General features: G+C 41.9%; 1 protein-coding gene across 1 annotated transcript; it reads right to left on the bottom strand.

Moving 5' to 3' along the window:
• Positions 1-40940: 40940 nt before the first annotated feature.
• On the bottom strand, positions 40941-133772 carry COL9A2 (collagen type IX alpha 2 chain). Its single transcript, XM_040337100.1, has 32 exons — positions 133533-133772; positions 128718-128792; positions 105142-105174; positions 101709-101771; positions 95770-95823; positions 92922-92957; positions 92811-92834; positions 92652-92705; positions 84244-84297; positions 80638-80685; positions 78195-78251; positions 75528-75581; positions 74451-74504; positions 71635-71688; positions 70535-70588; positions 69459-69512; positions 68092-68145; positions 67049-67102; positions 66906-66959; positions 64826-64870; positions 62394-62447; positions 58693-58746; positions 58451-58504; positions 56426-56497; positions 54102-54137; positions 53970-54014; positions 51404-51436; positions 51156-51302; positions 50919-50973; positions 48386-48574; positions 42889-42966; positions 40941-42375 (listed from the first exon to the last, which is right to left on the bottom strand). The coding sequence occupies exons 1-32, from the start codon at positions 133590-133592 to the stop codon at positions 42179-42181; spliced, it is 2049 nt and encodes a 682-aa protein (XP_040193034.1). The 5' UTR covers positions 133593-133772; the 3' UTR covers positions 40941-42178.
• Between the last annotated feature and the right edge of the window lie 10407 nt (positions 133773-144179).

Below are 144179 nucleotides of genomic sequence, written 5' to 3'. Positions count from 1 at the left end.
TGTTTTTAAGGGGGAACCACCGCTTTAACCCCTTCCCCGCTCCCTAGTGTTAACCCCTTCCCTGCCAGTGGCATTTTTATAGTAATCCAATGCATTTTTATAGCACTAATCGCTATAAAAATGCCAATGGTCCTAAAAATGTGTCAAAAGTGTCCGAAGTGTCCGCCATAATGTCGCAGTACCGAAAAAAAAATCGCTGATCGCCGCCATTAGTAAAAAAAAAATATTAATAAAAATGCCATAAAACTATCCCCTATTTTGTAAACGCTATAACTTTTTCGCAACCCAATCAATAAACGTTTATTGCGATTTTTTTTAACGAAAACTATGTAGAAGAATACGTATCAGCCTAAACTGAGGAAACAAATTGTTTTTCATATATTTTTGGGGGATATTTATTATAGCAAAAAGTAAAAAATATTATTTTTTTTCAAAATTGTCGCTATATTTTTGTTTATAGCGCAAAAACTAAAAACCGCAGAGGTGATCAAATACTACCAAAAGAAAGCTCTATTTGTGGGAATAGAAGGACGCCAATTTTGTTTGGGAGCCACGTCGCACGACCACGCAATTGTCAGTTAAAGCAACGCAGTGCCGAATCGCAAAAAAGTGCTCTGGTCTTTGACCAGCAATATGGTCTGGGGGTTAAGTGGTTAAAGGGTAAGTGCACTTTAAAACAATGAGCTATTATCCCAATTTCCCCTTTGACCTTAGCTAACTTATCCCATCTAAATTGCTGCATTTTTACATTTTAAAAGCCAATATAAAGGAATAGTAGTGGTAAAAAAAAGAAAACTTCTTTCTAAAGGGCTCTTGGAGAGATAAACGGATAACCCTAGTGAATGTATACTGTCCCAACTCCAAGAGGGTGTCCTTCCTGAGAGAGGTCCTTTTGAAACTCACCTCCTTTCATGAGGGCCTATTGATCTTGGGTGGGGACTTTAACATGGCGCTGGACCCACTGTTAGATACCTCTACACGCACCTCTTCTTTCCCCTTTTCGGCATTGAGACAGGTGACGCTTCAACTTGCGTCGCTCACTCTGCACGACACATGGCGCACTCTTAACCCACGTGAGAAGGATTACACATTCTTTTCATCGCCTCACAATCGCTATTCGAGGCTGGATTACCTGTTCATCCGCCAATCGGACTTGACATACCAAGCGGATGCAACCATGGAAAATATGGTTCTCTCCGACCATCACCCGATCACTTTAACCTTACGATTTCCACTGAAGGCAGAGTCCTTTAGGACCTGGAGGCTGGATGCTTCCACTCTTGCAGATCCTGCAGATTTAGAGAGGATCCGACAGGCCCTCAACGACTATTTTTCCCACAATGACACACCTGAGGTGTCGTCCATGACACAGTGGGAGGCCCATAAGTGCGTTATACGGGGTCATCTGCTTGCTATTGCAGCTAGGAAAAAAAGAGAACACCAAGCATTAGTATTGTCCCTTTCCAATAAAATTTCTCAGCTGGAAGCTCAACATAAGCTTTCCCAGGCCATTTAGATAGCTACAGAATTAGCGGACACGCGAACCTTGTTGTTGGAGGAACTATACAAGAGGGCACGAAGGAGACATATCTTGTCTCAAAAAGTGTTTTATGAACAGGGGAACAAACCAGGCAAACTGTTAGCCAGATTCACGCAAAAGTGTACTTTAGCTCATACGATACATCATGTGACTGACTCGGCGGGGATGATTTTCTCCAAAAATGATGACATTGCACGCCATTTCTGTGACTTTTACAGCAAACTCTACAATCTTAAAGGGGAGTCCCAGAACCAGTATCCAGAGACAGCTGAGACCCGCTCCCGTTTGATTCAGGATTTTCTTAACGCTTACAGCCCGGGGGCTCTGTCGGAGCCTGATTGGACTGCATTAGAAGCCCCGTTGTCCTCTGAGGAATGGACGGAAGCCCTGAAAGCTACAAAACCGGGCAAATGTCCGGGTCCGGATGGCTTCTCGGCGCAATATTATAAATGCTTTCCGGAGATTTTAGCCCCACACTTCCTTACAGCCTTTAATACTCTGGCCACTGACTGCTGCTTCTCTGAGACCTTACGGGAAGCGTACATCACGGTGATCCCCAAAGACAATAAGGATCCAACTAATGTTGCTAATTACAGGCCGATTTCCCTTTTGAATGTAGACGTCAAACTTTTTTCAAAAATTCTGGCTACCCGTCTGGCATATCATGTTCCCACTTGGATAGGCTTGGACCAAGTTGGTTTTGTCCCTAGCAGGGAAGCCAGGGACAACACCATAAAGGCCCTGAATCTTCACTATTGGCTCACCTCCTCCAACCGAGAGGGGTTCTTCCTGACGATGGACGCGGAGCAGGCATTCGACCGAGTGGCCTGGCACTACATGGAGGCGGTACTGGTGGCTCTAGGATTGGGAAACCGTATGCGAGCCTATATAGGCGCACTCTATGTGAACCCACGAGCTAGAGTCCATGTGAATGGTCACTTGTCGGACGCCTTCCCCATCCATAACGGCACTCGGCAAGGGCCTGTACTAGACCTCTTCCAACATATTTTGAACTTAAAGATCAACTTGTCAAAATCGTATGCTTTAAATATTTCGCTGCCAGATGCCATAGTAAGGCAGTGCCAGGTTAACTTCCCGTTTAACTTGGAAAAGGAGGCTATCACCTATCTGGGTATCCAGCTACCTAGCAACTTGGGGACATTGTATGACACGAATTTCCTGTCGGAACTGAAGCTCATTCATCAGGACCTTCTGAAGTGAGATGTATCCACCCTCTCTTGGTTTGGAAGGGCTTCTATCTTAAAGATGACGGTCTTACCCTGTCTGCTATACAAGATGCAAACTGTCCCGATTCGCCTGCCGCCATCCTTTTTTATGGCCTACAGGAAAATGTGTAGATCCTTCCTGTGGGGAGCAAAGTCGGCTTGTATCAGCTGGGCGAAACTAGTACTGCCTAAAGAAAAAGGTGGCATAGGGCTTCCAGACCTGCAACGATACTATTGGGCTGTTCATCTGTCCAGAGTAGTAGACTGGAATATACATACCCGCTGTAAAAGCTGGGTGAATCTTGAAAGTCTGATTGTGGGGTCTGATCTTGGCTTGACGCCCTGGATTTCTAAGCAGAATGTGCTGTCTACCCTTCCTGCTCACCCACTGGCGGGCGCGACCCTCCAGAGCTTGTAAAGCCCATGCTGTTTCAGGCATTGACTGTCCGAATACTCCCGTCAGAAATAATCCGGATTTCTACCTGGGTTTATCGAAGTCTTTCCTTCTAAAGGAATGGCCGCACATACGTATGCAGGCCAAACACTTTTTTCATAGAGGCAGGTTTCTGATGCTACAAGAGCTTGCAACGCTGTCCAACACTAAATCCTTCCCCTCTTGGCTCTACAGGCAAAAAAAAAACTTTCTGGATCTCCCAACCAAAGTGGCAGACTATGCGAGAAACTCCACAGTACTCGAATCTCTCTGTTCAAGGTCATCCCCCCAGTCTCACGTGATTAAGGCTATGTATGCTTCCATGTTCGGGGAACCATATTCTTCACTAAGTGCGGACCATGAGTTTTGGGAATCGGCCTTGGACAGGGAGATAGGGGACGCCAGTTGGGATCGTATCCATTTACTCATACACAAAGGCTCTCTGAATGTAAACATACAGGAGAATGGGTACAAGCTCAAAACAAGATGGTATAAGACCCCACAGGTGCTCCATAGGATCTTCCCAACAGTGTCTGAGCACTGTTGGTGCTGTGAACGCGCAGTGGGCACTTTTCTTCACATTTGGTGGTCATGCCCAGCGATTCAGCCATATTGGCGCAAAGTGCATGAAGTGACGACTGTCATCTCTTCACTACCCCTGGAGTTTACGCCAGCACAGTATCTCTTGCACCTCTCCAAGATTCCCCAAAGAGTATATTTCAAGTCCATAGCGATGCATTTGATAAACGCTGCTAGACTTTGCGTACCGGTACATTTGAGGTCCACGCGGTTGCCCTCTATGAAAGAGTAGGTGGCACGCGTTGACCACGTAGCAACGATGGAGGAGCTGATATCTGCCTCGCAGGACATGATTTCCAACTTTTCGGTAACCTGGGAGGTGTGGATCACATTTAAAACGTCCCAAGCATATAAAGATCTGTTACAACATATCATGTAACTCATTATCTAGATGCTTCATAGTCTGATGGTTCATTCCGGAACTCCGGAGGACTTTGTGGTGAACGGCGAGCAGTGGACGGTGGGGGTAGTAGGTTTCCACCCCCCCTCTTGTAATTTCCCTTCTTTGCTCTCTTTTTTTTTGTTTACCCCCCTTCTTTCCCCTCTTATTTTTTATGTTCTCTTCTCTTCTTTCTTATTTGAGCCCTTTATGGTCGGGGAGCTGGAGGTTGGTGCTGATCGTCTGGGTCGGTACTGTCCTTCAGATTACTGGCCATAGATGCTAGAATCGGGTAATACAGGACTGCTATGGATAGGCTCCGTCCGATGGGTCGGATAGCCCCTGAAAGTGTTAGTGGTTTATGTAAGGCCTTGTACACACGAGAGGATTTCCGCTGGAAACGGTCCGCTGTACACACCATCAGATCAAAATCCCCGCGGAATACATCCGCGGTGACGTGGCCGCGCTGTCGCCGCGACGATGACGCAGCGATGTGCGCGACCCTGGAAGGTAAATACTTCCACGCATGCGTCGAATCATTACGACGCATGCGAGGGATGGGGATCGGGCGGACTTATCCGGTGAGTCTGTACAGACGACCGGATAAGTCCGAGGGACTGGATTCCAGCGGATAGATTTATTAGCATGCTAAGAAATTTTTATCCGCTGGAAATCCGTCGGCTGGATTTTTATCCGCTGGTAAATGTCCGCTCGGGCCTACACACGACCGGATCTGTCTGCTGGAACTGATCCGCGGATCAATCCCAGCGGATAGATCCGGTCGTGTGTACGGGGCCTTAGGCCTCGTACACACGACCGGATCTATCCTGTTGGGATTGATCCGCGGATCAGTTCCAGCAGATAGATCCGGTCGTGTGTACGTCCGAGCGGACATTTCCCGGCGGATAAAAATTCAGCCGACGGATTCCCAGCGGATAAAAATTTCTTAGCATGCTAAGAAATCTATCCGCTGGAATCCAGTCCAGCGGACTGATCTGGTCGTCTGTACAGACTCACCGGATTAGTCCGTCCGCTCCCCTCCCTCGCATGCGTCGTAATGATTCGACGCATGCGTGGAAGTATTTACCTTCCAGCGTCGTGCACGTCGCCGCGTCATCGTCGCGGCGACGGCGCGACATGTCACCGCGGATGTATTCCGCGCGGATTTCGATCTGATGGTGTGTACAGCCATCAGATCCAAATCCGCCAGAGGATTTATCCGCTGGAAACGGTCCACCGGACCGCTTCCAGCGGATATCCTCTCGTGTGTACGGGGCCTTAGAGTTCCATATGGGGGTGTCTGAACCGTTGTCTAGAGTGTTTGCAACCTGTCAGTTATTATTGACTTTTTTTTTGTTTTATATGGATCCTGTATTCCAATTGGTTGTGTTTTTTGTATATTCTGTGGAAAACCCCAATAACATCTTTTTGAAAAAAAAGAAAGCTGAAAGCTTAAAAATGGCTTGGGCAGGAAGGGGGTGAAAGTGCCAAGTATTGAAGTGGTTAAGGGGGTGTGGCAGGGGGCTTGTCTTATGCCTACATACGTTTGTTAGTGGGTGTCCCAAAATGTTGAGAGGTATGCCTGTGATGACAACATCCTTTTTTCCCTAGGAGAGTCAACCAGCTCCTACTCATGAGGCTCTAGCACAAAGCCCTGCAGACATCTCCAGTAGGATCTTCCTCTGGTTCTCAATCTTGTATCCAGAAAAGGAACAGTCACTGGCCTCAGCTCCAGGTCTAAGCACATCCAGGCCCTTCAGGCAGACAGGCCTAAAGAAGCAACTCCAGTAGGGCACTAAATCAAGACCTACTGCCGCAATAGTTGTTAACTGCAGAATCAGAAGGTGTCCACCATTGCTAGCCTAGATGTGCGTGAAGCTACAAACATTTTCCCACACATTTGAGGACGTTATAACCTTTCCCTAGGCAGTAGTGGGGAATTAATGCAAATCACAGCTGTACCCTTACTTTCAGTAGGGCGCACACTGGCATAGTGGGCAATGAGGAAATAATCAATAAGATCTTGGATTTGATCACTTTTGATGCATATGATTCTTTTGATCCAACCCATTTAGCTGCTCAGTTGAAATGTTTTCTCAGGAGCATTATTTCTCATCCTCCTCTTGCTTCAAGTTGCCCCTGCAAATAATTTGCCCTAAGCAACAACCAAACCTGTAGGCTAAAAAATATGATTATAAATGCATAAGAATATTGCTGTTTTAGGATGCAACTGTCAGACCAAGTTACTGTCAGAGAAATAATCATGCTGACAGCAGGTTGAATGTAGGAAGATATATTTGTTATCTGTTTATTACATTTGATAAACAAGATTTCAGTTTTGCATCTTAGTTCCTGAATTCCAGTTCCCAAGTATTCCAATTCCATCAAGTGAAGACTCTGGGGTATATTTATTACAATATATGACAATCTATGCATATTTGCCTTCCAGGAATACCTGTAATTGCTAGCATTTCCCACCAATTTGACACCTCGCATTGAAGATAGTTGATACCTTCTTCAATGGCTTCAGCAGGAGGCAAAAGCAAATGCCGATATTAGGTGTAAATCCCAAATTTGCAGTGTAACCAATTTGGTGTGAACGCATGTAACAGTGTATCATCTACGGGAAGCAATAAGTAAAGCGAGCTGGTTTGGAAGATGGAATGTACACCACAATGTGTCGATTGAAGAAGTGGGGAATACACATTGAACAGCACAGAATGCAGATTGGAGTGATGGAAAGTGATCAAGTTACATCACTGTGTGCAGATTCAAGGTTAGAGTGAGAGACATACAAGCACAGTGCACAGATTGGAGCAGTGTGTTGTAAAGAAGGTACAAGCACAGTGCACAGATTGGAGCAGTGTGCTGTAAAGAAGGTACAAGCACAGTGCGCAGATTGGTGCAGTGTTCTGTAAAGAAGGTACAAGCACAGTGCGTACCCCTGAACTCTGCACTATGCACGTAGCGCACCCTTGAACTCTGCACTATGTACGTAGAGCACTCCTAAATTTTTCATGCCCTGTACACACGATCACTTTTTGTGATGAAAAAAAAATTCATTTTTTTATCATGAAAAAAATGAAATTTTTCCAACTTCATCATTAAAAATGATGTTGCCCACACACCATAATTTTTGAAAAATTATGAACAAAGTGACGGCACTCTAAAGGGGAAGTTCTATTCGCCTTGAGGCTGCTTTTAGCTGGTTACTTGTTAGTAAAAGACGATTCATGCTTTTTTGTCTGTTACAGCGTGATGAATGTGCTTACTCCATTATGAATGGTAGTTTTACCTCCCATCTCATAACTTGCTTCTGGGCATGTGCGGGTTTAAAACGTAATTTTTGCCCACACACGATCATTTTTTATGACACAAAAAATTACATTTTAAAAAATGACATAAAAAATTGAAGCATGTTCTAATTTTTTTTGGTCATTTTTTAGAAGACAAAAAACGATGTTTTGCCCACACACGATCATTTTAAATGACATTTTTAAAAATGTCATTTTATTTCATCACAAAAAGTGATCGTGTGTACAGGGCATCATAGTGTGTAATCCCCCAAACTCTGCATGCCATATGTAATTCACTCCTGTTATTTAATACCCTTTTAAGACCCTCTGAGAAAAAAAGCCCTGGTGCAATTTATATATATATATATATATATTGAGTGAAAACAATACTATGCAAATTGATTTATCAATAACCTTCAGCTAGGCTTAATGTGATTGCTGCCAAGACCTATCAGAGTGTATCCACCATACACAATACAATACAAATACAAAATACAAATTAACAAAACTAGTGTAGCGCAACCAATATATGATCAAAATCAATATTGTGAAAACTCCACCGTTGTGCAACTCTGGGTGATAGTTCATGAAAATATAAAAAATTCATAATATCCAGTGACTTCGGTGACCACCACCTCTAGCTGGAATGCCTGCTCACCTCCTAATATAGACTACACTACAGAGTCCCAAAGGCCTGATAGTATGTCTCTCAGAATGCCACAGGGTAAATCCTCCTCTTGGCATCCCTGGACCATATTGACATCCTCTTGGGATCTCCATCAATTATGTGTGGCCATAGAATAACAAGGGGAAACCATAGCACTCTCTGTTTTGAGTATGTATAAAAAACTGTACAGGGGGTGTAGGGGTTAAAATACTTGCATAGATATGTGAAAAACATGCAAATCATCAACTATCCACATTGATATAAAAACAACAAAAAAATGTCCCGAATAGCGACACCTCACACCTGTACGCGTTATACTCTCTGTTGAGCTTCTCAAGCTGGTCAACACCTGCCTGCTGTTCTGTACCTGCTACAGTGCCTCTGCATCTGCTAGAGTATCCTACATTGGCCTGCTGCTCAGCACCTGCTGCAAGGTTCTTCCGGCCAGGATTTCCTACAAGGCAATCATGACACTCTGTGCCCTGTTATAATCTGACACAGTGGCAACTGGTGCTTAAAATTTTTGGGGGGCGCAGACAAATGAAAAAAAAAAACATCAATTGCAGCCTCACTGTGCCCATCAATTGCCGCCACTGTGCCCATCAATTGCCACCACTGTGCCCGTCAAACGCAGCCACTGTGCCCATCAAACGCATCCACTGTGCCATAAAATTGTCGCCACTGTGCCATGCCATCAAACCCAGCCACTGTGCCATGCCATCAAACGCAGCCACTGTGCCCATCAATTGTCGCCACTGTGCCATGCCATCAAACACAGCCACTGTGCCATCAATTGTTGCCACTGTGCCCATCAATTGTTGCCACTGTGCCATGCCATCAATTGTTGCCACTGTGCCATGCCCTTGTCGCCACTGTGCCCATCAATTGTCGCCACTGTGCCATGCCAAACGCAGCCACTGTGCCATCAATTGTCGCCACTGTGCCAAACGCAGCCACTGTGCCATGCCATTGTCACCACTGTGCCCATCAATTGTCGCCACTGTGCCATTCCATTGTCGCCACTGTGCCCATCAATTGTCGCCACTGTGCCATGCCAAACGCAGCCACTGTGCCATCAATTGTCGCCACTGTGCCATGCCATTGTTGCCACTGTGCCCATCAATTGTCACCACTGTGCCATGCCAAACGCAGCCACTGTGCCCATCAATGCAATGCATGAATCTATGTATTGTTTTTCAGTGGCGGTGCAAGAGCGAGAGGGGGCGGCGCTCCTGCGCCCTCTATGGACGCACTGCCACTGATCTGACATCACCTCCAGGAGAAATGGGACAGAAGGTGTAAAGGGAAGCCCTCTCGTCAGTTCGGCCTTGGCCAGGTATGTGACAGGGGGGAAATGCTCAGCATAGAAACTTACTGAACTTATAGAAACTTACTGAACTCCCAACTTTTTGAGATGGGAATGAGGGACATCTATTAGTAAAAGTATACAGGCATAGGACACACCCCCTGTAACACCCCCTTAATAGACAATTATATTAAAAAAAAGATTAGTTAAACCCACAAGTGCTTATACCACTGCTATTCTTTTATATTGGCTTTTGAAATTTACAATTGCAGCAATTTAGAAACTGGATGAAAGGATTAGCACTAGGAAATACTTTTTGAAAAATAAAGAGTGCATGTTGAATATGTAGCACCCTCTACCATAGGTAGGTGCTAGAATATGATTTTTCTGTCAGAGCAGATACATTTAAGGCTTATGCTTCAGGATAGGCCTGTTTATTTTGATCTGGGGGCAGGGAGTGGTTAGTGTAGCAGTGGGTGTGACCACCTGTGCTCTAGCTCTGAGGCACCTCCCCTGCTTCCAGGGAGAATGTTCTGGAAGAGGGGCAGGGCCTTTGACTGGAGTGGCAGGCAGCTCACGTGAAGAGCCCTGACCAATCCTCACCTGGTGTTGGCAGGGGGAAAGCCACCCATATAAGCCGGGAGAATGGAGTACTAGGCAGTAGCAGGAGGCAATCCCCATCTGGGGGGGTGCGTCGAACGCAAAGAAGCGTGAGAGAGCTGTGAGGAAGCTTCATCCTTACACGGTCATGGATGAAGTCCTCATCTATACACGGTTATAGATGAGGAGTCCTGGATCAGAGGTTCTGGAGAGAGGTTGTCGGAATGTATGTCCAGTTAAAGTTCTCCATCATGAACTCGGGGCAGGAGAAGGTCGGTTAGTGTACCACAGTGGAGTGCTGGGTGTTGAAGCATGCCAGGAAGTCTGGGAGGGAACTTCATCCTTACACGGTCATGGATGAAGCCCTCATCTTTACACAGTCATTGATAAGGAGTCCCGGAACAGAGGAGAGACTGTGGGGATTGTGTCAAATCGATGCAGCCTGAGGGCGCAGGATTTGCAAGTTTGGCTAGCTGGGATCAGTAGTCCATCAACCAGTACAAGCTGTTAAATTACTAGGCCTCCGGGGAGAGGTACTGCAGGCCTCTGGCCTAGTAATTATACAGCAAACACAGCCAGCATCTGGGTTTATTCAGTGTGATCTCTTTTGTTATAATGGAAATGATGGGACGGGATCTAATAGTTTCACAGTGGAAGTTTTGTGCAGGAGAAGAGAAGTCCTGGGAGAAACAGTCTGCAAGAGTTGATGCAGAAGAGAAGGAGCAATAGTCTGCATGGTGTTATGCCGGGGAAGAGACTGTAATGCCCTGTACACACGATCGATTCGTCTGATGAACCGATCGTGTGTGGGTCCCATCGTTTTTTTTCCCATCGATAAAAAAAAATAGAACCTGTTTTAAAATTTTCTGATGGTTAAAAAAACGATAGAAAAAAACTATCGTCTGTGGGGAAATGCATCGGTCAAAAATCCATGCATGCTCAGAATCAAGTCGACGCATGCTCGGAAGCATTGAACTTAATTTTTCTCTGCACGTCGTTGTGTTTTACGTCACCGCATTGGACACAATCGGATTTTTAACTGATGGTGTGTAGGCAAGACTGATGAAAGTCAGCTTCATCGGATATCTGATAAAAAAAATCCATTGGTCCGTTTTCATCGGATGACCCGAACGTGTGTACGTGGCATAAATGTTAGAAGTACATCAGTTCTTCAAGGCTAAATGTATTTACCAATGTTCACTAAATATGATGGCAAAATAACATGTTCTATGGGCACCCCATATTCCCCTTACCCCAACTAAGTTATATGCCCCAATAAACAAAAACAAAGCAACGCAAATGACTGTTCATTGTCTCTGAGGTGATAGATGGAGGTCTGGCAGTGGGGTGATCTGGTGGATGTTAGTTACTAGTAGCAACCAAGCGCTACATATACAATTATACAGATCACCAAAATGAGGGACAAATGAGGAGAAAAGAAGGACAGAGGGACTTTGTTCCAAATCAGGGACAGTCCCTCGAAATCAGGGACAGTCCCTCGAAATCAGGGAAAGTTGAGAGCTTTGTTAAATGTCTGACAGGTCCACTTTAAAGCGGGGGTTCACCCCAAAAAAAAATTTAACATGACATTCAGCCGAGTTGTCAGAATGGCAATCGGCTGTTTTTTTTATTTCATTGCCGTACATACCGTATTTTCACCGCCGCTTCCGGGTATGTAATCTGCGGGACTGTGCATTCCTAATTGATTGACATCCTTCCGACCGGCGCATACAGCGCGTCACGAGTTGCTGAAAGAAGCCGGACTGCGAGTCGGCTCTAAACGGTGCCTGCGCACCGACGTTCGGCTTCTTTCGGGAACTCGTGACGCACTGTATGCGCCGGTTGGAAGGATGTCAATCAATTAGGTACGCCCAGTCCCGCAGATTACATACCCGGAAGCGGCGGTGAAAATACGGTATGTACGGCAATGAAATAAAAAAAAACTGCCGATTGTTATTCTGACAACTCGGCTGAATGTCATGTTAACATTTTTTTTTTTTTGGGTGAACCCCCCGCTTTAATAACATCAGACAGATAAATGCTTCCTAAAATATAGCAAGTTTCCACTGATGCAGAAAGAGGTATGAAGACAAACATTTCAGCTGTTTTCCCAAGAAACCTTGGCCTAGTGGCACTACTTCTGTATGGGACAAATTTACACATGTCCCAGGCAATTCAGAGTTGTGGGCATTAGTTAGGACACATTCCCCAATGGCACATTTGTTGACAGTGATCATCTGCTGTACCAACAGAAAAATTTGGCTGTCACATGGACCATTGATCTGTGATTGCAGCTGCTGTGTGTGGCCGTTCATATACAACTACAAGAAGACTTCATTCTATCTTTCTCCTGCTGTGGATAAAGCCAAGTGATCATTTAGAGTGGGTTATGCTGATGATCAGTTTGTAAGGGGAAGTTTTATTTTGTACTGCAAATCGTATAAAAGAATATTGCTTGAAATAAGACTGTTAATAAAAAAATAAGTCTATTATTGTATGGCTATAACTGGTATTTTAGTACCTAAAATATAATATGAACAAATAGAAAGTAAAACCGAACCAATCCATTCAGATACTGTAAATGATGACCTAAAAAAAAGCCAACTGTAGCAGTATAAAAGCTGAATACGCAATAAAAACGGAATTTATTGATCACATTAAAATATTACAGTGGTTTATAAAGTTAACTAATGGACCTGTTTCCAATATATTGGGTAGTGCTATAAAAAAGGAATTTTATAAAATCACGAGGCAACTATTGCAAAATATAACTTGGCATCGGTAGGATAATTTAGTTGTCCAATGTGTCAGTTGTTAATAAGCTTGCTACAGGCTCCAGGTACAGTCATTTTTAATGTATGCTGCGGGGCTTTTTTTTGAGAATAGGTGCAGAAACTTCCCGCTACTGAGTACTAGTACTGCCCCTTTTAGAGAATAAAGAGCCAAGTACCATTTTGTGGTGCTAAGTAATTTGTATGGAACGTGTTAAAGATAACAAGAAAAGCACTAAAATAGATCCCCTGCAGCCAGCAGTAATAGTCACCCCAGAAACAATAGATGCCCTCAGTAGCAATGGACCCCAGCAGCAACAGCGGATCACCCAGCAGCCACAATCAAACCCCTCCCTCAAAAGTACACTCCTTCCAGCAACAATTGACACCCTCCCCTAGCAACAATAGACCCCCCCCAACCAGCAAAAACAGACCTCCCCATAAACCATAGGCCACCACACAACAATAGATCCCCCAGCATCCAACATCAATAGACCCTGAAGTACATCCCAGCACCCCTTGCCATTACATACAGAACATTCAGTGCAGGAGGTGCTGAAACTGCTTTTCCCCACGTTCCTGCTGAAATAAAGCCCTGGAATGCTGTATGTGACTATGAAAGTTCAGTCACAGCCCTGGGCCTTATAAAATCTAACCTCCTTTTGTGGTAGGAACAGGACATCTTCTCACTCCCAGCGTTGTTAAATCCCTCCTTATCAAAGTCTCATCTAGATTACCAACTTTTTCACCCATAATCTGAAGGTGGCATAGTACACCATTTTTTAAGGGGCTTTATGAAGTCAAGGTCATTGAAGTGAATTTTTGCTATAGACTAGGCAAAGCAAGACAATAAAAAAAATCACATCTTTTCACCTGGTTTGACAGTTAAGTACCAGCAGGGATGGACTGGCCATTGGGACTACAGGGAGTTTCCCGGTGGGCCGATGGCTCAGTGGGCCGGCTTCAGTGACAGTGGACCGCCGCCCCCCCCCCTCCGCTCCTCTGTCTCTCCCTTCCCGCAGCGCTCACCTCCTCTCCCTCCCCGCAGCGCTCACCTGGGGGAACAAAGAAGCAGGGGGGCTGACATAGGAGCATGGGGGAGTGGACAGACAGCTGAACCAACAGCCATGGCCTGGAAGTTTCTCCCTTCTGCCTAATCTTGTCCCATAGGGGGGGCGGGGTTGCAGAAGTTGTCTGGCCGCCATGGGAGAGACCTGTCAAAGTGGGCCAGTCTGGATGAAGTCCAGGGCCAAATTTCTGTCCCAGTCCAGCCCTGAATACCAGGTATGGTGGCTGCAAAAACCTCAGAAAACTGTTGTAAAATGTAAAAGATTTTAAACCCTATGGTCTTTATTGCGAATACACAGTGTCCAGTCTCAATGTTTCAGGCAAGGTGTAGGGAAAGATATGGAGAATGTTTTCCTTGCCCACAATAGGGTATATTTAAAACTTCATTGTGCAAAACAATTTACATGGGTCTTGGCTTTTTAAAATACTGCTTTTATCTTATTTTTTGCATTTTTTTGTCATTTCAGTGCAGCCAATCCTCTCACACTTCTTTGCAGTCACTACCTGTCTATAGTAAATCACTCTAGCATCATTGCTCTGGACCAGATCATTCCTGTGCAATGTTTTTATGGTGTCTTGTAGAAAGTGGAAAGAAAGGTCAGTGTTTACTAATATAAGAAGACCTTTGTATGCACATGTGCTTGTTTCCTAACATATAGGGTCGGCTCACCCCAAAATACAGTGCTGGAAAGATGCGTTTTGGGCTAAGTATCCACAACTCAGGTAATCGCATTTCCCTTCTGCATTCCCATGCAATCCAATGTGAACCGGCCCACTCACTGCGATGTGTGTGTTCTTGCTCAGTAATAGCACCAGAAGGCCTATTTAAGTTGTAATGTTACTTGGACAGATTGCTGAGTGCTCTTCCACCAGTCCCTGATTTTCTTGTGACCTGACCTGCTATGTTTGCCTTCTCACGTAGAACCTGGATTGCCTTTGACCTGGCTTTGGATTCTTACCTCCCGTTTGTGACCTTGGCCTGTGTTTTGGACTCAGTTTTGGTACTTTGCTGCCTGTCTGTGAATTTACCCTTATATCTTGTGCCTTATGTTCCTGTACCTTGCTGTCTGGCCGGTATCCTGATGCTATCCCTGCTTTCTGATTCAAAACTTTATTACCCAGCTGTTGACAACTACCAGGTTGTGTCCTGGCTAACCACTAATTGGGTGCTACCATGTTCTTGCCTCTGGTCCTTGTCCAGTGGTCCACAGTTGTCTTTGTCCTGCATCCAACATCTAGCACTGCCTATAACAATGGCAATGGCATGCCACTTTATGTTCCGACATTTTCTGGCACCAATACTGGGGTGTTGGACAAGAGGTGCTAGATAAGCACAATCCCCACCAGGTACATACCAACCTAATTGTTCTTTTTGGTCTTATCAAGACCTCCTGCTTTCTAGCTCCCTCATCACCTCCTCATATGCTTGCTTCCAGGACTTTTCCAGAGCCTCTCCAATCCTATGGAACTCCTGTCAGATTCTCTTCCACTACTATTAGCTTTTAGACGATCCCTGAAACCCTTCTCTTCAGAGAAGCCTATCCTACCCACATCTAACAACTGTATTTTCATTTTCTCCATCTGCTCATCCCCACAGCTATTACCTTTTGTTCCACTTGACCTTCCCTTCTAGATTGTAAGCTCTAACAAGCAGGGCCCTCTGATCCCTCCTGTGTTGAATTGTATTGTAACTGTACTGCCTGCTCCCATGTTGTAAAGTGCTGCGCAAACTGTTGGTGCTATATACTGTAAATCCTGTATAATAATAATAATAATAATAGATGACAAAATCTGTAAATGAAAAATCAGCAAGTCCTCTCACCAACTCCTGGAGGTGGCAATAGGCTCTTGAGGTGGAAGAGGCCTCTTTGGTCCTGTTCTGGTGCACCTGCAACTCAAACGACTACAGTAAAGAAGCTGAAGGACTCTCTGATCTCTTAGCGGCGATCCCACAAGGTCAACAAGGATGTTAGTGCTGCTGGATCTCTCAACCCCAGACTCTTTAGGACTAGATCTGTCTCCTGCTCACACAAAGAGGTCTACATTCATGGACTCTTGCGGTGCCACGAGAGTGGGCTTTTCCCAGTGAATTTGGGAGTCTATTGGGGCCTGTAGAGAGTCAGTTATACCAATAATTGGCTGCAGTTTTGGACTACATCTCCCAGGATTCCAGGTGCTCTGCAATGAAGTCTTCGGGCTCACTTGAATTGGATCTCAGAATGCTGAGCAGAGGTGGTTCATGAGTACCATGTTGAAGTCACAAATGGGGAAAATAAGTAAATAAAAAGTAATGTCTCCATCTCCATACTGTTGTAGCCCAGTGTAGGTGTAGCCAACAACAGATTTGTAATGCTATAGAGTTGGCAAAAGTCCCAGAGATTGTTTCTAGCATCTGCTCTGAAGATAAAAGTTAGATATGTTACTACATAGATGCCTAATGAAATACACATTGAGTGCGTTGTGTCCACAGTAGCCTTTTCTTTGCACCACTGGATCTTGTATAAAGTAAAAGGCCCACATTAACTAATTCTACAATCTTCTTAGGATAGTGATTTATGAGGTCTTTAATGAGATTTGTTCTTTTTATCAGTATTAGTAGTTCTCTGATCAGTTTTCTGGGAAACACCAACGATCCTGATATATGCATGTTTCAATAAAAATTACAGCATTTAATTTTGATTTCCCTACAAGGATACTCTGACATGAAGACTCCACATCTGGTTTACAAACTTCATATCAGATTCTATTAACAGTGGTTTTGCAGCCCCTGTAAAGATCTGGCTTGTTTGTAAAGCTGTTAGTTTGGCATTTCAAGGTTTTAGAATCATGTGTTTCCAAAAGCCATGATTCATGTGGCCTTTATTAAACATTTCCTATTGTTCAACATGAGACATCCACTTATTTGGAAACATCTTTATTCTTCCTCCATCATTCTCTGCTAATTAAGATCATAAAGCATTTTGCAAGCAGAGGTCTAGGCAGGCAGACAGTGCTCTTAATCATGTGCTAATGGCATGCTCCTGGCGATAATTACAAGGTAACAGTGTTTGCAATCTGTAATCAGAACTGTTCGGCTAATTAAATCAGGCATACCATATATTTTACAAATCCATATAGTTTTGCAGACTTGAAATGGCCACAAGTTCCAGCTATCAAACCAAATAAAAACTCTTAAATACCCCCCAAAAATGTGACTTTCACTTGGTTTTACTGTAGTTTATTGTTTTTGCAATAATCATATTTCTAGTGTTGACAAAAGTGACATAAGTTCAATCAGGTTGGTTTTCTAGGCTGGATAGATAGGTCGTCCAACACAATGAACACTAATATTACAGATATTAAATTGAACATGCCAGTCAATATATGGCTGTGGAGTTGTTTTTTAAACCCAAGATTCTGAAGGTTTATAAAACCTACATTGACAATTATTTTATATGTTATAGAATTTGAATGCTTTGATTCCAATTTGCCTCATTACGTTTCCTTAAATGAGATTTCCACTCAATATAAAAAAAGGAAATTTGTTGCAAGACTTTCTTTCTAGTAGTAGAGGACAGTTCCTAATTCCTATACTTTTGTTTTATATCATCATGATTTCCCTGATGTGCTTTTAATATTGTTATTAGTGCAAAGGCCTGTCTATATAATGTCCACCCTAAGTCTTTTCCATTGAGATGAAAAAAGTCCACGGGTCCCATTTCATGTATTTAATATTTGCTTGACATAATGATTCATCCTTTCTCAAGAACATATATCCATATGGATTTAATATTACACTGCTGCAGGTCAGGGGTCCTTATTCAGCTCAAATCCACAAAGGATTTTATATATATATATATATATATATATATATATATATATATATATATATATATATATATATATATATATATGTATATACGGATAAATTCTGAAATAAAACCAGAGCCTAAATAGACCGGGACCAGCAAGGCAGGGAGCAAAACCAGAATGGGAATTAAATCCAAACAACAGGCAGCCGCGCTGCAAAGTCCAATATAGGACAAGCCAGGGGATTGGAGACCTTGACAAGGAAAGATAATAGTGTGTCCCGGGGGGTAGCTTGTGCTGCTTGTGGTTTTATTTCAGAATTTATCCGTATCTTTTTTTATACTATGATCTGCTGCCAATGATAGGAAGCCTCCTCTTCTTTTTGGGCTGCATTGAGCTTTCTTACAAGCTATACTCCACCTGTACATCTGTGACTCTATCTTGTCCTCGGTGCATTTGGATGGCAGCGAATTAACTGATTTATGAAATTAACAATACTTTATTGTCAAACTCTCTCTCAAACTCGTCCCGAAGAAGCCGCTAGGCGAAACGCGTAGGCGAGACGAAAGAAAATATTGCTTGTGAATGTATATTTTGTATTTTTTCAATGAATTTTACTGTATGTATTTTTTTGTAATTAAATGTATATATTTTTCTAAATTCTAATGTCCCTGTGATTGCCTTAAAAAGTCTGCCTTGTCACTACCTCGAGTAGTAATTTTTTTTTTATTTTTTTTATTGATTCAATATTTCGGATGTTGGCAAATGTGAGTGCTTTTTTTGTTTCCCCTCCCTATCTTTGAAGTGATGGCAAGATGAATGTTATCAAAAAATACTGGAGGAACATTTTCATTCATCAGCCAGGAAGCTGCGCATGTGACGTACTTGGACATTCAACATGACAATGATCCAAAACACAAGGCCAAGTCGACCCGTCATTGGCTACAGCAGAATAAAGTGAAGGTTCTGGAGTGGTCATGTCAGTCTCCTGACCTCAATATCATTGGGCCACTCTGGGGAGATCTCAAACGTGCAGTTCATGCAAGACAGCCCAAGAATTTACAGGAACTGGAGGATTTTTGCCAAGAGTAATGGGCAGCTTTACCATCTGAGAAGATAAAGAGCCTCATCCACAAATACCACAAAAGACTTCAAGCTGTCATTGATGTTAAAGGGGGCAATACACGGTATTAAGAACTTGGGTATGTAAACTCTTAATCAGGGTCATTTGGGTAGTTTATGTTGTGATTATGATTTAAAAAGAGTAAGCACAGTTGATTGATAATAAATAGCTTCAGCCAAACACTAACCATGAGTGAACGAAAAGTTTTTGTGTTATCATTCATGTTCTCTGAAAAATGGCCAAGAAATCATAAATTCTGCCAGGGTGTGTAAACTTATGAGCACAACTGCATATACATTTTATGAATAAATAAAATGCTTTACATGTGATATTGGTGTGCAGTCATCTGATATTTTCAAATTTGTTGTAATTTGTAGGAGATATATTGTATCTTTCACATAGACAATCTAATCTCAGATGAAATATGGTATATTAATTGGCTGCAACATCCCACTGGATAACTCATAGGTGTTTACAGGCCTATTAGAAGTGGAGCGTCTACAGGCTGAAAAAAACAACAAAAAAAAACATCAAATGCTGTTTTAGGAAAGGAGCTTTGGTTAGAAAAAAACAATTGACACACCTAAATTCATGCAAATGTGTCTAAATATGTCAAAACACTACGCACATTTAGGCACATTTGAGCATTAATGCATTCCAATGGGCAGATTAAATTATTATTCTGGCCAATGAAATCAATTGACACCCAAACACTTAATGCACCTTAACACTCTTAAACGTGTGTGCAATATGCGACTTTAGGCAAGTTTTTTAGAGAGACTTTTCTCCTGCCAGAATTTCTGGTGTTCAGAGGAGTAAAGAAAACACCCTGTGTGCATGAGGCCTAGTTCTTCCATACTGGTTTTAAAGCTAACTTTTATTTCTGGCAACTGCATTTTAGTGTTCACTTTCTTTTCTCTGGTTATAATGAACCACTCTCAGAGAGAGAAGAACATTTCAGATGTTTCATTGGGTTGTAGCACGCCTTCTTCATTTAGAAGATGCGAGTCCCCCTAACCTAGCAGGCTGTTCCACATTGTTAAAAATGTTTCTTCTGTAAAGTAAACAGGACCTCACTTCTAATAGGTTTACAAAAACTGAATGCAACGTAAAGCGAAGCTTCACCCAAAAGGGGAATTTCCACTTTAAGACCTCCTCCTCGGCTATGCGATCAGAAGAGAAAGTTCTCTTCCCCTCCACCTCCCTGTAGTCTTCTTTGACAAGTAACAGTTCCTAGGAGACTGCAGGACCTTTCACGAAACGCAGTGGGCACGTCACAGCCGGATGCCCACAGTTAAGATGCCAGCGACAGGAGGTGAAAAGGACTAGGGTGAGCCCATCGCTGGATTGTAGGACTGGTCTGCGGCTGTCAATTTAAAGTCAGCAGCCACAGTTTTTGCACAGGAGACTGGAGCTCCTCTTTAAGCCTTGTTTTGGACTGTGCTCTTTTACGCACTCTGTTATTGTGTTCAAATAGGTTTATAACAATATCTCCCTAACGGCTATTCAGATGCATAGTTTCAGTTGTGCCTTTCTGCATGCTGTGTAAAACAGTACTTTGTAATAACTGTAATGTAACCAGAGTTCAACAAATGTTATATAGCTGTGAAATACTGTACTGCAGGCTATTCCTTTGTGTCCACTTCTCTTTATCTTGTTGAAAAAAAAAATCCAAACCTTTTGGTTTTAGTAGAAAAGTGAATAATATATTTACAAGAAAACAAGCCATGTATACAAGCAGAGATCATCATTTTCCCTTAAGCACCAAGCACCATGAACCAAGCTCAAAGACAAGGGTGTATTTATATACAGAGACACAGAGGAGAAACTAGAAAGTCCTACCTGATAATACCTTCCAACAGCATGGCATTTAAGGTCCTACGGGCTGGATTAAATCTATTTGAGTCTCATGCCACTTTTATCATGCCATCCTTATGAATTTATATGACTATAGGCAAAGTGCAGTTATTAAAGGAAGCACATTAGAAAACTTAAAGTAAAACTAAAACTTTTTTTGTTGTTTTGTATAGAGTAGATAAGGGTAAAACACCTCCATCGTGCTATTTTCTAGATGTTTCTATCCCTCTAGGGAGGTTTCCTTTCACTTCCTGCTCTAGAGGTATAACAGAAAATCTCACGAATAAGGAACAAGTGTCCCTACTGTATAATTTAACCTTTACTTTTGTTTTGGTGACAACTAAAACTTTGTTTCCCGACACTTTCAGTCTTGCTGATAGTAGTCATCCGAACAAAGAGCCATATGAAAAGTGTTTAATAAAGATGTTGCCATCCCAATATCCTCTTACAGAGGGCATTGATATACTGTGGGCAAATGCCTTGGTCCAGGTCAGCATTCCAGCAGCAGCTGGCATTTGTGATGTTCTGGTTGCAGGCAAGGTAATCAGGCACGTTAATTTTCACATCACCAGGTGGTCTGAAGCAAAGCTCTGCTATTCCCATACCCCACCGTCAGGAGATATGCGTGAATACTTTTTCCAGGTGAAGTATTTTAGGATGCACTCTTCTGTTATATACACCCTGCTGGGTAATCCTGCTCAACTGGCATCCTAAGACTACCCACTGCAGTTTCCAGATGACTAAAGTATAACCAGGTCTCAACAGAAAATATCTGATATTAAAAACATACAACCTTCTAGGAAATGTCCCAGGTCCCAGAAGGTTGCAGGACCATTCACAAAACCCAGTAAAACATGTGCATGTGCAGTGGACAACCGGGTGTGAATCCACAAGGAATCATAGCCAGCTGCCCACAGTAAAAATGCCGGCACAGGGGACCCAAAGACTGGTAAAGAACTGGTTTGGGTGAGGATGGCATTGGACCCCTGAACACGTTATCATTTTTTTTTTTTTTACAAATGTTATTTTAGATATAAAAAGGCAGTATCCACAATGAACAAAGTAAAACGCATTATGTACAATACAAACTGTTGCAATAAATAGGCACTTTGTGTGAAACACGTTTGCTGAACAGTTTGGATTCCTTGTGTTTTTTAAACCTTTGACTCTACAATAAACCAACACATTTTTCTTCATCTCTGGATGTGCCGCTTTTTCTCTTTGTTGCATGGACTTTCCAGGTTGCGGACCTCAGCAGACACCCAGTCTTGTTGCCACAGCAGTATCAAGAGATCTTTAATTTGCAGACAGCCTTGGAGCGGTGTACATTCTACTTCCCCTTTCCTGGGGATATCGATCTGCTTGCTGAATACAGAGATCATCAAAAAACAATCATGCCAAAGGACATGAACAAAACGATCAGCTACTGTGAACAACAGTAAGATCAAATGCTGGAGTATTGCTAGATAGTTGCTAGATAGTTTCATGGCATCTGCCCATGAGTAGCTTTAACACGACACAAAAAGAACATGTGGCTTTAGCCTCCTGGTAAAGAAGAGAGGTACTGCCCCAGTTATTTTTACAAAGAACAAAGAAGCGAGAAGTAGCGAGGGGAGAAAAGGAGTAGAAACAGGGGGTCAGGAGAGGGAAGGGGAAGAAAGGGGACGAAGGGGTGGGAAGGATGGAATGGGGAAAAATAGAAGGGGGGAAGAGGGTTTTGCCAGTTCCGATCCAAGAGAGGGTGCAAAGTACCTTACTCAACTGAACCAAGATCAAAGAGGGCTTTACCCTCCTCAAAATAGATGAACTTATTCCACAAGTTTCATATTTTAGAATACACTTCACGTATATGTTGTGAGGTAAGGACCAAGTGCTCCATCTTGTTTAAATCTTCCACTTTCTTGATCCAGAGCCTGATGGATATGTTTTGCATACTTTTTCCAGATAGGGGGAATACACAATTTAGCAGCATCAAGAAAATGGTGAAGTTTTAATTTTATATATATTTTGGTGGATATTTTGGAACAATGAAGCAGGAAAAAGGCTGGGTCATTGAGGAAAACATAATTGGTCCATTTTTGAGTGAACCTACAGACCTCTTTCCAAAAACCTATCGGTTTGGGTGTTTTGTAGCTGCAGACTTTAATTATTTTTTTTAACAGGGTCAAGAACTGCTTTTAAAGAGTAAATCACGTATGACTTATTTCATTATGCTCCTGAAATCGATTTTACATGTTAAAGGGAATATATGATTATTTTCTTTTCTTTCTCACCCCCCTTTTCTACTCCTCCACCCTCTCTTCTACGCTCACCCCCTCTCTTCTTTGCCCCCCTCTTTTCTACAAGCCTTTCAATAAAAGAGACAGTAGAAAAGCAAAATGTTCTTGCTGTGATCCCTCTTTAAAAAATGCATAATGCTCTGTGACACCGGTGCAATAAGTGCACTCTGTATTAAAAATTGATTCATAAATTTTTTTTGTTTTTATAAATAGTGTAAAAAAAGATACATTACTGCTTCAGTGTCAGCCAACTCTTTCATAATTGTGAACTAGAGATTCAATTAAAAAATGTAGGAGATCCTGGAATTAAGATGCACCCTATTTTCTGGATGGCATGAGAGCCATATTGGGAGCATGGGCAATGCTTTGGCTGAGATCTTTGTATTTCCCGCTCCTGTCCAGTGCAGGCCTGAACATAATGGCTCTTTTACTGAGCTGCTGTATGGGAAGTGTCATCTTTCTCCATCAGTAGACTTGTCATGGTCTTACCTCTTTGCAGGCTTCTCATCACTGACATGTGCTGGCGGCCATCTTGCTTCATGGGGTTCTTGTAACCTGCCTCACTCTGCGGCTCCTCCTTCCCACTGGGAGGAGCTGGCTGCTCTGCATATATATATGACGGCAGCTGCAGCATTTCCTTGCTTGGGCCTTTCGTCTGACACCCTTCTGTGATCGTGCTGTCTGCTCCTGGTTACAGACCCGGCTACGGACGTTCCCTCTGGTTCCTGATTCCGGCTTGTTCTCCCCGTCTCTGGCTACAGACTCCGGCTCGGCTGACTCTCATCCCTGGCTATCGACCCTGGCACCGTTGGACGACTCTTCTGGCTGTTTCAATCGTCAGTGTGGACTTTGACCTTGCTGTTTGGTTTCCAATAAAGATCCTCTTATTCATTTATCTGTTTTGTACGTCTGATTCATGCTTCCATGACAAGACTTCAGTAGCTAGGTTTCTGCACATTCTGGATCATATGACTCCACATCACAATCATACATCATGCATAGCTCCCAACTGTCCTTGATTTCGAGGGACTTTCCCTGATTTGTAACAAAGTCCATCTGTCTCTCTTTCCCCCTAATTTTTCTAGTAATGGTGGCGATCTGCGATTTTTATTGTGACTGTGACATTGCAGCGGACAGATCGGACACTTTTGACACTATTTTGGGACCATCGACATTTATACAGCGATCAGTGCTAAAAATAGCCACTGATTACAGTATAAATGTCAATGGCAGGGAAGGGGTTAAACACTAGGGGGCAATCAAGGGGTTAAATGTGTTTCCTCAGTGTGTTCTAACTGTAGGGGGGGATGAACTCACTAGAACATGACAGAGATCACTGCTCCCGATCACTGGGAGCAGTAGATCTCTGTCATGTTGCTAGGCAGAACAGGGAAATGCCTTGTTTACATAGGCATCTCCCCGTTCTGCCTCTCCTCTTTGCAATCGCGGGCCACCAGCAAACATTGTGTTCACGGGACCGGTGGGCAGACTCCCGCGGAAGCACGCATGCCTGCTAGACGGAAATTCCCCACGCCATTCTACTGATGTAAATCGGCGTGCAGCAGTCAGCAAGTGGTTAAACCCCATTGAAAATCTGTGGAATGACTTGAAGACTGCAGTCCAAAAACGGTCACCATCAAATTTAACTGGACTTGAGCACATCTGCAAAGAAGGATGGGCAAATATTGCAAAGTCTAGAATTGCAAAATTAGAAGAGACATATCACAACAGACTAAAGGCTGTAATTAAAGCAAAAGGTGGTTCAACAAAATACTGACGGAAGGGGGGTGATTCCTTTTCCAACTCGGTGGTTCTGTTTTTTTGTTTTTTTTCTGACCTGTTGGTGTTATAGCTTTCACTATGTTATACGTTGCACTGAGTAATAACAGTTGTATTAAACAAAAACTGTGTCTGTCTTCATTTCAGTCTGCAAGGCAACATAATGTGATTATTTTCTATACCCACTGTATGCTTATTTGTGAATGTTGCTCTGACACCATTTACGGCAGTGGTTTACCGAATGAACATTGTAAAGAAGAGACATGTCATGAAGATTACAATATTCAGTCTTGCTGAGCCACGTTTAATTGCCTCTAGAAGCCAATAAAGCCATGTATAATTGCCTTGTCTTTTCTGAAGAATAATAACACTTCTGAGGATTACAAAATTAGAGCTATAATAATGTGTATAATAACACTGCAGGGGAAATCTCTGGGTTGAATGTGACTATTGCAGCAAAAGCTGTGTTTGTTGTCTTGTCTTTTAATGAGCAATTCATTTTTATTTTGTTATTTTTGGAGGAAGTTCTGCTTTAATTATTTCAATATCAGAAAGTTGCACTGTGATCAGAAAATATGACTACATGCCAGACTATAAAGTGATTTCCACTTATAATGTCATTCCATCAATAAAGACTCACAGCAGCAGCCTTGATTGAGGTTGTTAAGTTTCTGACTTTGCTGCACTGAAGTCGGAAATGGGCTGACTCCTTATCACCTATACTGGGAGACATGGGTTACTGGATTTTGCACATTGTCAGTACTTTCTTTTGATTAAACACTTTGCATATGGCTCTTTGACTATTTATATAATTAGTGAAAATGCAGTGATTCATTCGCAAATCCTGATTGATCCTAGAGTGATGAATAGATACATGGTAAGTATAAGGCCCTGCACACACGGGCAAGAATCTCGTCAGGAAAAAAAACGTTGTTTTCCCTGACGAGATTCTTGGCAAGAAACTCTTGCCGCCCGAGTGTACAGACTCTCGTTTCAAAAGAACTGTGGTTCTCTTGAAAGGAAAGAACGCGATGACGTCACATTCGATCTTGCTTCACCCTACCTATGCCATGGAAGCTACCGCGCATGCGTCAAAGTCATTTTGAGCATGCGCAGGTTTCCACCGCGACAGGTAAGTATACACACTCTCCGGTTTCTCGTCTGGAAACAGGCCGACAAGAATATCGACGAGAAAAAAAAGCAGGTTCTCTTTTTTTCTCGTCGAGATTCTGGCCAGATTTCCTGACGCGAAACCTGAAAGCCTCGTACACACGAACGCTAATCTCAGCAAGAAGCCGTTTTCTTGCTGGTTTTTGCCGAGAAAACTGGTCGTGTGTACGAGGCTTTTCAACACAAAGAACTGTCTCTTGGAAAAAAGATCTAAACCAGGAAAATCTTGAGCATGTACTGTATAGGTGACAAAGCTGACTCCAGTGGCCAACAGCCTCTCTTATTGAATGTGCTGTATGAATCTAAATATTTAATCATAGTATGACATGCATAGCCTAGAGCAAACATTTACTGGTTGCCGCATGCAGCCTATTTGATATTCTATCAACCATTGACCAGTACGATGCAGTTTATAATATCTCATAGCTTTTTTAGAACCTAAATATTCTTGGCTGCAGTGCAGTAGAAAATTAGCTTGTTAAAATAACTTGCTGCATGTAACTTAATGACCATTATTTTACTCTATGTCCCTTTTGTTACTTGACCGTATGTAAGGTAGCCATCAAAATTATTGGTTTAACCAATGTCCCTAAAAAATATGACATGGACATTGTAAAAAGTATGTCCACACTGCCATCCAGTGGTAAAGCTGAGAACTGTCCACAGAATATTTTTCGGCTATTAACCCATGTATAGTAAAATTATTGGTATGTTTAAGTCTCATTGCATTTATGATGTTAAGCTCCTAAAAAGTTTAATGTTCCAATTCAACAAAAATTGTATTCACGAAACTTAAGAAATAAATATAGTAGAAACAAATTTTAGATTCAAGCTTTAATTATTATACAGTATAAAGCACAATAGATAACAGCAACAAGGTTGATTTACTAAAATCTGGTACAGCTGTGCATGGTACCCAATCAGCTTCTCAGAGCCGATTCACACTACCGCGACCGGGGGGGCGACTAGTGTCGCCCGGAGTCGCCCCAAGTCGCGCCACATGTCAAATTACATGTTAGTCAATGAGAGCCGTCTTAATGTACACTACAGAAGTAACTCCGACTTCAGGAAAGGTTCTTGTACTACTTCAAGGCGACTTCTAGGCGACTTGTACCCATTGATTTCAATGGAAGTCGCCTCCAAGTCTTAACTGAAGCAACTTTACAGGAAGAGATTATATGATACGGGTGTTGCTGGCGCAAAAGAAAAAACAAAATTAACCTGTAATGGTGGGTGTGCTGCAATCAGAAAAAAAGGTGCAAGACACTCTATGGTGTCTCTTCCAAAGATGAATGAGTATGGTATGTGGATTGCGCTCCCCTGGTGGTTAATCTAAATCCACCTACTTCTGGGCACTATTAACAATTATTAGCCCCAATACATATCACCTCTATTGACAATCCACCGAATATATGTGTCTATATAAATATGTATCCAGTGCTCATATACAAATATTCTTCTCAGGAAAATGTAAAAAACACATGCATATCTGTGCCATATACGTATTAAATAGTGCTCTTAAAAAACGTGCATTCCCCTATATCAAATTTAGGGAGTCCTTACCACATGAACAAACAACTTTTGCAAAAAACACAAATAAAAAATAAATAAAAATAAATAGAAGGATTTCTAGGTTGATCCTTTTTTCCTTTTAAAAGTCCCAATATGATGGCCAAGTACTCATAAAACAATTAATGCTTCTCCTGTGAGACGTTAGAACACAACGTGTTTTCACCACTTCTGTGATAGTCCCATCACCGTAAAAAATGGTCACTCACCAGATCTCATTTAATAAATGCCTTTGGTTCATTCCCAGGATAACCACTCCTCTTATGTGATTTCAATAACTGCCAGGTGCCTTGGGTATACTAGTGTGGTCTCTCTTTTTCAGATCTCATTTAATAAATGCCTTTGGTTCATTCCCAGGATAACCAATCCTCTTATGCGATTCCAATAACTGCCAGGTGCCTTGGGTATACTAGTGTAGTCTCTCTTTTTCGACATAAGCTCACAGAGAAAGAGTGCCCCTCATAGTGTAGTATATAAAAAATGATTTATTTTTAAAATTAAAAACAGGTATTGCACTCACATTTTGTTGTGCCCATATGCCGGCACCAAGCTTCTCCAGCCGTGTATGCAAATATGTAAAGGATATAAACCGTCCCTCTCGTGTTCCCCCTACGCCCTATGTTGCGATCAGAGCGTGGTCCCGTAGATGTCAGCAGCCTCTACGCATTTTGCAAGGTATATTGCGTCCTCAGGAAGCTCCTGTGAGTGAGTGCAATACCTGTTTTTAATTTTAAAAATAAATAATTTTTTATATACTACACTATGAGGGGCACTCTTTCTCTGTGAGCTTTTGTAGAAAAAGAGAGACCACACTAGTATACCCAAGGCACCTGGCAGTTATTGGAATCGCATAAGAGGAGTGGTTATCCTGGGAATGAACCAAAGGCATTTATTAAATGAGATATGAAAAAGAGAGACCACACTAGTATACCCAAGGCACCTGGCAGTTATTGGAATCGCATAAGAGGAGTGGTTATCCTGGGAATGAACCAAAGGCATTTATTAAATGAGATCTGGTGAGTGACCATTTTTTACGGTGATGGGACTATCACAGAAGTGGTGAAAACACGTTGTGTTCTAACGTCTCACAGGAGAAGCATTAATTGTTTTATGAGTACTTGGCCATCATATTGGGACTTTTAAAAGGAAAAAAGGATCAACCTAGAAATCCTTCTATTTATTTTTATTTATGTTTTGTGTTTTTTGCAAAAGTTGTTTGTTCTTGTGGTAAGGATTCCCTAAATTTGATATAGGGGAATGCACGTTTTTTAGCACTATTTAATACGTATATGGCACAGATATGCATGTGTTTTTTACATTTTCCTGAGAAGAATATTTGTATATGAGCACTGGATACACATTTACATAGACACATATATTCGGTGGATTGTCAATAGAGGTGATATGTATTGGGGCTAATAATTGTTAATAGTGCCCAGAAGTAGGTGGATTTAGATTAACCACCAGGGGAGCGCAATCCACATACCATACTCATTTACAGGAAGAGAAACTAGTTTTCTCAGGCAAACCCCTCCCACCCACAGAGCTGATTACTGTTTGATTGGCCAGTGGCAAAGTCGCCTGTCCTGGAGGAGACTTGAAGTCGCCTTGTAAGTCACGCTAAAGTCGCCTCGCAAAGTTGCGCCCAGAGTCGTGTTGCCCCTGTGTGAACCGGCTCTAACTCCAGCTTGTTCAAATTGCAGAGCTGCACCAGATTTTGCACTCTGCCAGTCAGCAGCTCTCCGCTGTGCCCCCCTCACTCACTGAGCAGTAAAGGGGGGGAGATGTGTATCAGTCCATACGATTTCTATGACGTCAGCAGACAATGGACTTCAGCGCACACTCTGCTGAAAATGGTTCACAGGAGCGCAAAACGAATTGCACTCCTGTGATCCATAGGAGAAGCCCATCTTCTTTACATGTTCTGACTGTAAATGTATTTGTTTACTGTAGTGTCTGTTTTAACTTTGTTATTTAAGTAATGGAGTCAATCCAAATAGTTGGATGGTTTCCAATTTCCCTTGCTCTACAACCGTGTCCGTGTTCATCCAATCTCCCCATAGGGGAGAGTGGAGATCTGACAGGGCGGTCCCTGCACAGTGTGCAGGGACCGCCCTGTCATCTGCCGGTTTAGCAAGGTTCAACAGAGCGATCTCCGCTGAGCAAGGGGGTGTTAACGGTCCGGATCCTCATGAGATCTGTATGTGGGAAAAGGCCTCTTACACCTAAGGGCACAAGGCCAATCAAACTCACAATCTCAAACAGAAGACCATTTAGTGTCCACTTCATTATCTGTTAGTCTTTAATGGAGAATAAAAGTAAGGAAAGAAACACAAGGATGGGCCAATGTAAACAATACACTAATCAGCAGCTCCACCAGGAACAAGGGTTTAATCTTTGACTGCTTTTGTTGCACTTTTTTTTAGATACTTGACATCAATTCTGCTCTACAGATACCCAGACCCATGCCAACACTTTCACCAGGATTCTGAAAGAAATCAAATTCCATACGGTTGAATTGTTATTAAGCTGGTTGAACAGGGTATAAAACCGATCAGTTGGTCAAATTTATCCATGGGGAATCGCCTTTCGAACATTAGTGAGGCTTGAGTGTGAAGCCCCTCAGGCTATCTGTAATGACAGTACCTTAGATAGGGGTGGCACTATTGTCAACTTATGACAAGATACAACATCAGTGATCTATATCTATATAGCCTACGCACTAGAGAGTAGGGCTATCCATACATTCATAGATTTTTTTTGTTCAGCCCACAGGCTGACAAAAATAAATCTAGAGGACTCCACCATCCCGTCTACACAATGTGGACTGAGTAGTCTTCACTGTTGACTATTATATTCAAGCAGCTGCCATATTTGCATCTTGATTGGATGCAGTCGCTGTTAACCGATAGTGTTCCACTGGGCTCCTTTAATTTTTCAGTTGAAATTTTTGTAGACAGGTGGTGCTGTCAGGGCCAGACACAGCTCAAATTTTGGCTAGTTCAACAAGAATGCTTCCATTGATTATTTCTTGGATCACTGGATTGATTCACAAATGCTTTGTCATTAACATGTATTTCCTATTTGAATTGGCTACAGATTATTTGCTAACTTACTTCTGTTTACAAATGTATATTAGGTTAGCATCACCTATTATGTGTTTCACTTTGGTATAAATACTTATTTCATCATATTATTACTTTTTTTTCATTATTGTTACTTCATTTCATGGCTAATATTTCTAAATTATTGCTGTTCCATGCCGGGATGGCCATAACGATCAGTTGGAAAAAGTAATCTCCTCCTTATATCCAATTTTGGAAGCAACTAGGGGACTCAAAACTAGATAGTAGGGATGAGTTGAACACCCCCCGTTCCGTTTTGCACCAGAACCTTCGAAACGGACCGAACGTTCGCGCAAACATTTAGAACCCCATTGACGTCTATGGTTCTCGAACGTTCGAATTCAAAAGTGCTCATTTTAAAGCCTAATATGCAATTTATTGTCATAAAAGGTCTTTGAGAACCCGGGTCTTGCCACAGGGAACATGTATCAATGGAAAAAAATGTTTTAAAAACGGTCGTTTTTTTCAGGACTACAGTTTTTAAAAAAAAAATTCTATTGATACGTGTTCCCTCGGGCAAGACCCGGGTTCTCAAAGATGTTTTCACAGGCATACTATAGACACCCAGCAGGTACAATATTTAAAGGAATTTTTCATTTTATTTATTTTTTTATTTAAGCATCATTAAAATCACTGCTTCTGAATCTTTAGGTGCAAACTACATAGCACACAGCCAGTACACACCAAGTAGCTTTAGGTGCAAACTACAGAGGACACAGGCAATAAACCATGTAAGAATACTGCAGCTAGCACAATCACCTGCCTGCCAGTAAATTAGGAAGAACTGATCTAGCTAAACTATACAGTGTATAAATATATGTACAACACCTGGGATGTATATCTATCCTCTACACACTGTAACATTAACTGACTAGCCTGCCTGCTCTAATTACATGCAAAAAATGACACTCTCTCTGTCCTCTCTTAACCACCGCAACACACTACACAAGGCCGACCTGCAGGCGGCCTTTTATAGTGTGGGGCGTGTACTAAACCCCCTGAGCCACTTTTTGCGATTCGGCACTGCATTGCTTTAACTGACAATTGCGAGGTCGTGCGATGTGGCTCCAAAACAAATTGGCGTCCTTTTTTTTCCCATAAATAGAGCTTTCTTTTGGTGGTATTTGATCACCTCTGCAGTTTTTATTTTTTGCGCTATAAACAAAAATAGAGCGACAATTTAAAAAAAAAAAAATGAATATTTTTTACTTTTTGCTGTAATAAATATCCCCCAAAAATATATAAAAAAAACAATTTTTTTCCTCAGTTTAGGCCGATACGTATTCTTCTACATATGTTTTGTAAAAAAAATCGCAATAAGCGTTTATTGATTGGTTTGCGCAAAAGTTATAGCGTCTACAAAATAGGGTATAGTTTTATGGCATTTTTATTAATATATTTATTTTTACTAGTAATGGCGGTGATCAGTGATTTTTATTGGTACTGCGACCTTGTGGCGGACACTTCAGACACTTTTGACACATTTTTGGGACCATTGGCATTTTTATAGCGATCAGTGCTGTAAAAATGCATTGATTACTGTAAAAATGTCACTGGCAGGGAAGGCGTTAACACTAGGGGCGAGGAAAGGGTTAATTATGTTCCTTTATTGTGTTCTAACTGAAGGGGGGGTGGGACTGACTAGGGGAAATGACAGATCGCTGTTCATACATTGTATAAACATGCGATCAGTCATTTCTCTCCCTGAAAGGACCGGGAGCTGTGTGTTTACACACACAGCCCCCGATTCTCGCTCTGTAGCAAGCGATCGCGGGTGCCCGGCAGTGATCGCGCCCGCGGGGCACACACATCGGCACCAGGGGCAAACAGGGGGCTGCAATGCAAAATCACTCTATATTACGTGATTTTGCGCAGCCGAGCTGACCTGCCGCCGTAAAACTACGGTGGGCAGTCAGCAAGTGGTTAAACTGTTGTAGTGGAGTGCCAATTTAGTCCCCATGCTCTGATATAGGTGCAGGCCCCTTAAACTACTTTTACGATGACTCCCTTGGTTCCTGGATACGCAGATTGGAAGGTAAGTTTCTCTGCTTCCCTCCCTTAGCAGCTCAGAGAAGCGATACCTGATGAGGCATAGGTAGCTTGGCAAGTGATCTGCAGCCAGGACAGTGGGCCCTCCACTGTCAGAACCAGCATATGGGCTGGATAGTAAAAGCACTCAACTTCTTTAAAAGACCCAGCTACTGTGGGAATCTCCTCTCCCATTGCTGACAGAGTTTCGGTTTTAATGTGGTGACATCTTATCATTGGACCTTGGATTCCTCCAGCTGTTCACCTGTGATACCATTGCTGCCCTGGACCTCATTGTGAGAGTCACTGTCTATGTGTATATTCACAAGCAGCTGTGTTCTGTAGTTTTTAACTGAAGTAGTGATTTTCAGCTTGACTCTCTGCTGTTATAGAGTCTTACAAAAAACTATGCTAAGCAGCCACACATTACCCTGACTGAGTCACAGAGACGTTGCTGTTAAGAGTACATGTTTGTGCAGCTTTTATTATTCTGAACCTGTGTTAAAATTTTCTTTCTAATTTTGCACTGATCATTTCCATCTATCTAATCATTCAACTAACTTCCCATTCTGTTAAACTGCCATGAGTACATTTATCTGGTCTGGTCTGGTAGACAACCCAGAATTTATTTTCTTTCTTGGAGTCCTATCACCAAAAAATTATTAACCAGTGACTATTTTTGAGCAGTGATGGCACTAATATCTTTGCTTACGTGGCTGGGGATTCCTGGCAAAGTAAGTAATGTGCCTGTGACTTTAGTAGTTGCCTTTGACTATTGACAGTGGGAAATATATGACGCTTGTCCCCCCCCCCCCCCCGAACAGAGGGCCAAGCAGGCAAAAGAACAGCCAAAGTTCACACCAAACCGTCAGCTCATTCTTACTGATAAGTCTACTACCTAATACATTTCTTGAGGGTGATCTACTACAAAGAACTTAGCTCCAAAACATTTACTAATTTACATTTATTATTAGTTCTGCTACCCCTTATGTTTTGAAAGGGGCTCCACACATCACATCTGGTGTAGATGCCCTTTGTATCTAGCTTTTGGTCTGTGATTCTTAATTTATTGAAATAGATTTTCCCAAATAAGCTTTAACCAGACAGCCATCTGTTTTCTTGTTAGGAAACAAATTTCTCGGTGTCTAAAATTTTGCATATGAGTTATTTCACTATGTGGACATGGCTGCATGGATTTATAAAAAAAAATTCCCCCTATTCTGTCAAATCTAAAAAAATAAAAGTGTTAACTATATTTGTTTTGTGAAAAAAACAATGTTATCTGCTCTGATAAGAAGAAGAATTTTAACATAATTTGACATCCATAAATCGTATGTATAACACCCAAGTCTGCAATACTGCTATATCTTACTGTATATCTGTGCTAGTATACAACCTCTATGTGTCCTGAGCAGATATGGATTATGTCATAATGACACAACGGCAATATTATATACAGTTATACATTTTCTTTTTATATTTTGTTCTTTTACTTGTTATATTTTAGGTCTTATGATCTTAGAGCTAACCACTTGCAATCCTAAAATCTGATATACTTTGTCTTCTCTTAATCTGTTATCATTTATAAAACTCTCGCTAAAACTACTTAAAACAAACAAATAATTTCAAAAGCTGGACTGCATTTCAAATAAAGGAGAGCAGCACTAAAAGTGATAAATCACTTTGTTTAGTGGGTCATTGGTGGAAGCTCTAATGGAAAGTTCTCCTAGGAGACAGACAGGAATGCGCATGTTTTCTTGTTTCCATTAGAAACTAAAGGGTCCAACTTTGTCATAGATGTAAACTAGGGGTGTGATATATGTCTGTAAGGGGTGCAAGGTTGATGTTCCCAAACAGACTTCTTCCTTTGTGGTTGGAAAATTGAGACTTAAAGGAAAAGTATGGGATAGGCTAAACAATTGATAACTATTACCATAATCATAAATCACCTTTTATCTTTGCTCCCTCCTTTTGTTTTTCTAGGTGAGGCACTTCATCTATCATGTAGGTCCCTGTAATGGTCTATTTGATGTTTGAAAGTTCAGAGGGGGTGGTTACAACTTCAGCAATCCACCCCCTCTTTTTGCCCCTCCTCTACTGAGAGAGGTGACTGCACCTACTGAACAGGCACACACCTGAATAGTAAACAAATTCAGGCAATGTGCTATTTCTGTGAATAGTGGAAAATACATAAGTGATACAGACATGGCTGGATCTAGGAAGGTGTTGGGGAGGTCTGTGCCACCCAGATATAAGTTGTTCCCCCCCATCCTCAAGGGAAGCTGTGCCCATTGGGCTCCTTCCCACATCCCGTACAGCACATGGTCTGAGCACGGGCAGCGCAGTTTCTCTCCCCTCCTACCCACCCCTCACACAGAAAACAGCTTAGATTGATTCTTTAACAGACCGCCTCTATCTGCAAACTGCTATGCTTCACAGCCGTTTTTATCTGGGAACTTCACAGGCCAGAACTGCAACATAGCAGACAGCTACACAGTGTGCAGGTAGAGGCTGTCTGTAAGAGAATCTATCTGATCTGTGTGGCATGTGAGAGGAGAAGCGGGAGAGTAGACAGCCCAGAGCTGATATCAGTCAAACAAAGAAGGAAAGGAGGTGAGTCCTGACAAGATTGTCAGCATAGGAGTCCAGAGAAGACTGTAGCCCCTCCCACATGTATTTATCTTGATTTTAACAGAAAGGGTGCACTTCTAAGAGGGCTGCAAAAAGATTTTTATGTATTAGTAGCTCACAGGGAACTGGGTGAAGCTAAAAAAAAAGGAAACCCATAATAGTTTTGTGGTGTGCTATGCTGAGTGAGAAACATTGAATGACAACAGACTCGAGTGGAGTTACCATGAGGAGTCAGGTTAAAATGGGATTTGTGCATGCATAGTCAGCTTCTGGAGCATGGTGTGGATTGGTTTATGGTTAGCTGGGTGTAAAGGAGGTAGGGGAAAAATTGAGTTGTTGGGAGAGAGAGTAACCTGTGATGGCGAGTCTGAGATGATAGATGGGTTTTGTAGTTATCTGTGACATCAGTACCTTTGACAGAACTAGAGAGGTCTTCCATTGACTGGATGTCTTTGATGTGGTGAAGCCATTGTTAGATTGTAGACTGGGATTCGTTGTAGCTGGATTCTTGCTACTTATTGCTGATGGAGCAGTTGTAAAAGAATATAAAATTATTCAAATCTAAAATTTCAAAAGAGTTTTCCAGTAGATGTATAAGAAAGCAAATTCTTAACTGGACAAGCAGTCAGACTCCAGGGCAAGGCTTTAAGGTAGTCCAAGTGTTAGATAATTCACAGGGGTCCAAAATGAGAAAATTAGGCTCATTGAAGCCCCAGAACCACTCTAAAAGTGTAATGATACCAATAATATTTTAGTGTAATATAAATCGTGATAGTATAATACAATTGCCTTTTTTTTTTTTTAACATTATCACAAAATACACGCAGGGGGCTGTGTTTTCATTGCTTGATATCAGCTTCAGCAGAGAAATACATTCACTATCTATGTAGGCTGTGTTAGGCAGGGCAGAGCAGAGCTGGGGAGGGGGCTGGAGCTGACTATGGGAGATAAAGGCACACTGTGGATTGGCATGGCATCCTGTAAATCCAACAAGGAAATATTGTTACACAAACTGACCACACCACCATTGATCTGCTTCCATGTCTGTTGTGTCCAAATTACAACATGGATGAATTAGAACTGGCAGAATGTGCAGTTGCTCCAGACTTTAGTAAATGAGGTAAAGCTTCACTTTGCAAAGAATACCCAATCACGTGCAATGGAAATGAAAAAAAAAAACAGCCTTTTTGCTTGCATATGGTTGGATGTTGGAAATCAGCAGAGCTTTTCCTCATTTACTAAGCTCTGAAGCAACTGCTCTCGCAGAGTACAAATGCACTTTGCAAAGTGCACAGTCTATTTTCCTTTAGTAAATCAACCCCACAGACTCATAGAGAAAATATTTTTGAATTAATGTTACCCCAAACATTTTGAGGTAACATTAATCCAACCCAGTTTACAGGCGACCCATAAATAATAGACTGCCAAATGTGTTTGTTAAAGTTTGCAATACTCCACAAATATATTATGACAAGATCCAGACAATTTTGGCAGGATTTAGTGACATACATCCAAGTGCCTATTAGAATGCTTAACCTAGTATTACTCATTCTGTAAAAGTAAAACTCACAGCAACCGCAGGAAAAACTACACCCCGACTTTGCTTTATTCTTCTCTTGCGTCAGAAATTCTTATTTTCTCAGTTATTTATAAAATAATCATTTACACAGATTTACATTTGGAGGAACATTATAGGCTTGGCACATGAGATTTGACATCTCAGGACTGAATGAAGGCAATTCATTGCTTACAACCATCCAAGGACAAGTTGAATATCTTCCATTGAAAAAAAATAATAAAATACAAACACACACATAAATTACAGTTTTACAAGCTCATGTGTCAGAAGTATTGTACCTTAAATTTAATTAGACTAAGTAGAAAAGGGAAAAATAATGTGAGGTAAATTTGAATAATGGACAATGTTAAGGAAAAAATTGCATTATAATTGAACAATAAATCACAATGTTTGAAACTTTTGAAGACTATAAAAGAAAGAACCTATACCTCTAACCTCCATTAACACAGACATCTGGTGATTTATCTCTCACTAAAACTTCTTACCTTTTTCTAAGACACAAACATCAGTTCACTGAACACCCCCCTGATACTTTAATTCTAACATTGGAAGCCAGAGATCTCTATGTAGTATATATACATTATCCCATCTCCACATGTGAAATTTAACAACACTACATAAGACATACACATTTCCAGAAATAGATACAAATACAGAGTTTAGAGTTTTAAATACAATAATCATTGTTTAGCTTCTTTACAAAAATGCAAGAAAACAGAATTAGCTATCACAGCAACCAAACATGTTTCTTGTGCAGGTTAGAAAATGAAAGTAACCTTAGATTGGTTACTAATGGGTTATCATTTTTTTATATGGCTTGTGTTTTTGTTATAGGACTAAGAGCCTTTGTCGACAGGCTTTGGACTTGTGTCAATGGCATTATGCTAACATCAGTTTGAGATTGAGTTTCTAAGATCATTCGGAATTCATTGACAGGTACATTCGACCTGCAGGTGGCCTCTTTTTTACTCGCATTTGACCTACTTCTAGCAGGTTTTGTATTCCTATTGACTTGTATGGGTATTCAAAACCTGTCTGAAGTGAACAAAAGCCTTTAGACACAGGGCCTAAAAATGCATTTGTAAGGCATGTTTTGCGTACAAAAGAGATGGTTTGCCTTTGTTGAAACAGTTATGCCTTTGACGATGAAGATCTTAAATGATATCATAAAATAGGCATAAAATTACAGTCAAACATCTGAAAATGCAATTCCTTTAGGTCTCTTTTGCATGGGAGCAAGGGGGTATTAAAAATAAGTGGTTGATCTGTGTTTTTCCTGCACCCTCACCACCCAGCTAAAACCTAACATGGCAGCCAAAGGGGTTCATATACATGGTTCACAGCTACTGCAAATTTAACTCAGCATGTCCAATTTGACAGGCAGGACAGCCTGCTGTCTGTCAAACTCACATTTTTTAGTCAATAGGCCAATGAGCCAATGTTTGTCTCACAGCTGTCGTCCTGTAATACCGTGCAAAATCCAATTTTGGCTGTAAAAGAAAAAAAATGTCAGTACCGTCTACTGAATGCCTGCATTCCTTTTCACAGCCCACTCTCAGGCCTTGTACACAGGACCGAGTTTCTCTGCAAAAACCAGCAAGAAACTTGCTGGGAGATATTTTTTTGCCGAGGAAACCGGTCGTGTGTACATTTTTGTCGAGGAAACTGTCGAGAAACTCAACGAGCCAAAAAGAGAGCAAGTTCTCTATTTCCTCGATGGGAATGGAGAAACTTGCCTTGTCGAGTTCCTCGACAGCCTTACAAGGAACTCGACGAGGAAAACGATGTGTTTTGAGTTCCTCGGTCGTGTGTACGAGGCTTCAGGCTGGGTTAACACCGCAGCATGGAGCGTCTCACAGCAGGGGTCCGGTGTGCCCACATTCACTGTTTCAGGTCCGATCTCAACCTGAATTTTTGGCTGAATTCGGACCTGAAACAGACCAGAAGATGCACAGGACTCCTGTGTAATTTGCACCGGAGCCACTCCAGAGATGTGTGAACCGGTTCCATAGAGAGCCGGTCACAATCTCCTGACAAATTGGACGCATCCAATTGGCAATATTGTGAACCCAGCCCAAAATGTATCTGTTCGTGGGGGGGGAATTAACACTGTTATCCATGTGAAAAGGGGCCTTAGGCAGGCCATAGACAATGAGAATTTCTTTCCTGCAATCGCGGGTTGCAGGAAAGAAAGTTGCACCATTTCCCCATCAACACAGACAGGGAAATCTCTCCTGCAAAGCAATTGTCTTCTCATGGGGGGGCGGCATTGGGGTGGGGGAAGCCTGTATGGCCGTGTATGGCCAGCCTTAGGCTGGTGCTAAAGCTTTGTAAATTGAGCCTCTTGGGTGGAGTTTTTCACAAAACCAATTTTGCAATATGAGGGCGACATTTGTCTCAGGCACCACATAACCACCACAAGATACAAACTAAATACATAAAGTTGAATTTCTGCAGAAATGCAAAAATAAATAATTGGGGCATGCATAACAACACAAAGGACAGCATGAAAACACAAAGAGACAAAGAGACAAACAAGAAACAGGCAACATACAGGCAGAAACAATACAAACTATAAGCATGGCATACAAAACAAAAAGCACAAACCATAAAACGTGTGTGGATAACTATAAACTATCTGGTATTTGCACCAAATTGATTCCATCATCTACACCCAAGATACATTTAACAGGGAAACACAAGACACATTTAACAGGGACGTGATGTAACATACAGTATAACATGTTAAACAGAACAGACAACACATACATTCTAAACACACAAGACTGTTATTTTAAGCATAAGCAGACAGTGGGGGTTATTTACTAAGGCAAATCCACTTGAAATTGCACTGAATGTGCACTTGGATGTGCAGTCGCTGTATATCAGAGGGGTAGATCTGAAATGAGGGGAAGCTCTGCTGATTTTATTATCCAATCATGTGCAAGCTAAAATGTTTTTTATTTTCCTTGCATGTCCCCCTCGGATCTACAGAGACTGCACTTCCAAGTGCACTTTGCACTTGTAGTTTGCACTTGTTGTGCAAAGTGGATTTGCCTTTAGTAAATAACCCCCAGTATGTTGATGTCTTTACTACTAACAGGATATACAAAACACAACACAGAAACATAAAGGACATGCACAATACTACTGGGTCTTTTTTAATAATACAGAGCAAAGGGATATAGTATACTGTAAGCTATAGCAAACAACCAGATGTTAACGTTCAATAGTTGAACTGTACAATACTGATAAATACAGATATCTGATTGGTTGCTAAGTTTCTGCACACTATAGCTCTATGTTATCTTATATAGACCCGTATAGCTCAAGAATAAAACAATTTAGTAACAAAAACATGTAGTACATACATTACAAACAGGACATATAGTTCAAGATGGAGATGCCAAAAGCACACATCAGACAGGAAAAGGTAATACATAACTGTAGCATTGCCATGAATGCATATCACATTACATGATAACAGGATAAGCACAAACCTCTGGCTAAAAAGTAAAAGGTCCAAACATTAAACAAAACATGAAGTTTCTACCATACACTTAGGACATGTAACAGAAAAGTAAATTGTTTATGTTATTACAGGGATATGCATAAAGCATCATTGATAAAGCATATCATTGGAACATTTTAAAACCCAATAGCTTGGGATTAACCTATCCCTTGTTTAAAACAGATTGGGCCAGTCCAGATATACTAAAGTACAAAGGGAGGTGATGTGTGTGAAGTAAAGTGTTCACGCCAACCATCCAATCACGTGGATGAGATTTATGAAATAAAATTGTGCACCTCCGAGTGGATGCTTGAAGTGAACCCATGTGTTCTTCTCTACAGTGTACTTCAACTCACTTTACTAATTAAGTCTATTCATTTTAATTTGCTGAAAATGAAACATTTGACAAGGTACTGAGCTATTAAAATGTTCCAGTATAACTAAGGATGAAAAGTGCACATGCAAACGAGAAGCACAGACAGCACCAATCAAAGCAATGTGATCACCTGTCTGTTATAGATTTACATAGCTAGAAAAGAAGCACATAGAGGAGGGACAAGACAACATGAAGTCAAGAATAGACAGAACTCACACATAACACTAGCAGGATAGAAGGCAATAGTGACACATGTAAATCAGGTACCGGTATGTATTTTTTGATTCACATTTTGGCATATATACAAAGCATCCTCTGCTAAAGACAGAGTGCATGAAAACGAAGAATAATTACATTTATATCCACCAATCAGACAAGTATTGGTTTCATTTTCAAACCTGCACTAGGAAAATGTAAATTTCTAATTACTTGTAGAAGGATAAAAACTCTTTGTCATGTTGTTCTAAATTCTAATAATACTGATGACACATTATGCTCATCAATTATTGTATTAGAAAATGTAGTACAAATAGCAGTGATGCATAATAACATGTAGCAACTAATCAGAAATTGGCGTTAAACGTTTTTTTGTACTTGAACAAATGAAAATTGAATTGTGTCTGGTTGCTGTGGGTTCTGCTCTTTATATTGATAATATAAAAACATGTTAGTTTGTTCAGGATCTGTGCAAAATGCAAACAAGTATATCTATTGTCATCTTTTTTAAAGATTGTGGGTCCCTTAAAATGAGCTTTAAACCTTGGTCGATGGCTTTTACAATAATTTAAGGCATATGTCCTGTATGTGTTAGCACTGTCAATGATTGTTACAAAGGTCATCACCAACAACAAATATTGCATAGTAATTATGGTTATCCAGATGCCAAGATATGATAGAAAGTATCTGGAATCATAATGCATCGTAGGACAGATCTTTATTACTCTATGTGAGCCCAAACCTGCATTTACAAAAGGCAAGATTGACCCAACAACAGTCAATATTTTAGGCCTGTAGCTTAGTCACCCAGGCCCAAATAACACTATCTTTCAGGTCTTCCTTGACAGTTCCAGGACTTTATGTAGATATTTTGGCAATCTATAATATAACTGAGTAGAGTATTGCTTCACATGTCAGACATGGGTTCTGACTTTTGGACAATATATTCTTCCAGGGCAATCAGGTGAATTTTCCAAAATTAAGTATATAAGAAAGGATGGTGCTGAGGTCAGTGTTTAGGAGGAAAGTGGTTGATTGCACATTGCCGACAATTTATGATGGCTTTTCTGAGTGTAAGAACATTTCTATTTTGTTCCTCCATTGGCCATGCCAAAGTTGATGGTTATATAATTCCCAATAACTTCCCTTGCATCAGAAGGACCCTTAGAATGGTGTACTTGGGGTGTGGGCCCTTATAGCAAGGAATAGGTTCCTTTTGATGTTATTTTTCATAATTCAGTCTTTTTGTCCTAGAAGTATTTTATAGGGTGAGTGGGATTTTTAACCTTTGACGACACCGGGCTCAGTCAGAGAAGCTGGAGCATATGCAGATGCTGCCAAACATGCTGCTGCCTCACAAAATCCGGGGAGACCTGCGTGACCAGGCAACCCAGGTCTGCCAGCCTCTCCTGCTGTTCCCTCTGGACCTCTTTCTCCATCTTTTCCATTAATGGCGTGACCAGGTATACCAGGGAAACCTGACGACAAGACACATATATTAGTGGACATTACACACTGTATAATGGCATTGTTTCCTTAAACGCTCCTAGTTTTACAGTTTGTCTATTTGTAAATGAGTATGTAAGTTGAATCATGGGGGGAGATTTACTAAAACTGGAGAATGGAAAATCCGGTTCAACTTTACATAAAAACCAATCCGCTTCCAGGTTTTATTGTGAAAGCTTAATTGAAAAAGCTGAAGTTAAAAGCTGATTGGCTACTATGCACAGCTGTACCAGGTTCTGAGTGCTCCAATTTTAGTAAATCCCCCTCATAGGGTCAGGCTGAGATAGTTTAATAAATGGGTAACAATGAAAATTACACTAACAGGATGCTTGATTACTCTGGAACTCAACTGCAAACAGAAATCTGGAAAAAATGCAAACACTACAAGCCACCCAAAGCTTTTTTATAGAGTTGTAGGAGTAACTGAAACTTGCAGTAACAAAAAGAATATCTTGACTATAACCCAGTGTTTATTATAAACTCACCTGGAATACCATGGGGTCCAGGCATACCCTGGTGGCCACGTCCTGTGTCGCCACGGTCTCCCTTTTCTCCTCGTCTTCCTGTTAATAAGAAAGGATCACATACTATATAAAAGCGTACACTAGAAATACTCAGTATGCTTTTGTTTAATGACATTCCTCTAAGCCAAGCTGAACCCCAGGCAGATATAATGTAAATGACACAGATGTTTGCACTTTAGTATTTTGTAATACATCATTACAATTATTATTTTTTTATTTTACTCAATTTGACTTGGAATCAGCCTTTTGCAGTCCCCTGTACATAAAAGCTTGCTGCAGAGCTGTGCAAATCTCAGAACTGGATAAGAAAATAAAGATCCTTTGGCAGATAAAAGAGCTCTCTTATAAGTATTTATTCTGCGTATTTAGCTTGTGCCTGGAGTTCAAGTATATATAGAAATACTATTTATGTGTACATCTGAAAAAAGTGACTGAAGTTTACCATGTTTTAAAGGTGGTATCTACATGGGGTGCATCGCCACATAGCCTAAAGCCCCGTGCACACGATTGGACATTTGTCCGACCAAAATCACATCGGAATTCCGACGATATTCCATCAGAGTAAAAGAGAACATTCTTGATGTAAACTCTGATGGAATTCATCGGAATTTCCAATGGAAATACTCTGATGGGGCATACACACTGTCAGAATTTCCGATGGAAAAAGTCAGTCAGACTTTTTCCATCGGAAATTCCGATCGTGTGTACAGGGCTAAAGAGGTAACTTATTTTCTCCTTTTCAATCTGCATAGTAAAGCATAGTAAAGCATCTTTTGTTCCCTTGAAAGCAGACATGACCAGAGAGGTATCTACAATCAGTAACACATGCTGGGCGCTATATAGATACCTTATTCTGATCTGCAATCACAGTTCCGGCTTTTGTATGCCGAGAGCTGCAAAAGAGGCTGATGCTTGAAGGTGAAAAGGTGTGTCACAATAAACGATGTCCTTTAGGAACATCCACCTTTCACCATACTCACCAATCAATAAGGCATAATCAGGGGCGGACGGACAACCCATGGGGCCCCTGGGCAATATAAGATTATGGGGCTCCCGGGCTTACAGATGGCCACCATGCCAGGAGGCAGTGCAGAGGCGGAGCAGCTACAATCTTGGGATTTTCACATCAAAAGCATGTCGGTTTCGGACATATCAGGGACAGATGTAAAAAAACACAGTTTTTATGATACTGTCCCTGGTTTTACTGAGCCTGGCAACCCTGATGGGGCCCCCTAGTGGCATGGGGCCCTCGGGCAGTGGTCAGTCCGCCCCTGGGCATAATTGTAAACTCTACATAGACCAAAGCTGTCCCTGACATGAATAACCCCAGGCTAAAGGTTCCCAGTTCAAACAGTGGGGTAATATGATGCACTCTGGATATGCACTATGAATATGACTGTATATTACTACCAGATGGGTATAGGGTAGGTTACTGAACTGGGCAATAAAACAAATCCATATAAATCAATAAATCCGTTTAAGAAAAACAATATGCTGTCCTTGGAAGGCTGCCAGCTCAAAAGTTAGAAGAGACTCTGGAACATAGAAAGGGACAAAAAATTGCGCCTTCTAAGTGTAGAAAGCTCACTTTTTAATTAATAATGTAGAAACACTCACAAACGAGCGATATTATCCAGCATTGTGTATAATTGTATCTTCCACACTGTCCCGGGATGATGCCTGGCGTCACTGGCTGATGGTAAAGGTCCGTGATCAGGCCGCGATCTGGCCGCACAGTTGGTTCCCAGTGCTTCCGGATAGCTGGATCGGAGATCAACGGTACACAGCGACGACGTCACTTCCGGGTACAAGGTCAGCGAGTGACACCAGGCATCATTCCAGGACAGTGCAGGAGATAACATTATTCACAATGCTGGATAAAATTGCTTGTTTGTGAGTGTTTTATGTTCATTTTTAGTAATTAAATAGTAAACTTACTACACTTAGTAGGTGCGCTTTTTGTCCCTTTCAAAGGTTCCTAGTTCGCCACTGCATCTTGCCATGGAGATACTAGCCCCCATGTGTGGTGTGCAGGGCAGGTACTGGAGTAAGAGCTATATTTAAAACTTACTGTACATGTGATATTCCAGCTCTTTACCAACTGTCGTATATGCCTAAATAGGCTGCATGTGGTTGTAGAATTTCAGAGGGATGAATTGCCCAAAAATAAAGTTTTTATAAATATACCCCATTTTGTTCCCTGAAGTTTCCCAATTCCACGTTATGCCTTTAAATGGACACTTTGGTACTAATAAATAAGTAATGCAATGTTATTGCCTTCTGAACCGTCAATGAATATGTATATAGTTTGCTGAAAATGCCTGTACCAATCACATGATGTTCAAATAAACAATTTCTGGTTTGCTCTGAACTATCAAAAAGCTCATTTGCAACTTTGATGCGGCTTTGATGCTGCTTAGTGGATGATGGCATCCAGCTAGCTTTTTCTATCTTTAAATAGAATTTCTAAGTAATGCTAGAATCTATTTTATAATGCTTATGAAATTGGTAGCTGATATCATCATTATTTTATAATAAATAGTAGTATTGGAAACATACAGAAATATCAGCATGACTTAGGCCCCATACACACCATAGAATCTATCCGCAGATAAATCCCATCAAATGGGTTTGAGCGGATAGATCCTATGGTGTGTACACGCCAGCGGATCTTTATCCGCGGATATATCTCCCCTGGGATGGATTCCAGCAGATCGGATATTCGCTGACATGCTGAACAAATCCATCTGCTGGAATCCATCCCAACGGATGGATCCGTTCGTCTGTACAGACTCACCAGATCCATCCGTCCAAAGGGATTCCCCGCACGCGTCGTAATGATTTGACGCATGCGTGGAATTCCTTATATGACAGCGTCCCGCCCGTCGCCGCGTCATAATCGCGGCGACGGCGCGACACGTCATCGCCAGAGGATTTCCGCGCGGATTTCAATGCGATGGTGAGTACACTCCATCGCATAGAAATCTGCGGAAATCTTTGAGAGGATTTATCCGTGGAAACGGTCCGCTGGACCGTATCCGCGGATAAATTCTCTCATGTGTATGGGGCCTTAGGTTATTTCTGTTTTACTTCAATATATCTGATCGATTTACTACCTATATTATATCTTATAATTAATCCCTGGTTGTTTAATGATTTGAAACATTGTGCTACTACAGATATTTGTCTTTGTTTGCCTTATATTGGATCTCTACTGTATAATCAAGCATATTTTGTTGGCCATCTCTGAAGATTATCCCTTTATTTTTTTTATAGTTATTTTATTAGCACAAATTTACACAGTACTTTTACATCAGTCCCTGTGACCATCTGAAGCCTCGTACACACGACCGAGTTTCTCAGTAAAAACCAGCAAGAAACTTGCTGGGAGATATTTTTTTGCCGAGGAAACCGGTCGTGTGTACATTTTCGTCAAGGAAACTGTCGAGAAACTCGACGAGCCAAAAAGAGAGCAAGTTCTCTATTTCCTCGACGGGAATGGAGAAGCTTGGCTTGTCGAGTTCCTCGGCAGCCTAACAAGGAACTCGACGAGGAAAACGATGTGTTTCGCCCCTCGAGTTCCTCGGTCGTGTGTACAAGGCTTGAGATTTGTATCACATACATACCCGCACACCCGATATAGGGATTCATTGACAGTCCAGAACATGCAAGCTTCATGCAGATAGGGTCCTAACCAGAATTTGAACTGGGAACCCATGTGCTGCAAGGTAGAAGTGCTAACCTGCCCCTTGTGCTGTATTAATATTGGTTACAGCAAGAAAACATAATGCATTTCATTATATTATATTGTAAGGGGGACAGGCTCAGCTGGTAGTAGCAACAGTACACTATGCATGTGACAGGGGCACAAATTGGAGAGTATGGAAAGTTGTTTGTTTATTGAATCCATTAACACACACACACACAATGACAATATCTCTTCTCCTATGCTCAAATACAATACAACACCCTTCTCACTCAGTTCTCAGGAATGCACTTTGCCAGTAAAACTTCCAGCACAAAATTAATCAGCTGATCGGACTGTAAGATTTACACTGAGTTGACCTTATGTTTCATAAGACCTTTAACGAATGAACGAATCATGTCAAATTCATTCGTTATTTTCGCTATAATTTCTTTCGTATTAGTTGAAATTTGTTACTTTTTTCTTTAGACATGCGGATGCATCCAAATGTCCGAAAGATGCAAAATTCAGCTGAATTTCAATTCATTATGAAACTAATTGCACATGTCTACTGCTGATGAGAAAAGGTATTTAGCAGTTTATATTTACTAAAATAATTGTATTTACATGTTCTGTGTACTGTGAGAGACCAGATATAGTGAATGCAGGGTCCTGGGTTTAGTAACACTTTAAATGTCGATTGTGTAAGGTTTCTGTCATATCAGGTTGTCAGCAATAAAAAAGTAGCTTGTCAGTAAATTTTCTAGGTTTTGTCAGTAAAAAAATGTTGTGGGGGATTGGCAACCCTTCTCACTGCCTCCCAACTGAAGCTTTTCAGCCTGTCTGGTGTTTAGTCTTGGAATTAGATGGGGCATGATCTCATGACTTCTATGCTAAGTCATCTCAAACGCTATTAAACCACACCCCTTTAAGCCTTGCCCAAGTTTATTTGCAATTTAAACCACACCCACTTTCATTGTGGCACGCTATGCACATCGTACTCACGTTTCCTCTAGATCTAGGGCCCACTTTATGTTCTTGCACACAGGCCCACTGATTTCATAGAACGTCCCTGCATAACTAATAGAGTTGTTGTAGGTAAAATGTTCTGACTTTTCCATCTGCATGCTTGTTCTTAATCAGGAATTCAAAAAATACAGATGCCAGACAACTAGCATTTTTAGAAGAAGCTCAAAAAGTGCTTTCACTTTTTTAACCTGATATTTTGACCTGATAATATCTACCAAGATTCACTATTAACTTATGTCTGTAGTTGCCTTCTGTCCACACAAATTGGACTAAAAGTGGAAGGTTTATAAAAATAAAATAAAAATTAGGCATAATCTCATCCATTTTGACTCAACCATAAGGCCCCGTACACACGGCCGAGGAACTCGACGTGCCAAACACATCGAGTTCCTCGGCCAGTTCAGCCCTGAAGCCGCCGAGGAGCTCAGCGGGCCGAGAGCTCCCATAGAACAACGAGGAAATAGAGAACATGTTCTCTATTTTCTCGACGAGTTCCTCGGCGGCTCCATCGGGCCGAAAGTGTACAGACGACAGAGTTTCTCGGCAGAATCAGGCTCTGACCGAGTTTCTCGCCGAATTCTGCCGAGAAACTCTGTCGTGTGTACGAGGCCTCAGTGTGGTCACAGTGACATTTATTTTACTGTTGACTGTGGGTAATGAGCTGAAATAGTTTTCTTCAAGACCTAAATGTGTAGCTGCATACAAGGCCAATTGATAGGTCTGTGTAAATCTGAGTTCACCAACCTTTGGGTCCTGTGTTTCCAATTTGACCCATCACTCCAATAATTCCAGGGATGCCACGTGGTCCATGATGTCCATGGGGTCCTTGCTCTCCAGGAGGTCCTGGTGGTCCTGGGGGTCCAGGTGGTCCCACAACGCCAGCTCCTCCTAGGGCAGCTCTCTTAGCGCTGACAGCCACCTCTGCTAGTTGCTCTTTTGTAGAAATTAGCAGCAAAATGTAGAAGATATACATGAAAAAATAAATATGACAATAAACCAAACTAAATCAGTAATATATGCTACTTATTACGCTAGCATACAAAGATGTAGACTGTTTGCTCATAATATTTTCTTATATAGTACAGTATTCATCAGTCTCCTACTTTAGTGATTTGGGCACACTTGCAGCTCTGTGTATTGCTAAATTCCGACATACACCGTGAAGTGACAAAGCTTTAGCAACTATTTTTGTAATTACTTTTGTTGCAATCATGCAATATAGTATAAATTGCTCCAAAAAGTGATCAGAAGCAGTGGCTTCAATATTCCTTAAAGCTACACAAAATATGCCAGAACAGCAGATTTCTTGTTCATATGCTAGAAGCATTTTACAGTATATACATAAGTATGCAGCTAAATACTGCAGAAACAGCTATTAATGTGCAAAAAACACTTAAGGCAAATACCTTTATTTTGTAAAGAATACCTAATACCCAATCACATACAAGAACATGTTTGCAAAAGAATTGGAATGTCAGATGGAAAGTCAGCAGAGCTTCCCTTCATTTACTAAGCTCTAGAGCAACTGCAATTTGTAAAGCGCACTTGCAAAGTGCACAGTCTGTTTGCCTTTTGTAAATGAGCTCCTTGATGTTTGCACCATTCAGAGTTTTTTTTATGTTATAGAACCACTTCATTCCAGAGTTGATGTGTGTATACATTTTAACCACTTTGAGCCTGCTATATAAATGAAAGACGTCTCCCGGCGCTCAATTGCCGGGAGGGGATACCTGGACGTCCTCCTGTTTACTTGTTCACGCGTGCCGCCGTGGGCGCGCATCGGGGAAAATCTGTGTTGGCCAATCACAGCGGCCATTTAGCACTCGATCGGGGTGTCCAATGAGAGATGATCTCATACGTAAACATATGAGATCATCTCTCATTGCCGGCTCTCCCTCCTCACACAGAGACCTCGTGTGAGGAGGGAGAGCGACCTGTGCTGCAGCATGAGTGAACACTACATAAATACAGTGCCCATAGTACCTATCAGTGCCACCTGTCCCCCAGTGAAACCTATCAGTGCCATCTGTCCCCAGTGCAACCTATCAGTGCCATCTGTCCCCAGTGCCACATGTCCCCAGTGCCACATGCCATCTGTTATCAGTGTCACGTGTCATCAGTGCCACGTATCAGTGTCATCTGTCATCAGTTCCACGTATTAGTGCCATCTGTCATCAGTGCCACGTATTAGTGCCATCTGTCATCAGTGCCACGTATTAGTGCCATCTATCTGAGATAGGCCGCCAATACATCAGATGTGATCAATTTGTTATGAGCCTTGTAGACTCTCTAACTTTCACACAGACCAAATAATATCCACTAATTTGGGTTATGTTTACCAAAGATATGTAGCAGTATAAATTGTGGCCAAAAATGAATGAAGTAAAATTAATAATTTGCAAAATTATATCACAGAAACTAAGAAAAATTTGTTTTTTTCAGAATTTTCGGTCTTTTTTCATTTATAGAGCAAAAAATAAAAAACCCAGTGGTGATAAAATATCACCAAAAGAAAGTTCTATTTGTATGAAATAAAAGGACAAAAAATTCATTTGGGTACAGTATTACATGACTGTAAAATTCAAATTGTGAGAGCACTGAAAGCTGAAAATTGGTCTGGGCAGGAGGGCAAGTGGTTAAGATGCAGATTCATAACCAGTCATTGGCTACCAATGTGATGTAGTATATATACTTCCAGTAGTAGTACTATATATAATTCCAAGTCTAGTACTCAGGTGACCAATTATATTTCCAGGTTATTTTATAGCCTTCAGTCTAATATGGTGCGGTGTTGTGACTAGTGACTCCTAAAAGTCATATCTAGCATGAAGTCTAATATCCAAAGCTACATGTACTGACAGGGGTAAAAACCATGATACTGCTTCTATTCTCTGGAAATGAATAGTTACCAACTGATTAGAGTAAAAAAAAAACTGCTAGGGAGCATACACACGGCCAGTTTTCCCGACCAAAAGAAAACATGACAGTTTTCCCATTGGGAAAACCGGTTGTGTGTACGATGCATAAGAATGTTTTTTTTACAATACCTTTGTTATTTCTTTGTATGAGTCTACACCAAAAATTTTTGTACACCACTAAGAAAGTGGCCATTGTATATGACCCAATGCTTCATTTGTCTGCCAAAGTAGACAAGCAAATAATTCCAATACAAAGCCTAAAAGAAAAGCTCCTTACTATTCTACAATAAGAAAACTGCTCAAGAAAATACAGTAATCTTCCCTGTAAACTGTATAGATGTTCATTAAAGATTTCTCACCTTGCAACATTTTTAGAACCACATCAATAATGTGTTGATCTCCAGCATCTCTGCCCTGCAAATAAAAAAACATTGTCAGGTAGGGCGCTGTGCATGATTCATAGATACTTTGAGGATTGATGCTGAATTGCCTTTTTTTTTTAACATACTGTACATTACATTGTGCTAGTAAAAATGCATTCCTTTATCACTCAAACTGATTCTGTAAACTTGCTAATGAATTCAAATGTTACATACTGGATTTCCTGGTCGTCCTGGCATTCCAGGGACTCCCCTCTCTCCGTTATGACCTCTTGGTCCAGGTAGTCCTGCTAGTCCTTGTACTCCAGGCTGGCCAGGATCTCCGGTTGGTCCTGTGTAGCCCAGTTCTCCATATACACCTTGCTATGGAAAGAGAAAAGAAAAACTGAAATGAAGCTTTGTTAATAAAAACATACAGATAAAAAGTTGTATGTTAATCTCATATACAATAATATTAATCTCACCTGGCCTTTAGGACCTGGCTCACCAGAATCCCCCTGTAGAATACAAAAACATTTTTTTTAGCATTATGTACTTTTCTGTGTAACCTGTAAGACCAACCTAAACACATTTTTTTTTTCATAAAATGGGGAACAGTATAAACCTTATTATTACTATGTGCTTTCCATTGCTATCTGTGCCCCTGTTAAAGAGATTTCCTCTCATTTTCACAATTTCACAGAGGCCAAAAGTAATAAGAAATTACTCTAATTTACACAGAGACCAAAAACCCAGAATAGAGATTATTTTGCCCATCCATAACATTTATCAGATATAGTAACCAATAGGGTAATAGGTGCCAAACTCAAATATGAATCATATCAATGCCCATATATTTAGAATGGGGTAGCTAACAAGCTAAGACAGGTATGATGGTCAAGTTGTCTGTAAAGTTTAGTGTATGAGTATTGGTTCTTCATTTTAGATCCCAGTATTTTTTTAGAACAATTAAAATAAAGACTACATGTTGTATTCATAGAATTGCTAATTGTCTAACAAATTACAGATGAGCCCTTGGGCAATCCTAAAAACGTAAACAAATTCTCACTCTTAAAATCCGAATTCTGAGATTAAAAATCCGAATTCTGAGTTTCAAGGTCAGAATTCCTAGATTCAAAGTCAATTTCTGAGATTCAAAATTTAATTTCTGAGATTCAAAATCAGAATTCTGTGATCAAAAATCAGAATTATGTGATCAAAACTTAGAATTCTGAGATTAGCAGTGAAAATTATGAGTTTCCTTGGATATTTAATCTCAAAATTCTGACTTTGATCTCAGAATTCATTTTTTTAACTCAGAATTCTAGCTTTTAAACTCAGTTTAAACAGAGATTTCTGACATTAAAAGTCAGAATTGTGTTTCAAAAATTTATTTTAGGACTGCCCCAGGCCTCTTCCATAACTAAATAACTTCACTCTACAGCAATAAAAGCTCATTAGAGTTTCCTCCCTTCCCTGCTATAGCCATATCTGAAATAAATCATGATTTGAACTTTGATGCATAATTATAAAAATGTGCCAGATACATGTATGTGATGACTTGGTGACTGTGTAATTGTAAGGAACTCATTTTATATTGTCTGATTCTTAGTATTTACTTAAAGCATTTTCCTAAAGTGAACCTGTGGTCAGGCTATGAACATTTTCTTAACAAGGCTGCATTCACACTTTTAGCATTTTAAATCGCAGGCAGAATTGCCACAAATCTGCCTGCGATTTGAAAGTGCTGATGTGTGAATGGCAAATCACAGGACTTCCATTTGACATGGCATTCATTTGAATGACACCTAAAATCTCGGCAAGAAGCATGTCGCCCAGAAGTAGCTCCTGCACATATTTTGGGGTGACATGCTTTCCGCAATGCGTGATGCAGCGATTGTAGCGCAATGCATTGCACTAGACCCGTGCCGTGATTTGAGGAGTCGTTCAATTGAATGGCATGTCAAATGTGAGTCCCGCGATTTGCCATTCACACATCAGTGCTTTCAAATCGTGGGCAGATTCATGGCAAATCTGCCTGTGGTTCAAAAGGCTGAAGTGTGAATTCAGCCTAAGTGAGCTTTGAAATAAGCCCTAATTGACCTCTGGAGCTACAGGCACTGTGAATCAATTCATCCTCAAAATCCTCACAGCAGAAGCCTTGAAATGGTTTAAGTCCTTCTTTCAGCAGCTCAGCTCACCCTGATTTACCCTCCAAGAAGGAACTCAACAGCCATCTAATCTCTGTAAGAACAGAGGGAGCCAGCTTAAAACTGGGCACTTTTACTGGGCACCCCCTTCCTGACTAGGCCAATTTTCAGCAATCAGTGCTGTCACAATTTGAATGACAATTGCACCGTCATGCAGCACTATAACTTATTGACATTTTTATCATTTTTTTGAGACAGATAAGGCTTACTTTTGGTGTTATTTAATCACCACTGGGTTTTTTATTTTTTGATAAACAAATTAAAAAGTACCAAAAACTTTTTTTTGCTTCTGTTATAAAATTTTGCAAATAAGTAATTTTTCTTCTTCACTGATGCGCACTGATAGGCTGCACTGATGGGCATTAATGGGCACTGGTTGGTGGCACAGATATGCTGCACTGATGGGCACTGATATGCTGCACTAATGAATACTAATGAGGAATGAAATTCTGATGACAGGCATTTGTTTACATGGGGCCTCTGTGATTGGATCTTTACCTCGATCTGTGATCAGCTATGTCCAAGGGACACAGTGATCACAGAGCGCACCTGATGCGTGCCCCGAAGACATGCAGGGGGCGGGATTTTGGGAGGGCATTAATAGATGCCCTTCCAGAACTGGATGACCATGCTGTAGCCATATTTTGAAGGAAGGTTTCATGACTAGGTTCATTTCCAGGACTAGAACTATGCACCGACAGTGAACAAGGACAAAACTCATTAATGAACATTCCTGGAAATGCCACTGTAAATGTGACACAAGACAGCATGGCACCAATACCCCACAAGAGAATGGCATATATTCTAAAAAGGACTATGATGACTGATCAGAACTACTAACCTTTTCTCCTTTCTCTCCAGCCAAACCTTCAACTCCCGGGTCCCCCTGAAAAAGAAACAATATATTGTGAGCAGGCGTGGTTAGGTAAAGATAAAAAGGGATAGTAATTTAATAAAGGTATAAACCCCTTACCACGTCACCCTTTCCTCCAATCTTTCCTAGGAAACCCTGTAAAGAGAAGATGGATATATGAGTAAGTCTAGTGTAGGAGACAAACGCATCCATATGCTACATAAGATAAAATAAAATAAGCTTAAATTTCAGCAAATACTATACATGAGCTATAGCAACATTCAAAATGGTTTACACTTGTGTCATTTCATTAATGCATTGATTCAGTTTACAGGTGATGATAGAGGCTACAGCAGTAAACTAGTGTTCTAGAACTTATAGCCAATGGTCAGATCCAATCAATGTTTTCATTCCTGGTTTCCCTGTAAATTGTGCATAAACTGAAAAATGGCAACACTCATATTACCCATGCCAGGAACTCAGACTAAAGAAAGCATCTTCTGTTCAAACTGCTGAGAAATTTGTGACTGAACAATCTTTTCAGATGCAATGAATACTTTTATCCGTACCATTATATTTATGGGCACACTTTAGTCTACTGAGAAATAAAACAATAGTTGTATTGGGGTCCCAGTGCTATTGTTTTGAATAGATGATAAATAAAGTATTTTCAGTGTGTTTATACAGCTCCTACTCACAATAAAAGTTTCAGTCATATGACTCATTGAAAATAATGCATTTCTTATGTAGCTGTTAAGAGAGGAGTAGAGTAATTGCATTCTGTGCAGAATGATATTAATCTATCCTCTATATTTATGACAAAAACAAAAATATGAAAGAACACACTTAAAAAAAATCTAAAAGGTATATTTAAAGCATGTTAAAGTGGATGTAAACCCGGAAAAAAAATATTATTTTGGCTAGCACAATGTATAGTATAGGATTTCAGATCATCTGTGCCCAGTCTTGCCACAAAGAGTTAATCCAGCTCTGAGCAATCCTCGTATGTTTTTTCAGTTAGAAAAAACAAACAGAGAAAACCTTGTCTGTTCTTCACCCCTGCTGTGAGTGACAGGTGATTTACATATGTCATGCAAGAGCCTGAGAAGTCATGTGGTTACTTTTCTGGGTTTTGACTGGATGTTAGTGATCATAGCAGAATTTAGTGTGAGAAATACACAGGAGAAAATGCACGTTGACAAAGGGAGTGTAGAGGTGGACGGGGAGTCTACTGACATTACGACTCCACCCACCAAGCTCCAGACAACAGACCCACCCACAAAATCTGCAGTTTTTCAGTTCTTATAACAGACAGAGGGGAGACATTTGACAGGTAAGGATACATGCAGGAGGCATGTATATCCTTATAGATCAGCACTATGGCAGGAGATTAGAAAGGATGATAGTGGGTTTATATCCACTTTAAACACTGTAATGATAATTTAAAGGGTATATAAACCCAAGTATAATAAGTATAATCATTTAAAGGGTGTCTAAACCCAAGTACAAAAATAAAATAATAATATTTTGCAGCTTTCCAGTTCTAAGATGTGGTGGCTGCAATGGGTTCCTTTTTTGCAGACCTTTTTTCCTTTATTTTTACCTAGTGATCCTGCCGGTAACATGCTTCCTGTCTCATGGTGACAACACTCACTCATCATACTTTATCTCTAGCAAATATGTGTTGCCACCTTGGGGCAGGATCACAGAACACCTTACCCTCTTCTCTTCTACATAACATAAGGATAAGGGGCCAGATTCAGAGACAAATACGTTGCGCAGCGGCGGCGTAACGTATCCCATTTACGTTACACCGCCGCAAGTTTACAGCGTAAGTGCCTGATTCACAAAGCACTTACCTGTAAACTTGCGGCGGTGTAACGTAAATCTGCTCGGCGCAAGCCCGCCTAGTTCAAATGGGGCGGGCACCATTTAAATTAGGCGTGTTCCCGCGCCGAACGTACTGCACATGCTCCGTCAGGAAAATTACCCGACGTGCATTGCGCTAAATGACGTCGCCAGGACGTCATTGGTTTCGACGTTAACGTAAATGGTGTCCAGCGCCATTCACGGACGACTTACGCAAACGACGTGATTTTTCAAATTTCGAAGCGGGAACGACGGCCATACTTAACATTGGCTAGTCCACCTAGAGGGCAGCCTTAGTTGTACGCGGCGTATCTCGACGGAAACAACGTAAAGTTAGAGCGACGGGTAAAGCGGACGTTCGTGAATCGCCGTAACTAGTCATTTGCATATTCTACGCCGACCGCAATGGAATCGCCACCTAGCGGCCGGCCTAGAATTGCATCCTAACATCCGACGGTGTAAGTCAATTACACCTGTCGGATCTACACAATACTTTTCCTTCAAATAAAATATATGCTACATAACAAATACAATAAAATATGATTCTGAATAATACCAGATTATCATAACATTACCTTGTCTCCTTTTACTCCAGTAATACCCTGTGGTCCTGGTATTCCAGGAGGTCCTTGCTCACCCTTTACTCCCTGTATGAAAGAAAACATTTTTCATGTGAAATCAAATAAGTTATACCGATTTTTCATTATCCTATGAAGCACAATATTTCCAATCCATGTAAGTATTTTATAATATGTTATCATAGCTTTAATGTAGTTTGCAGACAAGTTACGATCGGCAGATGACATTAAAGTGGTTGTAAACCTTTGAGGTTTTTTTTTTTTCTTTTTATAAAAAAAACAAATATGCATATACTTACCTGCTTTGTGCAATAGTTTTTCATAGAGCAACCCTGATCCTCTTCATCAGGAGATAATTGGGTGTGTCTGTATATATACTATGTATCTTTTTGTTTGTGAATATGTATCCCCTTACTCATTTACAGGGGCAGGCTGGATATCTGAAGGCCCCCTTATTATAAAAGGAGCTTTGAGATTCCAATAGGCTACCCAAAGACCCCCACATTCACCAGGCCAGGGATGTGGGGAAAAGGTCCTTGTCCCCATTAACATGGAAATAACGTGCTATGGGCATATGGTTCAGGATGGGGAGGCACGCTTTACTGCCCCTTCTTTTCTGCCAACCAAGTACAGATTTGTAGGAAACCCCAGGCAACCCCCTCAAAATCTTAAAGTGGAGTTCCACCCATTAATATAACATTACATCAGTAGTTTTAAAAAAATGTCATTAGTCCTTTAAGAAAAAAATATATTTTTTTAGATGCCTTCAAAGTGTTGTTGCTAGGCAGAATAGTTAATCTTCCCTCTTCCTGCACCTAGGTGCTTAAGCTTCCTAACCTACACCGCACAGACTCCTGGGAATGTAGTGGGTGTAACTTTCCAGGAGTCTGTGCTGCACAAGCAATGTAATCGTTTTCAGATCAGGTTTCAGCACCTGTACTGTCCAAGTCACATGATTCTTCGAGACTGGGGAGTCTCGAAGAATCATGTGACTTGGACAGTACAGGTGCTGAAACCTGATCTGAAAACTATTACATTGCTTGTGCAGCACTGAGCATGTGCAAGGCTGAAATCCAGGAAGTCATACAGTCTGGCTTCATGATGCCCACACTTAAGATGGCCCCAGTCAATTTCTATTTTATAAAGTGTCTAAATGCTGTAACAACCTAACAAAACGGACCTTATTTTACAGACTAACTTTACTAGAATACATTAAGCTTGTGTATTACATGGGTATTTATATTTAAAAAGTAAAATTGTGGCCGGAACTCCGCTTTAACTAGACCCAAGAGATCTGATATTAGAAATTTTGCATGGGGTACAGCCCTCATTTCACTCCTGAACAATACCAATCCATATGTGATAAAGAAGAAGAAAAAAATATATCATTCCCCCTTAAAAATCCATGCCAGACCCTTATCCAAGTAGGCATCCTGGTTGGACTTGGAATGGGAGGGCCATGAAGCGTGCAGCCCCCCTTTCTCCTAGAGCATACCAGGCCACATGTTCCCAACATTGAGAGGGTACCGTGCTAGGGGTTGCCCTGGCAAAGTACTTTGCCCCATGTCGCAGATTAGAGCCAGGGTTTGGTGAACGCACAAGCCAGTACACTCATCACAAGTAAAATATCCTGCACGGGTCTCCTAACATCTTATGTTAGTATAAGGCTGTGGTAGGCAACCTGGGGCCCTCCAGCTGTTGTGAAACTACATTTCCCATAAGGCATTGCAAGGTTGGCAATTACATTTACTCTCAGAGGCATGATGGGCGTTGTAGTTCTGCAACAGCTGGAGGGCCCCAGGTATAAGGATTTTTTTAAAGGCTATGTGCCCTCTAGTGCTATAAAACCACAACAGCATCAAGTACCTTTCAATAATACAATCTGAGTGTTACTGTCTGTTAGTACATTTTTTTTCCCCCTAAATACAGTAAATACATATTTTTTAAGTGTTACAGAAAAACTGTATCATCTTTAAATTTTGTAAAGATCTGATATTTTTATGCTGTTCTATTTCTACTCACCGCTTTTCCTTCAACACCACCTGGTCCAACCTGTCCTCTTTCACCACGATCCCCCTATAATAAAAAAAAAAAAATACATTATTACCTTTTGTAACAGTAATTATAGAGAATACTGAAAATGTTAAGCTATAAAACTTAGCGTTCCATACGCTCATAGTAAAATGCTAGGAAGCACAGATCAACATAAAAATTCTTGACTTTAATTATTAGAAATATTAGAGTCAAATATTAAACATACTTACTTTTATACCTACAATACCCCTGGGGCCAACTTCTCCTGGTGGACCCCTTTCTCCCTGAAAGACAAAAATATTACTTACTAGAAGAGAAAAATACCATATGAAAACAGCATTGGGACATGCTTGTATGTTTTACATTCTCCATTTTTAGAAATTCTATTTGTTGTAGCAGTATTAGTAATGTATAGAATTCTGAATTATGTAGACAATCAAATCCAATAAAAGCAGTGAATATAGTCACATTATTTTTTTTCCCTATTAATTAATTATTAAGTGTTTTTCTTAGTGAGTAACATGCTGTAATACAGTGTGATTCAGTTTTCAATCACAAAGCACGTTCTGCTTTTATAGAAAGTAATTGTATGCACTGTATATATATATTATAATAGTCTTATCTCAACCATCAGTGCAAATAAAGCAACTAAGCTCAACTAAGGTCAGAATTATCTTACCAAGTATAATAATACAAAAGTTACTTAAAAAGGAACTGCAGTCTGTTCACATAATTTTGTAATAAAAACATCTTTGCCATTCTGAAGCCTCCCTCCAACCACTTTGCATTATTTTATATATACTGCGATTCTGTACTTGCCAAATATGCTGCAGAAATCTCCCTCCACGGAGTCTGGCTGCAATCGTTTTAACTGTGGACAGGTGAAGCTGCCGCCTGTTCACTTCTTGGATTTACACAGACACACAGAGGCACGCCTCCAGATCTGCAGCTCTCATTGGCCCTATTATGACTCATACCCCCTCCCTCCCTGGCAAACTCTCACAAGAGTGAGAGAGAGAGAGAGAGCTGTGCATTCTGACATAAGCCTAGGATTTTTACCGGACAAGAAACAGGAAGTGAACTGTATAAGGTATTTACTGGCAGAACAAAAATGTTTTACAATCCAAAGTTAAAGCAAAAAGGGCAGCAGATTTCATAGATGGAAAGATGAAAAAATGACTGAAGTTCCGCTTTACAAAATCGATTCCATCTTCAACTTTAATAGGCTGAATACCCTCCTAGGCTAGCTTCTAATATCAGAAATTGGTAAATTGTGCGCCAATATAAGTATAAATAAAATAAAATAAGTATTAAGCTGCTCCCCAAAAAATCAGTGTACCTGAAATATATAGTGGCAAAGGAAGAGGGTAGGGGGCGTTGGTTAAAATTGTTAAGTTGTGCTAAACATCATGGGCCAAATTCCCAAAAACGTAGCCTAACTTAAATTTCAGCAGTTAAGTTACACGGCCTTAAAATTTCTACCTAAGTGCCCGATCCACAAAGCACTTACCTAGAAATTACACGCCGTGTAACTTAAGTGCCTCCGTCGCAAGGCGGTCCTCCTCTCCGGGGGGCGATTACTATTTAAATGAGGCGCGCTCCCGCGCCGGCCGTACTGCGCATGCGTGTGACGTAATTTTCCCGACGTGCAGCGCGCGAACGTAATTTACGCCGGGCTTTGTGGATTGCGACGGGACAATAAAGTTGCGCCGGGAAGACAAAAAAAAAAAGAAAAATTGACAGCGTCGCTCGGCATGCATTCCTGAGAGGGAGAACTCCATGCCAATTTTCAAAGAAAAAACCGGCATGGGTTCCCCCCCCAGGAGCATACCAGGCCCTTAGGTCTGGTATGGGTTGTAAGGAGACCCCCCCTATGCCAAAAAATCGACGTAGGGGGTCCCCCTACAATCCATACCAGACCTGTATCCAAAGCACGCTACCCGGCCGGTCAGGAAAGGGAGTGGGGACGAGCGAGCGCCCCCCCCCCTCCTGAGCCGTGCCAGGCCGCATGCCCTCAACATGGGGGGGTTGGGTGCTCTGGGGCAGGGGGGCGCACTGCGGCCCCCCCCACCCCAGAGCACCCTGTCCCCATGTTGATGAGGACAGGACCTCTTCCCGACAACCCTTGCCGTTGGTTGTCGGGGTCTGCGGGCGGGGGCTTATCGGAATCTGGGAGTCCCCTCAAATAAGGGGGCCCCCAGATACTGGCCCCCCACCCTAAGTGAATGGATATGGGGTACATCGTACCCCTACCCATTCACCTGGAGGCAAAGTGATAGTTATTAAACACACAACACAAGGGGTTTTTAAAATCATTTATTAGTCTGCTCCGGGGGCCCCCCCTGTCTTCTTTAGCTCTAATACCAGGGAGGGCTTCTTCTTCCGCTCTCCGGGGGTCTTCTCCGCTCTCCGGGGGGGGCTTCTTCTTCCGCTCTCCGGGGGGGGTCTTCTCCGCTCTCCGGGGGTCTTCTTCTATCTTCGCCGCTCTCCGCTGTTGACTCGGCGCACCCCGGTTCTTCTGCAGCTGTCCGGTGCCTTCTCCTTCAGCGCTGGCTGCCTGCTATCTTCGTGTGTTAGCTCAATTACTAGCAGGCAGCCAGCGCGGTCTTCTGTGACGTCATGTTCTTCTCTTCTGTTCTTCTCCCCTCTTCCGATGTTGACACGACGCCTCTTCTCACTGCAATGATGGAAGCGCGCCTTGCATCCCATTTATATAGGCATCACCGTCCCATCATGCTCCGGTAGGTACCCACGTGGGACGGTGATGCCTATATAAATGGGATGCAAGGCGCGCTTCCATCATTGCAGTGAGAAGAGGCGACGTGTCAACATCGGAAGAGGGGAGAAGAACAGAAGAGAAGAACATGACGCCCGCAGACCCCGACAACCAACGGCAAGGGTTGTCGGGAAGAGGTCCTGTCCTCATCAACATGGGGACAGGGTGCTCTGGGGTGGGGGGGCCCGCAGTGCGCCCCCCTGCCCCAGAGCACCCAACCCCCCCATGTTGAGGGCATGCGGCCTGGCATGGCTCAGGAGGGGGGGGCGCTCGCTCGTCCCCACTCCCTTTCCTGACCGGCCGGGTAGCGTGCTTTGGATACGGGTCTGGTATGGATTGTAGGGGGACCCCCTACGTCGATTTTTCGGCGTATGGGGGGGCTCCTTACAACCCATACCAGACCTAAGGGCCTGGTATGCTCCTGGGGGGGAACCCATGCCGGTTTTGATTTTACAAATTGCCGTGGAGTTCTCCCTCGGGAATGCATACCAAATGCCGTCGCTTGAATGGGCTTTTACATGGTGTGACTAACTTTCCACATTGTAAAACCAGCCCTAGTTTTGCGCAAGCAAATCGGAACTTACGCAGAAATCACAATGCTTAAAAGCTTTGTGGATCTGCTTAAGTCCTCATTTGCATACTCAAAGCGGCATTTCAATGAGAAATGCCCCCAGCGGCGGATGCGGTACTGCATCCTAAGATCTGACCATGTAAGTGTCTTACACATGTCAGATTTTCTGCCTAACTTTGGAAAAAGCCTTTTGAGGATCGTTTCCAAAGTTAGGCACAGAGATAAGCAGGCTGAACAGCAGTTCCGCCTGCGTATCTCTTTTGAGAATTTGGCCCCATATACATAGTGTAAATTACATAAATAAATGAGTATAAGATGACTTGAAATAGTAAATTTTCTCACATTAGTTTGTATATTTACTCAGTCTCACAAGCCCAAAATGAATGTGTCATTGAAACTGGATTCCCAACAAATTTATTTTATAATATGAAGAATCCACTGAAGGGGCGAGATACAAATGTCTCGCTCTGTAAAGGTAGCATGTCATGTTTCAAACGTGAAATATTGATTTTGGATGTGAATGGCCTTTAAGCTGTACTGGTGTAAAAATATTTTAAAAAATAAAAATTTTGTGAAACACTTACCAGTTTTCCTGGAGCTCCAGCGAACCCTGGCTCTCCACGTGAACCTGGTTCACCCTAAAAGAAGATGGTTGGATAATTATTGAAATGTTGATGGTTCATATATGCAAGTATGTTATTTATAACCTGTATTTTAAATATGTGTTTTAGGGCCTTAAGTTTCTGTGCCGCAGTGTATGTGGGTGTTCATCGGAAATTTTAGTTCTAATTTTGCCCTTCGTGTGCATCATCTTTGAAAATAGTTTTCAAGGATGAACCAAATATAAGTGCTCCTGAAAACTGATGACATAAATAACATAAAAACTTATAAAGCTGCATTCACACCTGAGCATTTTCAGCTCATAAAACGCTCGTAAAACACAATCTCAAAAGTTCCAAAACGCCCAACAAGCAAAATCCCATTCATTTCAATGGCACCTGTTCACATATGAGCGTTTAGTCGCTTGAAGCAAAACGCCTGAAGCTTCTTTTTTGGCAGATTACAAGTATTTTTGGTCTCATAGACTTCAATAGAAACGCTTCAGAAAACGCCTGAAAAAACGCTCAAATAGCATCCCTTCACCCCAAATTTCTTCTCCCCTCATCCCTAGTGCTTAATTTGGCCCAAAAAAAATGCATCAAGCTGTGAAAACGCTTGTAATACACTTCATTAACACTTTGAAAAAGCTTGTAAAAAATCTGCAATTTTTTTTTAAACGCCCGAAAAAAGGCCTAAAAAGCGATACAGTCTGGTGTGAATGCAGCCTAAAAGTCCAGTAAAGAGACACTGTCAATTTTTTTTTTCCGGTTCACAAAATGTAAATGCATTTTTACAAAAAGTTCCCCCCAGAAATCAACATTTTAAGTAAGTTCACAATTTTGTGTTGACCCACATTTATAGCCATCTTGGGGCGCATGCGACCTTTGGACACCTCTTGCAAACCTGTTTGGCTTGTTTCCTTTTTTCTACATACATACTCTGGCTTTGGGAACCCAACCAATTATCAAGTTGAGTCGGTAATACACATATTATGCACATTTTCAGCATTGTTCTTTTCCCTATTTTATTCTTGAATGAACCCGAACTCTGCCTCGTCTACTACTGGCTTTTGAACTGTACGTCACTTGCTACTGACTAACCTCATCCTCTACCCTAATGAACCCCTGTACACTGCCCTGCTGATAACCTATCCTCTTACCCCCCCTCTATGTTTCACTGTAACCCCACATTAGGCAATCTAGATTCAGACCTGGCTGTGCCCATCTGCAGCTCTTCTCTCCCCTCACTTCCTGGTCTTACAGGCTTTGCTGAGGTAGTCATTGGCTCCCTTGCATGCTGTCAATTAAAGACAGTGATGAGGAAGCCAGGAGCATCAGTGGGGGACCAAGAAAATTAGGTTTGGGGCCACTCTGTGCAATTCCATTGCACAGAACAGGTAAGTATAAACATGTTTGTTTAAAAAAAAAAAAGAATCTACAATCACTTTAAGGAACATCATGGGCAGAGCAAAACTCTTCCCTTTTATTTTGCATATAGGAATAAACCAGTATATACAAAAGAAACAATGTGACTTTATATCCCTTGATCTAGCACCTGAACAGTGTTTACAAACACTGTGGCAGATTTGACAGCAGAAGCTTCTACAACTGCTATATGTACTCAGCTATTCCAGGCTACCATTTTGACAGTCAGCAAGTGCGAGGGTGGTGCTGCAGTGGGGCTGAAGGACAGGGCATACTACATATGACGTTTTTTGGGCATGTGTAGTTTGCCCAGTGTTCACTGCTGGTTAAGAAACATTTTTGTTTGTAATATTTGTATTAATACATATGTAAATGTGGTTAGTCATATTTACTTATTACATTATCTCATTGCCAGAGTACTGGCCTCAGAATGTACTAAACCCTCTGGATTAGAGTAAAAGCCAAACAACCAGTTTTTCCAAAAGAAAAGTTTAGTAATAAAATGTATCTGCTTTTCAGTATGTTTCTTTTCAGATGGCCACATGAGTTACGTTAGAGTTCAATATATGTGAAGTCATAAAAGATCCAATTAAAAATGAAAAACTGGACGAGGGTGAATGAAAGTGTCTATATGACCTGGATTTTTTTCACTAGCTCATTAGATTGTAATATGTGTGAGAAGATAGAACAAAATGTTTCTTTTTACAGCAGTAAGTTGGACTGCTTAAACTGAATATTTGTTTGTGTGGAAAGTAACCCTGCAATTCCCTTCTTACAACCATAGCTGATTAATGTTGTGTTTCTTACACTGTTTAATTATTATGTACAAAGTCTGATCCTAACTGTGTTGGAAGCAATTTCACACTTCCCTTCAAGCAGCATAAAAGCTATAAACACCTCTGAGAATACATTGAGTTACATAAAGAATGATCACAAAATCCATTATTACTATATCAATATGGTCAAGTTAAATAATTCTATCAAATACATACCTTTTGACCAAAACCTCCTTTGGTGCCTGGTTGTCCAGGTAACCCCTGCAAAAAAAAAAAGAAAATCAGGATTTGTACATGACATTTAAAATAGATTGCTAATAAATGCATCCTGTCTCATTAATGCATCAGTGAGTACTGGGAAAAGATTCCATTAGTGGCCAAACACTATTTTCAACAGAAATAGGTGATTAAAGTAATACTCCACTAAGCTTTTGTGTACCTAAACTGAATACATATATTAGACTTAGGGATATTAATAATCATTTGATGTTAAACATAAATTTGTACTTAGGAGTTATATAATAGCATGCACAATCTTCTGTATATAGAAGATATTGTAAGCTTTTAATTGTGTCTACAGTAAATAAAACAATAAATAAATTAAACAGGCTCAACATAATACCCTAATGCCGCGTACACACGATCGGTCAAAACGATGAGAGCGGTCTGATGGACAGTTTTCATCGGACCAAACCGATCGTGTGTAGGCCCCATCTGTTATTTATCGATTAGGTTAAAAAAAAGCAATCTTGTTTTAAATTTAACCGATTGATACCTAACCGATAGAAAAAAAAACGATCGTTTGTAGGCACATCCATCGGTTAAAAATCCATGCATGCTCAGAATCAAGTCGACGTATGCTTGGAAGCCTTGAACTTTTTTCACCACGTCGTTGTGTTTTACGTCACCGCGTTCTGACACAATTGTTTTTATAACCGATGGTGTGTAGGCTTCATTGGTTAACCAATGAAAAACGGTCCATCAGACCATTTTCATCGGATGGACCGATCGTGTGTACGCGGCCTTAGAGGTTTAACAAATATTGTACATTTTGCTATGGAACATTTGCTATAAATCTGCAATTTCTAGGATGTGCAGCTGTCCAATTGTTGTTCATATCTTCACAGTTACAAACTGAGCCCGCACTACTGTTTACCATTGTGGCATTTAAGTGTGGACTTATCTGGAGTCATGTTCCTACTTTCTCATATTGTCTTGGCTCTTAAAGGCAAACTATATCACCACTGCTAAAATCCTTTAGAAACATGCTGGTCCAATGGCTTTTTTACACGCGGTTTAAGAGTTCTGTCTTCCTTTTAACTTTACTTGCTGCATGCATTTTTCTTATCACCGGGATGGGTATCCTAACCAGGGGATCAGCATTTAAGCATTGGCTTTCTTAGGGCTCATTCACATGGGCAGAACACCGCTTTTAAATGGATACAGGAGATAGTTTTGTACACATCTAATTGCAGCACTATAGTAATCAATGAGCCCATATTCACAGGGTTCATTCACATGGTCAGAAAAAAATGGTGCATTTAAAAGGGTACAACAGATAGTTTTGTATGCATCTATATGCAGCGCTATGGTAATCAATGAGTCCATAAACACAGTTGCATCTACAACTGTGCACTGCGTTCAGTTAGGCACAAAAAAAAGTAGGACACAGCTGCAGATTTTATACACATAGATCTGAATAAATGTGCATAAATGTGAGTACTTTAGGCGTGTACTTTCTGCAGGATCTTATGCAGAAAATATGCGCCTAAATGCAGTGCTTTTTATGACTATTTCCTTGAGCTCTAGCTCTGCCAGCAAGAACGTTACTTTAATGCAGATAATATGCGTCTAAATGCAGTGGTTTTTTTCTAGCCATTTGAATAAGCCCTTAAACTGAATAGTATATCCAAAATGATTATAAATGCACTTGATCCAACTCTATCCACCATGCCCATTAGCTCGCTGCCTCTTCTATACTGGATTTTACATTAACGTTACACAAAAGAAAATACTAAAGGAGAACTTTAGACTCCTGCAGTAAGAAGAAGGGTGGGGTTCCAAGTTTGGGACAAAGCTGACTTCTCCTGTGGTTAGATCTCATCAATATTGCCTCAAAAGTTAATACAAGGTTAACCGGTAGCTTATCAAATTGCTACCATCCATAACCAACAATCTGTATCAGGTTAACTTCTTCCAACTAGAGTCACTTGAAAGCAATTGACTTGACAAGACCTCTATTTTGAAAGAAGTTTTCTATTTTTTACAGTTATTTATTTAGCAGTTAAATACTTACAGCTAAGCCTTGATGACCAGGTGAACCAGGGATGCCATTTTGCCCAGTGCTACCCTAGACAAGACAGAAACATGAATTAATATACAAGCATGGAAATAAACAGGCTGCATGGCATAGAATAGTAGAACAAATGAGGTACTTACCTTTACTCCGTTAACACCAGGAGTTCCATCTTTGCCATCAATGCCAGGGAGACCCTAAATGACAAAAAATGTAAGACTATATAAAAGGAAACAACACTTTTTAAAAATTATAATTTCAATTTTTTTTTATAAAGATGTTCATCGGTAAATATTGCTACATATCACCAATTGATCTATATTTTTGCTAATCTAGAAACATGACTGTGAATGTGGGCCAAGCCTATTTAGACAAGGAAACTATGTGATGGTTAATAACTGGTGGCTCCAAAACAAGATAAACACCTTACTCTGAATAAAAACTAACAAATGAACATTCATTCAGATGAGAAAGAGTGATGATTATTTATTGTTAAGGTTCAAATAGGCCTGCAAGTACTATAATCATCTGTTGAAACTCAAATAATACAACGAGAAAGTCTTTTACACATCAAGTGATGGCATCAAAAGCAGAAATGGAAACCATCTAGCTTCAGCCTATTCACAATCCTTTAGTTAAAGCTACATTTCTTAACAAAGTGCTTAACTGAATGGGCAAACAGGAAATATATACAAATATATTCCTGTGATAATGTTCCAATCCCTCCAGGGCCAGCTGATACCAATTCTATATTGGGAACTGCCCAAAATGTATGGAAGGCTATGTATAATCCACAGTAAAAATTAGGATATAAACAAAGTAAAAAAGACTATGGTTGACCTATTATCTAATAATAAATGAAATTGTTGATACATCTAAGGTGCTATGAAAGACAGAAGAAGACATCTATCATATTTCTGAGCCTCCTGGTTCCAAGCAAGAACAGTTACGGTAATTGATGCATGGTTTCATCATTTAGCACAGAATTAAGTTCTTGAGTGAAGTAAGTTAAAAAATATATAATTGTTATTTTAACTGCATCCATAATACTCTTCCCATTTCCCATCACCCACTAACCCTTTCCTACTTTGGCTTTCATTTCAATTTCTTGCCTCTTACATTTTTTTGTAGCAAAACTGATACATTCATTTGTATATATCATTAAAACCCCAAAATTAAAACTTACATGGTTTCCCTTAGGACCCATTGCTCCCATTTGTCCAATGACACCTCGGGACCCCTGAAACAATATTTTGTTGGTTAGATAATTATAAGATTATTGAAAATTAATGTGTACATATAATGTTGGCTCAACTGGCGATACACATTTTACACAAACAAATGTAATTTTTGCCATACATTATGTATACTGTAAATGTACAGTCCTTTCTATCAAAATGCTTGGAGCATTTACACAAGAAGAGCTTAAGTGTAAAGGGACCCATTGAGACCTTTGGAGACTGAATCTGTGAATATCCTGTACATTGGTGCTTGTAATCAGCAAAGACAATAGGATTTTTTATTTTTTTACAGATATTCTTCTTGCAGGTTTCAAAAGACTTTATTAACCACAGTTCTGTTTGACAGTGGCATGGCAATATAATACAATGCCAGAGACCTCATTAATGACTGGGCACTAATGGATTCCTGGGACCCACTATAAGCACCATTAATGCTATTTTCTTACCTTTTGTTCCCTGCTAGTTGCCAGAATGCAACCAGTGGTTGGGTTACTTAACTATGAAAGAATCTACTGTTAAGAGGGCTTTAAAAGCTCTATGTATTTCTTTGTTAAGAGACATATATTACCAATATTGTTTATAATTATTTTAGGGCAAAGGGCATGTATATTACAAATACTATTAATAAATAATATAAGGCAAAAGATAAAAAATATTAATGTCTGGCCCACACAAGAATTAGCCCCAACAACCTTGGCTCTAACTAACTGAACTTATAATGTTAATAACAACACCTCTATACTTTGACAGGATAAGAGATAAATGAATTTATATGAATCAACAATTTCCTATTCCTCTACTTGATCTGAGGAATAAGAAGCTCTGTTGGTTGATGGCATGGGCTAAGCTTAGTGTAAACATGTGACTTTGCCTTCCCTCATATGAACTAACTTTTTCTGTCACTAAAATGAGCTTGGGAAAGAGATCTTTTGACATAATTGGAGTTAGGTTTCCAAAAGAACAAAGCCCTTAAACACATTTGTATTTTAAGAAAACGTAAGCAAGATACAATGCTCTTAAAAGGCTTAGGTTGTTTAGCCTGCACGGAGGTCCAAACACTGACAGTGACTAAATAGTATTGCTATCAGTGTACATATTAGGGTGTGAGTATAAGAACACAGTATATGTAGAACATAGTGTACAAACATGCTGGCATGTATGAGAATTATTTGTAAATAGAATTCTTCCAATTAATCTCACTATAGACAAACTTCACATTTATAGAACACAATGCAGAGCAAGCATACCTTTTAATGTATGTCAAATTTAGCCATTTGATTTGAATATTAAATAGGAAAAAAATATTATTCACCTTATCTCCTTTCTCTCCCGGCTCTCCTGGGGGCCCCTTTGGCCCCTCCTCACCCTGAAAAAGACATAGAGAAGTGAAAGCTCTGCAAGGCTGTGCTCATTAGTGATAATAACCACCCTAAGTGCAGTTTAATTAAATGCTCCTGCTCCCTAGGGGATTCTGTAATGAGGACTAAGAAATCTGCACTAAGTCGATGGGGAATTTCACCTCTGTCACTTCCGACTGCATAAAATTTAATGTTGCGCAGATGAACTCCCTTCTGAATAGGGTCACAAAGTAGAATAAAATGTGCACGTCTCAAAAACTAATTTGTAAAGTCCAAAACAATGCTATTTACTTTAAACTAAAAGGAAACAAAAACAAGTGTAAATAAAGTGTAAGCCTTTATGCACAACGGGAATTTTTTTATTGTTATGCACAAAAACCAACATTTTATTTACATTTGCTTTTGTTTCCGTTTGGTTTAATGTGAATAGAGCTACCTTATGCTGCGTACACAAGGCCGAACATTACAACGGGAAAAACGCCGTCGGAATTTCAGACGGAAAAATAGAGAACCTGCTCTCTATCTAAGTACGTCGGAAATTCGGCAGAAAAAGTCAGATGGGGCATACACACAGTCGGAATATTTGATGAAAAGCTCCCATCGCACTTTTTCTGCCGGAAATTCCGACCGTGTGTACGCGGCATTAGACTTTACAAATTTACTTTTGTAATGTGCACATTTCTCCATGTTGTTATCATTGTTTAAAATATAGCTGCTAAATATAAGTATTCTTTATAGTTTTAATAGATTTTAGTTGGCACAGCACAGAGTTCACTTTAAGAAAAGTAATTTGTTTACAGAGGATCATAAGTCTGATACCAAATCCACCAGTGCAGAACTACTGTGCTACTCCGACAGATAGAATGAACAGTGGAACACTGACTGGCAAACTAGATGGGGTTAGGGTTTTAAGACAGATTGAAGAAAAATCATTTATAAATCTACTATCTACTGTATACTCTTTTAAATTATGCTATTAACACACCTTTCCAATATGATAAAGAAAGTGTTTAGTTTTATATTAACTTACAGGTTTCCCGGCTGCACCAACTGATCCAATCATCCCTTTATATCCTGTTGGTCCCTGTGAAATTCAGACAACATCTTTTAGAATAACAGTTACAGAAGAGTATGAAAATGTACATATTGTTACACTGCTTACTTGGTTTACCTGGGATCTTCCTTCCTTTTACATATGTCTATAAGCACAGTAGACACTGTGCATCAAGATAGATTATTATTATTATATAGGATTTATGTAGTGCCTACAGTTTGCGCAGCGCTTTACAACATGAGGGCAGACAGTACAGTTAAAATACAACTCAATACAGGATTAGAACAAGCAAGTGAATTTCAAAAGGTAAAAGCTTATTGTGATAAGCATGCACTATCTTTACACAGGCACACTCTCTTTCTCTCTACTGATATCAAACATAAAGAATATCAAACACATAGCTGATATATGACTAAATGGGAAAATCCAAAAGGAATACAAGAGGCCTTTCTGTGATCCAAGGTCATAACATTTCATTATACTTTCTTCTGTACAATCCTCTCCTGTTGTGCATATCTTAGTGAGAATGGCTGCTAGAGTGTGCTATTGGAGGAAACATGTGGTCTCCCTTATGGGCAGGACTACTTTTTTACTGCTTAGACCACCAAACAAGAGAAGATGGTTTGATGTTTCCTAAAAATATAAAGAGCTTTCGAATCCTCTCAATAATCCCTGTACCCATTCCCCCTAGTTTTCTTGCTGAATTTAGCAATAAATGTCCAGAGGTAGCAAGAAGAGGAAAACAGATAATGGGGGAAAAAAAGCCATCACAGTTTGTAAATCTAAGCCTTGGTGCAGCCTATCCCTTACTGTACTACCTGGGATTTCCTGCCTTTTAGATATGTCTTTAAGCACAGTAGATGCCAAGAATCATGATGGATTAGAATGAGAATGTAAATTGCAAATGGTAATTATTTTTTTGTAATGCTTATGCATACATTGTCCTTATGGTGCACACATACTGTACACTACATGCAATTATAATACCTTATGTACTAATAACAAATCATACTTTTTCAAGCTGACCACAACATTTTAAATATCTATCTCAAATGTCCACATTTATAGATACTTACAGTTTCGCCTTTGGGTCCAGCGATCCCTGGGTAACCACGGACTCCCTGAGGGCCCTGTATCACAAATAATAATATAATATTTAGAACAATTTTTAAAGCACATAATAATGTTACAAGTAAAACAATGTTGTAATAACCAGTGTTTAATAATAACTATAAACTACAAAAAACAAAAGGTCTGTTTTTGAAGTTCCCAGGGATGGCATCTTGTGGACTGGAGAGAAGCCCCAGGAACCTTACGAGTGCATTCTAGGAACAAATATATTTCTCTGGTTTAAAGAACAAACACAATGAGTTGTGATATATTGTTTCTTCAGGTATTGTGACCCTAGGCTATTCAGTACTGGATGGATTTTGGGAGCTATAGCTATAGTTATTGTTAGTCTAGTGCAGACCTGAGTATTTTACAACCCCATTTGGCTGGCCTGTGTGAGATCAATCGGGAATTGAAAATCAAATGTAAATAAGGGTACGTCGTGCATGCAATACAATTACATTGCTTTTATTTTTAAGGTGACTGCTATTTTTTTTCCCGAATTTACATATGCACCTATACGATGCACCTTAACTGTATTGCCCCAGGCATGCCCCCCAAGCATGTGATACTGCTTTATGGCTCTGGGTGAGGAGTGTGAGTTCCCTGAATCTAGGCTGGTCAGTCAACAAGATGGCGATAGCTATGCTTCCACCATCGTTGGTCCTCAATTCGCCATCATGGCAGCAGTCGCTGCCTTTTCTGAGCGACTTTGGCTGTGTAGGAGGGACCGCATTGCCCCTCAAATATCTGGGATGGACCATGTTAGGTTAGCAACAAGGATATAAAAAAGGTGAGGGCATGTGGAAGGGTGTTGCCAAGGCCCACTCTCCAGCCTACAAGTAAGAGGCAGAACCTACACTCCCAATAGTCAACCTTAACTTCCTATTTGGTGACATCACACACCAAGGATGTACTGTATATAACAATGGAGAGAATATATAAATACTCTCATAGGGTTCCCATAGACAGGCTGCTCTGCTAACCCTATGTATGTTTGGTCCAACGAGGTGCTTGCTAACCATATTACATAATATCATCATATGTAATGGTATGTGGGAATCCTTTGATTTGTATTATAAATTTGTTTTAAGTGGGATTTCATGTCCAGTTATGTGTACCATATACAGTACCTGTGATAATTAAGAGCAGCATATTGGTTTGTACCTCTAAAACAGTCCCAGTTTATCATGTGGCCCATAATTGCCCACCCCTGGTGTAACAGTAGCATGTTGCGCTAACTGTAATTGTCTGTAGTTAGTTTATGTAGTTATGCAACTAAAGCAGTTAAGTGTCTTTGGGGGAACAGACTACTTAACTTTTGCTATGATTCTCAGGTGAAAGAATGAAGATTTGACCACAAGTGTTACATGCAAGTTAGGTGTTACACTTAAACCAAGCTTTACCCCATCATTTATAAAGATGTACATTTTACAACTAACACTGCATACTTTCAATGTATTTGAAAGAGCATGATACTGGTAAAAATGCTTTAAACTGTGAAAAAAACGTTAAACCCCTTTTATAAACTATACTTTTGAGGATTCCTTATTTCTCCCCATATACAGTACGTCTTTTTTTGCTTGGCATATAGCAATTTGTTTTTGTGAAATCAGTGAAAGCTATATGAAGCTCTGTTTCCATTTCAATGCAGATGGCAGGGAAGGGGATGATGCATTTTTAGCAATATATATTATATTAACATTTTTCAAGTAAATGTTACTATTTCCATAACAACTTTTTTGACTGCAACATTTTGTATAAAATGAACCATCAAACACATTGCTAATGTAGGACTATACATACAAAAAGATGTTCTGTGTCTTTCTTTTTGTAAAAGCTCTGCCTGTCATGTCATGAACTTACTTTTGTAAGAACTGCTATTCAGATGTGCTATTGCAAGCAGCATGCAGTTTCCATTATAGCCAGGACTACTAGTTAAAGTGGTTGTAAACCTCAGCAATGAAATGTGAACAAAGCTCATCCTTCTATACTGTGTAGTCTCTATCCAAAGCCGTGAGTGTGGTTGTTCTCTTCTACCTTGTTCCTCTGCTATCGGTATGTATAACTTCTGAAAGGTTTTCCGGCACCATGAGATAAAAAAGGTGTTTTGGTGGAGGGAGCTCCAGCACACAGCCTGTGATTGATATCCATAGCTCTGCATGTTCTCTATCTACAGTAAGGGGGTGGGAGTGTCTATTTCATCCAAGCAGGGCTCAGACCTGTCTTCACTGAGATCTGCACTGTGAGGCTTCAGTTCCCCGACCCCTGCTGTTAGAGCTGAGAAATCCTGTATAAATTCTGGATTTTTAACTGATGTAGAGGTCAAATAGCTGCAAATAAATAGGTACAACCTATGTAAGAGGATTTGTTTCATCTATGTGTTTAGCCTGATGCTAGTTACTTCACTGGGTATAGGTGAGGGTTTTCAACCACTTTAATGAGTCAGACTATCCAACAAGAGAAGATAGTTTGATATTTCCTGAACTATAAAGAGTTCAGTCAACATTCTCTGTTGACTGTAATTTTGGCAAGAGTGGTCGATTGTCTCTGTATACTCCTTTTTTCTACATGTAGGTAGTGAGAATCAATAAACAGAGGAAGGAAACTGTCATCACAGTTTTTAAATGTGAGTCTTAGCGCTCCCTATTTCACATTGTGTGCTATGACACTGAAATAGGGGACACCATAAGAATGAGATGCTACTATTACCTGTATCCTAGTCTATAGTGATATAGGCTATGCTGACATTTATTTGTAAGAATGGGTGGTTGTACGTTACCGGAGGTCCTGGAATTCCTTGTTCCCCTGAAATGCCCACATCTCCCTTTGTGCCCTGTAATTGGAAAAAAAAGGTATACTGAACCAAGGTATATACAATGTTGCTTTAATTTTACAGATTTTTTTTATTGTTTTTAATATTGCAATACAAATTTCTGAAGTTATGAGAAAATAAAACTAGAAATTAATATTAGAAACAATAACTTTCTTTACATGTCCAAGGGTGATCCATTCCTTTGTTAGTGCAGAGATCCCTATTGCTAGGCTTTATATAATTTTATTCTTCATTTTTTTCTTGGTTGGCTTGGAAGTGTTTTGGCATAATATAACAGACTGTGCCCCTTGACAGAAAGGAACAGAGGGAGGCTGACTTCCATGAAAGCAGTGTTTAGGAAATACTTCTTATTCCCTTAATTACAGTCAAATGCTTATAATCACCAGGCAGGCTTCAGTATGTTCAACTCCCAGACCCTTCACTTTGAGCTGCTAGTTCAGTTGAGCTGCTAGCTGCAGTAATATCCTGGTTACAGCTACTTAAATACAGTACAATAAAATGGATGTTTATGTGCATATTTGTGTGTACCCTTCAGTGCAAGTTTACATGCAAGTACTTTTGTGAATGTATGTGCATGTGCAGGTACCCACAGAATAAATGGTAGGCAGTAACTAGAGCAGATCTACATCCTAGTGCAATACGATTTGGATGCATCCAGTTAGTGCTACACTGCCTGTGTATCTGATCTTGGCAGCTTGCTCAGTTGAAAGGATCGAAGCCATGAGGTGGCGTAGATTGGGCACAATCTTATGGTGTCATCTAAGAACTTACAGTAGTGTAATTGTGTGCCTTTAACAAGAATTGTATTTATAGAGGAAGCAACATTTGAACATTCATTTAGGAATAGGTTGATTTGTGCAAATGCAAATGACAGACTTCATGTCAAGTGTTGATTTGCTTCATTTGTGTGATACATGTTAAGGTTATTTCCCCTAAACCTATTGCTGTTTAGAAGGTTATTTGTCTCTTACTATATATACTTATTTAACAAAAAAATTATAATCAGTCTTAGGAAATACATACAGTTTTTCCTTGTGGTCCTGGCTCACCAAGGGGACCTGGACGCCCTTTATGGCCCTTAAAAGAAAAGAATATTGTATTATAATCCAATTTCTTCCTAGCTCCTATGGTTTAACATGTATGATAGAAAACATTTACCTGAGGAAACAAAGGCATAAGAAGATACCATCAATCTATCCATGAGAGTATAAAACTTTAGATGAGATATTTTGACAACAAAACAGCACTATTCAAAAGGTTTCTGTAAATTTGTTTGTACCCATCCTAAGCGTTATTCAAAAATATTTGCAGAGAATACCGTTACGTGGCAAATTCACCTTCTGTGACCAGGTCTTGATAACTGCCATCTTATTTATTTATTGTTGGTAATCAGGCACACTAATGCCTTGTACACATGATCCGAATTTCCGAGAAAAAGTCAGACGATATTTTTTCATCTGATATTACGACCGTGTGTTTCCCTATCTGAGTTTTTCTATCCGAAATTCCGACGTAGTTAGAAATAGAACATGTTCTCTCTTTTTCAGATGAAAAAAAATTCTATTGGAAATTCCGTTCGTCTGTATGGAACTCCGATGGAGAAAACATGCATACTCAGAATCAAGTCGGCGCATGCTCGTCGTAGTGTTGTACGTCACCCCGTGTTGGACGGTTGGAATTTGGTGTGACAGTGTTTATGTAAGACAGCTTGAACGGAATTCCGTCAGAAAAATCCGTCGGAGTTTATCCCAATGGAAATTCCAATTGTGTGTACAGGGCATAGTTGGTGAGTTCACTTTCCACAGCTGGCAAGTAGAGATGGACTGAACATCCCTCATTCGGTTCGCACCAGAACTCCCGAACATATCAAAAGTTCAGGCCCGAACATCAAACCCCTATGGGACCCAAATGTGAAAAATCAAAAGTGCCCATTTTGAAGGCTTATATGTTATTGGCCATAAGGCTCGATTCACATCTATGCATGTTACTTTTGAGCATTTTTGCAGTGCTTTTTGCTGTGCATTCTGTGTGGTTTTTTTACTGCAATTATTCCACATTTTTGCCACGATTTGCATTTTGCATATTTTTTTTTGCTTTACATTCACTGTATATAGCCAGTAACTATGGAGCAGGTTGGGAAGCTGGCTGTCATGTCCTCAACAACCGATGAGTCATCAGCTGTCAGTTCCCTGTTGACAGTGGAATGTAAAAAAAAAAGATTTGCTGGCTAAAAAAAAAAAAATCACTAAAAAAATGGCGTGGGGTCCCCCCAAAATCAATGCCAGACCATTATCTGAGCACACAGCCTGGCAGGCCAGGAAAGGGGGGAAGAGCAAGGGCCTTTTCCCCACAACCCTGGCTGGTGGTTGTGGAGGTCTGCAGGCGGGGGGCTTATCAGAATCTGAAAGTATCCCACCACCCCATTTGAATGAGTATGGGGTACATTGTACCCCTACCCATGCACCAAAAAAAGTAGTGTAGCGTGACAAAAGACAAGAGACAGTTTTTGACAAGTCCTTTATTAAAAATGTCTTCTTCCTCTATCTTCTTCTTTCCCGCTTCTTCCTCTGGTCTTCTTGTTCTTCCTCCGGTCTTCTTGTTCTTCCTCCAGTGTTCTTCTTTCTTTGGTGTTCTTCTTCCTCTGCTGCCACTGCCACCCCAGTGAAGATAAAAAAATGATCCTCCTCCAACGCTGGGTCCCCCCAATCTGTCCTCTCCGATGTCGCACATTTCTTATATAACTATGGGGCGTTACCATCGGATAACATCATTCGGAGACTCCGTCCCTTGTGACATTGCTGCCCCGGGCATGATGGATCTGTGGCTTCACAAGGGGATGGGGTCCCTGGATGATGCCATCTGATGGCCATGCCCCATGGATATATAATAAATGTCTGACCTCGGATCGGACAGATCGGTGGGACCCAGTGTTGGAGGAGGATCATTTTTTTATTTTCAGTGGGTCGGCATCGGCGGAGGTCGAAGAACTCCGGAGAAAGAAGAAGGTTCTTTTTGATATTTTTTTGGTGAATAAGTGGGAATACAATGTACCTCATAGTCATTCACATGGGGGGGGCGGGATCTGGGGCTCCCATGTTAGAGGGAGCTTCCAGATTCCGCAGACCCCTGCAACCATTGGGAACAAGGTGCTTTGGGGTAGGGGGCAAATTGTCCCCCTGCCCCAAAGCACCCACCCCCCTCCAATGTTGAGTGCATGTGGCCTGGCATGGTTCGGAGGGCACTCTCTTGTCCCACCCCCCTCTTTCCTGGCCTGCCAGGCTGCATGCTCGGATAAGGGCCTGGTATAGATTCTGGGGGGACCCCACTCCGTTTTTTTTTACCGCTGACAGCTGACAACTCATCCATTGTTAAGACCGTGGATGGCCTGCTTACTGGCCTCACTCCTTAACAACATATTGAACACCCGAATGGCCATTCGCCCAACAATACTGGCAAGCAAAGATGACAAATTGACTGTTTGCCAATATTTTGCCATTGTGCACAAAAAGAGCTGTCTATTAGGGCCACTTTGACACGTTATAACTTTTTATTAATAAAAGGCTAAAGATTTCACATAACTGCACATGCAGAGGAGTAAATGCAACTTTTGACAATGCAATGCTGAAACATATAGATCAATAAACAAGCACACTTTTATGGAGAAAAATTATATTTTACAGAAAGACTGACCTTTACTCCCTGCAGTCCTTGGGGTCCTTTAGGGCCAGCTGGACAGTTTGTTGGACACTAAAAAATATAATTACATTGCACTGATTTATGGTGTAGAAAATAACAACTAAATTGAAACATCAAAATAGGTAATGGTGGTGTCAACTTTGCCTTGGTGAGGTTTTTATCTTTCTAAACATTTGTAGTTTTGTCAGATAAAAAAATAACATTTACATTCACTATACAGCCCTCCCAATTGTCCCACTTTATGTCCATGGCATGGTTGCCACTAGATTGTGAAATTATTGTACTGTATTTCTGTCTAAGGTATAGTTACCAGCTCAATGTTAAATACTAAATTAAATTATTTGGCTAATTAGAAACATCAGTTTGTAAACCTGTGTAACTTTTTTTTTGCACTTAAAATATAAGCTGGTATACAAAGGGGATAATTTACTAAAACTGTAGAGTGCAAAATCTGGCACAGCTGTGCATGGTAGTCAATCAGCTTCTAGCTTCAGCTTGTTCAATTAAGCTTCGACAAGAAAAACCTGGAAGCTGACTGGTTTCTATGCAGAGCTGCAACAGATTTTGCACTCTTCAATTTTAGTAAATTAACCCCATAGTCTAAAATGTACACCATCTACAGACACCTCCTGGCTGAACAATTTAAGAAGAATCAGAAGTCCATGATGGATTTTCCAGGGGACTGTCTACATAAACATTAAAGCATGGGCAACATATATTTGCTTGTTTATGCCATGGTCATCTAGTGATCTGCCTTCAGAGTACCACTTTGCATCTATGGGTATCTTAAGGCTGGACATATAATTTTTCTTATGCAATTCCCTTTAGATTCACCTTTAACTATGTAGTGCAAGAGCCTAACTGATTGCATACAAATTAAAGTATTTGGGTTTGACCTCATATTATATGGTCTTTGTAAATCTAAAGGTAAGTTGTATAGGAAAATTGTATAATGTATGTTCAGCTTAAGAGTCTTTCAGTACAGTAGTAGTTCTCCATTACCCTGTTTATTTAGAGAATCAGGTAACACCTCCTTCATACAGAGCCAGCAATGGCATTGAGGTCCAACAGTCTTCTTCAAAAGACCCAGGGCTGGATTCCAGACAAGGAAACCAAGGCCAGGCCTCGGGGCAGCAGTGGGTGCAGGGGCGGCGCCGGCGTCTGGGCAACAGGGGGCAGGGATGGACTGGCCATCGGGACTACCGGGAATTTCCCAGTGGGCCAATGGGCTCAGTGGGCTGGTTACAGCGGCCGCCTAATCTGCATTGGAGGTCCGCAGTGATCTACCCGTCAATCGCCAACAGCTGGCACCTGACGGGTAGATCGAGATTTATCCAGCATGCAGAGTAGCACAGAAAGCGTGTGTAATAAGTTCTCTCTCGTGTCACTCTGCTCCCCGGCGGCCCCTCCTCTCTTCTAGTCCATCTCCATTTGCTTGTGACATCATCTGGGATGGACGAGAAGAGAGGAGAGACCCCCGGGAAGCAGAGTCACATGAAAGAGAACTTATTACACACGCTTCCTGCGCTACTCTGCATGCTGGCTGGTAAACGATGTGCCCCATAATGTGCAATGTGCCCTCATGTGCCATGTGCCCTGATGTGCCCCATGCCCTGATGTGCTTTGTGCCCTGTGCCCTGATGTGCTATGTGCCCTGATGTGCTATGCCCTGTGCCCTGATGTGCTATGTGATCTGATATGCCCCACGCCCTGATGTGCCCCGTACCTTGTGCCCCTTGTCCTGATGTGCTATCTGCCCCATGCCCTTATATGCCCCGTGCCTTGATGTGCCCTGTGCCCTGATGTGCCCCATTCCCCGATGTGCTGTGCCTCAATATTGTGTGCCCTGATGTGCTGTGATGGGCCCTGATGTGCTGTGCCCTGTACCCTGATGTAATGTGCCCATATGTGCTAAGCTCTGTACCGTGCCCTGATCTGCTCTGTACCCTGATGTGTTGTGCCCTGGGCTGGTCTGGATGAAGGCCCCCTATGTGATGGTGTGTGTGTGGGGGGGGATGGGTGGGGCGGCTTTATTGAAGGACCCGGCCTTGGGGCGGCAAAGGGAGTAAATCCGGGCCTGAAAAAAGACCCCAATAATGCTTTGTGCAAAAATATAGCAGACACAGGTAAAAGCAAACCACGTGTAGAGAGTTTAAACCTTTTCTTTCCAGATAAGATAATCAAATTCTTTAATAATACATTTTAGAAGCAATAAACATAGTTCACAGATCTATTACCACCATAAGAATGTATTGCTTTATCTCAGCTGGTTTTCAAATATTTATTTGAGAAATATAATACATTTCACATCAATATACCTAAACTTAACAGATTGTTGACCCACATGGAGATAGCCAATGACTGATTGGACTGTAAATATTGGACGGAGACCCTGGTTCAGATACAGTTGACTGAATTGCCCCAGATGTGCACTTACCAAAAAGTCAGCACTGCCTTCTAGTCCTTGGATGTTCCCAGAGGGGCCCTGAAATACAAAAGAATGAGACCTTACACTAAATTTAATTTACTCTGTCTGCTGTCTGAATCCACAGTAGCTTAGCAGCTATTTCTGCAGCCTGCTTATATATTCCCATAATTAGATAGACCCAGCATTTACTGTTCATTGTAAGATTTAAGAACTGTACAGGGACAGCATGTTACACAGACAATACAATGTTACAGCTCAGAGGAGAGAAAAGAGAAAGTACATGATAATGCATTTCACATAATGTATGTCAATGCAAATAGCAAAATACAGTAGGGAAGACTTCAGACAGGAAACGAGATTCTCTGGAACAAACTGATCATACCCTGGAGGTAAATGAGAAAAGTGACAGCTTCAGAGAAGTAAGCTAAAATAAGTCTCTATGGAGGTCATTCATTAATGGCAAATTCAGCAGCTAATTTTCCCCACACAAGCAGTGAATTACAATGGCAGTCAGGGAAAACCAAAACACACTGATGAATAGTTAAAGAGGAGAAGTTCATATTGTGAAAATTATAAAGAATTATAGTAAAGAAAAAGCAGAGACATAATATATTTATATATAAAAATCGAAATGCAACAAAGGGTATTTTTATTATTTTGACATAAGGTGCATTCCAAATATACTGTATAAGCTTTATTAGTATATGTTCATTCGCATATGATAGTGGAAAATATATAAAGCAATCCCATGTTTTCAATTTTACAAACACAGCACCATTATAGTTCATTAGCTGGATTCAGGTACACGTGCCTAACTTTAGGCAGGCGTAGCGTATCTCATATACGATACGCCGCCGTAAGTTAGAGAGGCAAGTGCTGTATTCACAAAGCACTTGTGTCCTAAGTTACGGCGGCGTAGCGTAAATGTGCCGGCGTAAGCGCGCCTAATTCAAATTGTGAAGAGGTGGGCGTGTTTTATGTAAATAAAGCATGACCCCACTTAAATGACGTTTTGAACGAACGGCGCATTGCGCCGTCCGTGGACGTATCCCAGTGCGCATGCTCCAAATTACGCCGCAAAGACTTATTGGTTTCGACGTGAACGTAAATTACGCCCAGCCCCATTCACGGACGACTTACGCAAACGACGTAAAAATTTTAAAATTCAGCGCGGTTCCAACGTCCATACTTAACATTGGCTGCGCCATCTTTTTGTTGGAATATCTTTAGGCCTGAAAACGCCTTACGTAAATGGCGTATCTTTACTGCGACGGGAAAGCGTACGTTCGTGAATAGGCGTATCTCGCTGATTTACGCATTCTAGGCGTAAATCAGTGTACACGCCCCTAGCGGCCAGCGTAAATAGAGAGCTAAGATACGACAGCACCGGTGGTCGTATCTTAGCTAGATTTAAGTGTATCTCAATTTGAGAATACATTTAAATATACGACGGCGCAGATTCAGAGTTACGACGGCGTATCTACTGATACGCCGGAGTAACTCTACCTGAATCTGGCTACTACTGTTTAGGAGACAGTAAAATGTTTATTATTCCACATGTTACTGTGGCTTTGGTTGGAGAGTTCTTCTATCATACTTGTAGGTATCTTAATGGCATTAAAGCGGTAGTTCACCCACAATCCCATGATTTTACCATCGAAACAGGCATTGTAGCGCGAGCTACAGTATGCCTGTCCCGATTTTTTTAACCCCGTACTCACCTTGTAGTCGTCCATCGTAGATTTCGGCTCCCGCGGGGAATGGGCGTGCCTATGGAGAGGGAGGATGATTGACGGCCGGCTCTGGCACGTCACTCTCCCCGAAGACAGCCGGAGTAGGTCTCGGCTCTTCACGGCGCCTGCGCACAGGCTATGCGCACGCGTCGTGAAGACCAAGCCTATTTCGGCTATTTCCGGAGAAGCGTGACGCGCCAGAGCCGGCCGTCAATCATCCTCCGTCTCCAGAGGCACGCCCATTCCCCGGTATCTTCGATGGACGACTACAAGGTGAGTACGGGGGTAAAAAATTCGGGACAGGCATACTGTAGCTCGCGCTACAATGCCTGATTTTAAGGTAAAATAATTTTTTTTTTTTTTTTTTCCCGTCGATAGGGTGAACCCCCGCTTTAAGTACAGGATCATCAAATACATTCAGCATGATGCCATGGTACAGCATTTCTGCTGTGATGTGTCCTGACAATTATAGAACCCCTTCCAAGCTTGACAAAGATATGCCTCTGTGGTTGTCAAAGTGTATAGAATTTCAGAGGCACGCTGTGTTTATTTGAAAAAAATCAATTCAACCTAAAAGGCAAATGGTAGTCATTCTATGCCTGCCTATGCACATAAATGCACTAATCATTGGCATAAACATAAAGGTGCATGTGTTTGGCATGGGTCTTTACAATAGATACTGTGTTCCAAAAGAAATGGAACAATTCTAACTCCATGCATATTTAAGAAAAAATGTACATCATTACTGAAATGGGCATGTGTATAGATGTATGTTCAAAGGCTTCTGTATATTGTAGCTTTTCCATCTTTAATAGGGGACTGATCTCTGCAAGTCTACAGTATTCAAATATAATACACCAGTAGGAAACAATTCCACCTGATTCAGCTGCTTAAGAGATAATATTATACAAATGTCACCAAGAGCAAATAATACATTTGACACACTCTTTTATTTGTGCAGGATCCAGGGTCTTAACAATAAAAAGTAAAACCTATAGGTTATGTATTGTGCTTTTATGTGTAATGGAATTGATTTACTTTTAGGGTAAATATTCACACACTTTAGTGACTACGGCGATACAAAGTGAGAATTCACTTTACCAATAATACTCAGTCATTTGCAAGAAAAATAAAAAAACAGGATTTTTGCTCACAAAATGGGATGATTGAAGTCAGCACAACTTCACCGCGTCTAGCTTAGTTAATGAAGTGACTTCAAAAATCCAAACATATACAAGCCAAAAAATCCTGTTTTTTTTTTGTTTTTAATTTCCCTTGTACATTATAGAGTATTTTTTTTATGCATAGTGGATTTCTACTTTACTTTACCCCATTCATCAATTGAAATTTCACAATGCAAAGTAATTAGCTTTTAAAGTGAAAATACTTCATTAAATAAGGTTCAATTTATTTATTTATTTTTTTGTCTATAATGGTCACGGATAAGTTTAACAAATGTTTTTTTTTTTTTTTTTTTTTTAAACCAGATAAATATAAAATATTGCATATTGAAATTGTGCAGTTTTCCATCTAGCCATCAGGTGGAGCCATAGTCTTTCCTTTAACATCACTGGTATGATTCATTTTCAGCTGTGCTGAAAGAAAGGTTAGGCTGAGCTTTCTATCAGACAAAGGGAGCTACAAGGCATGTTGTTGTGCTGTGTAAAACATATTTAAAAAACATAGTTATGCAGTAAAATTTCAACAATGTGCCCAAATTTAATCTGGGGTCCCCAGTTAAAGTGTTAAATTAGCAATACCCATAAGAGGGAAGATCATTTTAATGCAACTACAGGACTTCACATTCACATTTCTTATGGAATCAAAATACACAATTATTTTTAATCAGAAATATAAAAACAAAAATAGTAAAGATACATACAGGTTTTCCAGGTGGTCCTGGTGGTCCAGAGGGCCCAACAGGTCCTTTCTCACCCTTAAAAAAATGGAAACAAATTTAACATTAGGCGCCAAGATCAAGGTACAAGTTAGTATTTTCAAACTACACTGTTATGATATTCACACGGCATTACAATACCTACTGATTAAAGTGATACTATGGGTTAAATGTTTTTTTTTTTTAAATAACAAACATGTCATACTTATCTCCACTGTGCAGTTGGTTTTGCACAGAGTGGCCCTGAACGCAGTTTTCTGGGGTCCCTCGGCAACTCTCTCGGCTCCTCCCCACTTCAGATAGCCCCCTATGGGAAGCTTTCTCCCAAGGGGGTTACCTTGCGGGCACGCTCCCGAGTCCTGCATTTGGCATCCATAGCCGCCGAGTGCAGGACTCGACCCCGCCCCCCGGTGCCCGCATCATTGGATTTGATTGACAGCAGCGGGAGCCAATCGCTGCTCTGCTATCAATCTATCCAATGAAGAGCCGAGAAACCCAGGGAAAGATCCAGCACATTCTTGACGCGGGACTTTCCATGGCTCCGGTAAGTAAAACAGGGTAACTGTCAGATGTTTTTTCACCTTAATGCATAGGATGCATTAAAGTGAAAAAACATGAGGGTTTACAATCCTTTTAACTCATCAGGATACAGTGGCACTAAAAATGTAAGGGATATAGTGCATTAAATTACTTAGTCTGGGTCATTTTCTGGTCAGCCAACGCACCGGATCCCCCCGGAACCATCCTTTATCCTTCTAGTTGCTAGGGGCCTGTTGGCCGCAACTGCATGTGGAGAGACTGTCCCCCACACAGCAGGCTGGCTGATCTTGATAAGAAAGCATAAGGAAATTTGGGCTGACTCCATCCCTACGAGTTACCACACTGTTACACAAGCTACCAAACTAAAGTATCCTTGCATACTTATGCTCTGTACACACGATCAGAATTTCCGATGGGATAAAATCCAATGGAATTCTGTTCAAACTGTCCTGCATACACACTGTCAGACCAAATTCCGACTGTCCAAAACGCGATGACATAAAACACTACGACAAGCCGAGAAAATGAAGTTCAATGCTCCCGAGCATGCGTTGACTTGATTCTGAGCATGCATGTTTTTTTCTCCATCGGAAAAAAAAATAAAACATGTTCTACTTCTAAACTCCGATGGAAAAAAGTCTGATGGAGCCTACACACGGTCGGAATATCCGTTGAAAAAATTCCGTCTGACATTTTTCATCGGAAATTCTGATCGTGTGTACAAGGCCTTAGACTATATTTCTACAATGTTATGAATAGGTTAATATTTCTTAAACAATTCAAACAAGATTTAGGTTTCTATACTAGTATGTTATTTACTTTTGTGGTAATATTACGTTAGAGCTTTGAGATGTAATATTCTTTTAAGTTATGTACTTTAGCTCTACCCATTTATTGTTGTACCAGTTATGTTTAATTTCTACCTTTCAAATAAAGCTCTTTAAAATTAAATAAAAATTATGCATTTAAAAAGGTGCAATTAACTAGTTGTCATTTACATGCTGGCATTTTGCCTTCTGCAACAGGTTACTTAGTTAGCCATGTTTTCTGAATTCACAACACTATACCATGACAGTTTTAACAATAATAATAACTATTAGTTTACAATAGTTTATCTTTGTGACCGTGTCCCTACATTGGATTATGAGAGGGAGGATACATGCACAGAATTGTGTGAGAGAGACTGCAGTCTACCGCATAATCCTTTCAGAAATCCTTCTCAATGTGGCTGCGCTAAATTATATACAACACAGCGTAAGATACATTTCTAAAATGGTATAATAGTGGCTACCGGTATGTTCCCAAGTGCATTTAATTTTTTTGCTTGGAGCTGTTCATGAGCATGACATAAAGATTTGGGTGTTATCCAGAGAAGGTTAATTTTTTTTATTCATTAAGGCCCCTTTCACATTGAGGAGTTTTTCAGGCGGTACAGCGCTAAAAATATCGCTGCTATCCCGCCTGAAAAACTCCTTCACTGCATACTCAATGTGAAAGCCCGAGGGCTTTCACACTGAGGCGATGCGCTGGCGGGAGACAAAAAAAAGGATTTTTGTACTCACCGTAAAATCCATTTCTCCGAGTTCATAGACGGACACAGCCTTCATTGACCTTAGGGTTATGCTTCTTCCTACCAGGAGATTTAGGCAGAATTCTACAGCACTTAAGGTGTTAAAAACTTTCCTTCATGCCGCTCCTTCCAGGGGGCGTGGCTCCCCCAGGCATAACCCACACCCTGCTTTAGCAGCCTCAGTTCGTAACAAGCAGTACAAACAAAGGAGGGGTGGGTGCTGTGTCCGTCTATGAACTCAGAGAAATGGATTTTACGGTGAGTACAAAAATCCTTTTTTCTCTTTCGTTCATAGACGGACACAGCCTTCATTGACCTTAGGGACGTCCCCAAGCAGTGTCAAAAAATTCGAGGGGTGGGAAAAATAACACAGCAAAAACAGGTTACACCCCAAACAAAAACCGGAGTTACTCAACGGAGGAACTCCAACCGTAAACTGCCGCCTGTAACACCCTGCGGCCGAAGGAGGCATCAGAAGATGCACTCACATCCACCATATAAAACTTTGAAAAAGCGTGGACCGACGACCAGGTCGCAGCCTTACACACCTGTAACACAAAGGCTTGGTGTCGGAAAGCCCAAGAGGCCCCGATCGCCCTGGTCGAATGTGCCATGACCCGAAAGGGGGGCGCCCGACCCTTCAGGGCATAGGCCTGAAGCACAACCTGTCGGATCCACCTGGAAATGGTGGCCGACGAGACTGCCAGGCCCTTACTGGGACCGGACACAGACATGAACAGCGAGTCCGACTTCCGGAACGGAGCTGTCGCCGACAAGTAAACTCGAAGGGCCCGAACCACATCCAAAGAATGTAAAGTGGCCTCCTTCGGGTTCTTCGGCTGAGGACATAAGGATGGAAGAACAATGTCCACATCCAAGTGAAAAGCCGAAACGACCTTAGGGAGAAAAAACGGCTGCGGCCGCAGCACCACCTCATCCTTACGGATGACCAAGCAGGGAGCCTTGCAAGACAAGGCCGCCAGAACAGACAGACACCCGTCTGATCGAGGTAATTGCTACCAGAAATAAAAGAAAATGGCCCCCCCCCGACCGCAAAGCACAGAATCTCCGGTGGTTTGAGAATATGCAGGTACACGTTCATGACATCCAAGGATGCCAGAAAATCCCCCTGATGAAGTGCCGCTATTACCAAGCGAATCGACACCACCTTGACAAAACAAAACTTGAGGCCCAGGATCGACCGGGCCCCATCCTCCGTGGGGACACAAACAAAATGGAGTAAAACCCAGAGACCGTTCCAACGAGGGAACTGGCACAATCACTCCCCTGACCAGAAGATCCTGGACAGCCCCTGACGGAGTCAACCGGCGAACCGGAGGAGGCCAGAAGCCGGAGGGAAAAAACCTGTTTGGCAGACAAGAGAGAAACTCAATCTTGTACCCCAAGGAAAACACTTCGCAATGCGAAGCCAGTCTCCCACCCGAGACACGGGCGGGAGCAGACCTTCAGGCGGAAGCAGGTATGTCCGCAGACTTGTTAGGCATGCGGTATCAGGTGCGCTGCTACCCCGCAGCGGGGATTCAAGCACCATGTAGACCTACCCCCACCGCACAGGGCGAGCGAAAAAACGCTCGGAGGTAGGCAAGGAGGGTCCTTGTACAGGGCGAGGTCCCTAGCCCTTCCCAGACTGTGGGAACAGCATGCGCTTACCACCCGTGGCATCCTCAATGATGCCAGTCAGGGAAGACCCAAAAGGATCGTTCACCCTTAACGGCCATCACCAAGGCCACCTTAAAGGTCCTTCTTCCAGCTCCTGTAGCAGGAGCTTCGCCCTTTAAGTCGGGGCCTGACCAGGGCCCCGGCCAGAGCCGGCCTCACCGCCGAACCCACCACCATGAATAGGGAGCGGGCCACGGCCTCCACTCTCCTATCAGCGGGATCCTGAAATGCAGGAGCCCCTTCCACAGGCAACGTGGTGGCCATGCGCAGTCTGGACACAGGGGGGATCCACTGGCGGAGGAGAGACCTACTTTGTTTTGTTTTTTGTTTTGTTTTTTTTTGTTTTTTAAAGCTCCCCTCAAGGGGGTAACAGGTTGCAAAGTTTTTTGACAAACTTTTTGCGGTGCATCCCATTCCTTGTATAACATATAGTCCAAATAAGGAACACAAGGAAACCCTTCAGCGGTGCGTGGTAGTCTGCTGGTACTGACACGGAGGTGTCTCCGCCACATCCTCAATTTTTAGAGTCTCACGCACCGCAGAAACAAGAGCTCCAACAAATTCTTGCCAGCAACTGACTGCAGCAGAGTCATCCTCACTATCCATAAGGGTTAAAACCCGCAGCCTCTGACATAACAGAACCAGAAAAAACAGCGATTCTGTGTCATCCCCAGAAGCAGGCTTCAGGGAGGGGGCGCTTTTTTACCCCCCATCCGGGCACCAGCTGCTTCAAACCTGGCAAGAAACCCAGGACAGCCAACATAACAGATGTGGCAGGGGAAGGGGCATTAAGGGTTAACTCAGGCATAGCTTGAGAGGGAGACCTGGCTCAGGTTCCATAGTGTCAGCGCTGAGTCACCCACCCTGCAAGGCAGGACAAAAAAAAAAAACACTGGTCACCTCCTTGCTGCTATTGCAGAGCATGGGGGCCCCTGGTATTCACCACCCCACCCAGCTGCAGAGGGAGCTGAAAAACCTGAGGTGTGCTCTGATGTGCTGGCTGTGATGTGTCTTCACCTCATGGAAGATTCACAGCGTTTCGCAGCACTAAAACTGTAACAGCACTAAAACTGGTAGAAGAGACCAGAGGCTGTGCTGAGTCATCTCAGGGAAGAATCACAGCGTTACCAAGGAGATTTCCAAGATGGCCACCATCTGAGGTAAAAATTACCTCATAGAACACAGCAGCACTGGCTGTGCTTTGTCTGTCACCTCAGGGAAGAATCACAGCGTTACCAAGGAGATTTCCAAGATGGCCACCATCTGAGGTAAAAATTACCTCATAGAACACAGCAGCACTGGCTGTGCTTTGTCTGTCACCTCAGGGAAGAATCACAGCGTTACCAAGGAGATTTCCAAGATGACCGCTGTCTGAGGTAAAAATCAATTCATAGAACACAGCAGCACACAGCAGCACCCCCCAGAGTAACATACACAGTCCCCCAACAACACACGGGCCCCGGTGGTAATAAAGAAAACCCAGGAGGCCCCCCTTCACAGCCACTACCCAGTCAGGGGAAGGAGGGAGAGGAAGGGGAGAGAGGAAAGCAGGGCGGACCCTCAGTCAGGGACCTCCCCAGGGAAAACACCAGCCAGACCACTTACCCGAGTAAGGGGCCACTACTTACCCGTCATGCGACTACCCGGCTGGAGGTATCCCAGACAGAACCAACGTCCGTAAACGGCATGGCTGTCGGCCAGACACACTGTGACAAAGCCATAGAGACCGGTCATATGTGTGCCCTAGAACCGAAGTTCCCCGGCCGCCCCTGGAGCAATGGGGCCTGTCGTGGACGTCCCAAAGCTGAGCTGAGGGCCAGCACATGCTCGAAGGCCGAACATGGGGGGACTACAAGGGTCGAGGACCCAGCCTGTCACCCAGTCGGCTGTTGATAGAAGAATCGCAGGATTCAAAATGCAGGAACAAAATAATAAAAAAGCGAGAAAAATTGCCAGAAAAAAACTCCAGAGTCCAGGAACTCCAGAGAGAGCCTTGACCTCCTGTCGTTAGGCAGAAAACAAACTGAGGCTGCTAAAGCAGGATGTGGGTTATGCCTGGGGGAGCCACGCCCCCTGGGAGGAGCGGCATTAAGGAAAGTTTTTAACACCTTAAGTGCTGTAGAATTCTGCCTAAATCTCCTGGTAGGAAGAAGCATAACCCTAAGGTCAATGAAGGCTGTGTCCGTCTATGAACGAAAGAGAAAAATCTCCTGTCAGCAGCATCTTTGGAGCGGTGAGAGGAGCGGCGTGTATACCGCTCCTTCCCATTGAAAACAATGGGAAACCGCTAGCGGGGGATAAAACCGCACCGTTAGCGGCTGATTCCCGCAGCAATCCCAGCGGTATAGCGCCGCTATTTTTAGCAGCGTTATACCGCCACCGCGGCTCCCGCCCCAGTCTGAAAGGGGCCTAACTCCTGTGTGGAGGGAGTGGGGGCCTGGCTTACTGGTGCTGTGTGTCTGTGGATGCACACAGTATGACTCAGAAATGCATGCACACAGGTGCCTCCTTAGTACCCAGCTTGCTAAGGAGGAGGGTGAAGTGGACAGTGCTGGCAGGAGTAATATCACTTTAAGTTTTCTACACTAGCCCAGGTCATTACAGTAAAGGGCTGTACATACAATCAGACTTTTTGACAACAATTGTACGACGGACCTGTTTTTGCAGACAATCCGACCGTGTGTACGCTCCATCGGACAAACTTTTTTGCTTTTTCATCGGACAAATGTTAAATGTGAGAACAGACAAACTTTCCGGCAGGAAATGTCCTTCATCGAAAAGTCCATCAGACTAAAGTCTAAAGTACAAACACGCATGCTCAGAACCAATGCTAAAAATCAGACAACAATAGCAGAAGTTGCCCAAAGGGTGGCGGTAAAGAGCAGAAAAACCACGTAGTACATCTATTACGTCACTAATTTCTTGTTTGCATACCAAGTTTACGGACAATGCCCTTCAGGGCAAAATCCACGGAAAAGTCTGTTGGAAGTCTGATCGTGTGTATGAAGCCTCGTACACACGACCGAGAAACACATTGTTTTCCTCGTCGAGTTCCTTGTTAGGCTGTCGAGGAACTCGACAAGCCAATTTTCTCCATTCCCGTCAAGGAAATAGAGAACATGTTCTCTTTTTGGCTCGTCGAGTTTCTCGACAGTTTCCTCGACAAAAATGTACACACGACCGGTTTCCTCGGCAAAAAAATATCTCCCAGCAAGTTTCTTGTTGGCTTTTGCCGAGAAACTCGGTCGTGTGTACGAGGCCTGAGGCTTAAGTATGCTCAAATGGGTCACGATCAGCTTTTGATAAATTCTGTGGTCCTGCTGTAATGAGGTAACTTTTGACCCAGGGGTCAAGTCCTGGGAAAAATAGTGTGGGAACTCCCACCCAACATCCACTCCCCCACCAAAAAAAAAAAAAATGTTACGCTCATTTGCATAATTACTAAACCACTTTTTTTTTTTTTTCGATCCACTGTACCTTAGTAATCCTTTATGTTACTGTCCGCTTTCTGTATATGGATTCATCGAGTAGTGTGCAGATATTCCGTCACTTCCTCTATGCTGCAATATCACCTGGGAGCTTTTGTCATTGTTCCCAGGAGACATTGCGGAGGTCTGCCGCGAGATATCGCGGGATTTAGAAAGAACTTGCTTAAAGGATTACTAAGGTTCGCCTGCCCCTGACAGTGACTCGAGCTGGGACTCGCCGCTTAGTGAAGGATTGGCTCGGCTGCTCTAGTCCTGCAAAGGGAACTGAGGGCCATATCCTCAAAAGGGATATGCCGGCGTAACTGCTGTTACGCCGTCGTATCCCTGTTTCTAACTATGGAACTGATCCACAGAATCAGTTTTCCATAGTTAGGCAGAAGATCTGGCATGTGTAAGGGACTTACACTGCCGGATCTTAGGATGCAGTACCGCATCCACCGCTGGGGGCATTTTGTGTCGAAATGCCGCCTCGGGTATGCAAATTAGCACATACGGAGATCCACGAAGCTTTTCAGCTTCGTTTTTTCTCCGTAAGTTTAAGTTTGCAAACGCAAAATTAGGGCTGCTTTTACAAAGTGTAAACTGTTTACACCATGTAAAAACAGACCTTTCTGTCCAGCGACGCGATTTTTTTTTTGTTTTGAATTTTTTATTTTTGCGCCGTATCTTTTTTTTTTTCCGACGCAACTTTATTGACCCGTCGCAATCCACAAAGCTCGGCGTAACGTAATTTCGCGCTATGCACGTCGGGAAAATGACGTCACGAGCATGCGCAGTACGGCCGGCGTGGGAGCGCGTCTAATTTAAATGGGAATCGCCCCCATGAAAATAGGAACGCCTTGCGCCGGCGGAATTTAAGTTACACAGCCAAAAATTTCTAGGTAAGTGCTTTGTGGATCAGGCACTTGGGTAGAAATTTTAAGGCAGTGTAACTTAAATGGAAAAAATTAAGTTACGCCGGATCTTTGTGGATTACCCCCAGAGTTCCTGCTGTGAAAAAAGTGCAGGAACTCCGTTCCCACGCGTTCCTGCAGGACTTGAGCCCTGTTTTGACCTATACCTAAAACAATTCTAATTATCATATGCATGTACAAATAGCAATGTCAATTCCCTACCTTTGATCCTGTGGCACCAATTTCTCCAGGAAGTCCAACTGGTCCTGCGTTTCCCTGCATGGATATTTTCAGCCTTTTAGTTTTATTTATTATGTATTTTGTAATATATAAATAATAAATACAGCACAACATAAATGGTTAAAGTAATAACCCACTTACAGGAAGTCCAGCAACACCAGGACCCTATTAGGAAAAAGAAACAAATGTTTATAATAATGCTAAAAAGCAGACACAGACACAGACACAATGATGTAAAGCAATAATACTCACTGGCTTTCCTGGAGGCCCTGACAGCCCCAGCTGACCCTATAAAACAATAAAAACAGTTATATATTAACATAAATAAATAAAAACAAACTTGTAGTTATGCTTTTTTCTAAACAGACATATTTATTACAGTAGGTGGGCTGAAGAGTTAAACTCTATAGAACCTAAATTAAAAGTCACAGGATAATCGCTTTTTAATTCGCGTTGCTGATCCTACACCACAGTTTTGGATAAAATAGGAAAGGATAAGACTCCTTTCAGATTTTTTATTTATGTCTATGTCTAAGATTCAACCTCTTTATTGGTCCTGGTAAATGTTGTCACTAAGAAAGAAAGTAAGTAGTGATAGTTCTTTCCATTTTCCCTTTTGGTCTGGTATGGATTTAAATGCTAAACCCTCCCCCCTCCCCCCATGCAAAAATCAAGAGCAAAAGCACACGGTCCCCCCGAAAAATTCATACCAGACCCTTATTTGAGCAGGAAGCCTAGCAGGCCAGGAAAGAAAGGAATGAGCGGGCACTCCCCCAAACTATACCATGTCATATGCCCTTAACATTAAGGGGTACCTTGCCAGGGAGGGACCCAGCTGGCAAGCACCTTGTCCCCATGTTTAAGAGGGCAAGGGTTTGTTCCTCACAACCCTGTCCCAGTGGTTGTGGAAGTCTATAGACAGGTGCATATTGGAATCTGGAAGTCCCCTATGTGAATGATTAGGGAGTATTATATACAGTAACCATTCACAAAAAAAATTGCAATAAAGAAGAGATGCACAAAATGTATCAGCAGCAAAAATCGAATAAACATAGGAAAGTTAAACGGGATTTTTAAGGTGTATGAAAGATACAAATGATTTATATAAAAAAAAAAAATATTATACAAAAATAGATAGAATAATAGAGTTTCAAAAACCGAACAATCGCTGATGTATAATTGTTCTGTGCCAGCCATGTGATCTAGAATTCCATGACTTATGCTGGCCATACGCTCTACGAAAAATCGTCCGAACGAACTTTTGAAAAACGAACGTTCGGTCGTGAGCGCAAACGATAGTGCCATCATGTAATGACTGATAAATCGTTCAGTGGACATAAATAAAAAAAATGTGGTTTGTTTTTTTTACATATACCTAGTGCAGAAAGTTTGGACGGGAAACACATTAACCTTCAGATTTATCGTTTGTTCGGCAGAAAATTTCCTTAGTTTTTTCGGCTCAAAAATGTCCCGACGATTATGGATTTTGTGCCCATTAACTGTTCGAAAAACGAACAAACTGTCTGAACGACCGAATTTCGAATGATTTTTCGTATAGTGTATGGCCAGCATTAGCCTTTTGTAATAGAGCTTCAATACTTAGCATACAAGAAGCCCCTGAGTTACAAACATCTGACTCACACATGACTGACCCAGGCAACCATCTTGCTGCTCAACACATGCCCCCACTTTCTGATCGGCGGACCCCTCAGCAATGCCACATGACTGCATGGTCAGTTAACCATTTCCTATGCTATCCAAAACTTTAAAAAAATTTGGCTAGAGAAAAGCCCTGTACACACGGGCAAGAATCTCGTCAGGAAAAAAACATAGTTTTCCCTGATGAGATTCTTGACAAGAATCTCTTGCTGCCCGAGTGTACAGACTCTTGTTTCAAAAGAACCGCGGTTCTCTTGAAAGGAAAGAACGCAGTGACGTCATCGCGTACGACGAGCATGCATTCGTCACATTTAATGCCGTTGCCGCCATCTCGCTGCACCCTATCTATGCCTAGGAAGCTAACGTGCATGCGTCAAAGTCATTTCGAGCAAGCGCGGGTTTCCATGGCGACAGGTAAGTATACACAATCTCGGGTTTCTCAGCAAGAAAACTGCCGAGAATCTCACAACGAGAAAAACATGTTCTCTATTTTTCTTGTCAAGAAACCTGAAGGCTCGTACCCACGCTTGTTATACTCGGCAAGAAAGCTCTGCCAGCAGTTTTCTTGCTGGTTCTTGCTGAGTAAACCGAGCGTGTGTACGAGGCTTTACACTTAAAACATTTACCTGTTCCAACATACATACAAATTCAATTTAAAGTCTCATTTATTTTTTATTTTTTTTAGTGCAAAATAACAAACATGTCATACTTACTTGCTCTGTGCAGTGGTTTTGCACAGAGCAGCTCAGGTCCTCCTCTTCTTGGGTCCCTCTTCGGTGCTCCTGGCCCCTCTCTCATGTTGAGTGCCCCCATAGCAAGCAGCTTGCAATGGGGACACTCGAGCCGAGCCACAGCTCCCTGTGTCCATTCAGACTCTGAGCCGTTCCCTGGCCCTGCTCCCTTTCACTCCTCATTGGCTCACTGATTTTGATTGACATCAGTGGGAGCCAATGAGAAGGGGAGTCCCGGACATCCGAGTGTCTCGTGCAACATTGCTGGATTGGGAGGGGGCTCAGGTAAGTATCAGGGGGGGCTGAGGGGGCTGCTGCACACAGAAGGTTATTTTTTTAATCTTAATGTATAGAATGCATTAGGATAAAAAAAACTTCTGCCATTACAACCACTTTAAGAGCAAACCTTCAGAATCTTGTTTTTAACCCGGGGACTGCATGTATTTGAAATGTCAGACAGTAGAAAAAAAACTCACCCATCCTAATAAATCCTTGCTTTTTATAGATGATAATTACAGAAACCTGTCCTGTCATGATATAGTTGATGGGCAACTTGTATAGAAACTGGCTCGACTATAAAATAGGAGATCCAGTTTACCCCTGTGAGTCCAATGCCCGATGAAAAAGATATTTAGCATAGCATGATGGTAAGAGTAAAATAGTACCATTAAGAAAGAGAAGTAGCATTTAAAGAATTTAGTCACACTTACTTTGGCACCTGGTCGTCCTGGAGGTCCAGGATCCCCCTTGGCTCCTATTAATCCCTAGGAAGAGATGACAATATATGGTCAGTACAGTACACAATACTTTTCCTATTTGTTTGCTGTCTTTTCAAGAGTGTAGCTCTTAGTACTTGCCTTTTAAAATTACTAGCTTTTAAAAATAGTGCCCCCCCCCCCCCCCCAATCTGACCTGTACACTATGCCAGGGGTAGTTATAAAAAAATACTTCCCTCTATGACTAGATGCTCTCATCCCCAACCTTAAAAATCTTTTCAAAAGCGGCTCACCACTGAAAGCACCTTTTGATGATGTGGGCAGCTCTCTTATGATATGTTGTGAAATATATTGAATTTCTCAAAGATGGAGTAACTGCTTACTGTCAGCTTCTTAATAACTGCATATGCAGACTATGGCTATGGCTCTACTCAGTCACTGACACTTTTAAAGTACCTGGATTTATTGGCGTATAACACTCACTTTTTTACCCTGAAAATAGAGGTAAAACTGTGCCTGCGTGTTATACGCAGGGAGCTGTGGGTATATTTTTTCCCGAAACTTCCCTCTTAAAGTTAGAGTGCGTGCTACACGCCTGTGTGTGTTATACGCCAATAAATACGGTATGCAATAAAGAAACGTGGGAGAAAAAAAAGTTGGAAGGGAGCTGCCTAGAGTAATTGCTTTTAGCAACAAGTGTTTTTTTGTAAGTATTGCCAGGTTAATGATTGGGCTAAAATTAAAATTTAGGGAGGGGACTGCCAGGTACAGAAAGAAAAGCATTGCATTTTGCTATATGCTCATTAATAGGGTGAACGGCCAACTCTCCCTTCTCATTTTTTTAGTGAGGTCACTGCTTGCTAGTGAAAATTACTATGCACACTGGGCTTAAAAAAAAAAACGTGAGTTCCCTTGGCAGAAAAAAACGCTCATATGGAGAGTTTTGTACGCAGTTTAGACCAGTTTAGGAGAGTTTAGCGTTTTTTCTGCCAAAAAGCTCCAATCAGAAACGCATAACACAATGGGCTTTTTTTCTGCCTCTAATCACTGAGCTCAAAATATGCCTCCAATTGTTCTAATGTGCATGGACACATAGGATAGCATTCAGCAGCCTCTACAAAAACAGCAATTTTTAAGTCAGTGTGCATGAAGCCTAAATGTATGGTCAGCCTAATGGCATGTAATACCTGAAGGGTAAAGGATGCCATACAAGAAAACACCATCATTCAATCTGATAACAGTTTTATTGAGAGTGATAAAGGTAAGCCAAACTGTGAGTTACTGCTTTAAGCCCCGTACACACGATCAGATTTTCCAATGGAAAAAGTCCGACTGACTTTTTTCATCGGAAATTCCGACCATGTGTATGCCCCATCGGACTAATTCCATCAGAAATTCCAATGAATTCCATCGGAGTTTAGATAGAGAACATGTTCTCTTTTACTCTGATGGAATTCAGTCAGAATTCCGATGTGAGTTTGGTCGGACAAAGGTCCGATCGTGTGTATGGGGCTTTATAGACTGCTTGACATGCGCTGAATGGTGTATATGCATGCTTGGTAATTAGCAAATCATTGAATGTATGATAATTAATTTCCAAATAAGCATACGTCCTACATTGAATAGTTAAAGCGGAGCTCCACCCTAAATAACAATATACTGCACTAGCTTCCAATAAATAAGATGAAACAAATTTGGTTAAAAACATTTTTTTTACATGCCTGTAAACTTCTGTTGCTAGGCAGAATTCCTAATCTGCCTTCTTACTGGACCGCGGTCCTTTTCCTGTCTAACCTACGCCGCACAGACTCCTGGGAAAGGAGTGTCATAATTTCCCAGGAGACTGTGCGCTCCTATGTGCTGAAAAATCACGGGATTTCAAGACAGGAAATGATGCGATTAGGGCTGTTTATCTATGTTGTCATGACAAACGGGGCGGGACGTTGCTCCGCCACCGCCTGTTGTCATGACAACGGCACTAACAACCTACGCTACGAGCGTGGCTCTACTGCGCACGCGCGAGATCGCGGTTACCCAGCGCGCCCCTTCCCTACGAAAAGAAATGAAAAAAATGTACTGGGCTTAAGATGCCCACACATAGAATGGCAACGGTCACATCAGGAGATGCTGAAAATGAGGCAAGTGTTACATTACTTTACCGATCGATTGGCGATCTACAAGTATATTTAATTTCATGTTTAGTGCCATTTCAATAGTCAAAAAATAAAAAATAAATTGTGACCGGAACCCTGCTTTAAGTGGTTTTGGACCACTGTATACTATATGCAACCTTTTTGTTAATGTGAAATTTTGAGTTAAGACTCACAATGGAACTATGTCTAAAAATGGTTTGTAACATTTCCAGATTTTGCCAGAGCTAAAGATAATTGAAGTTGAATTTGTTCAGCGAGGTAAGCAATATTCCAGCACACTCCTGATTTCCTGTTACACAGAACAATGCAAGGCTATTAAAGGACACAGCAAGCAGTCATCCAAGACTGGGAAAGCAGAGAACAAAATAAAATTACTTTCACCCAGCTTGTGTAACTAAAGTTCATAAAATGTAATTACAGAAAATATTTTAAGCAATAATGTTTTTCCCACATACAGTATATTTCTGCATCGTGTTTTTATTCAATCTTTCTTTTCCTTTATGCCTGAGCGACACAGGTGAATTATATTTAAATAAGCCAGAGTGCAGTGGCATAGTCATAGGTGTTGTCACAGTGATTACAGCTGTGACCAGCTGTGTTCTTGTATGAAGCCTTGTACACACGACCGAGGAACTCGACGGGCGAAACACATCATTTTCCTCGTCGAGTTCCTTGTTAGGCTGTCGAGGAACTCGACAAGGCAAGTTTCTCCATTCCCGTCGAGGAAAAAGAAGACATGCTCTCTTTTTGACTCGACGGGATCCTCAACAGTTTCCTCGTCGAAAAATGTACACACGACTGGTTTCCTCAGCAAAAAAAAAATCCCAGCAAGTTTCTTGCTGGTTTTTGCCGAGAAACTAGGTTGTGTACACGAGGCCTGAGAGACTCAAGCACCAGCTCCAAATAAAATGTTTAGCCTGATGCTAGGACCTTTTGATCAGCATAACTAATTGGGTTCTAATCTCTACATACCATTGCATATAAGTGATGAAATTTGTTCTTCACATGCATCATTGTTGCTGGGTTTGCGATACAACATCAAGTGTCCAAAGCAACCTTTCTCAAACATTTTACCATGGAAGAGTCCTTGAAATAATTTTCAGGTCTCAGGAAATGGCTACTATAAATTATTCTATCCATAACTTACAGTACATTGTTATGATAAGTAAACTGTAGATATAATAATAAAGTAGAATAAAAAATTATTTGAGAACCAGGGTGAAAAATATACTCTTATATTGGTGGTCTGTGTAAAGGGCCGTACACACGATCCAATTTTATAGCCATAATTGTCTGTTGGACGTGTTGTGTCGGATAATCCGACCGTGTGTATGCTCCATCAGACAATTGTTGGCTGAATTAACGACAACAAATGTTGGCTGTTCATGCTCACCAACTGTCTGGCAATAAATCTGTTACGTTGGTTTATCCGATCATGTGTACACAAGTACACCCAACTAAAATCCAAAGTAGAAACACGCATGCTCAGAACCAATGCTAAACATCAGACAACAATAGCAGAAGTTGTCCGAAGGGTGGCAGTAAAGCGCTGAAAAAACACGTGGTTTGGTGAATGTTGGCTGAAAATACTGTGCCGTGTGTATGCAGAACAAGTTCATGGCCAATGCCCTTCGGACCAAAATCCACGGAAAAGTCTGATGGGAGTCCAATCGTGTTTACGAGGCTTTAGAGGACAATATGATTTATACAGTCTATACTTCTTTTCTGGCCATTAATATTATTTGTAATTTTATGATTATTACTGTCATATAGAGCATAGGAGTGTTGTAAAATAATCTGCTCTGGGTGGGAAACCTGTTAGGTTTGCAATATTCTTTTTCTTTAAAACTTTCTGAAACTCACTATTTAGTGAACTGTAATAATCATACATTTTAACAACTGTTTCCTGGCATGTTAACATTTTTTAGAAGGGTTTCTCCAGGCTAAAGCTGGCCATAGATGGTTCAAATCTCCACCTGTTTAACAGGGACTGGCCTATTTTTGAACCATGTATAGGCAGGCTGAATGTATCCAAGTTGTTTAATTAATCAACCTGAATACAACCAGTATGTTGGATTTTACATGTGTTTATTGCTAGCGGCTATTATAGCCACTAGCAGTAATAGCTGTGTTTTTCCGGCATGGACCCCCTGGGAGAACACAATTTCTCAATGGGAGGCATTTCCCCATTAACACTGACTGTGGAAAAATCGTTCTATCTATGGCCGGTGACTTGTCGTTATGGTTCCCCTATCCAGATGGTTCCTGTAAGGCGCAATCCTTGCCAGTGGAAATCTCCGAACCTCAGCCGACATCCAGGCTTATTCCTTAACATCCCCGTGGATTGGAGGATGTTAAAAAAAAGAGCCAGGAGGCCGAGCGAGCGGAGCGAGCCGTCCGAGCAAGGACGGAACGAGCCGTCCGAGCGAGGACGCGAGGCCGGCTGGCCACTTTCCTCAAATTCCACGTCGCCCTGGATGCCGGCCGAGGTTCGGAGATTTCCATCGGCAAGGATTGCGCCTGCGCAGTCCTTATAGGAACCATCTCGATAGCCGGAACCATATTGGCAGATCACCGGCTTAAAAGGGTTGACAGAGGGTGTTTTTTTCTGTTATTACATGCACTAGGTAAATGACCTTCCGCTACTGCAGGCATTTCCCTTTACACACATATATTTATACAGTAAAACATTTATAATCATCAATCAGTACTTTTCACTATCCCACACTTTGCACTTTATATAGCAATTAAAGTTTACAATCACAGTTACACATTTTCTAATATGTACATAATTAAAATTTTAATTGGGTAGTTAGCCTAGATTTTGTGTATAATTAAAGCCCAATTCCAGGCACAATACAGAAAGCCTACTGATTTTGAATTAGTTGAATCCTCTGTTTCCTCTAAAGCAGAGGTAGGCAACCTTAAAGAGATAGAGATCTACCTGAACAACATGGGAGAAGTCAAAGATCACCGGGCACAGTGTCGTCTCCACACACCTGATTTAAACCTTTAATTGCCACAACCGTGTCGCAATTGTGTGCATTGCACTGCAATCATATCGACTCTTCACCACCTGTCAAACACACTGGGATCGCTTTTCAGAGTGCCTGCTGCACTTGCGAATGAGCCCTTAGTTGCAACTTTAGGGCTCATTCACACGTAAAGTTGGGGGTAGGGGAAACCCCTGCAGTTGTGACATGGTTTTCGCCCCCAATCCCTACCTCTTTTAGCTGCTTGATGCTCTGGAATGGGGACCGCGATCTACCAGTCAATAAACCGTGATCTACTGACCCCTGCTCTAAAGCCATCTTCCAAAAGAAAATACACTTCCTTCTTTACCCTTTAAACAGATGTATGTTGATATGTTCGCCATCCGTCCAGTGGGTCAGATCGGATGACAATCGGATGGAAAAGGACATGCAGTCCATTTCCATCCGACCGCCCCATAGAGGAGAGCGGGCTTTGTCCTTGTCTGCTCTGCATAGTGGTGGGGACAGGACTTGTTATGTGCCTGCTCAGCGGGAATCAGTGGAGAGATCCCCCGCTGAGCAGGCAGATTCTGCTCGGACGAATCTGCCCTGTGCGAAAGGGGCCTTAGGGTCTACAGCTCTACATATAATTAACAAGTGACAAGGTATGTTCTTTTTTTCTCTTATTAAAATGTTTCTGTATAACAGTGCACTACCCTTGTATAGCACATATTCATAAATACTGCACTGAGAAAGGGAACTCTATAATTAGTAATGCTTTGGAGATCACCTAGCTTTATCTACTCACATCAATTCCAGATTCACCGTTAGGACCATCAGGTCCAGGAGGTCCTGGTTCTCCTTTTGCGCCCTGAAAGAATAAGACAAGGATAAAAAAGGATAAAAAATGCAGCATGATATTAAAACAAGCAATGTACTATTTAATAGATCTCAATGTCTGATATTTATAACACAAAAATGTGCCATTGTAGTATTTACTGCATGGGCAGAAATTGAGGCTGATTTTTTTTTACATAAGCGTATGGTCTATATGGCATATAAAAAAGTTGCAAAACCACAAAATGAAATGTATTGCAAAGTATCAAAATATTTATTAACTTAAGAGCAGGAACATAAAAAAAAGTATGAATACTTTATAAGGTAATATTAAAGTGGTATTAAAGCGGAGGTCCACCCTTAAAAAAAAAAGACATAAAAAGATATTATACATACCGGAAGTGGCTGTTAGTAGGCAGATCTCCTAATTTGCCACTTCCTTGTCCACGTGGTCTTCTTTCTTCTCCTCCTCGCGCTGCCTCCTGGGAAATGGGTAGCGGTGTCTTCTGTGTGTCCCAGGAGAAATCCGCCCATTCACATAGCGCCATGTGGCTCGCGCATGCGCAGTAGGGAATCGGACAGTGAAGCCGCAATGCTTCACTTCCTGATTCCCTCACCGAGGATGGTGGCGGGGCAGCCAAGACCCAATCGATTGCTCGGGTATCGGCTGCCGACATCGCGGGCACCCTGGACAGGTAAGTGTCCATATTAAAAGTCAGCAGCTACAGTGTTTGTAGCTGCTGACTTTCAATTCTTTTATTTTTTAAGCTGGACCTCCACTTTAAGGCCAAAAAATGTGTTATATTGCAACTTACCAATCCTTCGATATGGTGGCTGAATTATTTTTCATTTTGGGCTTTCTTTCCTTTATTAACACCTGGTGATCTGGCCAGTGAGTATGTTATTTTTTTTACTTCCTTACAGACCAAGCTGTCCAGCAAAAGTGCAGTTATAGTGTTAAGGCAAACCATTTAACACTAACAGGGGTGCATAAAATGATTAGCTTTTATTCATTTGTGTAAAAATGTTATCCCAAAAGGGGAAAAATGTTGCCAATAAAGTCCAATAAAATCAGCTAGTATTTCTTAGGCCTCGTACACACGACCGAGGAACTCGACGGGCAAAACGCATCGTTTTGCTCGTCGAGTTCCTTGTTAGGCTGTCGAGGAACTCGTCGAGCCAATTTTCTCAATTCCCGTTGAGGAAAAAGAGAACATGCTCTCTTTTTGGCTCGTCGAGTTCCTCGACAGTTTCCTCGTCGAAAAATGTACATACGACCGGTTTCCTCTGCAAAAAAAAAAAATCCCAGCAAGTTTCTTGCTGTTTTTTGCCGAGAAACTCGGTCGTGTGTACGAGGCCTAACTCTGCCCTCTCTCCAGACTGATAATGCTGCTGTCCATAAGTGGTTTTGTTGCTCCTCCATAGAGTGAAGCCACCATAAAACAGGAAGTGCGTTACTGGCCAGATCATCCGGTGAAAGTAAAGGGGAAAAACAGACTACATGAAATAACTAATACAGATGAATATAGCTCATTGCAATCCATTAAAACTTGGCAAGCTGCAATATGTTACATTTGTTTTGGGGTTTAATACCACTTTAAAGATATCCAACGCATCAAAAAGATAGACAGAAAACATGACCCTTCAAGAAAAAAAAAAAATACATAACCCATACAAAAGTAATACTCTATTGGATTTGTACAGTTATACAAATATTAGACCCATTTAACCAATCAGGTACAATTTGTTAATATGATATTTGTGAGCTATCGGACCCCTTGGCACTATTCTTTCTTCTCAAACAGTTAAAAAGGAGAAGTTATGAAGACATGGACATGTGTTGGTATTGGTGTTGCCAACCGTCCGTGACTAGTATATTCTGTACTGTCAGTTTGCCCAGGTTCACACTGGGTACGATTTGCTTTGATTTGAGATGCGATTTCGGCATTTGCCGGCAATTGTCAGCAATGACACCATCCTAATCGGTGCGACGCCTTCCTGTACTACTTTTTGAGATTTCGGGCCGCAATTTACATTGACATCTGTGCAGAAACCTGCACAGATGTCTCTTAAATCGCAGCCGAAATTGGGGCTGCCAGCGGGAGTGAAGCCGTGCGAGTTCAGCTGAACTTGCACAGCTACACTCCCGCAGCCCAGTGTGAACCAGGGTTGTATCTGCTTTGGGATCCTCACTTGACTCCTATCGGTCCCATAATGTCTGCTACTGTAGTAGTTAATTTGCTAAATGGTAACTATATTACCTGAATATTCAAAACATAACTGTAAAACTATACTAATATTTTAAAGGAAAACTTTGCGCTTCTGCCATTGTTTGAAATATGATCCAACTACAGCCTTAAAGAAAATATACAGTATAGGGGTTGATTTACTAAAACTGTAGAGTGCAAAATCTGGTGCAGCTTTGCATGGTAGCCAATCAGTGTCTAACTTCAGCTTGTTCAATTAAGCTTTGACAAAAAAAAACTGGAAGCTGATTGGTTTCTATGCAGAGCTGCGCCAGATTTTGCACTCTACAGTTTTAGTAAATCAACCCTATAGTGTTTTTACCAGTGGCAGGTGGTGCTGTATATTTTTGGGGGGTTGGCAAACAAGACATTCCGCTGCCACTCCAGAATCCAGAAAACAGGCTGTCATATCCAAAATTACAGCAGCACTAAAAAGGTGTAGGTGCTTGCCCGCTCTGTCTCTTCCCTCCCATTACAGTAGTTGCTTCTCCTCCCAGCTGAACAGGAGGCGGGTCCCGAAACCCGTCCTAAGACTCCCTGGCCAATTGGGTCTCAGGAACTGCTTCCTGATTGGCTGGGAGGAGAATCAGGAAAACATTAGCGAATATTAATTTGCTAATGTCACACAACTGGGTGGGCTCCAGGCACAGTGCTCTGCGCCCTGAGCCCACCTTTTTTGAAGCCTCAGGCTCTAATCATGTGCTTCAAAAAATGTTTTAAAAATAAACCACATTGGAATCCATGCGTCCGGCTCCCTGCATGTAGATTAGGGGCAGGGTGCAGGGATTAGGGGGGGCGGCACCGTCACTGGTTTTTACACATTTTAGTTTTTATTTATCTTGGTCAGGACTACAAAATATTTTTATCAATGACGTTTATTTGTGGAAAAAACACACACACATATATAAATACACATCAATTAAAAAGTCTACCAATGCAAACATGTTTATTTTTATTTGACTCAAATCTATTATAGTTTCCTATTAATACAAGATCTGAAAATGATTTTGTATTTTAGCTAGACTACCAATTAAGCAAATAATTAAACATGAAAAATAAAATAATTCCCAGGTATGACAATGTTTATGAACAGACATGATTTAATGAATGGGTTTCCTTTCTATGTACTAAAGGATTAGACCCTTAATTGGTACTCACCGCAGGACCAATTCCTGGAGGCCCTCTGTCACCCTGCAGAAACAGAAATAGAGTTCAATTAACAAATGATCTTCTAATTCATCCTGATGGTTCTCACGTTAGAAAAAAAAAAAAGAACATTTCTTATTCAAAAGGGGATAAATATTTTCTGCTGTGAAATGATGGATTAAAACATTTTTTTAGCAAATTGTAACAGTAATTTTAAAACTTGAAATTGTACAAAAAAAAAGTCTTATTTACATTTTATACTGATTGATGTTTAAACCAATTGTTGTTCCCCTAAAGGGTTATTTTAGTCTATTAAAGCAACATTTTCAAAGGAAACACATTTTCATTTTTCGACAGCTGTCGTAAATGATTGTCAACGTTAGAAAGTTCTCTCAACTTGACGCTACGGTGAAAGATTGGTTTACCTTTGGGATTACCAGTTTGTTAAGTCTGAATTCCATTAGAATGAATGATTTCTGTTTATACTCCATGTTTGTGTGTCCACACACCATGTGTCAGGTTGGTAGCACATATAACCAAGACCCATGAAATAAACAGTATACCCTATGACTCTAAGATTAAAGGAAATACATCAAAAACTTCTACATCTCATTAGCTAATAAAGAGGAACCATCTGTGCAATCAGTGCTTATTTTTTTATCCTACTTATTTCAGTTATTACACTAGGTGGCCTTGGGAAGCAAGGGATGCTCTAACCAAGAAATGCATTTATGGTAGCAAGCTGTATTAACAACTCTTTTTTTTGGCTGTTTCAAAATCAAGGTTGTTGAACTCTAAAAAATGTCATATTTGATGACATTTTGACAGACAAATATTGGATTGCAGATTTTATCGCTACCTGGCTTTTCACCTCGCTAGCACAAAAAGTTGAAACACAAGTGTACCTGATGTGCCATCATCCAGCAGGCACCATCAAGCTCCATAATGTGATTCTAATGCACACAATCACACTCATGCCCCGTACACACCACCTGTTTTCCCGTTGAAAAAAAAACGATGGTTTTCCCAACGGAATTCCTTTCAAGCCTGCCTTGCATACACACGGTCACACAAAGTCTAGTGAACTTTTGACTGCCAAGAACGCGGGATGTAAAAGACTATGATGAGCCGACAAAATGCTTCCGAGCATGCGTCGAATTGTTTCTGAGCATGTGTGATTTTTTTCCCATCGGAAAAGCATAAAGACGAACGGTTTTCCCACTAGAATTTTTTTCCTGGGGGGAAAAAGGAGATCCTGCTCTCTTTTTTTTTCTGGCAGTTTTCCTGTAGGAAAAAGTCAGATAGAGCATGCACATGGTCGGGATTCCCGACAAAAAGCTCTCATCGTGTGTATGGGGCATCGGTAACTGAGGCTGAGTAGGTTTTAATGGGATTATTTTAGAGTATATTTAGCCTGGATAGTCCAACTTGGCACATAATGTTTGTATGGTAAGAAAAATTATTTTAGGATTTAAAAATATATTAAAAATAGAATGTGTTGCCTTCATACATAACTGTGTGCAAGAACATTTTGTATAATACTTAATATAGTGAGTGTAATGGAAAAAAAAGTAAGGCTGTTGCTGATTAAAATTTTTGTTTTTTTTTAATCGACTAATTTCGATTAATTATAACGCACATACATTTTTCAGATCACCATCATATATAGCCCCAACTGTAATATCCACAGCCATCTCCCCACTGTAATATCCACAGCCATCTCCCCCACTGTAATATCCACAGACATCTTCCCCCCACTGTAATATCCACAGACATCTTCCCACTGTAAAATCCACAGACATATCCCCCACTGTAATATCCACAGACATCTGCCCCACTGTAATATCCACAGACATCTCCCCCACTGTAATATCCACAGACATCTCCCCACTGTAATATCCACAGACATCTCCCCCACTGTAATATCCACAGACATCTCCCCCACTGTAATATTCACAATCACCCCCACTGTAATATCCACAGACATCTCCCCCCCCCCACTGTAATATCCACAGACATCTCCCCCCACTGTAATATCCACAATCACCCTACTGTAATATCCACAGACATCTCCCCACTGTAATATCCACAGACATCTCCCCCACTGTAATATCCACAGACATCTCCCCACTGTATTATCCACAGACATCTCCCCACTGTAATATCCACAAACATCTCCCCACTGTAATATCCACAATCACCCCTACTATAATATCCACAGACATCTCCCCACTGTAATATCCCCAGACATCTCCCCCACTGTAATATCCACAATCACCCCTACTGTAATATCCACAATCTCCCCCACTGTAATATCCACAGACATCTCCCCCACTGTAATATCCACAATCACCCCCACTGTAATATCCACAATCTCCTCCACTGTAATATCCACAGACATCTCCCCACTGTAATATCCACAGACACCTCCCCACTGTAATATCCACAGACATCTCCCCCACTGTAATATCCACAGACATCTCCCCCACTGTAATATCCACAATCTCCTCCACTGTAATATCCACAGACATCTCCCCCACTGTAATATCCACAATCACCCCCACTGTAATATCCACAATCTCCCCCACTGTAATATCCACAGACATCTCCCCCACTGTAATATCCACAATCACCCCCACTGTAATATCCACAGACATTTCCCCACTGTAATCCACATACATCTCCCCACTGTAATATGGTCCACATCTCCCCCACTGTATAGGAAGATTAGTGCTTGCTTAGTCATACCAGAGAAGCCGACCGAACACGAGCAGGTGAGGCTCACCTAGGCCGCTGCCGGGTGGACCAAGATGGCTGCCGCTCCGGGAGCTAGGCCGAAGCCGTGGCCTTTCCTATGGCCGAGGCAGCAGCAGAGCTCCGCGGATCACGTGGTGTGCCGATCTGCATATGGTGACCTGTTCGGATCACGGATCATTTACGATCCGTTGCACCACTAGTACCAATCAAAAGAATGTTGATTGATCAAAAAAATTAACAATTCATCGAGGAATTAATCTTTAATTTCCACAGCCTTAGAAAAAATATTTTTTTTATACCTGTCTATCCTGCTATCAGCACTGTGGACAGGTCACTGACATGTACTGCTTCTTGTGTTCATTTTGAACTGAACATGTGCTTTGCTCATGAAAGGGTATACTTAATTTAGCCCTCCCCAGCAGCATATACAGTATTTGTCTTTATTTTGTTCCTACTCTGCTCCATTAAGCCCCCATTCACATCTAGGCGTTTTAACGCCTGTAGTGCTACGCCGCTGCCGCCAGAGGGATGAAAACACATGTCCCTCTATGGAGATGGTTCACATCTCCACGCCGAACGCCGGACGCCTGCCGCCTGAAAAACGGTCCCGGACCTTTTTTTCAGGCGGCTTTCGGCTAGGAGATGGGAACCATCTCCATAGAGGGGGTCAATCTGGGGCACATCTAGGTGGACAATACCGGCGGTACAAAACGCCGCTATTTGTACCGTGATTTGCGGCGACAAAACGCCGCGAATTTGTCTGCCTAGGTGTGAATGGAGCCTAAGGCCCCATACTCACGACCAAACATGTTTGCTGAAACTGGCCCGCGGACCAGTTTCAGCATACATGTTTGGTCGTGTGTAGTTACGAGCGTACAGAATTTCACCGTACATTTGCCCGCCGGGCCGTTTTTCAGCAGACATTTATTTCCAAACTTGTTTTAAAACCGTCCGCTCAAATCCTGTCCGAACGTACATGTTTGGTGGTGAGTACACAAAACCAACGTACAAAAACCCCGCGCATGCTCAGACTAAATGAGGCCACGGGAGCGCTCGTTCAGGTAAAACTCACGTTTGTTTGGGATATGGCACATTCGTCAATAGAAAGATTAATTCTAGCAATAGAACACTGAAGCAAAACACACAATAACCAATGCTTGATGCCGTCGTTTTATTCATTCTTCTATTGCTAGAACTAATCAGTTATTTAGCTCATGTTATTTCAACTGAGTTGTTCCATACTGAAAAGTGACATTTGTTAGCTGTGATGTAGTAAGATTTTTGCAAACTTTTATTGGCCCGACGTATCATATTTTTAGTGGTCCTCCACATTTCAAATTTTTTGCTTTTAATGTTTAATGGTTATCTTTCCCACTTTCTTTAGGTGTTTATAGTTATGTCACCATTTAGAATATTTTAATAGGAAATAGTTTTGATTTAGCTTTTGTTTGTATATTTAACAGGATTTTTTTGAAGGTTGTTTAAATTGTCTACCATGTTGGCACACCAAATGACCCCCCCCCCCCCCACATGAGTTAGTGAATATTTTAGATTAAACATTTTATTTGTTTGTAATGTTTGATGCCTAAAATAATACCCACAGTATTACAAACAATAGGCACGTTTTTCAAATCAACAAAAAGGCTTTTATTTGAGCAAATTATAAAAAGGATCAAAATCAGAATGGCAGCACTTGAACAGCTAGCAACATACATGCAAACTTGCATTTGAAACATGGTGAAGGATAAACTAGCCAACCTCAGGAAGCACACTAAATAAAATCTGAAGCAGCAGCACATAACCAAAGGAACCCAAGCTGTGGTAGTCCAAACAAGATGCCATTTGTGGGGGATCAAATGGAAGGCAGGGCATCAACGTCTCCTCTTCCTTGCAACCTTCCTTCCAGGCTGCCTTCCAGCGGGTCTTCCCTGGGCCCTTGCAGGTGGGGATGATGTGGCAGCATGAGAATGGTGTTCAGCAAGCCGGGCCGGGTCACATAGCCCAGTGTCTGGGGTCAGCAGCTCCCTCTGCATCCACCAAAGGGCCTGGTTGATCACGCCCTTTGCCAGTTGCCTCTGCTCCTCCGTGCCTTGATTCAGGTCATGTGCCACGGAGGCACTGTAGGCCTCAGTGGGGTTGAGGGGGGCCCTCATGATGGCACTCGCCTCCTGAATCATTTTCAGGCTGGCTTCCTCCACTGCCCCCAATTTCTTCTTACGGCCTGGTGGCCTAATATAAAGTGGAGGAGCCTGGCTGGTGGTGGTTGTCCTGGGGAGCTGCTGAACGCCACTGGGCCCGGCCTCCTCCTGGCTGCCACTGACCCCTTCGGCCTGGCTGTCAGTGAGGAGAGGATCTGCCACCTCCTGGCTGGTCTCTTCTTCCTGTGTAAAAAAAAGGGACATGTTGTAATATATTTAGGAATATACTCACTCACATTTTCATGCTTGAATCTTATTTTTTGCCTTGAATTTAAACTTGAAAACAGACTCACCCTCTGACCCCTGCAGTTGTCATCCCTGACACCTATTTGTTTGCCCACGATTTTAGATTTTTACTTCCCAGCTTGTATTTTATTAACCAATATCAAGTCAAGAATCAAACAATAATTAATATTATTACATAAATAGTTATGAAACTACTATACCTCATCATCGTAGAGGCGCAGATCTGCCTCTCTGTCAGCCAGGCCCTCTTCATCCGACTCTGCAGGGCTGTGGTGATCTGGGGAAGTCCCGCTGGGAGGTAGCGTGGAGGAAAGGTTGGGATTCAGACTCGACATTGATGGCCTGCCTTCCAGTTGATCCCGCAAAAATGACATCTGGTTGTAATACCACAGCTTGGGTTCCTTTGGTGGTCTTGCTGCTGCTCCAGATCTTAGCTGCTTTTGGTGAGCTTTGTACGCTCTCCTATATGTGCCCCTGAGGTTGGCAAGTTTATCCTTCACCATGTTGGCACTGCATTCTGGCACCCATGTCCTCATGTATGCTGCTAGCTGTTCAAGTGCTGCCGCTCGTACGTCCTTATTGTGGTAATGGTCCTGCTTTGAATCCCACAGGATGGGCATTTCCCGAAATTTATCCAGCAAATGCTGGATAATGTCTTGGCTCTGCAGGAGATCCATTGTGAATTTATTTTTTTATTTTTTTTATTCTAGATAGAAAAAATGAAAAGAAACCAAAAACACAATTAAAAAAAGCCTCAGCATTTACATTGATAGAATATGTTGTTAAAAAAGTAGTACCTATATAGAAATACAAACACAGTGTCTCTTGTTTTGAAAATGCTGGCCAGCTCTGCCCCATTGGTTGGTTTTAGCTAACATTTTTTTTTAACATGCCGCCCCTTTGGTTACATTGCAGGAAATAATATAAATCTACAACCATACACAATTCTTACAAATGACAGCATTCATCAAGGCACTATTGCATGTGTAGATATCCTGCCCCTCAGCATTGATTACATGAAAGAAACTTCCTAATGACCTCTGTCCAACCAACACAGAACAATACTTGGCCTGATCTGAATACACCCTACATAATTACTAATGAGTCACAGCATTTTTGATCTCTCTATTTTGTGATGTCTACAAAAGCATTTGGGTATGAAAATCACATTCTGGTATCCAAGAGACATAATAGCTTAATAAAACTGTGCAACCAACAGACCAAACCCCCATCCCATTGCTCTACATTTTAGAGCCCGCTGCTGATCCCATGTTTAAATTTCTTACCTGCCTCTCTCACAATCCTCGTTTCTTCCGCTCGCTGAATTAACACGTAACCTACGTAATCACGTCAAGCGCCTTTTATCCACTCCGCGTATGTATGAAACGCCGCCCTCGTCACCTTTGCCATGCCCCTAATCAATTGAAAAAGTAAATATGGCGTTAACTGTGTAGGTTCTGGAATCGCGCGAATATTCTCCGCGTAACCTACGTCAATACGTTGTTGGCATTCGCGACACTCCGCATATGCAATAATCCCCGCCCTCATCTCCGCCCCTGACGGGACATTTCCTCGTTTCCACGCCCCTAATCTCTGTGGGAAGGAAAGATGGCGATGTCACACGAGCGGGCACGGAGCTCTCATGGCGCAAGTGAAGGGACAGAGGCTGGACCGTCCCGATCCAGGCCTAAAAGATATAAAGCCACTAATATGGCGTTCGAAGAAATGGTGGAGTTGGTTTACATCATGAGGAGGAAGGATTATGATGGTGAATGTGGGCCCTACAAAACACCGAACCGTAGGAAGTCACACATAATGGACAAGGTGGCAAGGAGAATGAGGAGAATGTTTGGTGTCACCAGGTCAAAGGAGCAACTACGGAAGCGTTGGTCCGATTTAAAATTGAGGGAGCCACATCACATGAAGAAGATCCTCAAAATTCTGCGTAAAAGTAAGTCCATATTATTTAAGGGGGGGGGGAATGTCTGCAATAATGTGTTGACATGTATTTTGTCACATCTGCCTCCTTGGCCTGCTTTTACTTTTGAACACGTGTAGATACTGTATTGTGTTTATGTCAAATAACAACCTTAAACAAATTTTGTGAAATAGTAAACACGCGTAATATGACATTGTTTAGCAAAAATGTGACGTTACTCCAGGAACAACACACCTGGACATGGCTGACTGGCCCCAAACTTGGTTTTCCAACATTGTTGAATAGCAAAATCACAGAAATTAAATTGAGTGAATGTGACAGGCAAACAAGATTCATTCTCCAAAATGCAAATAAAGCTGATGTTTTAACATCTTGAAATGCAAAGCACCTGTGTCTCAAAAATCAAAGTATATTTATTTGGAGGGTCGACGAGAATTAATGTTTTGGGGGGACATCCATTTGTGTCACTTCTTTGCAAAAAAGGGGCAGGATCAGAGCTTGGCCTAGAACTACGCCAAAAATGGAGGATTGCTGAAAGAATAAACAACCAAAAATCATCATAAATGTATCGTCTATGCAATGTGTGCGATTTATGATATCCAATATCAGTGTGCTGATGAGTATACCTTTTGTTTTTTATTATTTCTTATAGGGGAAAGAAGACGCCAGCAATTGGAGGAGGCAGAGAGGGCCAGACACCCGGAAAATCAAACACCTCCACATGTTGAGCAGGAGGAGGCTGGGGAAGGAAGAGAGGAGGATGTGGAAGGAGAAGAGGATGTGGAAGGAGAAGAGGATGTGGAAGGAGAAGAGGATGTGGAAGGAGAAGAGGATGTAGAAGGAGAAGAGGATGTGGAAGGAGAAGAGGAAGGAAGAAAGGAGGAAGGAAGAGAGGAGGAAGAAGTTATTTTGGACTTAGAATTTATATCAGATGAAGGGCAAGTGGCGGAAGAACAATTTGGCAAATTGCAAGAAGGTGGATTGATGGATGAAGGAGGAGTCGAAGATGATGGGGAGGTGGTGGAAGAAGGAGGAGTGATAGAAGATGATGGGGAGGTGGTGGAAGAAGGAGGAGTGATAGAAGATGAAGAAATTGGGGATGTGGAAATTATCAGGCCATCAGGTCAGTGTCACCCCTATATTAATAGGGCCAAACATATGCAGATAGGCTGGAAATTATTTACATATTTTGAATGCCAATTTGTTTCTTTTTAGGGGATCAAGATGGAGTAGCACATTTTTCACGTGCAAGTGCTTCTATCATTATACAGCAACTAATGGAGTGCAGCACGGAAATGGACATTATGCAGGAAAGGATGCTAGTCATGGAGCAGAATGTGCGAAATGTCATTTCAGAGTGTAGCACGGAAATGGAGAACATGCGACAAAGGATGCTAGTCATCAACCAAAATTACAAAAATATCATGGACATGATGGGCCGTGTCAAAGACTGAACCACAGAAGCCCATCCCCCGCCCATCCCCCGCCCACAAAACCCTTTTTAATTTTTGTACTTTATAATACGCCAAAATTTCTAAATGCACACACAGTGTGCCAATATGTGCTAGCTGCCATCACAGACTATCTATTGTCTGTGCTTTGTGGGTACAAACCCCTCCTCGATCCTCAAGTAGTTGAGAGGAAGGGTTTGCTCCCACAAAACACAGACATTGATCACCCATGATGTCAGATAGCACATGTGGCCATTTGTCTGTTTAACCAATGACATTTGGCGAGTTTTCACTGAATGTGTGCATTTAGAAATTTTGGCGTGTTCCAGTGTGAAAGCACACCATCCATATGACTGACTGCTGTTCATTTTTTTAATTTTTGTTTGGTGTTGATCTTTTTTGGTTTGTAAATGTTTCCATTTTCAGATCACAAAACGAACAATAAATCTCACCTAAAGAAAGAAGTTAACTAATTTTTGTAAAAAAAAAAAAATGTTTTGTGTTGTGTTAAAATCTTGTAAAAAAAATTAGACACAAACAAATGACAAGCCCAAAAATTCTAGCGTATAGTTTCAGTGAAATTATTCTTACATTGTGTTTCGATCATTATTATTGATAATCACTGTCAATAAAGACAAAAAAATAAATAATTAAAAGCCAATATTTTGTCTCAAGAATTTGCAGGAAATGTTTTCTGCCTAAAAATACACATTTCTTGTTAAAAAATGACTAAAATAAAAAAAAAAAATGAGACATCAAAAGCAGAAAAAAGAGTGGCTTCTTATTTCTAGACTGAATACCCAGTTAGTAGATGAGTGAATAATGTGCAAATGTGGTTAGTTAATACATCTGAGTAAGTAAATCTGGCACTAGAAGTGCACTATTTTTGGAGATAACCTGGAAGACAGAAAAATAGAGAAAAAGCAGTAATGACAAACAACTGTATAAAGTCCAATGGTCTAATTATTTATTAGTTGTGAGAATATTCCTTTCTTTGGGGGCCGAATTAGAAAGAAATATGATCTGGCATAGCAATGGCCCCCCGACCCATGAAGTACTCAACATATTTGTCGCGTACCTCACGAGCAGATTGGGGGGCCAAGCCAGCGCGACCAGTGTCCAGGCCAGGAATGTTCTCTGAGGGTAGTCCTGCCTCAGAGCCCATGGAGGCTAGGTACGTCTGGGAGTGCCTGCGTAGAAAATTGTGCAAAATGCAGCAGGCAAATATAACGGTGTTCAATTTATATTCCGCCAAATGTATCGATGTCAGGAACAGGCGGAACCGGTTGCTGAGGATCCCAAAGGCATTCTCGACTACCCTCCGAGCCCTGGACAACCGAAAATTGAACACACTCCTCTCTGAGGTGAGGGTCCTCTGGGGAAAAGGCCGCATTAGGTGAGGTCCAAGGCCAAAAGCCTCGTCCGCTAGGAACACAAACGGAAGTCCTTCCACATTATCTTCATCTGGTGGCAATGCCAGACCACCAGTTTGGAGACGATCATAGAAATCAGTCCGTGCGAACACTCCCCCATCTGACATCCGGCCGTTCTTCCCCACGTCCACATATAGAAACTCATACTGTGCCGACACCACCGCCATCAACACGATACTATGATAACCCTTGTAATTATAATAGTAGGACCCCGAGTGGGGTGGGGGCACAATGCGGACGTGTTTCCCATCTATTGCTCCACCGCAGTTAGGAAAATCCCACCGCTCGGCAAATTGGGAAGCCACAGACTGCCATTCCTGTGGTGTGGAGGGTAGCTGTGGGGACAAACAAAAAAAGAGATTTAGTACTTTGGCACATAAACATTGCAAACATAATCATACAAGCATCCTTGTGCAACTTTACATTTTTTAAATAGCATTTGCAAATTATGAAGGGAGAATTTCGGGGCACAAATATATAGGGCCAATTAATTAATAAGAGACTCCACAGCCCTCTGATGGGGACAAAAACACTTTGAAGGGGGGGTGGGGGGTGTTTAAACTGTTTTTAGAAAACCAAAAAAATAAAAAAATAGTGGCATGGTGGGGGTTGGCCCGAAGATAGCATGCTGGACAGGTTAATATTGGGTAAGATCAAAATATGCAGGTAGGCCAAAATAAAAAGAACATGTAAAAGCTGATATCAACATGCATAGTGAGAAAAGGGAACGTTAGTTAAACACACAGCATATCTGGGAAATAAAATAAAAAGTTAGTTTGCCACATTATTAAAGACACATTGTGAGGTTAAAATGAGGAAACTTACCTTCATATACTCCTCGTGCATAACTTTAATGATGGCAGCACACGTGTCCGGTATGATGACCCCAAGCGCCTGCGGAGAGATGCCTGTTGAGAACTTGAGGTCCTGCAGGCTCCTCCCAGTCGCCAGGTACCGCAACGTGGCAATAAGCCTCTGCTCGGCCGTGATGGCTTGGCGCATCACAGTGTCCTGCCTCGTGATATAGGGGGACAGAAGATCCAGCAGACTGTTGAATACGGGGTCCGTCATGCGGAGAAAATTCCTATAGTCATTAGGATTATTCTCCTGGATTTCCCTAAGCAGAGGCATATGTGAGAACTGGTCACGCTGGCGCAACCAATTCTTGGTCCAGAAACGCCTCCGCCCCCTGTTTCTGGCCAAAGTACTGGAATAATGAACATATCCAGCAGCCATCCCATAAACAGCACCAACTCGCGAAAATTGACGCTGCTGCTCCATCATGGCTTCAAACCGGCCGGCTGGTCAGTCAAGAACACACTCCAACAGAAAGCACAATCAAATCCAGTGGTACCTGCAAAGAACGCACGACACACAGATACGAACGCACAGTACGAATCTGCTAAGCAGAACGAACTGCACGCCTGTACCCGAATGCCAACTACGTACCCACAAGCACACGCACTGAACGAGAAAATACTACCTGCTAAAGCCTGGAGACCGAGAAGCGCGAATCAGCTCTAACCAAACCTTCACTAACACGAGCAAAGCCGTAACTAGCAAAAGCGGAACAGAGGGCGTCGCCATTGACTTTGGCCTTTCCCTTTATAGTGACGTCAAACGTGGATTACGTGCACGCGTTCAGGTCCGCAGGGAAATATCGTCCGCTGGTGTGTACAAGCCAGCGGGCCAAATGAAAAAACAGCCTTGTACGCCGGAAACAGCCCGTCGGACATTTCGAACGGACATGTTTGCTCGTGAGTACTCGGCCTAAGACGCAAAGGAAATCCCTGTGTAAGCAAGACACTGAAGTTGTATCTTACACAGGGCTATGGACTTCACGTGTGATAGCTCTGATTGGTCTAATGCTGTTATATGGGGTGAACTACATGTGCCCCAAGCCAAATGTTCTTTGGCTTGGGATAAAAAAAAGGAGGTATATAGCGGGGAGGGGGATTCAAGCAAACCAAATGCTTTACCACGAATAGACAAATTGCAGGTTTGCCTTAGGGCCTAATCATACTTGTCTGATTTGGCAGATGTATTTCACTTTTGAATCTGTCAATAGAAGCACAATCATTGATGCAGAAATCATGCATGTTCATGCATGCCGACACGTGTTATAAGTGCATTTTGATACTTTTGCATCACAACACATGATATGCGCTTTGAAGTGTTTCCATTGATTTTAAAAACACGTAGGTGTTTTTACATAGGCCAAAAGTAGACAAGTGTGCACCAGTCACCAAAAATGGGGAATTAAGATTTTCAAATGAAAAACAATTGAAAGCAAATGAACAAACTGGGAAAACATCACAGACCATACAATTATTTTATGCAATTGCTTCTATTTCAGAATTGAATGCACTGCCCCTTTATGTTGTGACAGATTTTCATAACTACTGGTATGTAACTAATACATTTTGCATACAGTTCTAAGGATATCATTAAATCATATTAGCATGTGCAATTTTTCTATTAAAGTAATTTGGCACACTGTGTAATTATAAACTCCCATACTGTGTTTTACAGCAGGATTGCTCAATACTTATTTTCAAAAGCCATGTTTCCACAACTGAAGAGCCTCAAACTCTTTGCTGAGTTCCGATCTATATTATAGTACAGTGACATGTTAACAGTGAATCAATATTATATTTGAACATCAAGATCTGGTTTAGCGGGAATACTCAATATAACTGTTGCTGTCATTAAAAAAAAAATCTTAAGCTGCATTGTGTGCCTCCTATTTTCTAAAATAAGATATGTTCCTTGGATGCCCAGAATTTTCACCCCACTGGCTCTAGAATGGTGTGACGGGTGCAGAATGTGCTGCAAAATGCCATCACTGATAGCAAAGTGGTTTTAAAGGAAACCTGTCCAGGAAGAAACGGTTGCTTGTGTCTCTGGCTTCATTACTTCTTGATTCACTCAGAACATGAATGCAGTAAGTTAAAGTGGATGTAAACCCGATTTTTTTTTTTTGCTGTCACAATGTAGAGTATAAGATTTCCTATCATCTGTGTCCAGTCTTGCCACAAAGAGTTAATCCAGCTCTGAGCAATTCTCTTTTCTTTTTTCAGTGAGATAAACAGACAAACAGGAGAAAACTTTTGTCCGTTCTTCCCCCTTGCTGTGAATGACAGGTTATTTACATGCACTATTATATTAATATTATCTCATGCACTAGCCTGAGACAGGCATTATTTTTTAATTCCCACCCCCACTCCTTTTCTGAAGTCATGTGGTTACTTTTCTGGGTTTTGACTGGATGTTAGTGATCATAGCAGAATTTAGTGTAAGGAATACACAGGATAAAATGCATGTTGACAAGGGGAGTGTAGAGGTGGGCGGGGAGTCTACTGACATCACGACTCCACCCATTGAGCTCCAGACAACAGACCCACCCTCAGAATCTGCAGTTTTTCAGTTCTTATAACAGACAAGATGGAAACATTTGGCAGGTAAGGACACATGCAGGAGGCATGTATATCCTTATAGATCAGCATTATGGCAATAGTTTAGAAAGGATGAGAGTGGGTTTACATCCACTTTAGGTCACAATAAAGTCAGGACATACTTGTTGTTGCTTAATGTCTAAAAAAGTTTTGATGCTGATGGATCTGTATTACATCCAGGTATCTAAAAATTTCAGCAAATGTGTCCATTAAAGCTGAAGTTTAGGTATGGTGTTTTTTACATAGTTAAATTGGTCAAGCTCGGACCAATAGACGTATTTAGGTGCTATACCTGTAGGACCCCCCTCAAGGAAACTGGAAATCATTGTATTAGGTACTATGATATAAAAAACAAAACAAAAAAAAAAACATAAAGTGTGCTGTCAATCAACTGAAGTGCAAAACCTCATGAAGTAAATGTCCATTCCCAGTCGATGCCTAATTAGGGGAAACGCATTGGATAAGGAGCTAGTAGTGTGGCATTTAAAGCATGGACTGCACTGCAGGCAGCCGTGCTCATACTGTTTTGCTGTTTTTTACCCAATTTTTGTAAGTGCAACTTTTTATTAAACCTAATACATTTTTAAAGAGTTAATGCACTATGAGTTTTGTAACCTCCTCCACACGGTATCAACTGAGCACATGAAGTCGGTGCTCTATCTATGTCCCAGTGACTGATCATCAGGAACCTATTTGCCTTGGTGGGGACGACACGTGTCTGTTGACCTGGTTGAGATGTCTGTACCTGCGGGTAGAGCTGGGGTCCAGCTTGAGTCTGTACACGGTTTTCCTGACATGCTAAAACCCAAAGTTTTTCCCTACGTGATTCCTCTCAAGCCTGCCTTGCATACACACGTTCAGTCAAAAAAATGCTTGTGACGTCCAACACATATGACGGCACTATAAAGGGGACGTTTCATTCAAATGGCACCACCCTTTGGGCTGCTTTTGCTGATCCTTGTGTTAGTAAATGTTTGTTGAGAGACGATTCGCGCTTTTTCAGTCTTGTGCTATCTCCATTACAAAAGCTAGTTTTACCAGAACGGAAAAGCATACACACGAGCGGTTTTCGCAACGAGAAAAAGACGAACGGGAAAAAATGGAGCAGGTTCGAATTTTTTTGTAGGCAGTTTTCTCGTCGGGAAAACTGCTATGGAGCATACACACAACCGTTTTTTTCGACCAATCTAAAAAAAAAAATTCGCCGGAAATCCGGTCGTGTGTACGAGGCATCAGAGTGATCCTTCACAGCTGATTTCCCTTTGTGGAGACATGCGTTTTTAGATCCTAGGATCTAGGAAGCTGCCATCTATTTCTTTAAACACACTGGTGAAGGAGGGATGGAAAAGGTTGCCCGGAATTTCACTGTTCCTTTCAGTTTTGGATGGACACTGTCATTTTTCACTGCTGTTGATTCATGGATGGACTAACTTATTTCATTCACACAGTTTTTGTTTTTTAACACCTTTGAACTTATTTGATAATAGATTTTTACATCAAACATTTTTTATTTCAGGGCTTTTGTTTTTTAGACCTTGTTCCACTGGTTTGTTTCAATTTCAATTTTCACTTTGTATCCATTTGTTTATATACATAGGGGGCCGGATTCAGATACCTCCGCATATCTGTCCGGCTGGTGTAACGTATCTATGATACGTTACGCCGCTTTAACTTTGGGCGCGAGTTCTTTATTCAGAAAGAACTTGCGCCCTTAGTTACGGCGACGTAACGTATGTGTTGCGGTGTAAGGCCACGTAATTCAAATGGGGATGTAGGGGGCGTGTTTTATTTAAATTATGCTTGACCCTGCGTATTTGACGTTTTTTTTAACGGCGCATGTGCCGTTCTTAAAAACATCCCAGTGCGCATGCTCGAAAATCCGCCGCAAAACGTCATTGCTTTCGACGTGCACGTAAATTACGTCCAGCCGTATTCGCAAACGACTTACGCAAACGACGTTAAAAATTCAAAACTCGGCGCGGGAACGACGGCCATACTTAACATTAGATACCCCTCATATACCAGGGGTAACTATACGCCGGAAAAAGCTGAACGCAAACGACGTAAAAAAAAAGCGCCGGGCGGTCGTTCGTTTCTGAATCGTGTAGCTACTCATTTGCATATTCCTAGAAATACGGAAGCGACACCTATCGGCCAGCTTGGAATTGCAGCCTAAGATCCGACGGTGTAAGACACTTACACCTGGCGGATCTTAGAGAGATCTATGCGTAACTGATTCTCTGAATCAGTCGCATAGATACGACCAGCCGAACTCAGAGATACGACGGCGTATCAGGAGATACGCCATCGTATCTCTTTCTGAATCCGGCCCAGGGTATTCAAACATTCACTTCATGAGGATTTGCACTCAAGGTGATTGACACCACACTTTATGTATTTTTTATATTCTTTAGTATCCCAACTTTCCAGGGATTTTATGGTGCAGCAGTATTTTTAACACAGCGACCAAGCACACCCTTTTTAAGTCTAACTAATACTATATTGATTGCTACAGTACATGGCAGATTGCTGCTAGCTTCCAGGTCCTGTGCCAGACGGCTGCCCTGCTGCTTATTAAAGGAGATTACTTACTCAGCATTGACACTATTCAGAGAACACTTTGTATTTTTTTTTAGTGAATGCAATGTGTTCTCTGACTGGGTTAGGTGTAGATCATGACATCATCACCCTGGCTTTCCACATTGTCCAATCAGAGAATGTTTTGCATTGATTGATGGAATGCAAAGTGTTCCCTAAAGTGCTGAGCAAGAAACTTCCTGTGTTTACAACAAGGCAGGACAACCGCTTGGCAAGGGGATCAAAAGCTAAAGTAGATCACTGTAGTAGTGGTGCCTACTACAGTAATTTCTAGGCTCTATTGGGATCCAAAAGGTACATGTATACTTACATTAGTCCATGCTGAAGTAAGAATTGACCAATGGTTCAGAGGTTTGGTGATGCTCAGGGAAAAACTCATTGATTGTAAAGGAAAGCCAATGAGGAGGGATTTGCAGTAGTCAAGGTGAGAGATAACCAGGGAGTGACTTAGAAAGTTTGTGGTGTTGTTAGTTAAGAAGGGGCGTATTTTGAAAATGCTGGTTCTGGAGGCATGATTTGGATAGCAATTGGATGTGGAGATAAAAGGAGAGTTCAGAGTTCAGGGTTACACCTATTACCCTGACATGCAGGGACGAGCTGGTAGTTGTGCCATCAACCTCAACAGAAAAGTCAGGGGAAGAGGCACGTGTTGAGGGTTGAAAGTTTTGGATATATTGAGTTTAAGGAAGTGGTGTGACATCTAGACTAAGATGTCCGTTAGTAAATTAGTGAAATATGAGGTGACTGATGGGTTGAACTGAGGGGTAAAAAGATAGGGGTGTCATCAGCATAGAATTGGTATTGGAAGCCACAGGATTTCATGCAGTTTCATTTGTAATCTGTGGTGCTCCAAATGTCTATGATTTCCAGGCAGAGGGTTTACCAGGTTTATAAGTTTTGCCCTTACTCATTGTATGGAAATGAGGGTCCTGTTCTCCATATGATGATGTCAGTCAAACTGTCAGACAGACATAATTTAGAGAACTGGACCATTCTTTCCACACAATGTTGATGTCAGTCAGATTTAGACCTGATACAGTCCATGGCTACAGTTTGAATTCTAACTCAGGGCTAGGTGTCTATGATTTCCAGGCAGATATTTTACTAGGTTCATACGTTTTGCCCTTTTTGGGCAAAACGTATGAACCTAGTAAAATATCTGCCTGGAAATCATAGACACCTAGCCCTGAGTTAGAATTCAAACTGTAGCCATGGACTGTATCAGGTCTAAATCTGACTGACATCAACATATAGAGATCAGGACTGTAATTTCCAGAATTAGTAGTGGCAAAATATATAAACCTTGTAAATTCTCCAGAAATCATAGACAATTGGCACTGTGGGTTAGAAATTAAAGTGGGAGTAAACTCCCATCTTTGACTTGTAACTGTAGGTAAGCCTATAATAAGGCTTACCTATAGGTACTGTAAATATCTCCTAAACCTGCTCCGTTTAGGAGATGTTAACTGTATATGCAGCTGATGACGTTACCAGCGCATGCGCTCTGAAGGAATGACTCGGGCGTGCCAGAGTGACGTCAACGCAGATTTGGCCAGTCACACAGCCGGAGTCCACAGCCCCGAAAGAAAGACGGGTAAATGTGAAAGCAGCCTCCAGGGGTGACAGCATATCGCTGGAATGCTTAAAAGAGAAGTAAAGTTTTTTTTTCCATCATACTTACCTAGGTGAATGCAGCATCGTTTCCGCAGCACCTCTGCACTGAGAACCGAGCAATCGAACATCACTGATCACTCGGTTGTCACAGCTCTGTAAACAGATGCAAAGTGTTCTCTGATTGGTCAAGACGGAGAGGAGGGATGGTGATGTCAAGATCTCAACCTTGTCCATTCACTTTCCATTCATTGAGAAAAATGCAAGGCGTTCTCTGAACAAGGACTATGCCAAGCAAGCTAACCTCTGTGGTTACTATGCAGAAGGGCAGCCAATCAACACATCACCCGGAAGATTTCAGCCTACTACAGTAGTAGTTTAGGTTGCCACAGTAATTTATAGCTTCAACAGATGCCGATCAGGCATCATATATGCATACTTCCATTGTGCCAAACCGGCCCAACGTAAGTATGCAAAACCATCACCCTGGAGTTTAGATTTAATGCAGAAAACAATAATATAACATGCATGCAATACAACCTTAAATGATTTGAAAAAAAAAAAACATGATTGCTAAACTAGAAAATAATAGATAGTAGTGAAAATTCTGCATGTGGTGTTGACACTGGGTGGTAATTTTAGGCATCAAGCATCAAGTTTGGCCATGTTAATCATCTGGAGGCAATTGTTTTTCAGTGACTTTATGTTACATTGTAATTATATTTTGCAACAAGATCTCGCCAAAGGCAAACAGCTCTTACGCAAGGATTTCATAAGAAATCTGTACCTTTATCTGTATTTCTGGTACTGTATTTCTAGTACCAAAAAACAATAAAAATCCACTTTATAAGGCTGACCTTACAGGATTTGGCTTTTGTTGAACAGTAACTTAGATTACGGTACAAAAGTACCAAATAGTAAAGACATTACCCCATGTGGGTAATCACAGAAAATGTGCTTTGGGACAATAGAGATTATGTTAGTGATTTTTTGTAATGCAGCTTATTATTTTCTTCTTTTTGCTGAGCAACTAAATCTAAATAATTTTCATTCTATTTTGGAAGTAGCATCATTTTTTTCTGGTCAGGGGTAGGAGTTGCAATGAACACAGGGTATGCATAGGTGATGGGATGGCACCTAGATTGGGAAAATAACGTCCCTTTCACATGGGGCGGATTCCCACAGGAGATCAGCTCACAGATCCCCTGCTGATCGGAGCAGAGCAGGAAGATGCAATTGATGTAGAGTGGACACCTGTAGATGGGGTGCAGCGGGGAGCTGCAACAATAATTTAAACAGTCAGGTGCGGTAATAAACTTGTATTAAAGTAATGTAGCAACAGTTCTAAACAATCCCGGTGGGAAGACCAACCAAAAACCAACTGCACTCACAGTTACAGCAACATGGACAGATAGGGTTCCAGCCAGAATTGCAGCGTCTGTGGAGAGGCTAGAATGGGGCCTGCCCGTTTCATGCCCAATAGGCAAGAGGTCCAAAAGGATGTATCTCCTTTCACTTTCTCTCCTTGTCAAGAACCATTCCCTATCACTAGCACTGTCCCTAACAGACGGGGGACCTTTCCCTGCACTATCCACTTGCATGAGAGTGCGCTAATCACTGACCCTGTCAGACAGATGACCTGTCCCTATACTACTCGCACGCAAAATGCGCATCAAGTCTGGGAGCCAGGGTCTTAAATAGACTGACCCAAGATGACTGCCAAAGTCACATAGGGCTATAGCTTCCAACTAGTTTGCTTCCCCAGTGACCCAGGAAAGCATAGAGGAACCTGGTTCCTTCTGACTCCCTCTCTAGCTGCAGAGCAGCTGCTGTTGATCGCCACCTGCAGTGGAGAAAATTTACAGCATCTGCCTACATATGGACAGAGCCCGCTCTGCTCTATGGCAGCCAGGAGTAAATGGACTCCACACTCTGTTTACTCCAAACTACCCCTCTAATCTGATTCCACCTCAATGGAAGAAGATGGATCACTTTTGTTTTTTTTAAAGGACCAGTTTGGACCCTGAGGTAGGCAGGAGTCTGTTTACAGTCACCTGTCCATAGAAATGCATAGACCTTCTGATCAGGTCCGCCTGAAAAACTGACAGGCAGACTTTATTTGGATCGCCCATGTGAAAGGACTCCAAAAAGGTTAAATTTACTTTAGAGACAATTCAAATGTATCCAAATTAAACGTTTCTAAATTATTGATCGAGTATAGGAGATATTTCAATTGCTGCCTAAGTATCCACTGAGAAGATTCATCCCTGATAAATGTCTTGATGACCACTGCCACAGGGACTGAAAGTAAAAAGGAAAGGAAAATCTAAAATTTTGAGTTGTCACCAGAACAGCGCTAGAGGGTAAATCTGTTAATGGGGACATTTTTTCCTGTTACAACTATTTAGTTTAAGAGGGGGTTTACCTTCTTTTGGAAAGGGTAAATATACATGTAGGAGGAATTTCAGTCATAGTAGATTTGACCAGTAACTGTGTTTATACCATACTTGGCCAATGTCACTGGAAGCTGGAAATCACTGGAGTAGACACCGCTACTCCAGTGATCTCCACTTGCTTCTGAGTCTCAAGCCTAGTGGCAGTCCTGCTGCATTGTAAACACATGAGATTGGCTGCTCCGCACTGCCACCATTCAGAGAATGGTTTGTATTTTTGGAATAAATGCAAAGCATACTCTGATTGGACTAGGTGAGAGGCAGGGAGGTGACATCACACTCTCCACCTCATCCAATGAAAAGATTGCATATCATTCATTCAGAAAATTCAAAGCATTCTTTAACCGCTTGCCGACCGCTGCCTGTACTTATACGTTGGCAGAATGGCACGGCTGCGCAAAGCAACGTGCCTGTAAGTTGCTTTGGAATTGACGCTGTGATGTCCGAGCAGGCAATCACAGTGCCCAATTGTAATCACATGGAAATAGGTTGAATACGCTTAGCCTGGGTAAGATTCGACTAAGGCAAAACATGGGATAGCGAGGTAGTGATGTATTCTGTCAGTGAGATGTGGTGAGGGGGAATTATTAAGGGCACTTACAACAAGTTGAGTTTGTTGCAGTGGGTTCATCTTAGGAATTCCAGGCAAGGTATATTAAATGTATAAGTACATTGGGCTAGCTTGGATCAATGTACAGTAACTATGCATATTCTATACCTAGTTAGTGTTCCTGAAAGCTGTGAATTACTAGACATTACCACTCCAGGGATCTCCTCTTGCCTCCAGGTCCCATGCTAAATGGCTAGGCTGATGCATTGTAAACACAGGAGGTCAGCTCAGCAAGGGTGCCATTTAGAGAATGCTTTAGATTTTCTGAATGAATGCAGTGTTCTCTGGTTGAACAAGGTAGAGAGGCTGGCATGACCACCCTTCCTCTCCACATTTTGTTTTCATTGTTTGTGATAATTATTGTACTGAAAAGGTTAAGGTTAAAGTAGAACTTTAGAAGTATCTGTTTCTCTCTACATGCATGCACTGTAGCACTGGTTGCATGGCATTTCTGAAGATTTTCTGATGGTGAGACCAGCGAGGTCCATGGTTGTGCTAAGTGTTGAAACAGCCAGTTAAAGCCTCCATTGGAAGGCTGTAAAACAGAGTGACAGTGCAGGACCACAATTAGGGAACAGAGACAGATTGTTGACACCCTAGGCACTGGCCTGAATGAGAAGGTCGCATGACAGAATAACAGTGCAGGACCACAATTTTTGAGACAGGGACAGATCGACACCCTACAACTGGCCTGGACAAGAACCTTCATGTCAGGATTACCGACTAGTATTTTAATAAAAGTAGCGGATTTAAAATAATATTGAAAATTATTTTTGACATTACTTTAACTTGTCACAGTGGCCTAGTGGCTAGCACTGGTTTCTTAAGTTACATTTTCAGCCAGGACACTATCTGTATGGTGTTTGCATGTTCTCCCTGTGCTTGTATGGGTTTCCTCCCACAATTTAAACACATGCTGAAAGGTCAATTGGTCCTAATATGTGCATATGAGAGATAGGGACCTTAGATTGTAAGCTCATTGAGGGGAGGGACTGATGTGAATATGTAGCGCTACCCCCGAAGGAGCCGCTGTTTGATTTGGGATCGGCCTATTTAAGTTACCCTGGCGTTGTCTAGGGGTGCAATTGTAGAGACAAACAGTGAGCGAAGGTCCAGACAGTGAATAAAGGTTTTTTCCAATGCTTTATTTTCCAGGCCAACACGGCCAACATCAATTGGGAAGGGAAAAGTTGATGAATTAGAGAGAGAGGAAGAACCTTGCAGTATCAGGCCTGGATATTAAATGGAGCAGTCAGTACTGCTCTGCATAGTACCAATTTGTAACTCGTCGCCACTTCAACTTAGTGGGTAAAGTGCCCCCGGACAGACCCTTTTTCACAGGCCTGGCAGCCGAGATGTCACTTAGGATTTTTGGGAGGAACGGGCCTCTGCCACAGGCCCGGCTCGGGCCTCTGCCACAGGCTAATTACAATAACTGAGCTAGATAGGTAGATGGAGCGAATCCTCCCAGTAGATTTCTGCATCGGTCACCAGATGACAGCAAACATACCTGTCGATACTCTGGTCACCGGATCCCCGATTGGTTCATTCAGGCTCTGTTGGACGACCTGCCCCCTCAAACCGACTCCCCAATCGAACGGCACCCAGCCTGGGATCCTCTCAATAGAACCGGGAACCCAGCCAGCCACTGGGGTCCCATTGTACCTCCAGATGAGGTTCCAAGTGGTCTGCAACTATGGCCAGGTGGGCCACGCCGGCGGGGTCCATGGATGCGCGCACCCTGAAGGTGAATGCCGCACCTGGAATGGGGACCCCGCGAAGATTTTAGAACACATGACACCTGTCACAGATATACTCCTCTCCAGCAAGCCCCGTGAGGGAAAAACTCCTCTGATTGGCTGCTGGAGAAGCTTACTCTGCCAGAACCCCTCTGGTGCCAACTGCTGGCCAGGGATGACATTGCATCCCTGGACCACAGACTGACCCAGTGGACATTTCTGGAATGACAGAAGTCCCACAATTTGAACAAAATAGTGAATGGGAGCAAGGTAACTCTCCCATTCCCCACTAACTTTAGCGTAGTGCCCATACTGAAAGTAAGGGGGCGCTACAAATGGAAAAGTATGTTAAGGAGTTAAAGGAGAGCTCACAGAAAATATTACAAGGAGGCAGAAAAACAGTAAGAAACAATTCGATGAAAAATAGATTACGGGACCAAGTAGTATATGTGTATTTTTGCAGAATAAGGGTAGTGTCACTTTAGGAGTGGCCCAATGATGTTTTAGGTTTATGTTAGGTATTGGGTTAGATTAGATTTAGGGTCATTGGTTAGCTTAGTATATTTCTAAGTTAATTATACCTGTTCATTTAAAGAAATTGTGCTAATCATTTTTTTATTTTATTTTATTTATTTAAGTTTATTGTTTTAAAAATTCGCTGTACTAAAAAAGAAAAATATATCCTGTTAAATGTATCATTTCAAACACCTGATTACCTGATTTAGATTGAATTGAACGTTTTTGAAGTATATATTGTGTAAAATTTTATGATTCTAATATACTGTATTTATACATGAGTAAGCTAAACTATTTCTAGTACAGTTGTGTTAAAAAAAAATCCAAAGAGGTATGGCTTATGCAATGAAAGAGTAAATGTAAGCGGTATAATGACCTTTTATGCTATATGATTTTTTGTAAAAAAAAAAAAATTGTAAGACTGAACCTTATTTTATAAAAAGTAGACTATGCGGTGAACAACAGCGAGAAGGTATGCTATGATGCTGCATTAGGTCGCCATCTAGTGTTTTTTTTGCAAAAGTGCTCAACCTCTCAGTCTGGTACACACAGAGCCTCTTTGTTTCTGGATTGTGTACTCACATCTATGCCATCTGATCCTGGGATACCTGGTGTGCCTGCTGGACCGGGAGGCCCTGGTGGACCCGGAGGACCTCTCTAAAAAAATAAAGAAAATTTGATTAAATTAACATTCTTTATAAATAACATATTAACCAATGGCTAGATATAGGTAGCAGCATAAGCTTATTAGCGTGGTTAATAACGTATATTTCATTGCTCTTAAAAAAAAAATACACACAGGCTTATATGCTATAACTTTCTGTTATCTTCAATAAATGAAAAACAGAGTTAAAATGTCATAAATACATAATCTTCCCTCTCCATGAAAGTGGCATCTGAAAACCTAGGTGGAAGCAGCTATTGTGGTGCATTGAAAGTTCTAATGCCACAAGTGGCTGATACCAATACGACCAGCCTTGTAGTAAATGTTTATCCATATAGAAAATGTAGTAACATGTTATAGTAATACAGTATGTGTCATCTAAATGATTTATAAATAAAAATCTCTTTTAAGTTATTAAATCTTTTGTATTCGAAACACTATTTGGCTAATAATACATTTTACATTGAACTGAAATGGTTTCCCCCTGCTGGAAAAGTCTATAATTTAGCACATGACAGAAAAAAATAAAATGTTATATGTCAAAGAACAGTATACGTGATGCAGTAATCAATGCCTTCCAATCATAGGGTACACAGATGAAAGGTAAAATTTGATTGGCTGCTTTGCAATGCACTCCATGTACAGCATACTTTGCAATGGCTTCCTTACAGAAGGAATGGAGCCTACTAATCAAGGCAGCCTAAATTATGGCTATTATATTTGTTGCACTTGATCCTATTTCTCTGCCAAAAGACTTTAATGTGTGGCTGTCTGGGCATGGAAAGTGGTTTCTAAGAGAGGGGTTAAAACATTGTGAAAAACCTGAAGGAAATCTGACTAAATGAGGCAAAAACAATTATGTCTCCTTTCAAAATTGGCCCTATTATGTGTATGTATGCATGTGAGATAGGGACCTTAGATTGTTAGCTCTTTGAGGGCAAAAAGTGATGTGAATGTGAATATAAAGTAATGCATCAATTGTTGGCACTGTATAAATGCCTGTAATAACTAAACAGAAATACTACCTTGAACAGCCTCCTACAGCATACAAGGACTATATTGGGTCATTTAAAGGCCAATAGTCTTTACGGATTGCAGGAATATACTAGCAAACTAGATATTGCCATCTTAATTTCACCTTTGTCAATTTATAGTAAAAAAAAAAAAAATAAGAAACAAATCTATCAGAATTGATACAGATACCAGTTTCCACCTCTTTTAATCAAGCTCTAATGTGTTGTACTAAAAAAAAAACACAGCACAGGCTAAGGCCTTGTTCAGGCAAAGCCATGCAAAAAGGGGCCCCTTGACCTCCTCTATAAATGTAGGCCACTATACTAACAATGTGCTTTTGTAAACATTCCATTTCCATCTACTAAATTTTGTCTTGATATGTGGATATTGTTTGGTTATCTATTCAATATTGCCACTATGCTTCTGCATTGAAGAAAGACACCAGAGGGAACATAACAGGCCCCAAGTTGTTTAACCTAGAGCAGGGGATAAAGCACTGCTCTCTAGACCCAAAGATTGCATTATCACTAAATAATATTCAATATGTATGGAAAAATAAAGACAAAGGACAACTCAAAAATAATTAAACCAGGGCATACTACAGACTGAAAGCCCCATGGCTGGACCTCTGTTCTGTTAGTACCACAGACTTGGCACATAGGGTTACCACCTCATCCCTTTAAAACCAAACACATATTACACAGGTTCTGTAGCTGATTAGGATGGTAATTAAACTCACTTGGTGTTTTACCTGCATTAAATTAGCCTCTGTAATTCATATGTGTTCAGGTTTAAAGGTATGAGGTGGCAACCCTATTGGCAGAGTCTGTGTTTACAAACCAGGGAGTTCTGCTTTTCTGCTTTTCTCTCACACACCATAATCTTTGCAAAAGACAGACAGGTTGGTTTCTGAGAAGGTAGGCCCTAAGGGGAGCTTTCTATATGGTGATTATTCTATGGATGGTAGATTACCATCTTCACTGGGGCAAGGGTGACCAAAAAATGATGTAGTGCCATAGGATATGCCATAGGGTGACCAAATAATGATGCAGTGCCATAGGATATGCCATAGGGTGACCAAATAATGATGTAGTGCCATAGGATATACCATAGGGTGACCAAATAATGATGCAGTGCCATAGGATATGCCATAGGGTGACCAAATAATGATGTAGTGCCATAGGATATACCATAGGGTGACCAAATAATGATGTAGTGCCATAGGATATACCATAGGGTGACCAAAAAATGATGCAGTGCCATAGGATATGCCATAGGGTGACCAAATAATGATGCAGTGCCATAGGATATACCATAGGGTGACCAAATAATGATGTAGTGCCATAGGATATGTCATAGGGTGACCAATTAATGATGTAGTGCCATAGGATATACCATAGGGTGACCAAATAATGATGTAGTGCCATAGGATATGTCTTAGGGTGACCAAATAATGATGTAGTGCCATAGGATATACCATAGGGTGACCAAATAATGATGCAGTGCCATAGGATATGCCATAGGGTGACCAAATAATGATGTAGTGCCATAGGATATACCATAGGGTGACCAAATAATGATGTAGTGCCATAGGATATACCATAGGGTGACCAAAAAATGATGTAATGCCATAGGGTGACCAAATAATGATGTAGTGCCATAGGATATGTCATAGGGTGACCAATTAATGATGTAGTGCCATAGGATATACCATAGGGTGACCAAATAATGATGTAGTGCCATAGGATATGTCATAGGGTGACCAAATAATGATGTAGTGCCATAGGATATACCATAGGGTGACCAAATAATGATGTAGTGCCATAGGATATGCCAATATTATTTAAAAGTGAATAGTAATAATAATGACACATTGTACAATGATATAATTACCAAGTTGCAAATAGTAATGCTTAGTTTTGGCAGAATATGCATAGCCAAGGCCTTGTGCAATGGGTGGACTTGGTCCTCTGATGAATAGGCCATTGACAATATTCATTATTACTGCCCAAAAGCATGTCACATTGTAAATAGGGGTAATCGCTGATATTCCATGTTTTTAAACAATATATTGCAACAATTAATATTATTATAGTGTGGATAGATCCGCTGTGTGAAAATAGAAAGTTATGCAATGAAAGTGAACAGTCCAATCTTTACAAAAACAGCTTTAAATATGTTTTTAAAGAGAATTACTGCTACATGAAGCGTCTATATTTAGCCAATTGAATATATGCAGTGAAATTCTTCACAGTGTTTGTTGTTTGAACACTGGCAAAAATGTATAAACAGGGCAGTGTTTGTCTGAAAAGCTAACAATTAATGGTATGGGACCTCCTCAGCAGGATAGTGTAAAAAAATGCCTAAACAAGCCGCAAGCACGATGTCCTTTCATTTATTTGTGTTTGGGGGCTCTGTGAGTGTGTGGGGAACAGGATCAGACTCCTGACTCCTGAATGGCAAACTTTGTTCTCACATATGAATGCCAAATGTCTCAGGACGCTGCATTCCTCCAGCCTCCTCACCTACAGGCACCTTCTCTCTCCACTCCAAAAATCTCTACTGCATCCTGCATCCTAAGGACGAGAACTAACTTTGCTTATTTGTTTATCTCTTCTTTAGTGCTTCTTTACTCTATTGTTATTTTGGTATTATAGATTCAGTATTTTATTCATAAAAGATGCTCTTTTTTTTACCACTTTTTAAATATTTTTTTTTACAGGCATTTAGGCCTTTTTATGTGGAATACAAATTTTGGAAATGTGTTTTGGAATTTGAGCCATATAATTGAACCAAAACAAATAGTTTTGGAAAGACTGTGAGGTTTATGCCTGAATAGTATACTAGCAAAAAAAAAAGTCTAGTTGCCCATAGCAAATAATCAGCTTCCAGCTGTCATTCTGACAATGCAGAGTTTAAAACAAGGGAAAAAAAGGGTTTCTGATTGGTGGTAATGGGCAACATAGCATTTTTTTGTTAGCACAGTTTTTATATATAAGCTCATAAAATGTATCAAATGAATTATGTATAAAGCATGTAACACCATCCTCATCATATTAACAGTATGCGTGTATATATATATATATATATATATATATATATATATATATATATATATATATATATATATAATTTTTATTATACACCATTATACAGTATTTCTATAGCGCCAACAGTTTGCGCAGCGCTTTACAACATAAGGGCAAAAAGTACAGTTACAATACAATTCAATACAGGAGGGATCAGGTGACCCTGCTCATTAGAGCTTACAATTTAGAAGATATATTCTAAAGCGTAATAAGTTCATTAAATGGAATGGTGTGAAATATAGCATGTAACTCAGATACCAGACAGGTTGCTATGGGCCACACAGTTTTTTTTACCTACAGCACATCTACTAGCTGTACCTAGGACATCCCTGGGCCACAGTTCTGTACTGTGGTTCCTGAAAGACAAACAGTCTATCCCTGGGTCATTCTACTCCTTGGATACAAAAACTTTCTACCAAACCTAGTGTAAAATAAAAAAGACACCTTGAATAAATCCAAAAGCACATCAACCTGTTAAACAAAAAAGATCACTTTAAACAAAATCATCACACACACACACAAAAAAAAAACATCAACAGGAAAATGATTTACACATGAAAACTTATCTGCCGAAAGTTTACTTTTGATACATTCGCATATAGATTAAGCGAAAAAGTAAAAGAGACTTACAAACTGTGCCAGAGACAAGCAGATGAGCTGTAGGATCACAGAGAGCTGCAGGCTGACCATGGTGCCAGGTCCTGGTTGCCAGAGGACCTACAGGGAGGGGAGGGGGGAAGCTGCACAGGGCTTGTGCAAAAATCCTACTAGCAAGGCAAGAGCTCCAGCTAGCCCTGTGTTACCAGACCCCAAATATAGGATGATGTGGGATGCAGCTCCCTGACACACTGAGACTGAGCTAAGGTTGGAGAAGGGAGGGGAGGCCATGAATATGTAATTAGCTGCCATTCGCAAAGTCTATGTTATTGGATGTTGGGATAGGCAGGAGCCAGCCTCCTACTGACTATTTAAATGAACATTCCAGGTATGACAATTTAATTCCCACAGCCCTCTCCTGACTTCTAATAAAATATGGATTTATAATTTGAATTTTAATTGTATGAGAGTTAAGAATAAAAAATTTACTTTACAATGGCATTTACATAGAGGCTAGCTTTTCTGTAAAAGAAATATGATCAATCTTTATTTATAAATACACAAGTAAATCATAGACATCAAAATAATAATGGTTAGACAATATTATCCAAGTAAGTAATTTTTCCTTTTTTTATAAAAAATATATATATATATATATATTTTTAAATGAAAGTTTAATGCAGGACATGTAAAATGACTTTGCACAAGTTTCAAGCGGCCATCCTCAGCAGGAGTCACAGAGCAGTGAATAGGCTGTTGTTCGGAGCAGACAGATATTCCTCTATCCATAACATGCTCATTCCCTCATACCGTTTAGATTTCCTGTTATAATAACACCGGCTTGCTTTCATAATAAGCTCCATTGTAAGCTTTCACTACAGAGGAGATTGGCTAGGAGGAAAAAAGAACTAGTAACCATGTCTTTGCTGGAAGAGAACATAACAGTGAAGTTGAACAAGATCTTAGAAATAGAAAAAGCTCCTGTTAGGTGAGTCTTGTATTTTTTGTGAAGGGGCAGTAGAGGGCAGTAACGCACCCTGAAACTGCATGTTTATTTGCTCTGATAATGCAACTATAAACTGGCACCAAAAGGGCACAGGGCATTATATTTGTAATGGGTGGGCACCCTTACTATAAAATAAATAATAAGAAATTATATATGAAAGCATATGTAAGGTAGGCATATACAGGTATTTATTTTGGGGGGATTATCTAAATAACTGATTTAAATATCAATATGCCCATTTTTTTAATCACACTGGCCCAGATTCAAGAAGCTATTGCGCCCGCGCAACCATAGGTTGCGCGGCGCAATAGCTGTTTTGCTCCCGCGTAGCGAATGCCCCTGATTCAGGAACATCGCTACGCGGACTGCAGCCTAGGATATGACAGGCATAAGCCTCCTTATGCCTTCATATCTCAGGCTGCATTCTTGCGTTGGCCGCTAGGGGGCGCGGCCATTGTGATCGGCGTATAGTATGCAAATTGCATACTACCACCGATTCACAAAAGTTGCGCGGGCCCTGCGCACGCAAGGTACGGAGTTTCCGTACGGCGACTTTAGCGTAAGGCTGCCCCTTCTCATAGTAGGGGCAGCCAATGCTAAAGTATAGCCGCCCTTCCTGCTCGTGAAATTTAAATTTCACGTCGTTTACGTAAGTGATTCGTGAATGGCGCTGGACGCCATTCACGTTCACTTAGAAGCAAATGACGTCCTTGCGACGTCATTTGCCGCAATGCACGTCGGGAAAGTTTCCCGACGGAGCATGCGCTGTTCGCTCGGCGCGGGAGCGCGCCTAATTTAAATGATTCCCGCCCCCGCGGGATCATTTACATTAGGCGCCCTTACGCAGGGCTAATTAGCATAGTGCCCGGCGCAATTTACGGAGCTACTGCTCCGTGAATCGCGGGCAAATCCAAATATTTGCGTGGGCGCAGAGCAAAATCTTTGCCCTTTGCCCACGCAAATATTGCGCGGCTCTACCTGAATCTGGGCCACTATGCGTATTGGACGTGGATTTCCACACAGCCAATTCACATGACAGGCAAGTGTGACCGACTCTCAATGAAACCGGTTCACACATGTCCGGGGAAGCCGCAGTCCGGATCGAAAAAGGGTCTGGTGCATCTTTAGGTCTGGTTCAGGTGTGAATTCAGGCTAAAATTTGGGCCTGAATCACACCCGAACCAGTGTACAAGAATGCATCAGACCCCAGGCATAAACCAATGGCCACACATGTGTTAACCCAGCCTTACACTTCTAAATTGTTCTCCTGTTTATGAAAGCTGTAATGCTGATGTGAATACATTTTTTTTAATAAAATAGAAAAGTAGAAGAAATAAATTACAAAAATAGGATGAAATTAAAAACTATGGCCCGGACATCGGCGCATATTTATGCCTCCGTAGCGTATCTCCTTTACGCTACGCTGACGCAGCGCAGAGAGGCAAGCATGAAATTCACAAAGGACTTGCTCCCAAAACTGTGCTGGGTTTTCTCGGTGTAAGCCGGCATAGGTGGAAGTGGGCGTGAGCATACCTCCCAACATTTTAAAAGTCCACTGCGGGACAGTTGTTGAGCGGGGGGGGGGGGTTTGGTAAGCTGAATTGAAGTTGTTGAAGGGGGGGGGGAGGCCGAATTACTGTTGTTGAGCGGGGGGGGGGGGGGGAAGGGGAAATGAAGTTGTTGAGTGGGGGGGGGCTGAAATGAAGTTGTTGAGCGTGGGGGGGGGGTTAAGCCGCATTTGTCATCTACACACGCTCCGGCTTCTCCTAAGGGTGGCTGTTCTGTACAGTAGCATGAGGAAGAGAGGGAGGGGAGAGGGGGGGAGCCCGCAGCTGCTATCTTTACACACAGCTTCTTCCGATCGATCTCAGGCTGTTCTGCTGCTGCCTAAAAAAGAATGGAAACTACCTACCTCTTCTGAATCTGAGGCACCTCGAGGGAGAGGAGGCAGGCAGAACAGTTTGTGATCCTCGGACCGGACATCACTCGGCTAACATTACAGGGAGGAAGTGGGTGGAGCTAGGGAGGAGTATGAAGTTAAATCCTCCTCCGCATTGAATTATGGAGCCACTCTCTCCTCTCCTGACGTCACTGGTTGCTAGACACAAAGCGGCCCGTGGCTAGCAACCAGTTTGTGCAGGGAAGCAGGGGCCCTAGCAACAAGTCAGACTGAATTAAAGTCAGGTGGAGGTGGTTCTGCATCCTGGAGCCAGCGCTACCACGCTCAGTCCGCCACTGAATAATGTTCTGGCACTGGGCTGCGGGAATTTAGACCTGATCGCGGGACAGCGGGACTTACTTCAAATCGCGGGAAATTCCGCGGAATCCGGGACAGTTGGGAGGTATGTGTGAGACATGCAAATGAGGCGTGACCCCATGCAAATGATGGACCGAGTGCCAGACAGATACATATAACGAACGGCGCATGCGCCGTCCCGTGGCCTCATCCCAGTGCGCATGCACAGAATCATGTCGAAACAACTGCCTAAGATACGTCGAATCACTGCCTACGGCGTGAACGTAACCTACGCCCAGCCATATTCACGTCCAACGTAAACGACGTACAATACGACAGCTTGTGTTCCCTGGTCCATACCTTTGCATAGGTTGCGCCTCATATATGGGGAATAACTTTACGCTGGATGTACGACTTAAGCAAACCGCGTATATAATGCGCCGGGCGCAAGTACGTTCTTGAATCGGCGTATCTCCCTCATTTGCATATGTGCATAGAAAATCAATGGAAGTGGCAAATACGCCCAGCGTAAATATGCGCCCACTCTACGCCGGCGTAGACAAGTTACGTCGGTCGGATGAAGCCTGTTTTTAAGCGTATCTTAGTTTATGGGCAGGGCACATCGATACGACGGCGCATATTTACACTTATGCGGCGTATCTGGAGATACGTCTGCGTAAGTGCTTTGGGAATCCGGGCCTAAATTTGCACCAGGAACAGTACTATACATGAATAATGAGGGTCCAATGTGCTGGTAGCTGCTCTTTCCTTTGAAACCTTTATTCCTCTGCCCCCCCCCCCCCCGGATATTAAACGGAGTTCCACCCAAAATTGAAACCTCCACTTTTCGGAACCCTCCCCCCCTTTGGTGTCACGTTTTGCCCCTTTCAGGGGGAGGGGGGAGCAGATACCTGTATAATGCAGGTATTTGCTCCCACTTCCAGGCATAGATAGCCGCATTATCTGCGGGTATCTATGCCACATCTGGCCCCTCCTTCGTCCCCCTGCTATCTTCTGGGAGACACACAGGTCCCAGAAGACAGCAAGGACCATTCGGATCGCGCAGCGCGACTCGCGCAGGCGCAGTAGGGAACCAGGAAGTAAAGCTGCAAGGCTTCACTTCCTGATTCCCTTACCAAAGATGGCGGCGGCAGCATCCAAGAGCCGAGGGAGAGATCAGCTTCGGGTGCCGACATTGCGGGCGCCCTGGACAGGTAAGTGACCTTATTTTAAAAGTCAGCAGCTGCGGTATTTGTAGCTGCTGGCTTTAAAAAATATATATATATTGGCGGACCTCCACTTTAATTAGCACCTGTGGCAGGCACTCAGTAAAAAGTACTGACTTCGCCTGCCCTTTCTGACCCCTCCTCCATTCATAAAAGCTGTACTTTCCCACAATGGAAAATGCTGTATAAAGGAAGGATAAATGAAAGGTCCGCCTTCTTTATTCAGCAAAGGAAGTTTACAACTGCGAGGGTTCCTGGGGGGCAAAGGGTAAAAGATTTCAAAGAAAATAGCAGCCTCCAGCACAAGGGACACGAGGGTCATTCATGTAAATACTATCCTTGGTGCTGAATTAAAAAAATAAAATACCACTAAACTTAAAGGGGTTGTAAAGGCAGGTGTTTTTTTTTTATCTTAAGGCTTTCAATGCCTTAAGATAAAAAGCCTTCTGTGTGCAGCAGCCGCCCTCAGGTCCCCTAACACTTACCTGAGGTCCCTCTCTGTCCAGCGATGTCCATGAGTGTCTCAGCCGTCCAAGATTCTCCTTCCTGATTGGCTGAGACACAGCAGCTGTGCCATTGGCTCCCACTGCTGTCAATCAAAGTCAGCTAGCTGGTCTAGGGAGAGAGGGGGCAGGGGCAGGTCGGGTCTCCGTGTCTGAATAGACACAGGGAGCTGTGACTCGGCTTGGATGCTGCCATAGCAAGCTGCTTTCTGGGGGGGGGGGCACTTAACAGGAGGGAGGGGCCAGGAGCACAGAAGAGGGACCCAAGAAGAGGAGGATCCAGGCTGCTCTGTGCAAATCCTGTCCAAATCCTGTGCAAATCCACTGCAGCAGGGCAGGTAAGTATAACATGTTTATTATTTTTAGAGGGGGAAAAAAACGAGACTTTACAATCACTTTAAGCTGTAAAGAAGTTAATTCTCGAATTTCCCTCCTGTAAAAATCAGTGGCATAAGGACTAGTGTTAAAGTTGTGGCCCTGGAGCACCAGGTTGTCTCCTATGCTCCTTTATTGCCCCACTGTGTTCTTACACTAAGCAGAGCATGCAGAGTTTGAGGATGTTTCTCTATGCATCCTTTGGTCAAGTGATCTGTATTCATAGCTCCCAAATGTGTCTTATGTGGAAAGACAAGTACTGTAGGTAGATTCAGTAAGAGTTAGGCCGGCTTATCAGTAGATAAGCCAACCTAACTCAGAATCTACGCCGACTTATGTTTAAGTGTATTCTCAAGCAGAGATACGCTTAAACATATCTAAGATAGGACGGCTTGCGCCATCCTATCTTAGGTTGCAATATTTCGGATGGCCACTAGGTGGCGCTTCCATTGCGGTCGGCGTAGAATATGTAAATTAGTAGATACGCCGATTCACGAACGTACGCCCGGCCGCCGCAGTACATTTACGCCGTTTCCGTAAGCCATTATCAGGCCTAAAGTTATTCCATCTATTAGATGGAATAGCAATGTTAAAGTATGGCCGCCGTTCCCGCTTCAAGATTCGAAATTTTTACGTCGTTTACGTCCACGTCAAAATCAATAGGCCCGTGCGGCGTACTTAGCCGCAATGCACACTGGGAAATGTAGGTGCCCCGCGAATGCGCAGTAAAAAAAAACGTCAAAAACGTAAGGTCAATCCTTATTAACATAAAACACGCCCCCCTTACACACATTTGAATTTGGCGCCCTAATGCCCCGTACACACCATCACTTTATGTGATGAAAAAAAACGACATTTTCTGTGAAGTAAAAAATTACGTTTTTGAAACTTCAATTTTCAAAGACGAAATTGCCTACACACCATCGTTTTTCTCACAATGTTCTAGCAAAGCGAGGTTACGTTCACCACGTTTTTCCATTGAAGCTTGCTTCATAAGTAGCTTCTGGGCATGCGCGGATGAAAAAACGTTGTTTTAAACGACGTTTTTGCTACACACGGTCAATTTCTGTTAAGTAAAAGTTTACGTTTTGAAAAACGACACATAAAATTGAAGCATGCTTCAATTTTTTTTGGTCGTTTTTTAGAAGACATAAAACAACGTTTTCCCCCACACACGGTCAATTAAAGTGACGTTTTTTAAAACGTCATTTTTTTTCATCACATAAAACGACCATGTGTACGCGGCATTACGCCCGCCCGCTTTAGGCTACGCCGCCGTAACATAGCAGGCAAGTACATTGTGAATCATGTACTTGCCTAGCTAACTTACGGCGGCGTAGCCTAAACACGCTAAGCTACGCCGCCGCAAGTTTAGGGCAATGTGTGTGAATCTACCTAAAGGGCTTTCTGGCACCACGTACATGGGGAGGTGCAGCAGTCTGGTTGTGACTCCGGGGCCCCAGACTTACAAGTATGAACAGTCTGTTATGTTTACAGGGGCTGCTGGACTGTCCTCAGCCGCTGTTTTTAGCTATGACTAAGCGCTGATACCCCATTGCGAAACGCGTCAGATATCCACCACACTGTCTGCTGTGACTTGTAGTGCTGTTTCCATTTTTTACCATTAAAAGCAACTTTTTAAGAATTTCGTGGAAGTGCGGCTGTCCAGTCTTTTCTCCGGTCTTCGCTTTGTGCATTGCCAGCACCCACGCTTCTGAGAGGACACTGATTGCTGAGTGCACTCACCTAGAGCGGCAGTTTCCCTTTTCTCCTTAGCCGCTGTACTGGGGCTTCCTACTTCTGAGTCTGTAGAGGCCAGTAGGCTCGAGCACAAGAGGAGGCAGGTACCATACATTGGGAACCTCCTGCACTGGTAGCATATCCAAAGGGTGCAGTACCTCTCTGTTTCTGGCTGGTTTGGAGGAGCATTGGCACACAGGGTCTCACCAGATTCTGGTGGAGATATCTCTTGATGGGAATGGGTCCCTCTGAGATGATGTTGTATACTGGAGTTGAAATAAAAGGCTGTTTCTCAACCTGATAAGATGTACCCTCCCACCAGCGCCCAGAGGCGATTCAGTTCGCATGTGTTGCGCTATACAAGTTTCTCACTCACTCACTCACCTGGGCTCCAGTTTACTGCCCCTTTAATTTTTGGTATTTTTTAACTACTTCAGCTCTGGACCATTTGGCTAGCCAAAGACCGGAGCACTTTTTGTGATTTGGCACTGCCTCGCTTTAACTAACAATTGCGCGGTCGGGCGACGTGGCTCCCAAACAAAATGTACGTCCTTTTTTACCCACAAATAGAGCTTTTTTTTGGTGGTATTCGATCACCTCTGTGGTTTTGAAAATTTGAAAACAAAATTGAAAAAAAAGCAATATTTTTTACTTTTTGCTATAATAAATATCCCCCAAAAATAGGTAAAAATAACTATTTTTTTCCTCAGTTTAGGCCGGTACGTATTCTTCGACATATTTTTGGTAAAAAAAAAATGCAATAAGCATTTATTGATTGGTTTGCGCAAAAGTTATAGCGTCTACAAAATAGGGGATAGTTTTATAGCATTTGTATTAATATTTTTTTTTACTAGTAATGGCGGCGATCTGCAATTTTTATCGGGACTGCAACATTATGGCGGACACATCGGACACTTTTGGTGCTATTTTGGGACCATTCACATTTATATAGCGATCAGTGTCAAGTGTGTCCTAGGGATGTGTTCTAACTGTAGGGGGGGGGTGGGCTATGTGCGTCACGACACTGATCATCGATCCGGATCACATGGAGCAGTGATCAGTGTCTATCACTCGGAAGAATGGGTAAATGTTTGTTTTCATATTTAGCCCGTTCTTCCTCTCCGTGAGATGATCGTGAGACTCCTGGCGGACTCACAAGCCGCGTCTTAAAGGCGACGTATATATACATTGATCTGCCCACACGAGCCATTCTGCTGATGTATATGTACGTTAGGTGGTCGGCAAGTGGTTAACCAACACCCAGTAGTTTAACATGGTCCTCAAAGGTTTTGGAGAATATTATTACTGTATATCGTCTAAGTAGACTAGCACAGTCTCAAAGTTGAAGTTCCCCAGGCATCTCTCTATTAAGCATTGGAACATTCTGGGGGCAATACTTAGCCCAAAAGGCAAAGCGGTTAAACTTGAATAGTCCCAGGGGTGTGATAAAGGTAGTCTTTTCATGATCTTGATCTCTCACTGGGACTTCCCAGTAGCCGCTCGCCAAGTCAAGGGTGGATAAATACTTGGCCTGGCCCAGTTGCATAAGCGAATCCCCCACCGGGGTAATGGGTAAGCATTCTGGTGTGTACAGGCATTTAGCTTGCGGGAGTCCACACAGAATCGCAGGCTTTCATCTTTTTTTTGCACCAGGACAACATGGGGCAGCCCACCAGCTAGGACTCTCCCGAATCAATCCGCTCTGTACCATGTTGGAGAACAAGTCCTTTACCTCCTAGCATAGAGTTTGGGGGATGTGATGGTGCTGCTCCCAGATGGATGGAGCATACCCCGTATGGATCGGGTGGTCGATGACCTCTGTGTAGCATTATGCGCCATACACACATACGCTTTTGCCCAGCCAAACTAACATCGGAATTCCGACGGAATTCTATCGGAGTAAAAGAGAACATGTTCTCTATCTAAACTCTGATGGAATTCCTCTGAAAAAAGTCAGATGGGGCATACATACAGTCGAAAATTCCGATGGAAAAAGTCAGTCTGACTTTTTCCATCGGAAATTCAGATCGTGTTTACAAGGCATTAGACTTCTGGGCTGGTGGCGATGTTTCTCTAGCAGTTGGTGAAGCAGCCATTGCTGTGATAGAGGATAGCCCTGAAAGGGAATGCCCTGCTGTTCCAGCAGTAGCCTGTATTGTGACTTGTCTAACTAGGCCATGGCTGCCTGTAGAGGGGCATATATGGCTTTTACACTGGGTTGGGCCACCAAGATACAGTGAGGGGACACACATGTAAAGTTCTGCTATCGTGGTATGGTTTGGGAGAGAAATCTGGGTTGTCCTTAGGTTGATGAGCTGCACCAGGACCTTGCCCTTTTGGACCTTGGATAAGCTGCAAGCAACTAGGCACTAACCTGGAGCCACTAAGTCCTTGTGGGGTTTCACCATTACTATGACCCCTTAAAGCTTTCTGTGAATCCCGAAGGGTAGAGACCAGACTACCTCTTGGAGGGGTGCTAGGAGTTATTTTTGTTTGGGAGGCGTGTGGACAACCCCCTCCTGTTCGGGCTGTTTTCTTGCTGCCCTCTGGTGAGCCTCATAAGCCAGTATCATGTTCAGCCACACAGCTTGCAGCCCCGTGCATGCCAGCTGGAATGCTCAGATTTGGCCAGCATGTGGAGTAACTCCAAGTCCTTCAGCACGTTCATGCCCAGAACAATAGGTCCGGCTGAACAAATTGGGCTTCGAGTCACCACTATACCTACTCGTTCCCCCACCTGGTTGTCTATCTGAATCTTCATGCACGTGACACCTTCTACCAAGATAGGCAAATTATGGCCCCCTTGAGAGAAAGCCAAAAGGGATCCAACTGGTCTTGCATTCCAAACCGCTGGGCAGAGAAGTCATACTCCATGGCAGTGACCTCAGAACCTTGGCCAATCAGGCATGGAACCTCTTGTCCATTAATGGGGGCATTCACTATTGGATTTGGCATGACCATAGACTCTGGCTTTCTGGGATCTTGTGCTGACTGTGGTCGTCCCTCTGCCCTGGGAGCCACTGGTTTAACAGCGGCCTGTGCACACTTTTGAATTCAGGCCGGCCACACCATCAGCACTTCCGGTCCTCCTCCAGGGTCCCTCCATAACAGATTCTTGCTCTTAGAGGGAGGGGCCAAATCCCATTTGAACAAGGACATTTCTTGTTTCTGGGAGGCCACTTCCTGGGCAAGTACCCTTAACGCTGGATGTATGGCTGACATGGGTGAAGGAGCCAAGACCTCCTCTTTCAGGTGCAATGGGTCATACCTTCTTGCCACTGCCACAGCTGCTTCTGCATCTTCCTGTTTCTGTGCATCCGCATTCACCACCGTATCATGGAAAGAAATGGTGGGTTGAACTCCAAATCCCTCCTGTAGGGCCCTCCTGACTGGGCCAGCCTTTATTCCTACCACAAACTGGTCACTTAGTAGATGGCCTAAGACAGTAATATCGGCTTAGCCATGCACATCCCTTTTCTCCAGGCGTTTCCAGAGATTCTGGGGCAATTGGCATGATCCTAATCAAAGATCGTGTAAGTGGGAGCGGTTATTAATAGAGATCAGTACTACCCCACCAAAGAAAAACTGGAACTT

This window comes from Rana temporaria, chromosome 2 (assembly GCF_905171775.1).
Source record: "Rana temporaria chromosome 2, aRanTem1.1, whole genome shotgun sequence".
Lineage (NCBI taxonomy): Eukaryota > Metazoa > Chordata > Amphibia > Anura > Ranidae > Rana > Rana temporaria.
The sequence above is the reverse complement of the archived record's forward strand: the minus strand, read 5'-3'. Positions and strand labels throughout refer to the sequence as shown.

What these genes read in the sequence shown, in the direction of transcription:
- COL9A2 (XM_040337100.1), bottom strand. Translation starts at nt 133,592, where the DNA reads ATGGTCAGCCTGCAGCTCTCTGTGATCCTACAGCTCATCTGCTTGTCT. An exon ending in CGGGAGAGAAAGGAGATAAG is followed by an intron (nt 68,146 to 69,458) that starts GTGAATAATATT and finishes ATATTGTTTCAG; the next exon opens with GGGTCCCGAGGTGTCATTGG. An exon ending in GGTTCTAAAAATGTTGCAAG is followed by an intron (nt 48,575 to 50,918) that starts GTGAGAAATCTT and finishes TTTCTACAAAAG; the next exon opens with AGCAACTAGCAGAGGTGGCT.